At 41.3% G+C, this 144,179-nt stretch overlaps 2 protein-coding genes and 1 long non-coding RNA gene across 5 annotated transcripts; 1 reads left to right on the forward strand and 2 right to left on the reverse strand.

The window, feature by feature from the left end:
• Positions 1-11,612: 11,612 nt before the first annotated feature.
• On the reverse strand, positions 11,613-18,230 carry LOC133089614 (uncharacterized). 2 transcript variants are annotated; one of them, XR_009700725.1, is made up of 4 exons: positions 18,176-18,230; positions 14,025-14,143; positions 13,318-13,411; positions 11,613-11,905 (listed from the first exon to the last, which is right to left on the reverse strand). It is a non-coding gene; the product is annotated as an uncharacterized LOC133089614 (long non-coding RNA). The 2 variants fall into 2 exon arrangements; XR_009700724.1 differs by lacking the exon at positions 18,176-18,230 and adding an exon at positions 14,358-14,535.
• A 20,718-nt stretch (positions 18,231-38,948) lies between these two features.
• On the forward strand, positions 38,949-106,735 carry NPR3 (natriuretic peptide receptor 3). Of its 2 annotated transcripts, none has more exons than XM_061189162.1 (9): positions 38,949-40,276; positions 49,633-49,755; positions 63,128-63,294; positions 91,069-91,204; positions 96,599-96,693; positions 98,530-98,665; positions 100,202-100,286; positions 101,295-103,449; positions 105,242-106,735. In XM_061189162.1, exons 1-8 carry the CDS (start codon positions 39,520-39,522, stop codon positions 101,404-101,406), a joined length of 1,611 nt encoding a protein of 536 aa, XP_061045145.1. In that variant the 5' UTR covers positions 38,949-39,519; the 3' UTR covers positions 101,407-103,449; positions 105,242-106,735. The 2 variants fall into 2 exon arrangements, with proteins under 2 accessions (XP_061045145.1, XP_061045144.1); XM_061189161.1 differs by having other exon boundaries at positions 38,950-40,276; positions 100,199-100,286.
• LOC133089615 (coiled-coil domain-containing protein 167-like) lies at positions 68,991-69,284 on the reverse strand. Its single transcript, XM_061187690.1, has one exon. The coding sequence runs from the start codon at positions 69,282-69,284 to the stop codon at positions 68,991-68,993; it is 294 nt and encodes a 97-aa protein (XP_061043673.1).
• Positions 106,736-144,179: the final 37,444 nt, after the last annotated feature.

Below are 144,179 nucleotides of genomic sequence, written 5' to 3' on the forward strand. Positions count from 1 at the left end.
CTTTCAGTATGACCAACTTCATCACGGGAGTTTTCATACAGAGATATAAAATGTCAGTGGAACATTTTACCCTAAATGTATTATTAATAAAGGCCAATTCTTTGAATATCTGACTCTGGAAGTTAAAGATAATTGTATTTCGTAAAATGAAACTAAATATTAAGAAGAGATTTCTGTATAGCCTCTCTTCACAAACCTAGCACTTTAACTATTGATAGCTCTGTTAATATGTCATCAGAATCATTCTGTCATTTATAATAAAATCAGCGCACACAAGATTGCCTTTTCTTATATGGATGATATGAGAGCTATTCTTCACCGAAATATTCTTAGTGCTATCTGTTCATGTTTCCAATATACTTGTAAACAAGGCATAATTATAAATTAAAGAGAGTGATTTCACCAGTGAAAATAAAAAGATTTCTCATTGTTATAACACAGGTGATCAACCAAATAAACCATAACATACTAATATATAGTTTTTTGAGATTATTTTAGAAATATAAATGCAAAATTTAAACATTCTTGGGACACTCTTATCTCACATATGAAAACATTTCTTCACAGCTATCAGTGCTCTGTCCTTTTTTTTAAAAAGATGCTGTAATTCATAGTGTAACTCAGCCATGTAATTTAGAATAATTGTTAGAATTTATTTAGAAAGACAATGCATGTAAAATTTGGTTATGTTGAGGACCCTCAAGATGGTGGAGGAGTAAGATGTGGTGATCAACTTCCTCCCCACAAATACATCAAAAATACATCTACATGTGGAACAACTCCTATAGAACACTTACTGAACGCTGGCAGAAGACCTCAGAATTCCCAAAAGGCAAGAAACTCCCCATGTACCTCGCTGTATGGCTGACAGGGTCTTGGTGCTCCAGCCGGCTGTCAGGCCTGAGCCTCTGAGGTGGGAGAGCCGAGTTCAGGATATTGGACCACCAGAGACCTCCTGGCCCCAAGTAATATCAATTGGCAACAGCTCTCCCAGAGATCTCCATCTCAACGCTAAGACTCAGCTCCACTCAACGACCAGCAAGCTCCAGTGCTGGACACCCCATGCCAAATAACTAGGAAGACAGGAGCACAGCCCCACCCATTAGCAGAGGGTCTGCCTAAAATCATAATAAGTTCACAGACACCCAAAAACACACCACCAGAACACAGGCACCAGTCCCCTCCACCAGGAAGCCTACACAACCCACTGAACCAACCTTACTCACTGGGGGCAGACACCAAAAACAACAGGAACTACAAATCTGCAGGCTGTGAAAAGGAGGCCCCAAACACAGTAAGTTAAGCAAAATGAGAAGACAGAGATATATGCAGCAGATGAAGGACCAAGGTAAAAACCCTCCAGACCAAACAAATGAAGAGGAAATAGGCAGTCTACCTGAAAAAGAATTCGGAGTAATGATAGTAAAGATGATCAAAAATCTTGGAAATAAAATGGAGAAAATACAAGAAACGTTTAACAAGGACCTAGAAGAACTAAAGAGCAAACAAGCAATGATGAACAACACAATAAATGAAATTTAAAATTCTCTAGAAGGAGTCAATAGCATAAAAACTGAGGCAGAAGAACAGATAAGTGACCTGGAAGATAAAATACTGGAAATAACTACCACAGGACAGAATAAAGAAAAAAGAATGAAAGGAATTGAGGACAGTCTCAGAGACCTCTGGGACAACATTAAATGCACCAACATTTGAATTATTAGGGTTCCAGAAGAAGATGAGAAAAAGAAAGGGACTGAGAAAATATTTGAAGAGATTATAACTGAAAACTTCCCTAATATGGGAAAGGAAATAGTCAATCAAGTCCAGGAAGCACAGAGAGTCCCATACAGGATAAATCCAAGGAGAAACATGCCAAGACACATATTAATCAAACTATCAAAAATTAAATACAAAGAAAAAATATTGAAAGCAGCAAGGGAAAAGCACCAAATAACATACAAGGGAATCCCCATAAGGTTAACAGCTGATCTTTCAGCAGAAACTCTGCAAGCCAGAAGGGAGTGGTAGGACATATTTAAAGTGATGAAACAGAAAAACCTACAACCAAGATTACTCTACCCAGCAAGGATCTCATTCAGATGACAGAGAAATTAAAACCTTTGCAGACAAGCAGAAGTTAAGAGAATTCAGCACCACCAAACCAGCTTTGCAACAAATGCTAAAGGAACTTCTCTAGGCAGGAAACACAAGAGAAGGAAAAGATGTACAATAACAAACCCCCCAAAGTTAAGAAAATGGTAATAGGAACATACATATCGTTAATTACCTTAAATGTAAATGGATTAAATGCTCCAACCAAAAGACATAGACTGGCTGAATGGATACAAAAACAAGACCTGTATATATGCTGTCTACAAGAGACCCACTTCAGACCTAGGGACACATACAGACTGAAAGTGAGGGGATGGAAAAGATATTCCATGCAAATGGAAATCAAAAGAAAGCTGGAGTAGCAATTCTCATGTCAGAAAAAATAGACTTTAAAATAAAGACTATTACAAGAGACAAAGAAGGACACTACATAATGATCAAGGGATCAATCCAAGAAGAAGATATAACAATTGTAAATATTTATGCGTCCAACACAGGAGCACCTCAACACAAAAGGCAAATGCTAACAGCCATAAAAGGGGAAATCGACAGTAACACAGTCATAGTAGGGGACTTTAACACCCCACTTTCACCAATGGACAGATCATCCAAAATGAAAATAAATAAGGAAACACAGGCTTTAAATGACACATTAAACAAGATGAACTTAATTGATATCTACAGGACATTCCATCCGAAACAACAGAATACACTTTCTTCTCAAGTGCTTATGGAACATTCTCCAAGATAGACCATATCTTGGGTCACAAATCAAGCCTTGGTAAATTTAAGAAGATTGAAATCATATCAGGTATCTTTTCTGAACACAATGCTATGAGACTAGATATCAATTACAGGAAGAAAACTGTAAAAAGTACAAATACATGGAAGCTAAACAATATGCTACTAAATAACCAAGAGATCACTGAAGAAATCAAAGAGGAAATCAAAAAATACCTAGAAACAAATGACAATGAAAACACGACAACCCAAAACCATGGGCTGCAGCAAAAGCAGTTCTAAGAAGGAAGTTAATAACAATACAATCCTACCTCAAGAAAAAAGAAAAATCTCAAATAAACAACCTAAACTTACAGCTAAAGCAGTTAGTGAAAGGAGAAAAAAAAAACCCCAGTTAGCAGAAGGAAAGAAATCATAAAGATCAGATCAGAAATGAATGAAAAAGAAATGAAGGAAACAACAGCAAAGATTAATAAAACTAAAAGCTGGTTCTTTGAGAAGATAAACAAAACTGATAAACCATTAGCCAGACTCATCAAGAAAAAAAGGAAGAAGACTGAAATCAACAGAATGAGAAATGAAAAAGGAGAAGTAACAACTGACACTTCAGAAATACAAAGGATCATGAGAGATTACCACAAACAACAATATGCCAATTAAATGGACGACCTGGAAGAAATGGACAAATTCTTAGAAAAGCACAACTTTCCAAGCCAGAACCAGGAAGAAATAGAAAATATAAACAGAGCAATCACAAGCACTGAGATTGAAACTGTGATTAAAACCTTCCAACAAACAAAAGCCCAGGACCAGATGGCTTCACAGGCGAATTCTATCAAACATTTAGAGAAAAGCTAACACCTATCCTTCTCAAACTCTTTCAAAATATAGCAGAGGGAGGAACACTCCCAAACTCATTGTACGAGGCCACTATCACCCTGATACCAAAACCAGACAAAGATGTCACAAAAAAAGAAAACTACAGGCCAATATCACTGATGAACATAGATGCAAAAATCCTCAACAAAATACTAGCAAGCAGAATCCAGCAGCACATTAAAAGGATCATACACCATGATCAAGTGGGGTTTATCCCAGGAATGCAAGGATTCTTCAATATAAGCAAATCAATCAATGTGATACACCATATTAAGAAATTGAAGGATAAAAACCATATGATCATCTCAATAGATGCAGAAAAAGCTTTTGACACAATTCAACACTGATTTCTGATAAAAACTCTCCAGAAAGTAGGCATAGAGGGCACTTACCTCAACATAATAAAGGTCATATATGACAAACCCACAGCCAACATGGTTCTCAATGGTGAAAAACTGAAACCATTTCCACTAAAATCAGGAACAAGACAAGGTTGCCCACTCTCACCACTATTATTCAACATAGTTTTGGAAGTCTTAGCCACAGCAATCACAGAAGAAAAGAAATAAAAGGAATCCAAATTGGAAAAGAAGAAGTAAAACTATCACTGTTTGCAGATGACATAATAGTATACATAGAGAATCCTAAAGATGCTACCAGAAAACTACTAAAGCTAATCAATGAATTTGGTAAAGTAGCAGGATAAAAAATTAATGCACAGAAATCTCTTGCATTCCCATACACTAATGATGAAAAGTCTGAAAGAGAAATTAAGGAAACACTCCCATTTACCACTGCAACAAAAAGAATAAAATACCTAGGAATAAACCTACCTAAGGAGACAAAAGACCTGTATGCAGAAAACTATATGACACTGATGAAAGCAATTAAAGATGATACAAACAGATGGAGAGATATACCATGTTCTTGGATTGGAAAAATCAACATTGTGAAAATGACTATACTACCCAAAGCAATCTACAGATTCAGTGCAATTCCCATCAAACTACCAATGGCATTTTGCACAGAACTAGAACAAAAAATTTCACAATTTGTATGGAAACACAAAAGACCCCAAATAGCCAAAGCAATCTTGAGAAAAAAAAATGGAGCTGGAAGAATCAGGCTCCCTGACTTCAGACTATACTACAAAGCTACATTAATCAAGACAATATGGTACTGGCACAAAAACAGAAATACAGATCAATGGAACAGGACAGAAAGCCCAGAGATAAATCCGTGCACATATGGTCACCTTATCTTTGATAAAGGAGGAAAAACTATACAATGGAGAAAAGACAGCCTCTTCAATAAGTGGTGCTGGGTAAACTGAAGAGCTACATGTAAAAGGATGAAATTAGAACACTCCTTAACACCATACACAAAAATAAACTCAAAATGGATTAAAGACCTAAATGTAAGGCCAGACACTATAAAACTCTTAGAGGAAAATATAGGCAGAACACTCTATGACATAAGTCACAGCAAGATCCTTTTTGTCCCACCTCCTAGAGAAATGGAAATAAGAACAAAAATAAACAAATAGGACCTAATGAAACTTAAAAGCTTTTGCACAACAAAGGAAACCATAAACAAGATGAAAAGAAGAATATTATGAAAAAATATTTGGTTATTTGAGTTGATCTTTTTAAATAGAGCAGAATATTATTTAATCTTACTGGATGAGAAGTATTTCAAAATCAAGTACTGTGTTTCACAATCACTAGTCAGTGAAATTCTCCACATGTGCATTTACTTAGGAGAATAGCTAATTATTAGCAATTTCATAACTAGAAGAATGGTCTGAATCTTAAACTACTCATGAACTCAATTTACATGCTTTTTTATACAATTTGACAAATATATATTAATATATTCATGGAAATTAGAGCTTTCACCTACTTAATAGAGATTATCAGAAGGCTGTAAGGTATTTTTCTTTTTAAAATATATTTGCAGAATATCAAGGGCCTAAGAACTATCAGAATGCATGTGGAAATTTTACACCAAATACCTATCTAGGAATTCATAGCAGCAAATCATTGTCATACCCTTCAAAGGGTTTATCTTAGGAGGGTACACATTTATACGAAGGGTGATGCCATTGCTCTAAACCACTTTTTCTCAAACTGGGGGGTCATGATTCCTGGGGTTCCAAGGACGTAGTCTCAGATCCTCCATTAGATAGTTTAAAAGTTGCATTTATATTTCTAAGGTATCTCAAAAATTTCATATCAGCACTCAGATATGATCATCTGAGTGACCAGCTCATAACTGAGAAGTGCCAAGAATTCTTACGCCTCTATTTGCATTTGGGTTTTCAATTCATTAACAGCAAGTAACACCACTCTAATTATCATGGGCTAATAGGAAGAGAGCACAGATATTTTCACACCAAGCGAAGGCAAAGTAATGAACTGGCCCAGCTGTCGCAAGGTTTCCCAGTGGATTGAAGGGATAAATATTGGGGGAATTGAGTCATCATAAGGCACGCAGTGGCATAGCAATGCTGAGCTCCAGGATGCCCGCAGTATAGCCATCAGTACTACGTTCACGTCGGGAGTCGCAGCTCAGTTTCAGAAAAATATCACCTGTCAAGTTAAACTTAGGTAAGTAATTTGAATTATATTGGTTTTGCCATTTTGTTTGAATTGAGTGGCTTGTTGTGTTAAACCTTGTTGTGGCTTTATAATTTTATAAGTGCTATAAATCCAAAGATTTTACCCCTAGTTTTATGTTGGTACACATCTAAGTAACATTGCAGTAAAAAGGTAATTGAAGACAACACTAGATGATCCATGAGGGTGTTTGTTTTATAATCTTTTATGTATTTTTTAAAAAGTGGTCCTTTTGAGAAACAGTGCTCTAAATGTTTTGGACTCTTTCTTTAGCAATTGCCTCTTTGTGCATTTCTTTGAATATTTTCAAGAGTATAAATCTTTCTCTCTGATCATGGATGTGTTAAAGTCATTGCAGCAGACCTTTTGCATTTGCTTGCCTAGCACCCGCGAAGCCTCCTTTTGGTTACTTCCCCTCTGTTTTCCTGTCTGGAATGCAGTCTTGGTGGAGCTGCCAGTCACGGTGCCCCATCCTTCCTCCACCCCCATCCCCTGGCGTAGGGCTGGACAGAGGATCCAGATGATGTCAGTCATACTCTCCCTGGAATCTGAGGCTTGAAGCAGAGTGACACAAGGACTGAAAATAGTTGAAGCTGATTCATCCCAATGGTTGAGTCCCCAAGAGTCTGTCTACTACTTCCTGTTACCTTATTCCTTGGCTTTGCCTGGATTCTGTCCTTTCCAAGATTTGCTGGTCAGCTGCTGCTTAAATTCTGTGGACTAACCTGACCTTTCAACAAATCCCTTTATTTTTGGTAAACTTAGCCAGAGTTGGTTTCTGTTTAACAAGCAACCATTGATGGGGATGTAAGAGTGAAGTCTGATATAAAGGGTTAGTGATAATTCCAGGAAATTTTGTTCGGGGTCAGTAAAATAATGTGGAAATGCTATGGATAGCATTTACTGGGGCTCCTCATCTGGCTATTCATTCTATAAACACTACTGAAAGAAGCCATGGAGGCTTGTGGCTTTAGCGTCAAAGAGCTGGTTCTTTCACTTACCAGCTGTGTGACCTTGAGCATGTTACTTATGTTAAACTCTCTAAGCCTCAGTCTCCTCATGGATAAATGGGGGATTAAAATGGTGTATACCACATGGAATTGATGTGATGATTACATGAGACAAGGTATATAAACCATATAGTAAACATTCAAAATATAAAGATTATTGCTACGATAATTTTGATATCATAAGAGGTCATTTTATGAGGCCACCATTGAGCTACATGCTGGGGCTGCAAAAATAATAAAAGAAATTAAATCCACTCATATTCTTCTTGGAAGAAGCATTGACTTTGTTTGAAGCAGCACACTGATATTCTATTTCAGGTAGAAAGCAAGGAATTAAGTACCCCCAAGGAAATGCTTAATTAATAGTCAAGTGAGCATGGAGAGAGAAGAGACATTAGCCAGGGAATGACAGATTAGAGATTTTAGACTGAAAAGTGATGTAATATGATCCAGCCCATGTAAAATGAGGGGACAGTTGCCATCTGTGTTTAATTCTGGCGTTCTATGTGGGATTATTGAACTAAGGGACAAACCCAGTTATAATTTATATTTTTTCACTTTATACATAGAAAACAGATCCTTGAAACAGATTTTGGGATTGGGTTGTGTGTATGTTCAAGAAGCACAGAGATTACTTCCTTGACAGGGGCCAGGGGAGTATGGGTCGTGGGTAGTTCGTGGCCTGGAGTGGCAACATGACTATTCCAGTCATCACTGCGTGGTATCCAGGAGTGAAGTGCAGGTGGCAGGAAAGGCGTGGGGAGATCAAGTGGCAGTGGGACTTAGTTGCTATAGTGACAGTAGTGTTTGTAAAGACTGTGGAGTCACTTGGCTTCTGAGAACCCTAGACAGTACGAGAGAAATGAAAAGCTATGATCATAGACTTAAGAATACTCATAGGGAACCAGAAGGCCTCCACACAGCTTTGAAGGAATTCTCCATCCCTTCTAACTTCAGGGTTGATACAGCTGAGGGGTAAAGGATGAAGAGTTGTAAGTCAATTAAATGCTTAAATTGCTAGGCTTCTTAGCCTAGGGTAAGGGCACTGGTGGGGCTCGAGTGGGACAGGAGCCATGGCTTGAAGACATTAGGGCAAGGCTGAGAACTTGGAACCTGTAAATTCCCCTCGACTCCCTTGCCAGCAGAGAAAACCTCACCCCTCTCCGAGGGAACAAGCCTTCCTCTGCTAAAAGCCTTTAAAATGGAAACATCTGGTGATTGCCTCCTAAGCTAATGTCACCACTTATTGCCTTGAGACCTGTAACAAGAGTTAAAATCCAACAGAGCCCTGATGGAGAGGCACAAAGGCCAGTCTTGGAAGAGAGAGTTTATACAGAGTTACAAGATGTCACTGATCAGGCTTGGCAAGAGTCTGAGGAGCATACATGAGAGTGGATTCTAAAGGTGTTAGACCAAATACGACAACATTTAAGGCTCTTTTGGCCTGAATTTATGAACATTGGAGCATTCTTACAGGATTCCAGATTTCACGTGCTGGCTAGACTCAGCCATGGTACGGCAGCATGGTGTATTGTCCAAGGTGTTTGGAATATATATCCCATCCTGTATATGTCAGTTCTCTTGCTATCACAGTATAGTTTGGAGAAATAGTGGTCATTTTGATATTCCCATAGTAGTTGGAATTATGCTAATGGGACTTGGTGATCAGGAAGTAGAAAATTCTTTTGATGCCTTTGCATGCCCCAGCATGAAAAATAAACCCTGAGAAAGATTAGGGCTTTGCCATCTTGGTGAATTTCTAGAGTCCAGTGATCTGGGTATCTGGGGATATTCTTTCTACAGTGGGAGATGTGTTGTTGCACCATGCCTTGCTCACCAATAAGAACTGGTGAGCTTCTGTGGATTTTGGAGGCATATCCCATAGGGCAACAGTTTTGAATGGGGCCTGGAACAAGAAATGGCTCTGCAGAAGGTCTAGGCTCTGACCCCAGCTGACCCTGGCTGCCCTGCCACTGGAGCCTTGTGACCCAGCAGAACCAGCACTAGGAGAAAATTTCTTTGGGAAAAGAAACTCCAGTATAATAAAATAAAAATAAATACTTTTATCGTCTCATCTTTTCTCATTATTTTCTCATTTTTATAAAATAATACATACCTATTACAGAAATTTTAAGAATATAAATATGGAGAAAGAAGAAAATAAATTAACTATAATCTCACAGCCCATATCTATGGTGGATCCCATCTTGGTGCATATTCTCTGTATCCTCCCAGCCTTTTTTTTTTTTAATGCATGTAAATACATTTGTTTTTTCAGAAAAGCAGATCACATAGAACACAGAATTTTGTAACTTACATTTTTCATTAAGTATATTGAAAATATTCATTGTTCTTCAGCAACATTATTTTAAATACCTGTTTCATGTTTCATTGTATGGATATCTCATGATTTACTTAATCTCTTAGCTTTGGGTATTTAGATTGTTTTCAATTTCTAGCTACTCTGATAGGTTTTGCTGATAAACACATTTTAATTTTTATTTATTCAACTAAACCACAGCTTAGAAAAGAAGGAAAACTGCTATTGGAAAAGTAATATACCTTTAAATAAAAAATATTAATGTGGAAAGAAATATGTACATATGTACAGTTTTTTTTTTTTTTTTTTTTGGCTTAAGACAACAGAAATTTATTCTCTCACAGTTCAGGAGGCTAGAAGTCCAAAATCAAGGTGTGAACAGGGCCATGCTCCCTCTGAAGGCTGTAGGGAGAGGATCCTTCCTTGCCTTTTATAGCCCTGGTGGTTCCAGTCATTCCTTGGTTGGTGGCAGCCTCATTCCAATGTCTGCCTCTCTATCCATATATACATTCTAAATTGGGGAGGAGGAGGGTAAAGCATCCATCTATCCTTACAATAATGTAAAACTTCCTGAACTTAATTATACTTCTGTGATTTAGGTGATTAGTTCAGTAATATATTCTACCAGCATTGATCAATGTTTGGGACAGAACCACATATAAAATCCAGAGATTGTATAGATTTCCTCTTTTTTTTTCCATAAGACTTAATGAATATCAAAGAGCAGTTCTACCATGCTATTTTGTTTTTGGTTAACTCCACCAAAGAACAACTTGCCTAATAGTTGCCTTTTGTATTAATCATGATCTTTATTTGCTTTGACATCTCTGGCAGCCCTTGCTGGCTTGGGAGAGACTGCCCCTCCAGGATGAGTTGCTTCCTAGAGATAGCAAACAACTTTTCCATGAGCTTAACTTTCGTATGCACACTAACCTATCCGAAGATCCTGTCCCTGGCCACCTCCTTTGTTTAACTCACACACCAAACCAATTTCCTTGCCCTCAAAATCAGATACTGGACAACTGGAGACCACTCCAACAGCCCATAGCCCTACAAATTATTCAAATGATTCAATTCTACGCTTGTTCAAACTTGCCAACCCTGCCTCGCCCATTCCTTCCCTCAGAAACCACAATAAAGTCTCTGGCCATACTTTTTCCTTCTCTCCTTCTGCCTCCTGACAGACCGACTTCGGTGCTTCCCCACGTGGCCCTGCGTGGTGTGTCAAGCCCCCTTCTCTTGGGAAATGTAAGCAATAAACTCTTCTTTCAAAGGCAGTTGTCACTTCAGCATACCTGATTAAAACAAATCCCGGGTACATTTTAGAACACCTTCTTTCTCTTCTTAACCATAAACATTCTAAAGCTGCCTGGAGTCCCAATTCTATGCCGATCCTCAGCGCGCTTTCCCAGGTTATAGCAACATCCCGGCAGGGTCAGTGTGCATCTGAGGTTTAAGGATTGCCCAAGCCCTGAGGCTCTGCACACTGTGTGGGCAAAGTTTTTTCCATAATACAGAATGCCTTTTGGATATTGCAATTTGTTTTTTATTTTTCTTGTTTTTTAACTGGGTCTTCATGGTTCTTCCTTGTTCAAAAGAAGAAGAAAACAATCTATTATTTTGCTTCATCATCTTTGAATAGCTGAATGAAACAAGAGGCCCCCTGGATTTTCTATGACGAAAATATGTCTACGGCTACCCACATGCAAATTTTACACAATGTGAATCTTTCCCCAAAGTCCAGTAACTAGTCATGTAAAAGATGTGTCAGCCAAAGCCTCCGTTTGATCTTTGTGGCTCTGGCAGCTTAAAAATAACTCCCGTTGAGAAATAGAAGAGTGTCTACTCATGATGACACTAGGAAACACAGGAACTTTTAAGAATGAGTGATTCATTAGGAGGATAAACCAAATAGAAATATAACCCAATTAAAACCATTGTTCCTGAAAAATAAGATGTGTAGATTTAAAAAAATGACTTACTTGATAAAAGGCTGAATATAGAAAATTTAGAAAATTAGGTCAAATACTAAACAATCACTGACTAACACCTCCACACACTTCAGGCTCAGAACAAAAATCTCCAAAGTTCTTAATAACAATGTATGATAACACAATAAGACATATGCTACTGAGGGATGATAGAGTCGTGATGCCTTGCTCCTTGGCTTGGCTTCATTTGGTGGCACTGGCCATTCACCGAACTTCTAGGCTCTCCTTCGTCTGTGAAATGAAAAGATGGGACTGGCTGAATTCTTCTAAAAATCTGACATGTTAATAATTTAGTTGGGATTCGTTCTATGACTGTTCCAAGCCCATCTTTAGGTCTTAAAATAGAAACCCCCAGTAGTAGAGACCTTTCCTCTTAATTTATTAGCGGTACCTAACACTTTTGATATATGCTGAAAAATAGATGCATGAACTTACATTTTGTAATAAATGAAAAATGACCTGATTTTCACAGCAGGAGGCAGAGCGCTGAACCCCACCCATATCACCCTAAAATCGGGAGGGGTGAAGGTTGGGGAGGTTAAGGGAAGAAAAGCCTGACAAATATTCATTGCAGCCATCACTTTGGCCTCTCGATTTTCACCCTCAAGAGTATCCCCATACCTCACAGCCAAACAAGAAAATCACCTAACACGATGTTATTCCTCACGTGCCTAAAAAAGGCACTCACTCTTTCTCCTGAGGAAGAACAACTCAAATCACATTGGTGATAGTGACCAGATTCTGGGTCAGGATTTCTCGATAGGGTCCATTATTTCTCTAATTCTGTGGTGATCCTGTCTCAATATTCCACAGCTGATGGACCACATTGTAAAGTTATCAATGTGACAGTGGAGCAAACAGAGAGAGAAAGAGAAAGTAGGTAAAATATACAAACATACACGGGATAGAATGAGGATGGAAACATGAGTAGAGATTAGAACCCTCAAATCTGTACCAAATCAGGAGGCTATAGTTGGGTTTAGGGACTTCGCCATGCCGTGGATCCTTTGACTTCAGCCGGTATCTCAGCTTGTTAGTGCTCTTCACCTGATGAATTGACCCCAAAACCTTTAATCCACTGGAGTCTGATTCCTTGGCTCAGATATGCTGCCTGTGTTCTGGGGGTTCTGGTAGTCAGCCCTGTCGGCTTATCACTGGTATTCTCATGCGAGGAGGACCTCATGGGAGCCCTTTAATTCCATTCATATTTCTCCTGCTCCTGCTGTTTTTCAGCACACCTAGTTCCCCTTAATAGTTAGGATTAACCCTTCTAGACAATATAGGACCAACTTAGGACTCATCCTATTTTTTGCTTATTTACTCATTGGTACACAGATCCCAAGTAGCCATTGTCAATTGTGAAATCATTCCTTCCTGGGTTCAAAACCAGCAGAACCCAGAGTCACAGAGATGGCAGCATAAAATTTGAAACTGGGTCGTTAGGAGTAATAATGAAATGTGACAATCCCATTTCTGTCCCTTCATTCCTAGAGCCATGTATTCTGGCTGTGGAAGCAACAGAGACGTATACTGATTGAACCTTAAATAGGTTGTTCCTACGTTCTTTAAAACTAGCTGCTTCTGACAGATAGTGAGTATGTGATAAAACCTGCAGATCTCATGGGAATGAGATTATTACCTACCTTTTTTCATTGTGAAGTTAATTCCTTGGTCATCAGTAATGGTGTGTGGGATACCATGACAGTAACTCCATAGATGATGGAGCTGGCAGAAGCACTGTGATAAGGAAATCAATCCAAATACAGAATAAGTATACATTTCAGTGAAAATATTACATTGCTACCCAGAGGAAGGGATTCAGTGTAGTTTGCTTCCCTTCAGAGAGGTGGATGTTTCACCCAGAGAATGGTTATCTCAGGGCTGGTCCCTGCTGTTGTCAAACTGGCTACTCACAGTAGCAGTAGCTAAGCCAGTTTTGCCAAGGCAAAGTCTATTTTGTGGAGGTGATGCATAGCCTCTGCTCCTGACAGCATGGACAGTTTGTTTATGAGTCCTTTGAACAGCAATGGAGTGGCTGGGGAAGGAAGTTGCTAGACGAGGTCATCTTTCCCACCTGAATAACTAAGACCCTCCTCCAGGGTAGGAAATTTCTGCTGAGCATTGACATGGAACACAAATATTCTCACACTCTAGGCCTATTCAAAATGTCTATCAACATACCTTATCCCTATATCTCTTTGTCTGCAATCTTCAAATCTTCTTCCGACCAGAGCTCTGATCATGGAGTCATTCCATTAATCTTTTTCCATCATGTGAATTTAGATTAAGTTCATCTGCATATCACAGAGAAACTCAATGTAGTGGCTTAAGCAAGAAAGAAGTTTATTACCTAGAGAAGTCTTCAGCTGTACCATTCAGGGCTATCACTGCCTCTTCTTCTTTAGGTGTGATCCTCATCCCTTGATCCAAGATAGCTTCTTGAGCTCTAGACATCATGTTTCCTTCTAACTGGAGAAAGGAGAAAGGGGGCGGATAGCAAACTCTGATTTCTTTCATAAACCTCTCTGGAAATGACACATGACATTGCAGCTTACATCTCATCATTAATCACATTTCTACATCAAGCAATGTGCCTAGCTAAAACCACTAAGACTGAAGGGGACAGTGGATCTTGAAAGGCAATTAACAGTCTCTCCCATATACATAAATCAAATATTCTTACTCAGGTCATATCTCCTTCAAGGTAAAGTAGACAGGTAAAATCTTTTCCACTGTCTCTTTGAGGCCACTTGCAGGTGGGTGAGATGGGGGCTGTAACTTCAGAGTCTGCTTCTAGCTGATGTTAATATACTTTGCAGCATTATCCTTAAACCAGGCTTGTTTTTTCTCCCCTTCACCAGTGAGCTGGCTGGAATACATTTCCTATGAGGCCAAAGGTGTAAATTAAGGAAGGAGTATCAGTATGGAGTGAGTAGTATTTATTCAGAGAGAGTAAAAATCTTCCCCATGACCCTCCAGTATCTGGTGGGCCTGAACTTATACATACTTCTTCCATTTGATGTGGGGAACTGCTGGGCATGTTTGGCTTTATGTGAAGGGGTTAGATAAAACTCAGTTCAGGATGGACAGCTCAGGTCACATGGTCACTTGGTGGTCCATGGTCAGACATTCTGTCTTCATCAGGGTCCAGCAGCAAGCCAAGGGATGCTCCTCACAAGGAGAGTATTTACTTGTTCCAACTCCAAGGCCAGCTACTGTGATGCTTCTAATGAAGCTTGTATCTAGACAGTATATCCATCTTCCACAGACACTTCAAGGATCTCCTACATCATAATGACAAGTAGCAGACTTCTTATACTTCAGCCTAGACTTGTTGGAGAGTTTGCTTTTACTTTGGTCCCCACTTAAAGCTAGCAGTCTTTCAGTTTAGCTGGGTCACTGTAGCAAACCCAAACACAGTATAGAGTGCCTCCAAAATTCAAAGAGGCCCAGCAAGTGAAATGTATCTTTCTTTCTTAAGGGTATGGAGTATAAGATGCATAAATTTGTCCTTTATTTTACAGTGCAAATACATGTATTTTCATGGGCTCTATCTTCTGTCTTCACCTAAGCATATATTTTAAATGGTCTGAATAGTATTTGTCATTTTATGTTTCCAGGTACACTTAATATGTTACAAAAGTACTTGATCAGTGTGATGACCTATGAGATATTAAGACAGTCAAGGTCCCTGCAAAATTAATTATGTTTCAAGCTAGTGAGTTGAAATACACCTGAGGTGCTGTCATAAAAGTATACTGCTTTCCCTGCCAGGTCAAAGAAACTTGATCTGGAGTTTTTAATTTATTAGGCTAGAGCTGGTGTCAGCAAATTATAGCTTTCTGTTCTTGTAAATCAAGTTTTATTGGAACACAGTGATATGCATTCATTTATGGATTGTCTATGGCTGCTTTCATGCTACAAGGACAGAGTGGAGTAGTTGAGACATACTATATGGCCAGCAAAGTCTGAAATATTTACCATCTTTATCGGAAAATTTTCTAAATCCTGGGTTGGAGAAATAACTTGTTAAGTCAGTAGTTGCATAACAGTTTCAATGGGGCTGTTTGGTTTGCCCACATCTGTTTAGATGACTACAAATGCTGTCTCTACCAGATTGAACATCAAATAATTCACTGTCATTTTCCCAAGATTATACTCTTTTCATTCCAGCCAAATTGGACATATAAATGGACATGAGATAGGAATCATCCTCTTCCCTCACATATAAAAAATATTTCATGATGCCCCCAATCTTGGTAATTTCTCAGAAATGCAGAATTGCTTTTGGTTTTCAATTTTGGAAAGGAGGGGAAATCCTTGAGTTTCCACTTGGTCTTGTCTACTAAAATAGTCCTTACTCTATGGGTTAGAAGGCAATGAAAGTATTCTTGAGTTGCTGAGGATATCTATATTTTTGGTAATCATGGATAGTATGGCAGTCCCATTGGACCTCTGGTGAGGTGGATAAAGTTAAAGAAAAAGTCAGCATATCATGTGTCCTTTATTATCTCTACTGTGATTCGTAGACTGTAGTGATATCTGGGAGCTCTGGGAGTTAGAATTACCCTTGATTCAGTGTAAAAATTGTTTTCCAAAATTTTGGGTATTTCCCTTTTTTCCTAGTGCATGGTTATACTGATGAATAGCTAAAGGTCCCTTTGGAGAAGAGTCAGAAGAAGAGTCACAGTACCCACTTGTGGTGTTACTTCAGGTTCCTTCTTTCCTCAATGGAACCCAGACTTTTCTTCACCAACTCTGTGAATGGATTCAGGACTGAAAATAGGGCAAAGCGTTGTCACTCTTAGGACTTCGTGTTTTTTTATTCAAGTCAAGTAGGACCTTAGCAGTTTAACTTTATATTTTTATTTTAGGGACCAAATAATAAATTAGAAGTCACCAAAGTTTCACATGGATCAGAACATTTTAATTACAATGATGACTTTACTGTCTATAATAGCAGGAAGGGGAGGAAGGTAAGGCAAGCAAGGTGCCTAAGATACAAAATTTAAGGAGGCACTCACTCTCGGGGGTAACATGAGTGCTAAGCCCTTCACTGGCACAACCCTAAGAGTTAATGTCTCCTTAAATTTTGTGTCCGGTGTGTCTTGATTGCCTTGCCCTAGTCCCAGTCCTGTAGAATAGTAATCATGTGTTTCTACTTTACTTTGGATTGCTAAGTACTGCTTCTGGGTCTCCAACATCTCTAACACATTGGATTCATTCATTCCTGTTGATATTGAAGAGACCATTTCACTTGCGGTGTCTCCCCGGCTATGGTGAATGTGTGCTGTGCTTTCCAGATCCCCGTTTTAGGGCAGAGACACACTCATTCCATCAGCTGCTGGAAATGTTGGTAGCTGAGGACTGTCAGCTGAGTTGCTCTCCAGGAATTGCCTTTATGAGCTGAAGAAAGCCACTTCATCCAAGGTCATGCATCTCATAGGGGTCAGACTTCAAGGTGAAGCTGGATACCTTGCTTCAAACTTGGGCATCCTAGCTCCAGAACTCTTGGTGGGATTGTATTGCAACTGAATCCCTCTCTCTGCCTAATTCTCCTGCTTCACTCTCCCACAGATGTTCTCATCATGAAAACATTTACCAGTAAACTTCCTGCATACAAATCTTCTCTTAGAGTGTGTTTCCCAGAGAACCACATCTATGAGAGTTGATGCCAGGTGTGATATGAGGAAGCCAACCCTACAATGAGATTTTGGAGCAGGATCATCTGCCAGCTGACTGGCACTGAGGACAGCATCACTGGTGGCAAGTGGAACACGGATCACCCCAGGCTTGTAGCAATGCATTCATTAAAACTGTCACGGCTGGTGTACTGGGATGGGTTACCAATGGAAAGGAATTTATGGGTGGATTGTGGAAAGGAATGCAGAGGTAGGGGCAATACCACAGGTGTCTGAGAAGTTTGGTGGAAGTAGTAATTATAAGAACTGTGGAATTGGATGGCTATTCCTGGGGAAAATTAATCAACTAGAGTAAGACAATGAAAACTGAGGGATATTAATTATTAATTAAAGGTTAAGTATGAAAGACAGAAGGTCTTTTGGGGAGCATATAAGCAGACGCCTCCTGCAGCTGGAGGGCAGAAAAATCAAAGGGATCAGGCACAGTGCATATAAGAATACTAGTGCTCCAGAGGTGGTTGCATTTTTAACATTAGAAAGTCTGTGACACCAAGGCCATGGCCCTGACTGGGAAAGAGTAGTAGCCTATGACATGAAATGGGGAAATCGGAACCTCCTAGGGCTGCAGAAAGGGCACACTACTCCCTGTTAAAGGACCTTCCCTCCCACCCTCTTGCTTGAAAACAACTTGGAAGCCTCTGTCACGCAAGACAATAAGAAGTCCCCTCGGGATCCACACTCACCTCATATCCTGGCTACCAGGTCAATAATTAGGGTAAAATCACAATAAAACTCATCTGTGGAAGTGCTGGCCTGCTAAGGAAGGATAGCAACTCTACCTGGAAGTACAAGAACTTACCAACATGGTAGCTGCTGCTGGGAGGATGTGTATGGAACTGGGTCCTGAGGGTGCTGCATGAAGGGAAGTTAGAACATAATAAAGGCGTTTATCACAGGAGCACGCTTCCATGATACGTGATTTAACAATATTGGCAATGACCCTGAAAAGAAAGGGAAGGCTCACACCAAGCGAAATAGAAATTCCAGAGCTGCTGTGGTAGACAGTGAAAAACATCAGAAGTTTCAGAGAAGAGGGCATGCTAGAATAGACATACAATCTAAGATCAGTGAGCCCATTAGCTGATTATGTTCTGGGAAAGGGCCCAGAGAACAGTCTATTTATCAATGTATTAAAAAAATGCTCTGGTGAGAGGGCACCAGATTCACTGAAATGCTCACTGGTATTTGTCCTTGATGATAGGAGATGCTGATATAGAACTGAGCTTCCTGGTAACAAGGGGATAATAGGATTCTAAAATAATAAAGACCTGTTGGTCTTTAATCATCAGAAGCAATGAGGCTACAAAATCAGAGGGGCATGGGGTGAGTGGATTTGACCTCCACGTTCATGTGTATTGACCAAAAACTCAAAGAATGGCATAAAAATATGAATTCATTCACTCTTGTAAAAGAAGCCTGCAGGTCTATCATAGGGGACTCAGACACTGATTTTTCTATTGCACCATCCTTAACATGAGGGCTCTATTTTCAAGGTCATTTTATAGTCTGATATGATTGCTGGAGCTCCAGCCATCATGTACATATACCAGGAAGGAAGAATAGAAAGGACCAAGGGCCTTAGTGTATGCCTTCCCTTTAAAAAGAGCCTTCCTGAAATTTTTACCCAACTTCTAATGTAACTTGTAGTTACATTTGATTAGCCAAACTTCGTTTCACATGGCCATGCTAAGTGTCAAGGGAGGATGATCAATAATAGTTCATCAGCAGAGAAGATTGTTTCCTTGAATAAAGTGGCGTTCTAAGGACAAAGGGGAGAATGGACATTGGATGGACAATAGCCCTGTCTGCCATTGCCATAGATGGCATCCATGGCTCAGAAGCTGTATTCAGCAGATGTCCTTCAGCTTTAAAGAGCTGGGAAAAATCCAAAGCCACATTGCCTGTATTTTGTCTGTACCTTGAGCTCCTCTCCAGAATCCATGGGGAGTTTTCATCTTAGAACCCATCACCTCAGTGCTCCCTCAGTCTCCCAGGCTGGCTCAAGCCAGAAGAGACAAATTTTTCTCTGGGCTTGTCCTACTTGGTTTCAGTTTTTGGCCAGGGAGTCATACCTCTTCCCTAGGTGAATCTCAGTAAAACTCACCATTTTAGGGTAGTATGTTGTGGAATTTTCTGTCCTCTAGCATGGTAGATTCTTATTTTAATGGCTGCCAATGAATCATGCATCTGGTACTCACTCCCTTATGTATCGCCTTCCCACACTGACTCTGGCCTTGGCCATGTGACATGCTCTGGCCAATGAGACATCAGCAAATGTCAAGCCAGAGACTTGATATATGCTTTTGTACTGGGGCTTGTATTCTTGGATGACCTGTAAGAAAGTGTAAGAAAGCTAGGCCATCTTGTTGGAGAGGTTGCATGGATGAGAACTGAGACTTAACAGCCAGCAGCCCCAGCTAATCTCCAGGCATGTGAGTGAGGCCCTCTTGGATCTTCCAGCCCTAGATAAACTACCAGATGATTGTAGCCACGTGAGAAATCATAAATGAGAAAAACCCCAGAACCACCCGGCTGAGCTCATTTGCAGAATCATGAGTAAATAAATGGTTGCTGTTTTAAGCCATTATATTTTGAGGTGACCCTTTACGTAGAAACAGAAAACTGAGACATATTGGAAATTGCTCAGAGAAGTTATGGCTAGGGTTAGGGTTATGGATTGGTCATATCCCCTAACCACAAAGCTATGGTTTTAAGAATGTGCTCTTCAGTAAGCACGTGTTATTTTTGGCCACCCAGCATCCGTTCCTCCCTTGTTTGTTAAGAACACTAGGATTTTACTCAGGGCAATCAATTATTCAATTCTCACATGTGATTCCTTTGGCCACAGTGTTTAGACAGGAAGAAGTAGGTGACTTAATTCAGACAATTAAAGGTCTCGTCCAGGACCTTTGTTCAAACTCTCTTTTCATTTAGAAAGCAGACTCTGAAGTTATGAAAGACCTGAGGAAACTGGTTTGGCCCTCCTCTTTGGTAATGGAGACATACCAAATAGCCACTAGAAACATACTGAATTTTTACTGTAAAGAAGTTCCTAAAGGAAACCCTCATGTAGAGCTGGAGGGAGTATAAATTGATGCTGCCATTCTGCTGTAATCTGGCCATAATAAGTAAAGTAAAATCACATATACATGTTGATGCAGCAAAATATACCCCAGGGAAACATTAATATAAGTCCAAAAGGGGACACAGATGAAGATCTTCATCAGAGCAGTTTCTGGTAGCAGAGAATGGACACAGGTATCAAAAACTAGGAGAATGGGAGTTCCCTGGTGGCCTAGTGACTGGGATTTGGCACTGTCACTGCAGTGGCCAGGGTTCGATCCCTGTTCGGGTAACTGAGATCCTGTTAGCTGCACAGGGAGGCCAAAAAAAAAAAAAAAAAGAAACTGGAGGAGTGAACAAGTAAAATATGGTAGAATACTATGCGGTATTCAAAAGTAATGATGTAGGCCAGCAACATGGCAGGCTAGGAGGTCTCAAGCTTTTGATGAGCTTGCCTGCTCAACAAAAACAACAAAACAATAAATAAACAACTACAAACTGATGAAAATAGCTCTGAGAAAGCTCTGGACTGTAATGAAGAAGCAGTAGAAACTCTACAGGGCTCAAAAATGGAGGATGGCCACATGGAAAAGAGTAGGAAGCATTTTACCTGTGTCACCCATCCCCCAGTCCAAAGCAGCTTGGCACTGAGCGGGATCCCCTTGGAGGGATTTTACCCCAAGGGGCAAGGGAAAGCAGTAGAAACCCAGCAAGCCTCACTGCTGTGGACGTTTGCTACTGAGGACCCCACAGTCTTCACCAGCACCAAACCCAGCTAATGGAGCTGCCCAGAGTCCCCACTGCTGTGTCTTCCCCAGGGTTGAAACTGTCACTGTGGTGACATAATAAAGGCTATATATGACAAGTCCACAGCTAGCATCATACTCAACATTGTAAAGTTAAAAAGACTTCCCCCCTAAGATCAGGAACAGCAGATGGCCACTCTCACAAGGAAAAGAAATAAAAGGCATCCTTAATAGGAAAGGAAGAAGTAAAATTATCTCTGTTTGCAGATGACATGATCTTATATATAGCAAACCCTAAAGGCTCACTAAAAAACTGTTAGAACTGTACATGAATTCGGTAAAGTTGCAGGACATAAAATCGACAAACAAAAATCAGTTATGTTTCTTTACACTAACAATGAACTATCTGAAGAGAAATTAAGAAAGCAATCCCGTTTACAATGGCATCAAAAACAATAAAATACTTAGGAATAAATACAGCCAAGGAGGTGAAAGTCCAGTACACTAAAAACTATGACATTGATGAAAGAAGTGGAAGAAGACACAAATAAATGGAAAAGATATCTCATGTTCTTGGATTAGAAGAATTAATGTTGTTAAGATGTCCATACTACCCAAAGCAATCTATAGATATAATGCACTGCCTATCAAAATTCCAATGACATTTTTCACAGAAATAGAAAAAACTGTCCTAAAATTGTATGAAACCACAAAAGACCCCCAATAGCCAAAACAATCCTGAGAAAGAAGAACAAAGCTGGAGGCATTATACTTCCTGATTTCAAACTATATTAAAAAGCGATAGTAATTAAAATAGTATGGTTCTGGCATAAAAACAAGCATATAGATCAGTGGATCAGATTTAAGAACCTAGAAATAAACCCATGCATATGTGGTCAACTAATTTTTGACAAGGTCACCAAGAATGGAGAGTCTCTTCAATATATGGTGTTGGGAAAACTGGATATCCACATGCAAAAGAATGAAATTGGAACTCTATCTTACACCACTCACAAATAGTGACTTGAAATGGATTAAAGACTTAAATGTAAGACCTGAAACCATAAAACTCCTAGAAGAAAACAGGGAAAATCTCCTTGACATTGGTCTTGGCAATGATTCTTGGATAAGACACCAAAGCACAAGCAACAAAAGCTAAAATAAACAAGTGGAACTACATCAAATTAAAGAGCTTCTACACAGCAAAGGAAACAATCAATAAATTGAAAAGGCAACCTGTGGAATGGGAGAAAATACCTGTAAACCATATATCTGATGAGGGGTTAATATTTAAGATATATAAGAACTCATACAACTTAACAGGAAAAAGCAAATAATCCAATTAAAAACCGGACAAAGGACCTGAATAGACATTTTTTTTTCCAAAGAAGACATACAACTGGCCAATAGGTATATGAAAAGATGCTCAACATCACTAATCATCAGGAAATGCAAATCAAAACCACAATAAGATTATCACCTCATACCTATTAGGATGACTCTTACCAAAAAGGTAAGAGATAACAAATGGTGAGGATGTGGAGAAAAGGGAACGCATACACTTTTTGGTGGAAATGTAAATTGGTACAGTCATTATGGAAAACAGTGTGGTGATTCCTTAAAAAATTAAAAATAGAGCTGCCATATGATCCAGCAATGCCACTTCTGGGTATATATCCAAAGGAAATAAAATCAGTATCTCAAAGAGATATCTGCATTACCATGTTCATCACAGCATTACTCACAATAGCAAAGATATGGAAGCAACCTAAATATCCTTCGATGGATGAATGAATAAGAAAAATGTGATATATATGTATATGTATATGTATGTATGTATTACAATGAATATACAATGGAATATCATTCAGCCATAAAAAAAGGAAATCCTGCCATTTGTGACAACATGGATGAAAATTCAGGGCATTATGTTAAGTGAAATAAGCCAGAGAAAGAAAAATACTATACACTGTATGGTATCACTTATACGTGGTTGATTCCATAGAGAAACAGCGAATAGAATAGTGATTGCCAGGCGCTAGGAGGAGGGGGCTTGAGGAGATGCCAGTCAAAGTGTGTAAACTTTCAGTTATAAGAAGAATAAGTTCTGAGGATCAAATGTACAGTCTGGTATTGTACACTTGGAAGTTGCTGAGAGTAGATTTTAAGCATTCTCACCACACACACACACACACACACATATACACACACACACACACACACACAAATGAGTTACCTCTATTAGGTGATATATGTGCTAATCATCTTGATCTTGGTAACTACTCCACAATGTATATCACACCATCACGTTGTACATTAAATATGTATAATTATATTTAACAATTATTTGTCGATAAAGAGATGACCAGTTCTAAAAACTAAACAAAATGAAACTAATGATGTAGATTTTCCCCCTAATAGTTTTGTTAAGATCAATCCTTGACACTCTCTGTGAAAATAAGAAGTAACATAATACAGTTTCTGTATTAGAATAACACATGTATGCACAAGACACACTCTTTTTTAAGAATATAGACTTATCCACAGCATGTATTAAACACTTAAAGAGAATCTTATAGAGTGAAAGGTATATGAAGGGAGCAATGAAGAGGAGAACTTGAACCGTACAGATTGATCATGAATGTGCCAAGAATTGAGGATATAGTTAATTAAAACAGTTGTACCTGAGGTTAAACAAAAACCCCAAAATGATTCACTAGAACATGAATGACTTGCAATTTGAGACAATTTGTACACTTATATACACTTGAATATGACAATTTGCTCAAGTGGAAAGTCATTTCCATATCTCACCTCCAGACTTCCAAAAGTCTGCAAAGCAACAGGGTTTATGTTAAAATAATTCTTACTATTTTCCCCAGGCAGTTAGTAAAGGGAAAAAGAACATAAAGGCTGAAAAGGGAATATTTTTTTGGGAAGAATGAAGAGAAAAGAAGAGCATTTAATGTAGAGGAATTACCAACAATTGAAAAGTAACAATGTTAGCTTGATGAAACAGTTTTCTCCACTAATGTCAGGGCGAAATTTGATGTCACAACATGATCACCAAAAATACGAGAGGGCAAATGTCAAGAATTTTCCTGATGTTTTCCTCATGGCATTCTATTCTATTTTAGTCTCATGCATCAGCTTTCCAAGATTTAATACCTCTTGGAATGTACTTGCTGGAAAGAAATAAAAAACTATATCTCACAACATTGTACATGGTGGTAACACAGATTTTCCTCATAATCTTTAATTCCTGTTCACAGGGTTACAAAAGATAGTGTACTGATTTTTTTTTTTTTTTTTTTAGAATACTGCATTTTTCTCTTAGCGAGGAAATAATCAAGAATTAGGTATGAGTGATGAGGTGCTGGTATGTCAATGTGTTAAGCTCTCTTGAAGTTAGTATTTAGGATCTTTGGCTTCTGATATTGTTTGCATAATCATAACTCCAACATGATATCTGAATATTTAAAAGTTATTTTAGAAGTTATGTATATGAATATATATGAGCTAATTTCTCTTTGAATTATCTTTTTTCCTTTCACTGCTTTATTATTTCTCTTCTAAATTCTGTTTTATAGGAAACTTGCATTTTTTGGATTTATCATTGGTGAAATGAAATTTCAAGTGCCTACTACATCATTCTTTTTAAAAAAAATTTATTTATTTATTTATTTTTAAATTTTATTGCATTATTTATTTATTTATTTATTTAATTTATTTATTTTTATATTTATTTTTGGCTGTGTTGGGTCTTCGTTTCTGTGTGAGGGCTTTCTCTAGCTGCGGCAAGTGGGGGCCACTCTTCATCGCGGTGCGCGGACCTCTATTGTCGTGGAGCAACAAGACTATCGCGGCCTCTCTTGTTGCGGAGCACGGGCTCCAGACGCGCAGGCTCAGTAGTTGTGGCTCACGGGCCCAGTTGCTCCGCGGCATGTGGGATCTTCCCAGACCAGGGCTCGAACCCGTGTCCCCTGCATTGGCAGGCAGATTCTCAACCACTGTGCCACCAGGGAAGCCCTACATCATTCTTGAAGGAGAGAATGCAGGATTAAAGAAAAAAAAATATCCCAGCCCTCATGGAGTTTACATTATAGTGGATTAATGCTGATTAACTTGGAGTATAAACTGCTCAATACTGTGATGTAATAACATCAGGAAAATGAGTTTTATAAGATTTTTACAAAATGTTATGTTTATAAGATGAAATTTGATATATTTTTGTCCTGACAATGTTTCTCTTAAACTTTGCACATTTGACTATTATAACATGATTGACTATCACATAGATTCAAATATAACTTGGGTCAAATCATATCCCCAAATAAAACAAGTGAATGTCTGATGCAATAGGTTTAAGCTATAGAACACCATTGTCCTTGACACACTGTAGATGTTTAAAAAGGTTTTTTGAATTGGACAAGAGCATTAAGCCCTGGGTCTGACCTTTTTACAGCCTGGGTTTTAATACATTAGGACATTCTACTCTTTTCTCATTACTTATGATAATATCCATGATCTAGAAATTAAATACATTCCTTCCAGTACAATCCTCTTTGTGCTTCCATACAGTTTGCATTTGCTCCCCTTTATCTTGAAGGTCTGGCCCCTTGCAGGCATCAGCCACTTCTATTTCTTCCATTTTTAAAACTGCTCTCTGATTTACCCCGTCTCCCCTTGCTCCCTTTAGCCTGAGTTTCTGGAGGAGCCTTAAAGCTGTGAAGGGCAGCTGTGGGCATGAGCTCTTGCTCTCTTTGCCCCACTATGCAGAGGAAAGAACACTGAACAAGCTCCTGCCTCAAGCTTATCAGGAAATATCTGAGTCTGGGAATCCAGGGCCGATATCAAAGTGATTGACAAAACGTTTCCTCCAAAAAAGCCACTGTTAAAGTTAAAAAAGAAGGCTTATTAAATAAAGTCTGTTGTGATCAGGCAATAGATAATTCCAAACAAGGTACGCATAAACCATCTTGGTTTTGGGTTTTAAATTCATTCATTCACTCATTCCATAATGAATTTATGGAACATTGATCGAACACTTACTTGGTATAGTACTCTTCACCAGGCATTGAAGGGAATGTAATAGCAAGAGCTGCCATTTGTTAATTTCCTACTGTATACGAAGCACTGTGAGTCTATCAATATTTTTTTCTCTTACTTCTACAGCACCAGGGTTAAGACCATTATCTCCATGTTAGAAGGAGAAAACTGAGGGAAACGAGGAAACTGAAGGGCAAATAGGTGAGGAGATAATCTCGGGACATGTTGTGAGGCTTCCAAATGCGTGCTGTTCCCGCAGGACACCGCTCTGAGGACTTGATCCCTATCCAGGCTGCTTCCTCGTAAATGGAAATAAAATTGAGTGTGATCACGACCCCGAGGGATGCTGTGGGAACTCAGATGGGAGAGGTGACTGTTGTTGAGGCTTGCAACTGTTAGTAAAACCTTAAGAAAAAAAGTAGGAGAGAGGGAGGGGCAAGATGGCGGAAGAGTAAGACGCGGAGATCACCTTCCTCCCCACAGATACATGAGAAATACATCTACACGTGGAACTGCTCCTACAGAACACCCACTGAACGCTGGCAGAAGACGTCAGACCTCCCAAAAGGCAAGAAAATCCCCACGTACTTGGGTAGGGCAAAAGAAAAAAGAAATAACAGAGACAAAAGAATAGGGACGGGACCTGCACCAGTGGGAGGGAGCTGTGAAGGAGGAAAGCTTTCCACACACTAGGAAGCCCCTTCGTGGGCAGAGACTGCGGGTAGCAGAGGGGGGAAGCTTCGGAGCCACGGAGGAGAGCGCAGCCACATTGGTGCGGAGGGCAAAGCGGAGATTCCCGCACAGAGGAGCGGTGCCGACCAGCACTCACCAGCCCGAGAGGCTTGTCTGCTCAGCCGCCGGGGCGGGCGGGGCCTGGGAGCTGGGGCTCGGGCTTCGGTGCTAGCCGGGAGGGAGTCCGGGAAAAAGACTGCAGCTGCCAAAGAGGCAAGAGAATTTTTCTTGCCTCTTTGTTTCGCGGCGCGCAAGGAGAGGGGATTCAGAGCGCCGCCTAAACGAGCTCCAGAGACGGGCGCGAGCCGCGGCTATCAGCGCGGATCCCACAGCAACAGGGACGCAGAGGGAAAAACGGAGAGATTCCTGCACAGAGGCTCGGCGCCGAGCAGCACTCACCAGCCCGAGAGGCTTGTCTGCTCACCCGCCGGGGCGGGCGGGGGCTGGGAGCTGAGGCGCGGGCTTCGGTCGGATCCCAGGGAGAGGACTGGGGTTGGCTGCGTGAACACAGCCCGAAGGGTCTAGCGCACCACAACTAGCCGGGAGGGTGCACGAGAAAAGGTCTGCAGCTGCCGAAGAGGCAGGAGACTTTTTCTTGCCTCTTTGTTTCGCGGCGTGCAAGGAGAGGGGATTCAGAGCGCCACTTAAACGAACTCCAGAGACGGGCGCGAGCCGCGGCTATCAGCGCGGACCCCAGAGACGGGCATGAGACGCTAAGGCTGCTGCTGCCGCCACCAAACAGCCTGTGGGCGAGCACAGGTCATTCTCCACACCGCCCCTCCCGGGAGCCTGTGCAGCCCGCCACGGCCAGGCTCCCGTAATCCGGGGACAACTTCCCCGGGAGAGCGCACGGCGCGCCTCAGGCTGCTGCAACGTCACGCCGGCTTCTGCCGCCGCAGGCTCGCCCCGCCTCCTCCGTACCGCTCCCTCCCCCCGGCCTGACTGAGCCAGAGCCCCCGAATCAGCTGCTCCTTTAACCCCGTTCTGTCTGGGCGGGGAACAGACGCCCTCAGGGGACCTACATGCAGAGGTGGGTCCAAATCCAAAGCTGAACCCCGGGAGCTGTACGAACAAAGAAGAGAAAGGGCAATCTCTCCCAGCAGCCTCAGAAGCAGCGGATTAAAGCTCCACAAACAACTTGATGTGCCTGCATCTGTTGAATACCTGAATAGACAACGAATCATCCCAAATTTAGGAGATGGACTTTGGGAGCAGGATATATTAACTTTTCCCCTTTTCCTTTTTTTTGTGAGTGTAGATGTGTATGCTTCTGGGTGAGATTTTGTCTGTATAGCTTTGCTCTCACCGTTAGTCCTAGGGTTAGGTCCGTCCGTTTTGTTTTTTTTTTTTTTTTGGCTTAAAAATTTTTTTTTCCCTAATAAATGTTTTCTTAATAATTTTTTCCTTATTTTTTATTTTTAAAAAATTTTTTAATAAGTTTTTTCATATTTTTTATTTTAAAAAATTAAAAAATTTTTTTTCTTAATAAATTTTTTCTAAATAATTTTTTTCTTATTTTTAGTATAAAAAATTAATAAATCTATTTTTAAAAATTAAAAAAAAATTTTTTTTTCTTAATAAATTTACTCTTAATAATTTTTTTTTCTTATTTTTTATTATAATTGCTTTATTTTATTTTATTTTATCCTCTTTTTTTCTTTCTTTCCATTTTTTCTCCCTTTTATTCTGAGCCGTGTGGATGAAAGGCTCTTGGTGCTCCAGCCAGGCATCAGGGCTGTGCCTCTGAGGTGGGAGAGCCAACTTCAGGACACTGGTCCACAAGAGACCTCCCAGCTCCACGTAATACCAAACGGCGAAAATCTCTCACAGATCTCCATCTCAACATCAAGACCCAGCTTCACTCAACGACCAGCAAGCTACAGTGCTGGACACCCTATGCCAAACAACTAGCAAGAGAGGAACACAGCCCCATCCATTAACAGAGAGGCTGCCTAAAATCATAATAAGGCCACAGACACCCCAAAACACACCACCAGACGTGGACGAACCCACCAGAAAGACAACATCCAGCCTCATCCACCAGAACACAGGCACTAGTTCCCTCCACCAGGAAACCTACACAACCCACTGAACCAACCTTAGCCACTGGGGACAGATACCAAAAACAACGGGAACTACGAACCTGCAGCCTGTGAAAAGGAGACCCCAAACACAGTAAGATAAGCAAAATGAGAAGACAGAAAAACACACAGCAGATGAAGGAGGAGAGTCAAAACACACCAGACCTAACAAATGAAGAGGAAATAGGTAGTCTACTTGAAAAATAATTCAGAATAATGATAGTAAGGATGATCCAAAGTCTTGGAAATAGAATAGACAAAATGCAAGAAACATTTAACAAGGACGTAGAAGAACTAAAGAGGAACCAAGAAACGATGACAAGCACAATAAATGAAATTAAAAATACTCTAGATGGGATCAATAGCAGAATAACTGAGGCAGAAGAACGGATAAGTGACCTGGAAGATAAAATGGTGGAAATAACTACTGCAGAGCAGAATAAAGAAAAAAGAATGAAAAGAACTGAGGACAGTCTCAGAGACCTCTGGGACAACATTAAACGCACCAACATTCGAATTATAGGGGTCCCAGAAGAAGAAGAGAAAAAGAAAGGGACTGAGAAAATATTTGAAGAGATTATAGTTGAAAACTTCCCTAATATGGGAAAGGAAATAGTTAATCAAGTCCTGGAAGCACAGAGAGTCCCATACAGGATAAATCCAAGGAGAAACACACCAAGACACATATTAATCAAACTATCAAAAATTAAATATAAAGAAAACATATTAAAAGCAGCAAGGGAAAAACAACAGATAACACACAAGGGCATCCCCATAAGGTTAACAGCTGATCTTTCAGCAGAAACGCTGCAAGCCAGAAGGGAGTGGCAGGATATACTTAAAGTGATGAAGGAGAAAAACCTACAACCAAGATTACTCTACCCAGCAAGGATCTCATTCAGATTTGATGGAGAAATTAAAACCTTTACAGACAAGCAAAAGCTGAGAGAGTTCAGCACCACCAAACCAGCTTTACAACAAATGCTAAAGGAACTTCTCTAGGCAAGAAACACAAGAGAAGGAAAACACCTACAATAACAAACCCAAAACATTTAAGAAAATGGGAATAGGAACATACATATCGATAATTACCTTAAATGTAAATGGATTAAATGCTCCCACCAAAAGACACAGACTGGCTGAATGGATACAAAAACAAGACCCATATATATGCTGTCTACAAGAGACCCACTTCAGACCTAGAGACACATACAGACTGAAAGTGAGGGGATGGAAAAAGATATTCCATGCAAATGGAAATCAAAAGAAAGCTGGAGTAGCAATTCTCATATCAGACAAAATAGACTTTAAAATAAAGACAATTACAAGAGACAAAGACGGACACTATATAATGATCAAGGGATCGATCCAAGAGGAAGGTATAACAATTGTAAATATTTATGCACCCAACATAGGAGCACCTCAATACATAAGGCAAATACTAACAGCCATAAAAGGGGAAATCGACAGTAACACAATCATAGTAGGGGACTTTAACACCCCACTTTCACCAATGGACAGATCATCCAAAATGAAAATAAATAAGGAAACACAAGCTTTAAATGATACATTAAACAAGATGGACTTAATTGATATTTATAGGACATTCCACCCCAAAACAACAGAATACACATTTTTCTCAAGTGCTCATGGAACATTCTCCAGGATAGATCATATCTTGGGTCACAAATCAAGCCTTGGTAAATTTAAAAAAATTGAAATCGTATCAAGTATCTTTTCCGACCACAACGCTATGAGACTAGATATCAATTACAGGAAAAGATCTGTAAAAAATACAAACACATGGAGGCTACACAATACACTACTTAATAACGAAGTGATCACTGAAGAAATCAAAGGGGAAATCAAAAAATACCTAGAAACAAATGACAATGGAGACACGACGATCCAAAACCTATGGGATGCAGCAAAAGCAGTTCTAAGAGGGAAGTTTATAGCAATACAAGCCTACATCAAGAAACAGGAAACATCTCGAATAAACAACCTAACCTTGCACCTAAAGCAATTAGAGAAAGAAGAACAAAAAAACCCCAAAGCTAGCAGAAGGAAAGAAATCATAAAGATCAGATCAGAAATAAATGAAAAAGAAATGAAGGAAACAATAGCAAAAATCAATGAAACTAAAAGCTGGTTCTTTGAGAAGATAAACAAAATTGATAAACCATTAGCCAGACTCATCAAGAGAAAAAAGGAGAAGACTCAAATTAATAGAATTAGAAATGAAAAAGGAGAAGTAACCACTGACACTGCAGAAATACAAACGATCATAAGAGATTACTACAAGCAACTCTATGCTAATAAAATGGACAACCTGGAAGAAATGGACAGATTCTTAGAAATGCACAACCTGCCGAGACTGAACCAGGAAGAAATAGAAAATATGAACAGACCAATCACAAGCACTGAAATTGAAACTGTGATTAAAAATCTTCCAACACACAAAAGCCCAGGACCAGATGGCTTCACAGGCGAATTCTATCAAACATTTAGAGAAGAGCTAACACCTATCCTTCTCAAACTCTTCCAAAATATTGCAGAGGGAGGAACACTCCCCAACTCATTCTACGAGGCCACCATCACCCTGATACCAAAACCAGGCAAAGATGTCACAAAGAAAGAAAACTACAGGCCAATATCACTGATGAACATAGATGCAAAAATCCTCAACAAAATACTAGCAAACAGAATCCAACAGCACATTAAAAGGATCATACACCATGATCAAGTGGGGTTTATTCCAGGAATGCAAGGATTCTTCAATATACGCAAATCAATCAACGTGATACATCATATTAACAAATTGAAGGAGAAAAACCATATGATCATCTCAATAGATGCAGAGAAAGCTTTCGACAAAATTCAACACCCATTTATGATAAAAGTCCTGCAGAAAGTAGGCATAGAGGGAACTTTCCTCAACATAATAAAGGCCATATATGACAAACCCACAGCCAACATTGTCCTCAATGGTGAAAAACTGAAACCATTTCCACTAAGATCAGGAACAAGACAAGGTTGCCCACTCTCACCACTATTATTCAACATAGTTTTGGAAGTGTTAGCCACAGCAATCAGAGACGAAAAAGAAATAAAAGGAATCCAAATCGGAAAAGAAGAAGTAAAGCTGTCACTGTTTGCAGATGACATGATACTATACATAGAGAATCCAAAAGATGCTACCAGAAAACTACTAGAGCTAATCAATGAATTTGGTAAAGTAGCAGGATACAAAATTAATGCACAGAAATCTCTTGCATTCCTGTATACTAATGATGAAAAATCTGAAAGTGAAATTAAGAAAACACTCCCGTTTACCATTGCAACAAAAAGAATAAAATACCTAGGAATAAACCTACCTAAGGAGACAAAAGACCTGTATGCAGAAAATTATAGGACACTGATGAAAGAAATTAAAGATGATACAAATAGATGGAGAGATATACCATGTTCTTGGATTGGAAGAATAAACATTGTGAAAATGACTCTGCTACCCAAAGCAATCTACAGATTCAATGCAATCCCTATTAAACTACCACTGGCATTTTTCACAGAACTAGAACAAAAAATTTCACAATTTGTATGGAAACACAAAAGACCCCGAATAGCCAAAGCAATCTTGAGAACGAAAAATGGAGCTGGAGGAATCAGGCTCCCTGACTTCAGACTATATTACAAAGCTACAGTAATCAAGACAGTTTGGTACTGGCACAAAAACAGAAATATAGATCAATGGAACAGGATAGAAAGCCCAGAGATAAGCCCACGCACATATGGTCACCTTATCTTTGATAAAGGAGGCAAGCATATACAGTGGAGAAAAGACAGCCTCTTCAATAAGTGGTGCTGGGAAAATTGGACAGGTACATGTAAAAGTATGAAATTAGAACACTCCCTAACACCATACACAAAAATAAGCTCAAAATGGATTAAAGACCTAAGTGTAAGGCCAGACACTATCAAACTCTTAGAGGAAAACATAGGCAGAACACTGTATGACATAAGTCACAGCAAGATCCTTTTTGACCCAGGTCCTAGAGAAATGGAAATAAAAACACAAATAAACAAATGGGACCTAATGAAACTTAAAAGCTTTTGCACAGCAAAGGAAACCATAAACAAGACCAAAAGACAACCCTCAGAATGGGAGAAAATATTTGCAAATGAAGCAACGGACAAAGGATTAATCTCCAAGATTTACAAGCAGCTCATGCAGCTCAATAACAAAAAAACAAACAACCCAATCCAAAAATGGGCAGAAGACCTAAATAGACATTTCTCCAAAGAAGAGATACAGATTGCCAACAGACACATGAAAGAATGCTCAACATCATTAATCATTAGAGAAATGCAAATCAAAACTACAATGAGGTATCATCTCACACCGGTCAGAATGGCCATCATCAAAAAATCTAGAAACAATAAATGCTGGAGAGGGTGTGGAGAAAAGGGAACACTCTTGCACTGTTGGTGGGAATGTAAATTGATACAGCCACTATGGAGAACAGTATGGAGGTTCCTTAAAAAACTAAAAATAGAACTACCATATGACCCAGCAATCCCACTACTGGGCATATACCCTGAGAAAACCATAATTCAGAAAGAGTCATGTACCAAAATATTCATTGCAGCTCTGTTTACAATAGCCAGGACATGGAAGCAACCTAGGTGTCCATCATCGGATGAATGGATAAAGAAGATGTGGCACATATATACAATGGAATATTACTCAGCCATAAAAAGAAATGAAATGGAGGTGTTTGTAATGAGGTGGATGGAGTTAGAGTCTGTCATACAGAGTGAAGTAAGTCAGAAAGAGAAAAACAAATACAGTATGCTAACACATATATATGGAATCTAAGGGAAAAAAAAAAAAAAAAAAAAGAGGTCATGAAGAACCTAGTGGCAAGATGGGAATAAAGACACAGACCTACTAGAGAATGGACTTGAGGATATGGGGAGGGGGAGGGGTGAGATGTGACAGGGTGAGAGAGTGTCATGGACATATATACACTACCAAATGTAAAATAGATAACTAGTGGGAAGCAGCCGCATAGCACAGGGAGATCAGGTCGGTGCTTTGTGACCACCTAGAGGGGTGGGATAGGGAGGGTGGGAGGGAGGGAGATGCAAGAGGGAAGAGATATGGCAACATATGTATATGTGTAACTGATTCACTTTGTTGTAAAGCAGAGGCTAGCACACCGTTGTAAAGCAATTATACTTCAATAAAGATGTTTAAAAAAAAAAAAAAAAAAAAAGTAGGAGAGTAGGATGCAATGGCTGTGCATTTTGCCCTGAGAAAAATTCTCTAAAATTCCATTTTATATTTTTACATACCTTCTTAAGTCCTTTTTAGAATAATGCCATGTACAACTAAATAAACCAATTAAATGGAGTCAGAATTGTTATGGATAGAGTTGAGGCACATACACTTGTTTTTGTGAATCTAATGATTTATATTAAATGACTTGTCTATAAATCAACGGTGAGAATACTTGATGTAGCTTGCAAATCCTAGAAAACCTCATGCCAGCAACTCAGGTTAAATCACAGATGAGTTCTACATTTCTCGGAAGTGTTTCTAATGTCATTTTATCTCAGAACATCTCCAAAGAAATGAAGAGAGATTGCGGTTGATGGAAACCTAGGAGGACAGTAATACAGAAACAAATCTGATCATAAGGAGATAAGTCTGCTGGAGCTGCATTTTCAAAAGAATCCCTCGAGGCCACATTTAACTGCATTTTCTGATGAAATTAAATCATAAGTTTAAATAGAAAAAATATGTAATTTCTTTTACTTACAGTGCTGGCAAAAGTTGTAGATTTGTATAAAAGAAGAAAAGAGATCAATTAACAGAGTCCCTGCTAAGGAAAGCTAAAACCTAGAGGCAAGGTTTCGATTTAATTTTTTGCCCTTTATTGATTTTCCTCCCATGTCTTGAATGGATGGTTCCCTCTAAAAGATCAACTATATGTTAAAAACAAAATCTCATCACTTATTGAATTACAGAAATGTTCTTGAATTATGTGTAATATTCTTTCATCTTTTCTGCCTCTAGGGGGAAGTGTGTTTTCAACAATTCTGTCCCCAGAGGACACTTTCTTTGTGGGCTACAGGCTTCATAGGGTTATTCTTCAATATGACTTCAGGGCTGGCTTAACAAGGGAGAGGAGATACTCTTTGAAAGGCACTTTAGAGATTGCTGCCTGGATTCTGAGGGAGATCACACAGACTGTGACAGTTGGTGGAGAAAACTTCCTTCTGATAGCATTTCTAACAGATTTCAAAGAATCACCGGTTGAGGTTCCCTATAGAATGTTGTCTTCCCTGGTGGCAAAGGAATGCCATAGAGACATGATTTCATTTCACAGATGGAAAGCATTTTAGTAACAAAGTTAAAAAATATGATTTGTGGATATTGATGAGAGTTCTAAATCCTATAAAAAGTCCGTTATTGATATTTTCTGTAATATCACATTTAGGGCTAACATTGCTTTTTATTTGGCTAATTTTATTTTATTTTGCAGCATTTCCCTGTAACTGTTTCTTTTGTTTTCATTCAGTAATTGTAGTCAGAAAGAATGCACTCGGTGAAAAGGTTAGCAATCTTTTGAATGTTAAAAAAAGTGCTTCTTTTTTCCCCCATTTCAAGTTTTACAGAATTGAAGGGAACAATATTGAAAAGTTGAGTCCAAGGGATGAGTTATTTCTATTTTTTCTTTTTTCCTACCTTCCTGATTTGATTCATCTTTGTGATTACGATGCTGCAAAAGTTATACTATAATCTATTAGTAATTGTGTTACTATGCTGCATATTTTCAAAACAGCTTCATATAAAATCAAAGTTTGATATAAAGCATGTTACTCCTTAATGAAATTTAACATTGTTCCCAACACTCTTTTACATGGTATAATAAATATTTCTAATCCAATCCCATTTAAAAATATTCTCTGGGGATGAAGAGGTATTTAAGTATGCCATTTATATTATTTGGCCTAGATTCTTCACGTAGAGAGTGAAGGGTCTCAGGCTAGGTGACTTCTAAAATTTTTCCAGCCCTAAGATTGGAGAACTTCATGATATTCATGATACGCACACTTTCAGCTGCCTGGGAAAATCTAATTTGATGGAAAGTGAATAAACTGGTAATGTTAAATCCATATACATATATTACTTGGCAGGTCTTCCTATAATCCTGTGGCTATTTTCATTTGAAAAACTTTCTTCAAAAATCCTAATTTCTATAAAATGATGTCATGGGGATGTAATGTACAGCATGGTGACTATAGCTAATAATACAGTATTGCATATCTGAAAGTGGCTAAGAGCAGATCTTAAAGTTCTCATCACAAGAAAAAAAGTTTTTGTAATTCTATGGTGACAAATGTCAACTAGACTTGCGGTGGTGATCATTTCACAATATATACAAATATCAAATCAATGTGTTATATCCCTGAGACTAACATAATGTCATATGTCAACTATACCTCCATAAAAAAATCCTGCTCAATGGAACAATGTAAGGGGTGCTTTGAGCATCAGCAAGAGAGGTAACACTGGCTTTTCTGGTTCTGCTGCTTAGTTTGGGGGCTCTCCCTTACACGGTTTGTCAGTGCTCTTGAATGACAAACTGGAAGTTGAGAGCTCTGATCCTAAGGCCACTGAGAGGCTGCGATACTCGCCCTAACATAAATGCACTGACTACCCTGCCCGTGACCCTTGGCGCGAACGGGCAGCGCCTGTTAGGGGAGAGGCGTTCACACCCGGTGCCACTGAAACCCCAGCCTTTCCGACTAAGCCCACGTTACACAGTGTGCGGAATCATATCGCCGTTGGCCAGTGTTCCCCAGACACGGGGCATAGCGAGCAGTAATAGTAAACCTTGGTTCCTTCACATCTCCTGGCAACCAGTTTCGAAATCCATTAAGACCCTTGGAATTCGGGATTTAGCTTGTTTCTCTCTCTCTCTCTCTTTTTCCTCCCTCCCTCCCTCCTTCCCTCCCTCCCTCCCCCTTCCCTCCCTCCCTCCCCCCTTCCCTCCCTCCCTCCCCCCTTCCCTCCCTCCCTCCTTCCTAGGAGTTAAGGGGGGGTTTTATCGCTGTGAAGCTCTGAATCTCAATTTCCAGTATGTGAGGACTACCCTTTGTGTGGAATTAAATTGTATACAGATGCCTCGTTTGCTACTGGTTAGCAGCTGTAATAAAATAAATGAAAGTTTTCGCAGGAGTAAGAAGGTCCTACTTGAAGATTCAGGGATCACAGTGCATAATCTGAACTCTAAATGCCCCGGAGGATGAGACGTTACTCATAATTACATTTACGGTGCCAGAAAGAGCGATAAGGAGGGTGCTGTTAAAGGTGACGAGCGCTGATGCCTGAAATTACCACATCTCCGGAAACCCCAATTTGCCTTTTTATCGTCACAAACGAGAGCCTCTGCTCTTTGAGGCCTCGGCGTTAAACAAAGAAAAATAAAACAAAGACCAAAAAGCAAACTCAGCGCCTGGGGTGGTGGCATCGGGGTTACAAGTCGGTTACAAGTTTCTGCCGAAAGAGGGCGTTGGTCTAAGACTAATAGAAATTTGTGGACACGGACGCCCAAATGAAAGACCATTTTAAAACATTCTCAATTTATTTTAATTTGTGGGACTTCAGTGTCAGAATTCACCCGTCCAATGTAGTACGTTCCCACTGCAAATGACCTCGGTATGTTACCACGTTCAGAGGGTCAAGCTCCATTCGGACCTGCCCTGCAGCGCTGCGGACTCCGGCGAGGCTCCTCTGGCCACGGACTTCTCCACGGCCGTTTCCACTCTCGTCTCCACCGCTGCTGTGCCTGTGACAAGTGGCAAGACTGGGTCTTGGACGCAGGACCTTCCTCGGCATTACCGAAGCCGCAGCACAGGGTCTCGCGCTGCCCCTAGGAGAAGCGGTGGGATTTCCGAGCGCACGAATTGGAGCGGAGGACGCGCCTCCACCCGGGGGACCCTCGGGGTAAAGCTTTAGGGAGACGGTCTCTTTATTTAATTACCTGGCTTAGCAAGTAAAGCCCAGAGGACGCCTTGGAGATGCTTTTCAAGCTTTCTGCCACCTTCAGAAGAACTGTTCTCTCGCCTTTGGAAGCAACAAGTTTAGCTTTTCTGCTCGCAGCGCGCCGGCGGAGGTGTCCGTGCGCGGGGACACTGGATGCCCGGCAGCACTGCGACTCTGGCGCGAACTCGCGCGGCTCAGGGGGAGGAGGCCGGCGGGGGTGGGGAGCGCGGGAAGGAGGGATAGCGAGGACGTCCGGGCTAGCTGGGCGTTCCAGGTCCGCGACCGACCCGTCTGCCCCGGGACCTTGGTCCCTGTTCCCTGACCTTGCGCCAGGGGACCGGGAAGGTCGAGTGCACGCCCCGAGTGGGCGCGTCAGGAGGGAATGTGGCTGGAGTGAGAAAGAGGTGAGAGTCAGCGGGACCTAGGGTGGTGTTTTTTTTTTTTTTTGCAACGAAACCACCAATTTCCAGGGCCACCCCCTTCCTTTAATTCTATTGTTTTTTGCACGGCGTGGTGTGTGTCTGTGTGTGTGTGTGTGTGTGTGTGCCTGCGCGCGTTTCTTTACTTTCAAACATATTTCCATTTTTAAAGCCCGGAACTGGAAAGAGAGCTGCCGCTTGCTGGGCCAGGGAGAGGCGGGGACCCCGCTACACCCAGGAGGCGGTGTAGCGCGTTGGGGGCTCCCGCCGGTACAGAAGTGAGCGACTGTGGCTTTAAGGAAAAAGCCCAGGTCTGGCGGGGAGCGGGAGTTAGGGACAGGGGAGGGGTGGGAAGAGTAGGGGTGCGGGGAGGAGTCCTGATGTAAGAATGTTAATGAGAGGCTCCCCTAGCCCAGCCGCCACCCCACCCCCCCCCACCCTCCCCACCCGCTGGAAATACAAGCCGGGCCTCGGCGCGCCTTGTGTGGTAACACGCTCCGCCGCTGCCACGCTATTTAAACGCGGGTTATGGATCCAGGAACCGGCGCGAATCAATGAGATCAAACGCGAGGGAGATGCACCGTCAATTACAAGCACTTGGACAAGTCTAACTTTTTCTTCTTTTACAAATACGCTTTCAAAAGCAACCTTAGCAATGCCCAAATAAGAAGCCACCTCTAAGCAAAATAGTATATATAAAGGGAGGGCGAATATATATATTTATAAAAAGTATATATATAAATCTATTACAGGCGTACAGGTTTACACCCGGTGAACTTTTTCTTTTTCTTTTTCTTTTTTTTAAACGAGTGGCATTGCAAAGGAGGACTCTTCCTCTCTATCTTTTGGCGAGTTAGTGAAGGGGGTATTCTGTTTTCTTAGAGCGCCCAAGGGGGCGCAGGGACCTCGGAGAGAAGAGTGGGGAGGAAAGAGGAAGGGTCGGTGGGGGGCAGAGGGCGAGTCCGCAGCGAGGGCAGGCGCTTTCCTGCGGCACGATGCCGTCCCTGCTGGTGCTCACTTTCTCCGCGTGCGTCCTGCTCGGTTGGGCGTTGCTGGCCGGCTGCACGGGTGGCGGTGTCGGCGGGGGCGCGGGCCCGGGCGGCGGGCGCCGGGAGAGAGAGGCGCTGCCGCCGCAGAAGATCGAGGTGCTGGTGCTGTTGCCCCAGGACGACTCGTACCTGTTCTCCCTGGCTCGGGTGCGGCCGGCCATCGAATACGCGCTGCGCAGCGTGGAGGGCAACGGGACCGGGCGGCGGCTTCTGCCACCCGGCACTCGCTTCCAGGTGGCCTACGAAGACTCGGACTGCGGCAACCGCGCACTCTTCAGTCTGGTGGACCGCGTGGCGGCGGCGCGGGGCGCCAAGCCCGATCTCATCCTGGGGCCTGTGTGCGAGTACGCGGCGGCGCCGGTGGCCCGGCTAGCGTCGCACTGGGACCTACCCATGCTGTCGGCCGGGGCACTGGCAGCCGGCTTCCGGCATAAGGACACGGAGTACTCGCACCTCACGCGCGTGGCGCCCGCGTACGCCAAGATGGGCGAGATGATGCTCGCCCTGTTCCGCCACCACCAGTGGAGCCGCGCCGTGCTGGTCTACAGCGACGACAAGCTGGAGCGGAACTGCTACTTCACCCTCGAGGGGGTCCATGAGGTCTTCCAGGAGGAAGGCTTGCACACGTCCGCCTACAATTTTGATGAGACCAAAGACTTGGATGTGGACGACATCGTGCGCTACATCCAGGCCAGTGAGCGAGGTGAGCGGGAGTGCGCCTCGGGCCCCAGGCCCTAACCCAACCGCTCTCCGCGGCTCTCCCTACACGCCCGTCCGCTCCTCTGGGGACCCCACTACCCGCTGCGGCACTGAGGACCCGGGGAGGGCGCGTGCGCTTGGACTCGCCGGGCTGTGCGCTGGCTGGCTGCGACGACCTTTGACCATCACCCACGGCTGTGGTGGGGTGTACGTAGAGCGTCCCGGGGAGGTGGTGGAGCCTGGGGGAGGGGCATGTGAGCCCGCAACTCGCTAGTGCTCTGGTCCAACAGGTGCTGTCAAACCTCCTGGGGTCTTTCTTTCTCGCTTCCCTGGCTCCGGCGCCGGGCTTGTGGTTAGGGGCTCACTACGGGTGCCCTTCTCCAACCAGGGTCTGAAGGCGCGACGAGGCCGAAAGAACTTGTTACCCGGTCTTTGCCGACGTGCGCCCCCTCCGAGTGCGGAAGCGTACGCTCTACAGCCGACGCTCCGCCTCACGGTCCGCTCTGGTCTCCGGGTTTCCCGGCTGCTCCTTGCACACATCCCAGCTTTCTTTTAAAGGCTCATTGTATCGCCCTTCTCATTCCTTCCATGGCCCCTCCAGCCCCTTATGAACGGGCTTCTGTGGTTTCCATCAAAAATGCCTCGCAGTGTCTGGACTCTGGCGACACTCACTGCCCCCGGCGCGTTCGGCATCGCGGTCTAAAGCACCGGCAGCTAGGCTTTGCTAGAGCGCGCGCGCTGGAGAAGCGGGCGCTGAACCTCCTTTCCACGTCCCCCCCGCCCCCGCCCCCTTGTAGTTTTCTCCGCGGGTCTTTGGGGGTTTGAATAACCACCCAACTGGCCAAAGAGCTCAAGGTTGAGGGTAGTGTCTATGGCTAGAGGGAATGGGAGGAGAAGCGGCTGGTCACGGATACATAATCGCGGACCCCCCCAGTGCGGCTGGCTCATTGTACTGCAGAGTAGACCTGCGGGATGGCGGGCGGAGATCCCAGCATAGCGCAGCTCCCTCCTTACCGATGCCAGGTTTGGGGTGCATAACGCTCAGGGAATCCTGCCTGCTCCCGCTCGGCGCGCACGCGCCTCGATTGTCAGTGGGGTGCAACCCCAGCAAAGCTCCCCACTACCCCACGCGGGGAGACGGAAGGGGAGAGGGGCCGAGCCGGGCGCGGGGCTAGCCCGCGACTTGGCAGGGCTGGGCACCTGGGCGCTGGCCGTGGGAGACAGCGCAAGCGGAGGCAGGGGCCTCAGGAACAGGTGAGAGTGGGTAAAGGTTCCAAAGAGGATGGCGCTGCGGTCATCCCCCTTCCCAATTTGACTACTTCGGACTCGGCGTGAACGCACTCTTTAGAGCGAGGAGGCGGGAAGTGTTGAGAGTGGGGATGCACGGCCAAGTTTTGAGCGTTCGAACTCCAGGCTGTCTGCGCCGAATTCCTGCCAGCCAAGCAGGCAGGGCGCCGGCTTTGCTGATTATGAAAAAGGGCACTTGTATACAATGGCTGCGGATTCGCCACGCCAGGCTGAGAAAGCCACATCTACTCTCCCACATCCAGTCCCCAGGTTATTGCAGACCCCTGCAGACCTCGGGCTGCTCTAGCCCCCGAACCTGATTATTCAGCTCTCACTCTCGAGGGCCTGGAGCTAGGAGTTGGAGACTTCCCAGCATGGGCTGGGGATGGGGGTGTGTCCCCGGGACGCTGGGCTGGTCCTTGCTATTTAACTGAGCACGTTATTCACTCAGTCAGTCTCTTCCCCCTACGGGCGAGATCCGCGGTCTCCCAATGCGTCCGTGATGCTACTGCCCTGAAGGTCTTAATGCCGGCGGTGACCTCCTCGCACGTGGCCTGGGATTCGTGGCCGAGGTCAGCCCAGAGGAGGGCAGATCGAGGCCACCGGGGGCCCCTCAGCCTCGCAAGGGTGTGGCTGAGCCAGAGGGTAGGGAGGGCGTCAGGGCCCTAGGGGGCTTCAAAGAGCTTGGGCTACAGTCTTGCTGCTGATTAGTTTTTAATTCCGAAAGCCTCGTAGATGTTCCCAAGCCTCTTTACTTTTTTTTTTTTTTTTTTTTTTCCAAGTTTGAATCTAGTGGTGAAAGTTTGCTTGACTGACTGGTATGTTTTACAGGTGATAAGGTTACCATTCTTACTCTAAAATACATTTCCAACAGTGACTTGGCAGTTGTTCAGAAATGTAAAACAAAATAATTTCTCCCCTAAGCCCTCCTCCCTCCCCTGAAATTCCCTACTCTCAGGAGAGAAAGCTGCTTGATAACAAAGCTCTCTCTGGGGGTCTTTTAGTTTTACTAATCACCTTTACTTCACCATAAGTGGTTAATGGGTTAACTAGGGGTCCAGTACAAGGATTTAGTGGAGTTTGAATTTTCAGAGCTCTTGGCCTGGCTGAGGCATTCACTGGGCAGGGAGTTTGGGCTGCTATAAACCTCTGTACCTCAGGCTTCTCAGGTAAAGTGGGGGGATGCTGGGAGGAGTAAATGAGCTATCTTACAGGAATGCCCTGAAGCAGTGCAGACGCCTACTGAGTGCTCAATAAAACTAGGTTTATTATAGTTGTTATAATTATTTTATATGTATGGTGATAATCTCCTTTACCAGAAGGCGAGACCATGTCAAGCGTGAGAAGCAGACCCTCTGGATCTGGCGGCTGCACTCAGCTGCTGCAGGGCCTGCCCAAGTCACTTACTTTCTCAGAGGCTGAATTTCCTCCTCTGTGAAACTGAGGTGGGATGAGAATCAGGCCTCTTCAGACTGGTATTTGGTGGTTCTGATTTCTGCTCACTCAAGTGTAAAATGGAACTGACTCTATTTTTGTCTTTGAAAATTCCATATTAAATATCATAGAACTAGAGAGTCCCCCCCCCCCTTTTGAAGATAATGCTTTTAGCACCTTTTCGGACTTAAGTTCATCTTTAAAATCAGATCACAAAAGTTTTAAACTCTCTTTTTTTAAAAAATTAATTAATTAATTAATTTTTTGGCTGCGTTGGGTCTTCGTTGCTGTGTGCAGGCTTTCTCTAGTTGCGGGAGCAGGGGCTACTCTTTGTTGTGGTGCACGGGCTTCTCATTGCGGTGGCTTCTCTTGTTGCGGAGCACAGGCTCTAGGCACACAGGCTTCAGTAGTTGTGGCACACAGGCTCTAGAGCGCAGGCTCAGTAGTTGTGGCGCACAGGCTCTAGAGCGCAGGCTCAGTAGTTGTGGCGCACGGGCTTAGTTGCTCCACGGCATGTGGGATCTTCCCGGACCATGGCTTGGCTTGAACCCATGTCCCCTGCATTGGCAGGCGGATTCTTAACCACTGTGCTACCAGGGAAGTCCCGAAAGTTTTAATCTCTTAAAGGGTAAAACTGATAATGCCACCATCTCTAATAATAATATGACTAAAATTTCATTTGGCTATTTGTGTGCTATAGAATGAAAAACTGAGGGGTATTATTTATTCTTCTTAGGGATTTACTATCAAAATCAATAATTAACATTTTTTCTCTCATGTTTTTAGCTAACATATATCACTAAAATACACACACCTGAGCATATATTATTTTTAAAAAGTCAACTACTACCCTCAATATTCTATACTCAACGATAAATTTATTTTTAAAAAGGGAAGTTTAAAAATAAATAATTTTTTAAGCAATAAAAGCCAGCAGTTGTTTTGTTGATACATCTCATAAGATGCAGAGCTAGAAGTGTGTGCACACAACATGTTTGTATGAAGAACTGTAGTTTTATCTTTTTAGTTATTAATATGTCATTATTCTTGGCCTGCATAACAACTGTAGTGATAACAGTATTTAATCAGTAGAAGAGTCATTTATTTTTTAGAATTAGGCTGGGGTAAATGACAGAGAGGTTGATCAGAGTTTTTAAGCAAAGAACCCGTGATAAATGTAAAATAACTAATTCACAGCAGGGCGTAAAAGAAGCATTGTAGGCTGCAGTGTAGAAATTCTGAAAGTCTTTGGAGTAGATGGAACTTTGTGAACAAAAAAAATAAAGGTGCCGTCTCTATTTTGCAAATGAAACCTATTGCTTATGTAAAGTAAAAACAGCCAGAGAGAAATATATTTTTTTAAATAATAGATTTTATTTTTATGGAAGTTATACAGCTATGTAGTTTAAAAAGTCAGAAAACTACACAAGTCTTACTAGGAACAAGAGTTTCCTATTCCCTGCTCCCCATATCTCACCTCCCAGAGGCAACTATTTTCAACTCCTGTAGCTATGTCTGTAGGTATTTGACTTCATACCTCTAAATAACATTATTTTCTATTTTTTTCAGGTTTAGGTCTTATTTCTTGCCATCCCAGGGGAAGGTAGTGATTTAGTTTTCTTCTACTGCCTGTTAACCACACACTCAAGCTTTCCTTCCAGTCATCCTTTCAATATGATTGTGTCAGGTTTTTTTTTTTTGGTTAGCTCAGTATTCAGTGTCTGTATTATTATTACCTTCTAAATGCTATATGTAGTTGAGCCATATAAGCTACTACAATGGTATTTCTTTATTGCCCTACTTGTTTTCCTTGGGGTTAAAAAAATAGTCTATTTTTGCTTAGTTTCCTATGAACTTATAACTAAATCATCTACCAATTCTCTATTTTAAGCCTCCTGAGTTGCTCCAGTTTGGTTATTTTCTAAGCATACCACATGGTTGCCACTCTGGATTCTTTCTTCAACATCCTCTGCAACTCTATCACCTCTCCCTTTTGAGCTAGATCCCTATGTGTTCCTCTTTCTTGGTTTATGCCCTTCTTTTGGTGGAGCACATCCTCCAGGAGCTTTCTGAGAAAGGATGGATGAGAGCTAAAGTTTGAGACCTTTCATGACTGAAATTTCTTCTTCCTACCCTTATACATAATTATAGAATTCTAGGTTGGAAGTAATTTTTCCTCAAAATTTGAAGAATTGTCATTTACATTCCAGTGGTGCTATTGGAAAGCTTGATTTGATTAGGATTCTTGACCTATTGTTTGCTATTTGCTTTTTTTTCTGTAAATTTTTAGAATCCCCTTTTCCTCCCAGTGTTTTAACATTTCATTCTGATTGTACTTCTGTGCCCGTATTTTGCCGTATGCCCTTTAGGGTATTGAAGGGTAAGTCTCTTCTGTTCACAAACTCATGTCTTTTAGTTCTGGGAAAATTTCTTAAATTATTTCTTATATCCCCTCATTTTCTCTGTTCTCTCTTTCTACAATTTGTTTTATTTGGATGTTAGGCTTTCTGATTTGGGACTCTGTTTTTCTTATCCCTTTTCTCCTATTTACCACCTGTCTTTTAAAAAAACGTTCCTCTTACTTAGATGTTTCTTTGGCTACTCCCACAGTTACTATTGAGTTTTAGTTTTAAATTTCTGCTGTCATATTTTCAATTTGCAGCACATGGCATATCTTGTTTTGCTTCCATGGAATAACCTCTCTTTTCCCTTGTAAGTTTAGAATTAAATAGAAGATGGATGCAAGAGTCAGATGGAGAATATGAAAATGTCATTTTTATTATTGATAAAAACCTATTGGAGAACATGGGTTTAGATCTGTTGCCACAAGGGCCTGCCTGCTATTACTTCCCATCATAATTAGGCAGAGTCATCCACTAAATCACAGGTAGTGCTGCAGGCCCCCCTCCAGGACAGGCCCCTTACTACAGGGTGAAAGTTGCCCGTAATGTGTACTCTCTGCAAGCAGACACACCCCAAAGAGGAAGGAAGAAAAGGCTGAGTCCAGGATGCCCAGTTGTCTTTTCCAGACTCAGCAATCAGACAATTCCCTCCTTCTCCTCCCCCACGGGAATGGGGGAGAGGGACAAATGAAGGCACATGGGGAGATGAAGATTGTCCTTCTGTCAGAGGTTGCTCCAAGTGTAAGCCTGAAAGGGGGAAAAGGTATCACCCTAACTCAGGTATGCTTCCTGGATTGTTTTGGGGTCTCTGAATTGACTTCTCTAGCCACCCCTTTGTACTTCTCTCTGCTATTCTTAGAGTGATTGCAAGAACGTTGCAGTAGGGAGAAGCCACTTAACAGAAGACATTGTGGGAATCAGATAGTGGAGGGTAACATGGAACATCACAAGTTCTTTGGCAAGGAGGAAAAAATAGAGCAGAATGATGAAGAGTCTATCCAGAAACTTGGAATCGCATCATCATTTCCTCTTCTAGAATTTTAACAATTTGACCAAAAAAGTTAGTACTTATATATTTAAATATATATTTAATATACTCAAATATACTTAATATATATTTAAATATTTATATATTTAAATATACTTAAGTGTAGCAGAAATTATTTTAATTGACCTCCACTTAAGCAGCTTGCAGGATTAGCTGATGCTCTCCTTTTCTCTATAAACTTCATTGGTTGTTGGTGAACGCTGGTAGCTGGTATACTTCTCCCATGTTTGCCAGCACATTTCTCATAAATCTGTTTATACCAGTTGTACTTATTATTATAAGTATGCAATTTAATTAGTTATTATGTAAACTGATGAAACATGAGTAAGAAGAGAAAGCTGTTTCAGTGAAAACTATTTTAAACCTTCCAAAAGATTGTATAGAGGCATGTTGCTAAAAATACTTGCTGTTGAATTAGGCATGAATGAAAAAGCCATAAGAGATTAGGGAACATTCTAGAAGGACTCTGCATTCTGACTGCTCGGCCAGTGTCTTTAAGTGCTTGCTCCAACTTAAGCTGGGTGATAATGTGCACTATGGGTTTGTTTTGTGGAAGAAAAACAATACCTGGCCCATGAAGATGGGAGTTAGGATTTCCTTTTGAGAGTTGGACCACATTGTCCACACAAAACAGATGAGATCTACAATAATTCCAGTCTGCTCAGATAGGCCCAGTGCTGCGCCGGGTCACTCTTGCTCGGTCCAAGCAGGTACTGACATTTAAAGAAAGAATGTGTCTATCACAAGGGGTTGGTCTTAGTGGTGATGGGAAGAGAGAGAAGGAGAAGGGCCAGGGCTGTAAAAATAGAAAAGAAGTGACAGAGAGGCCAGTGTTGGGCACAGCCCACCCAGGACTTGGGGAAGCCTGTGCTCCAGCCTGAGGACACAGCCTGTTCAGGCCTGGGCCAGGTGTAGCTCTTAGACGGATGCTTTGGGTTATTAAGACCTGATGCCTTTGGATGCTTGAACCCTGCAGCTGATCTCCCTGATTCTGACTTCATCCTCACTAACATCCTTCTGCTTATAATTTGGCTCCTCAATTAGCACTCCCAGGTCTGTGTCGGCACAAACATGTTTGTGACCATTTTGGTCCTCATTGAAATTAATCTTCACTTCAGATTATCTAAAAATATCTGAGTTAGGGTGTCGGGACTCTGCGCCCCCAAGCAATGACTCTACTCTTTATGTGCTGACAGAGTCAGCTTCTGTGTCTTAAGGTTTAGAGCCAGACTCTGGACTATGGTCAAGTGATCAAAAAGTGACGAGTTCTGCCAGCGGAGAGTCAGCCGGAGCCTCCTGGCCCCTCCTGGCGACGCCCACCCTGGGAATCCACACTCTTCAAACTTGTCCAGCCTTAGCCCAGGCTGTTTCGTGAGACACCTTGGCTCTTTCGTCATTTAAAGGACTAGAATCAAATCGGAGCTAAAACAAGTGTCTAGGTCATAGTGAGTAATGAGGAGTTTCTTCAAAAGCTTCCTTACTGAGACATCTTGAAATTTGACTATGTATCCCAAATATATAACTATATTTCCAGGCACAGACAACACCTACTCCCACAGTTATAAATCTTTCGGAGTTTTGTATTGTTTTAAAAACTTGTTCTGCAGACTTTCAGCCTGTCCCCTGAGCCCTTTTGTCGTAAGAAATGTCAGAGTCATGATCTAACACTCTGAATTAACCTGTGCAGTAAACGAAATGTCAGCAAGCGCCTGGCCCTTCCTGCAGGCTGCCAAGGAGGCTTTGGCACAGCCCGAAGTTTGTTCTGCATCTTTCAGCACCCATGCTTTTACAAAGAACATACACAACCTGCAGGGCTGGCACGCATGGCGATAATGTGGTCATGGCACCCAGGCTTCTCCTCTCCTCCATGTGTGCAGAAAAGCACAGCGGGCACTGTCTCGGGGGCCAGGGGCCATCAACAATGATCAAAATAACTGGATGAAGGCCAGGTCCCCACTTCCCTCTAGTCCGTTGCAGCTCTTACGTGGCAGGCAACGATATTCTGCAGCCGCTTAAAGCCTCTCAGCTCTGACAGCGTGGTTGTGAATTGAGAGCACATGGGGAGGGACCTGGAATCTTGGTAACTATTTCCTATATATGTTGAGACAGCTTGAGAAAAAGGGTTCTACATTCAGACTGCAGAAAGCCTGTAGCACTCGCTGCATCCTCTGATTTGCCAAATGAAAGCTTTCTCAGGAAAATGTGTTTACTATGCTAGTAAAAGTATAAAAAGCAGTTGACAAGCCTCACTATCTTATATTGGGCAAATCTGGGAATTTATTTGAAGTATTTTTTTTTAAAAATTCATTTTGAAACGACTGTGTATGTTTGGAAAAGATGTAAGAACATATAAAGCACCTCCGTATAGACGTCACCCTGATTTTCACCAATGGTTAGCATTCTGCTGCTATGCTTTGTCATTCTAATCTCTCCCTTCCCTCCCTTGCCCCTCCACATATATATACACACGTACATGTACATGCACAAATATTACTATCTTTTTATGAACCATTTGAGAGTAAATAGAGCTATCATGCTCTTTTACCCCTGAAAACTGAAGTGTGTGTTTCCTAAGAACAAGGACATTCACTCATATAACCACAGTAGAATTATGAAAAGCAAGAACTTTAACACAAACACAATACTATTATCCAATTTACAGACCTTATTCAAATTTCTCCAGTTGTCTCAATAATGCCCTTTATAGAAAAACTTTTATTATTATTTTTCTAAGGTCCAGGATCCAATCCAGGACCACACACTGCAGTCAGCTTTCTGTTTCTCTAAGTCTCTTTTAGTCTAGAACATTTCCTCAGGCCATCTTTGTTTTTCATGAAAGTGACCCTTTTGAAGGGCGCAGGTCCACTATTCTATACACTGTCCCCCAAGCTGGGTTTGCAGCGGCTTCCTTCTGATTAGATTCAGGTCGCCCACTGTGAGGTTTGGGGCCCGGGGTGTGTTACAGCAGGGGACTCCTGAGGCTGCTCCCATGGTGGGTGATGTTGACGTCCATCACTTGGTGATGGTGGCGATTGATAGCTTTCTCCACTGTCAAGCTGTTATTCTGCCCTTTGTAATTCATGAATAATTTGTGAGGATTCTTTAGGACTTTAGCCGTGCCCTGTTCCTCGTCAGATGCTGTCCTCTGTGCAGGGGCGTTTCACACGTCTGTTTGTTCCTCCCCCGCAGTGGTGATCATGTGTGCAAGCAGCGACACCATCCGCGGCATCATGCTGGCGGCGCACAGGCACGGGATGACCAGTGGAGACTACGCCTTCTTCAACATCGAGCTCTTCAACAGTTCTTCCTACGGTAACTCTGCCTCCGCTTTCCCCTCCCGCTGCCAGGGTGTCCAAAAGGGATTGTGAGACAGGGCCAATAACTTGAGTCATCTCAGTGGATTTGATTTCCATAGATAGGGTTTTAGAAATTTGTGATTCTGAACACTCCTACTTCTCATAAGTTCTCAAGCTTTTCTTCTCTGAGAACTTAGAGAAAAAAGTTACCACCGCCTGTGATGCCAAGGGACTTGGGGAGAACATAGCTCACTCCAGCACTCCAAAGGATCATAAATCCAGGCCCTGAGGACCCCTCCCCAGTGCATTTCCAACTTTGGGTTGCCACCATGATGGACTGCTGGAATAATTTTAGAGAGATTTGGGCAGAATTTTTAGTAGCATGGAATAGACTCGAACACATCAACGTAATAGAATAGAACATGTCAAAGTGTGTCACACATAGCATATGTATGGTTTCATACAACTTTTAGTTTAGTAATATGATTACATGTTTGTGTGTATATATTTATGCATGTTACACATGTATTTGTAATGGGCCACAATGTGGAATAAATAAAATAACCATTACTGTAAATTGAGGTAAAAAATTTTGTAAGGTTGCTGCTCCCAGCCCCTCCTCCTTCCAGATTACTGTCTCTTAGCTTCTCTTACAAAAAGTTGGGAAGCCACTAACAGTTACAATCGAAAGCATTTAACTCCTTAAAATGGATCTGGGGAAGTTCCCAGGGTTCCTGTGATGGTGGGTGTTCAAGGAAGTCATCAAGATCGCAGGTATAAAACATTTTCCCCAAATGTGGTTAGGGCTCTCTCTGAAGTAAACAGTGTAGGGCTATGGAACATTTTCTCAAGTACTGCACATTGGCAGTAACAGGGGAACTGTAAGTGTGTGTATCACGAACATCATGTTCATGCTGAGCTCCACTTCTCAGTTATTGTGGTCGAGATATAGTTAGATGGGATCTAAACCTTAAAGCATATGCCTCAGTTTCCTGCCCTGATAAGCTCCTGGCTTACTTAAGCAGTAGATCATTGTGCATAAACGTAATGAATCACACTTCTCACGGGAATAAAGCAAAGTTGTTGAAGCAAAAGTAACCTCTGCTTCCTGTAGAGAATAAAATTGAAGATTTGAGGCTTGCAGGATAAACACCCAGTTTTCCCCTGCTTCCTCCCATCACTGTCTTTCCCCCTATCTTTACACAAGCAGAGTGGCAGTTTTGCTTCTTGACCCAAGATCAGAATGTAATTACATCATTGGTTACGGTATTGAATTCATTGAGATAGTGGTGGAGACTGGTGAAAAATGAAAAAAATTTATTCTGAGTTTTGCAAGTTGGCTACTGCAAGCATAGCATTTTGAGGCAATGCATGTGAATGCATATTATAAGTGAGCAAGTACAAATTAGGTACTGGAATTCCTTTCACCCATGGATAAAGCTTGCATTACTTTTCCCTGCTCATTACAATACACAAGTACTATAGAAAATTTGAGAAACATAGAAAAGCATAGGGAAGAAAATAAGTTACTGAAACTCTGCCATGCAGATAAAGGTACACTGATAATATTTAGATGTCCGTCTTGTCTATTTTATTACAAATTATATATTTATGAAAAATTTTTCAATAAAATGATCATACTATCTATAGTATGGATACATAGTATTTTATAATGCTGATATGCCACCTTTCTTAATCAGTCTTTTGTTTTTTAATATTTATGTTGTTTCCAGCTTTTTGCTATAAGAGCAATGCTATATTGAGTTGCCTTGCCATGTGCATTCATGTGTGCACATACATACACACGTATGTATGTGTGTGTAATCTGTAAGACAAGCTTCTAGAAGTAGAATTTCTGGGTCAAATGTTATATGCATTTAAATTTTGATAGATATTGCCAAAGTTGTCCTCTAAAGAGGTTTGGCAATTTACATTTTTGCAACAGTGTATGAGATATTTTGTTTTCCTGCATCTCTGTCAACCCTGTATCATCTAACTTTTAAATTATTTTATTTATTTGAATTTCTTTTTACGTCCATAAGCAAAGTTTTGCAGTTTTCTTTATTTGAATTCTGCACCATTCTTGCTGAGTTCATTCTTAGACATGTTATGTTTTTTGGTTGTTATTATGTTCATGATCTTTTCCTATTACATTTTGTAACTGTAGTTGTTATATAGAAAACAAGAATTCCACATATTAAATCCTCTGTTCTAATAGATTTTTTAAAATCACTTTCAAATAATAACAATAGTTATTCCTCCATTTTGATAGTTGAATGTTATATTTATCTTTCTTTTCTTACTGCATTGGCAGTAGCCTCTAGAATAATATTATATAACAATGGTGATACTTAATTTCTAATATCTTGTCAGAAGTAGATGTTAAAATATTCTTTAGTTTATTAAGTGTGGTTTTAAAAATCGGAAGTGAGTGATGAGTGTTGTCAAATACATTTTATCTGTACTTTTAATAAATTTCCTAATATTGAGCCATTATAGTATTCTTGGAATTAAGCATAGTTTGTCATGATTTTTTTAGATGTATTGCTGATTTTAAGTTTTCAGTGTTTTATTTACGATTTTTGAATCTATACTCATGAGATTGGACAGTTTTCTTGCCTTTAGGTGGTATTGTCAGATTTTAATATCAGGTTAATAGTAGCTTTATAAAATTAATTGGGACACTTTCCATTGTTTTTATGCTCTAGAGCAGTTTATATACCATAAGAATATTCCTTGAACTATGGAAACAATTCAACTCTCTATCTGGACCTAACTTCTTTTCAGAGGTAATTTTTGGAAAATTAGAAAACAAATCTATTTTGAAATAATTTTAGATGTACAGAGAACTTTAAAAAAAAATAGAGTTCGTGTATACCTTTTACCCAGATTCCTCTAATGTTAACAATTTAAATGGGCATAGTACAATTATCAAAATAAGAAAATTAACATTGGTACAATACTACTAACTAAACTACAGGCTTTATTTGAAATTTACCACCTTTCCTCCTAATGCTCTTTTTCTGTTCCAGGATCCAATCCATTTAGTTGTGTGTCTTCTTAATCTTCTCCAGTCTGTGATAGTTCTTCAACCTTTCCTTGTTATTTATGACCTGACACTTTGGATAAGTCTGTTATTTTGTAGAATGTCTCTCAATTTGGATTTATCTGGTGTTTTCAAATGATAAGTTGAGTTTCCACATTTTTGGCAAGAATACTACAAAAGTGGTGCTGTGCCCTTCTCAATGCAAAATATGAGTGCATAAGAAGTCATGTATATGTATATGTATACGTATATACATATGTATATGACTTATTATTGGCTTTATGTATATATGACTTATTGTTGGTGATTTTTGGGACAACTTTTTAAAACTTATTTTTCCATTAGTTCAGTTTTTCTGCTCCTTGAAAACTGAATTGCATGGAGTTATACAATGTGCTCTGATACAATCTACCAAGTATCCTTGGTTTTTCTTTTTTTTAATTTTTAAAAATTTATTTATTTTATTTTTTAAAACTTTTTACTTTATATTGGAGTATAGTTGATTAACAATGTTGTGATAATTTCAGGTATACAGCAAAGTGATTCAGTTATACATATACATGTGCCTATTCTTTTTCAAATTCTTTTCCCATTTAGGTTGTTACATAGTATTGAGCAGAGTTCCCTGTGCTATACAGTAGGTCTTTGTTGGTTATACATTTTAAATATAGCGGTGTGTGCATGTCAATCCCAAACTCGCTAACTATCCCTTCCCCCCACCCTTTCTTTCTGGTAACCATAAGTTCGTTCTCTAAGTCTGTGAGTCTGTTTCTGTTTTGTAAATAAGTTCATTTGTATCATTTCTTTTTAGATTCTGCATTTAAGCGATATCATATTTTATTTCTCTTTCTCTGTCTGACTTACTTCACTCAGTTTGACAATCTCTAGGTCCATCCATGTTGCCGCAAATGGTATTATTTCATCCTTTTTAATGAATGAGTAATATGCCATTGTATATATGTGCCATATCTTCTTTATCCATTCCTCTGTCGATGGACATTTAGGTTGCTTCCATCTCTTGGCTATTGTAAACAGTGCTGCAATGAACATTGGGGTGCATGTATCCTTTCAGACCATGTTTTTCTCTGTATATATGCCCAGGAGTGGGATAGAGGGATCATATGGTAGTCCTATTTTTAGTTTTTTAAGGAACCTCCATACTGTTCTCCACAGTGGCTGTACCAATTTACATTCCCACCAACGGTGTGGGAGGGTTCCCTTCTCTTCACACCCTCTCCAGCATTTATTGTTTGTAGATTTTTTGATGATAGCTGTTTTGACTGGTGTGAGGTGATATCTCACTGTAGTTTTGATTTGCATTTCTCTAATAATTAGTGATGTTGAACGTCTTTTCATGTGCCTCTTGGCCATCTGTATGTCTTCTTTGGAGAAATGTCTATTTAGGTCTTCTGCCCATGTTTTGATTGGGTTGTTTGTTTTGATGATATTAAGCTGCTTGAGCTGTTTGTAAATTTTGGAGACTAATCCGTTGTTGGTCACATCATTTGCAAATACTTTCTCCCAATCTGTGGGTCGTCTTTTTGTTTTATTTATGGTTTCCTTTGCTGTGCAAAAGCTTTTGAGTTAAATTAGGTCCCATTTGTTTATTTTTGTTTTTATTTCCATGACTCTGGGAGACAGATCAAAAAAGATCTTGCTGAAGTTTATGTCAGAGAGTGTTCTGCCTATGTTTTCTCTAAGAGTTTTATAGTGTTCAGTCTTACATTTAGGTCTTTAATCCATTTTGAGCTTATTTTTGTGTATGGTGTTAAAGAGTGTTCTAATTTCATTTTTTTTACATGTAGCTGTCCAGTTTTCCCAGCACCATTTATTAAAGAGACTGTCTTTCCCCCGTTGTATAGTCTTGACTCCTTTGTTGTAGGTTAATTGACCATAGGAGTATGGGTTTATTTCTGGGCTTTCTATCCTATGCCATTGATATATATTTCTATTTTTGTGCCAGTACCATACTGTTTTTTAAAAAAAATTATTTATTTTTGGCTGCATTGGGTCTTCGTTGCTGTGCATGGGCTTTCTCTAGTTGCGGTGGGTGGGGGCTACTCTTCGTTGCAGTGTGCAGGTTTCTGATCGCGGTGGCTTCTTTTGTTGTGGAGCACGGGCTCTAGGCTCATGGGCTCAGTAGTTGTGACTTGCAGGCTGTAGAGCACAGGCTCAGTAGTTGTGGCACACGGGCTTAGTTGCTCCACGGTATGTGGGATCTTCCTGGACCAGGGCTCGAACCTGTGTCCCCTGTATTGGCAGGCAGATTCTTAACCACTGTGCCACCAGGGAAGCCCAGTACCATACTGTTTTGATGACTATAGCTTTGTAATATAGTCTGAAGTCAGGAAGCCTGATTCCTCCAGCTCCGTTTTCTTTCTCAAGATTGCTTTAGCTATTCAGGGTCTTTTGTGTCTCCATAAACATTTTAAGATTTTTTTGTTCTAGTTCTGTGAAAAATGCCATTGGTAATTTGATAGGGATTGCATTGAATCTGCAGATTCCCTTGGGTAGTATCGTCATTTTGACAGTATGAATTCTTCCAATCCAAGAACATGGTATATCTTTCCATCTGTGTCTTCTTCGATTTCTTTCATCAGCATCTTATAGTTTTCAGAGTACAGGTCTTTTGTCTCCTTAGGTAGGTTTATTCCTAAGTATTTTATTCTTTTTGATGTGATGGTAAGTGGGATTGTTTCTTCAATTTCTCTTCTGATCTTTTGTTGTTAGTGTATAGGAATGCAACAGATTTCTGTGTATTAATTAACTTTGTAACCTGCAACTTTACCAAATTCATTGATGAGCTCTAGTAGTTTTCTGGTACCATCTTTGGGATTTTCTATGTATAGTATCATGTCATCTGCAAACAGTGACAGTTTAACTTTTCTTTTCCAATTTGGATTCCTTTTATTTCTTTTTCATCTCTGATTGCCATAGCTAGGACTTCCAAAATTATGTTGAATAAAAGTGGTGAGAGTGGACATCCTTGTCTTGTTCCTGATCTTAGAGGAAATGCTTTCAGCTTTTCTCCATTGAGTATGATATTAGCTGTAGGTTTGTCATATATGGCCTTTATTATGTTGAGGTATATTCCCTCTGTGCCTGCTTTCTATAGAGTTTTTATCATAAATGGGTGTTAAATTTTGTCAAAAGCTTTTTCTGCACCTATTGAGATGATCATATGGTTTTTATTCTTCAATTTGTTGATGTGGTGTATCACAATGATTCATTTGTGGATTTTGAAAAATCCTTGCATCCCTGGGATAAATGTCACTTGATCATGGTATATGATCCTTTTAATGTATTGTTGGATTCAGATTGCTAGTATTTTGTTGAGGATTTTTGCATCTATGTTCGTCAGTGATATTGGCCTGTAATTTTCTTTTTTTTGTGACATCTTTGTCTGGTTTTGGTATCAGGGTGATGGTGGCCGGCCTCATAGAATGAGTTTGGGAGTGCTCCTCCCTCTGCTGTATTTTGGAAGAGTTTGAGAAGGATAGGTGTTAGCTCTTCTCTAAATGTTTGATAGAATTCGCCTGTGAAGCCATCAGGTCCTGGGCTTTTGTTTGTTGGGAGTTTTTAAATAACAGTTTCAATTTCAGTGCTTGTGACTGGTCTGGTCATATTTCTGTTCTTCCGGGTTCAGTCTTGGGAGATTGTTCCTTTCTTAGAATTTGTCCATTTCTTCCATGTTGTCCATTTTATTGGCATACAGTTGCTTATAGTAGTGTCTCATGATCCTTTGTATTTCTGTGGTGTCAGGGTTTTTCTGATTATATCCCCTTTCTTTTCCCTTTTACAGCCTGGTTGCTTAGGCTTTGCGCTCGGCTGTCAGCCTGCCTGAGAGTCTGTGCCGTGTACTAGCTCTTGGCAAATTGACATAACCCTGCCCTTCCCCTGCAAGTCTTAGTTTCTTCTAATGATAATAATAGTACTTATCTCATCGCATCAGGCTGAGTAATAAATGAGGTGGTGTATATGAGAGACACAGAAAGCTTCTTGGAACATGATGAGTGTTTAGTAAACGTTCACTATATTTACTATTAATTTTAGTTTACTTTGACCATTACATATAGTACTTTAAAAATGATAAGTTAAGTTTGTACATTTTCTTGTGGTGCAGTTTTATAGCTTGATTTAGGCCATACATTTTTTTGTTACCAAATTAGTCAACTTTTATCTAGTACATCCTAAGGACCTGGGTGCATTAGGAATTATATCTGCCTGCAAATAACCAAAACTTCCAGCTATAGTAATTTAAACAAATGTAGAGGTTTATTCTTTCATCTGTAAGAAGTGCAGAGGTGGGCAGTCTGGGGCAGAATGATGGTTCCATAATGTCATCAGGGATCCAAGCATCTTCTTGTTTTCTGCTCCCTCAATCCTAGTGAATGGCATCCATCCTCAAGATCATAAGATAGTGGCTAGGATTCCAGGGATTGTGTCTTAATTCTAGGCAAGACAGAAGGGGAAAGATGAGAGGCAAAAAGAGATCCTTTTCAGTTGATTCAGTTCTGTTTGAAGGGCTCTCTGGAAGCCCCACTCATTAACTTTCGCTTACGTATCATTTGCTACCCGTGGTTGGGAGGGGGGCCAGGAAATGTGTGCTTTTAGCTGGGCTCACTGCTACCTCACATCAATTCAGGAATCTGTTACTAAGGGAGTAACAGAGAGAATGGATGGGAGAATGGATGTAGGGAGGTTTGCCGCAGACCCTGAAGCACTTTTCCTCTTCAGAGTAGAAGCAGTAAATAGAATCTTATGGCAGGCACAGTGACCTAGACCAAGGTTCTGATGTCTGTCTCTCATAAAGGGCTTCCTCTGAGATTTTTATACTCTAAGAATCAGATATATGTTCATGAAAAGTTCTCCAACATCCTCCTCTCCCTGTGCTTCCTCACATCAAAGTCTACACCAGTTCCAGAAAAAGGCTCTGTTTTAAATAATACTTGAGATTGGTTTTTTAAGAAAACATATTGATAGCGTGTCCATATTTACTGATTATTAGATTGTCTTGGTGAGCACTCAAAAAAACTCTCAGATCTGCCCCAATTATATTGTTACAGGAGTTCTGAATATATTATGAGGGAATTCAAGTGATGGAAAATAAGATTGAAGGGATAGATTTTAAAAAAATCCAGAGTGAAGATGATATATATTGCGCTGCAGAGTTTTGAATAGCACCTGTTGGCATTTTCATTCACTGGCATTATGTTCTTTGGATGTAAGTTAGGTGGAAAGTCATTTGCGCAATCTTGTCTGGGACTGTAAGGTTATTGTAGAGCTTTCCTGACTTCCTGAGAACACAGAGGCACTCATTAAGGTGAGGGTGGGAGTATTCCAGGGCTGGTAATGCACATAAATTACTTGACTTGCTAAAAGTAAAAAAATGGCAGAAAAACTGGGGAAGGATTGGATTTATATTTTGTTATTAAAGTGATATATTCATGTTATAGTCAGTTTAGGGTAATGAGAAAGGAGAAGGAATTCTCACACAATCTTTCAACTGTAACAGTTGTTAAACCACGTTTAGACACTTCTTCTTCTGATCTTTCTTCCTCTGTTACTTTTATTTTTAACATTTTTGTCCTCCACTGAATTTGAAGTCTTAAATCTTAGAACACACCAAACTTTGATGAGATGAATGGGCAGCAGGCACAGCACTGGAGTTTGGAGGCTGGCTTGTGTTTGAATCCTGCTTCTATTTATTAACCAAGTGACTTCGGGCATGTTAATCTCCTTGAGCCTCAGTTTCCTTACCTGTCAGATGGGTATCATACTTAAATATTCCTCATAGAGCTTTCATTAGGATTAAAGAATGAAATGCTCCAGGCAAAGCCATTCACAATGGCATCGCTCAGTAAGTGGTGCTGTTATCACTGATGGGAGAATCTGGACCAGCCTAGCTCAAGGCAAGCATGTAACTCCTGGGTATTTGGAGAGGTTGGGGTGAGGCAGGGTGGCCAATGCTTTTGTCTCACTTAATTGGCTTCCAGAGGTCAAGAGCCACATACTCTGCAGCCAGCCCAGGTGTACTCCAGGCATCATTTCTTGGATGTAGTCTGTGATGTCTCAGCTCGTCATTCAGCGCACATTTACTGAAGGCTTTTTTATGTGCTGGGTCCTTGGTAAGTACTGAGAGCTACAGGATGACACAGTTATCCCAGTACCGCCGGCTCTCACCAGCTCCCTGGCCGCGGGATTGCCAAGCACAGGGCTTGGTGCTGAGCAGGTTATTTCCTCTTTCACAAATATTCTGTACCCTTCTCACTCTAAATGCAAGCTTGGGGCTCCATGATGTTTAGAATCAAACAAAACAAAGAAAGCAAATTCACTTTCCCTTATTCCTGAAACAACTGCAAGAATCACCTTCTCTGCCCTACTTCTCATTAGCTGACTTCTTTCTCCTCTTCTTAATCCCTTGTTCAGGACCATTGTAAGAGTATGACAACAAGACCCACCACTCCTCTGAGAGTGTTAGGTCACCACTGACCTTCCCATCACCAAAGCCATCAGCCTTAGTGCAGACCGAGCCTACATGCCTCTAAAGCAGTGCTGTCCAGGGGAACTTTCTATGATGCTGGCTGTGTTCTACTCTGTGTTGCCCAGTACAGGAGCCACTGGCCACATGTGACTATTGCACATTTAAAATGTGGCCAGTGCGAGTGAGAAACTGAAATTTTAATTTTATTTAATCTTGAGTAATTGAAATGTAAGTAGTCACACATGGCGCTAGTGGCTGCTATAGTAGAGCTATATACAGCTCTAATCCTTGCCAAAATTGTTTCTGTCCATTTCTTTCTGGAAACCCTGTTTTTCTTAGCTGTGGTGGCACAGCATTCTTCGGGCTTTCTCTTAGCTCTTCTGTCTCCTCTTAGTCCTTTGCCCACTAAAAACAGCGTCCCCAAAGTGTGTGTGCTCACCCTCTGCCCTCTCCTTCTGGGTACTAAGTATAAGACATATGGACGTGACATCCAGCACTCTCTCTAGCCCTCCCTCCTCTTGCTGGCTTCAGACCCCTCTTTCCAACCCCAGCCTGGTGCTGCCACTTGGGTGTTCTGTAGTCAGTCACCTTGGATTGACCATGACCCTAACTGAAATCACTGTCATTTCCGTGTCCACCTAACCCCTCCTCCTCCCTCTGGCTCTGCTATTTCTTCTGACAACCATTTGCTTTTCCTCTCTGGCATCACTGGTGACGCGCGTCCCTCTCGGCTGTCGTTCACTCCCTCACTCTTGTAGAGTCTTCAGATTCCTCTCACACAGCCCTCTGCATTCATTCTCAAGGGCCCTCCCTCTTTTTATGATTATAAAAGCAGTAAATATACTGCTGAAAATTTGCTAAAGTCAGAAAAACACATAAAAAAAGAAAAGAAATGAAAAGAAAAGATGCCTGTAATTCCCGGAGAACCATGTTCAATTTTTTTGGGGGTGTGACTTCCCACATATAACCTCTGGTAACCCCTTGCCTGGATTACTGTGGCTGTGAACCCTCAGTGTCTCCCCAGTCTAATCCATTGCTATTTCCCAAGGCATGAGTCTGATCATGTCATTCTTCTGTTCCGCTCGTAAATCTCCAGAGGCACCCAGTGTCTGCTGAATTAAACTTGTCCCCACTGATGGGGCATCATGCCAAGCCGACCTCTGCTTTTCCTAGGGTTCAGTGGCCCCGAGAGGTTACTGACACAGTACAATAAGAAACACACACAAAGCAGGAAGTCATAGTATTGGTTATGGTTGTGACTAGATACCTATTTAGTTTGGCTTACATTTACTAAGCACTTTTGTTTCCATTCTTCTTTCTCTCTTTTTTAAAAAATTTTTGTTGTTTTTTATTTTCTCGCCATGCCATGTGGCAGTGTGGGATCTTAGTTCCCCGACCAGGGATCAAACCCATGCCCCCTGACCACTGGACTGCCAGGGAAGTCCCTTCATTCTTTTTTCTAGAAAACGAAACTCCAAGATCATTACCTTTTAGATTGTGGTAGACAGATTTATCGTACTGTATTTCACTTCTTTCAAAATTAAAAAAAAAAGTTTTTTCCATATTAGTAACTAAGATAGTTGCTGTTTCCAGTTCTATGTGTACTTTCTAATTACACAGCATAATACCCTATAGGGTTATTTCCTTTCTTGTGCCCGGAGGGGACTCTTACCCAAAGCCGAGAAACTCTGACCCTCTTTGCCTAAGAAACACCATTCCTGCTGATTCTTGATACCTCGAGTCAGTTAAAAAAGAATCAATACATATGGATTGCACACCTAGAAGAAATGGGTTCCTTCATGGGTTGAAGATGGACATTCTTAGAATTTGGGGTCTTGCTGGCAAATGGATTTGGCCCCTTGACAAAAGGCCACGTTGTCCATGACTTGAGCACCCAGAGGGGTTGGCCCTGGCCGATGACAGTGCCACACAGCTAGCTCACTTGCCCTCTGAGCAAGCACCGGCATAGCTGTGGCCTCACTGGTGTTTGGGAGGTTTCATAGTGGAGGAGGAGGAGGAGGACTTCATCAAGTTTTGTTCAGTGGCTTGAAATTTAATCTTGTGCTCATTGCGAATGGATCTAGCCCTTAATGAATTCTGTCCTTGGCTCTGTCTTATTTATCTTTTAACAGCTCCCTGACACATACTAAGCAATTAATAAATGGCTGCTATTATTAGGATTATGATTAAACAGATGCCTCCACAAGCAAATTCTTTGTCTCTGCCTTTTCTCATGCTCCAGACAGAGGTTCCCAGCTGCCCACTGGATGTCATACACATTTGCACCTCTGCCCGTGCCGCAGATTCTGCCAAGCATGCTTTTCCATCCTCTTCTCCTCTTACGAAAATCCTATTCACACATTTAGGGCCAGGCTGATGCCTCTTCCTGGCATGAAACTTCCCTCTTTGGAGCTGGTTACCTCTTCCTCTCTACTCTGCGTGGTTTCCATGTACCACCCCCTGCCCCGTGTAGTAAGCTAACTGTTACCCTGTAATGACTTCAGGTGTTTACATGCCCATCTCTAAATCCCTCTCTTGAAGGTGGTGGAGACTGTTCAAAACATTTATGATGCCCACTGTTCCGGCTGTCACAGAAACTTGCACGTAGTTCAGTTAATCCATGTTTGTCTGATTTAAGCTATGATAGAAATTCCAAAACCACCAGCTCTTAACTGAACTTTTTCTGTAAGAGTAGAGCAAGGGCCACGGAGCCCTGGCTGCACATTCCAGAAGCATCCTCTCTGTTTAGCTGCTGGGCTCTGGGCATCTGCTATGGACTCTGGGCTCAGGGCAAACAAATGACTGTGATGTTGGACTCTGGCTGGTTGAATTTCTTGTGGTATTTTCAGAGATCTCAATGAATCATAATGATAATTCACAGAATTATTATTATTATGGTCAAAAGTTAGAGGTCCATATTTCCTTTTGGGGTCCTGCAAGCCACATGTTTTCTCAAAAATGAAATAATAAAGAGAAGAGGAATGATTCTTATCCATGTAATTTGCCTTTGCTTTTGTGAAAGGGAGAGCCGTGAAGCAGCGAGGTACCCAGCTTCTGAGTGCCTCAGTTTCCTCATCTGTAAAATAGGATAATTGTACCCACAGTCACGGGATCTTGTGAGGATTAAATGAGTTTATAAATATAAAGTGTTCAATAACTAGGCTTTTATTATTACTATAATATATATATATACTCAATAAATGTTAGCAATTTTTATTTTATTACTATTGATGCACAGATCGACTTGTCCAATAAATAAACTTTTTGATGTTGCCAGCACTAGAGAGATAGAAATCCTCAAGTTCACCTAAGCTACTTTTCAGTCTGAAGAGATTCGAGAAACATTTCAAGAAATATCAGTAATCTCAAACCTTTTTCTTTTAGCACCAACTTTATAATACTTGTGTAAATCTGTTGTCGTATGTAGCCATCCCTGCCTTCCACATCTACGTAGCGTCGGGTTTACTGTAGCGCAGTAACATCTTGGTTGACTTCCACAGTTGATTAAAAAATATTAAAAACTAAGTGTGAATGGAAAGGAATAGACCTACTGCTTAGTCCTGCAGTGCTGCAATTCTTGGCGGCTGAAAATTACAGTTACAGGGTTACTATAAGGCAATTAACCCAACAGTGCTTTTCTTTCTGCCTCACATTTCAAAGTAACACGTGTCCAAAGGGCCTTCTTCTCCTTTGAGGATCTTGACATTGTCACTTTCTATCCAAGTGCAAAACTGTGACAATACTTCCTGCCCCAGCCACCAAAAAGAAACATGTAGAGACACATCGCAGTTGAAAAGGGAGAATGGCCCCTTTATGGTGACTGGCTTGGAATTATAAATATTTTTACTTCTCCCGTAGGAGATGGCTCGTGGAAGAGGGGAGACAAACACGACTTTGAAGCTAAGCAAGCGTACTCATCCCTCCAAACAATCACTCTACTGAGGACAGTGAAACCTGAGTTTGAGAAGTTTTCCATGGAGGTGAAAAGTTCTGTTGAGAAGCAAGGGCTCAGTGAGGAGGATTATGTAAGTAATTGATTATGAGCCTAGACCTTCAGCATCCTGAAAACAGTCTTCGAATTAAATCAGGTGTGATGAAGCGTCCTGTTCTGAACCATTCCTAGGTTCACGTCTGAATGTCACTGTTGCTTCCTGTGTGTGTGTGTTTTTTTTTCTGGCCAGCTCTCCTCCCTCCTCCCCACCAGGCGCCCATCACCCCACGCTTCACTTACACTTTGCCAGCTGCTGAAGGAAGGGAAATTGCTTTCTGTGGGTACTTGTGGTCATGCTGAGCAGAGATCTGGAGACTTCCATCACCTGTTCTGCTAGGAGCGTGTTGGGGGAGAAGACGGATGAAGGATTGCCAAAGTTTTGCATGCCTGATTTTTCCCGAGCTTGGTGGAGGAAGGTATTTTGGATTCTAGAAGGCTCCTTCTTTTGGCAATCTGTCTTAGCTTCGTGGCCAGTCTGCTTCTCTCTTTTGTGGCCGTGTTGTCGCCTCCTTCTGCTGCAGGCTGTTCCCTGCTGAAGGATTCCAGAGCGTCGCACACCATTAGTGCGGTTGTTACTCATGCATCTTCCAAGAGTGAACTGGAGTCAGGAGCTCAGGCCAGGCTTAGGATTCAGTAGAGGGACATCTAACTGTGTGATCTGGGGCAGATTCCTCAGTCTCCCTCATTCAGATGAGGATGGGAGGATTACAGATAATCTAGCTGAAGTCCTTGGCACTGTCTGGTCAAAAAGTTGGAACTCAATGAATGGTGCCTCTTTGGTACTATTGTTATAAGATCATACCTGTCTTTATAGGAATTTGCTACTAAACGACATACAGAGGGTCTTATAAACATGTATTAATGTCTAAAATGTGATTTATATATTACACACATATTTAAAATACCTTTTGACTTTCTAAATTAACACTGTCTTCTAGATATGTAATGTGAGCCACAAATGTAATTAAAAAGTTTTTAGTAGCCACATTAGAAAAAGTTAAAAAAAAACAGGTGAAATTAATTTTAATAATACATTTTATTTCACTTAAATAGAAAAAAATCATTTCAACATTTAATCAATGTAAAATTATGACTGAGATTGTATATTTTTTTTCTTGTATGAAGTCTTTGAAATCTAGTGTGTATTTTACCCTTACAGAGTATCTTAATTTACTTCAAGTGCTCAGTAGCGATACGTGACCAGTGGCTGCCATGTTGGACAGGGTGTTCTTAATTATGAAAGAAGTAGAGCCCAAGTTTACAGAAACCTGTGATAGTATTGTCATCTTCCGAATCTTTTGCCTCAGGAATGTGAAAGGACACAAAGGACACTGTAGTTCTCTTCAGTAGTTCTGCCAGAGGTGGCCTGTGTCAATATTGAAAACATACAAGTCTTTTACCTATGCCACTGTATGTTATTTTACTTTACTAGGTTCACATTAATTTTCTGGTTTAAAAACTCAAAAATGGTGTCATTTTGTCTAACCTCTTTCCTAAGGTTGTTGAAGTTCAAGTATTCCAGTATAGGTTGTCCAACATGATGATACTTAGTGGGCAAAAGTTGGCATTCCATTGCACTATCAGGTACATCTTCTTGGTCATTAGTTACCCTGTGTTCAGAATATTAAATCTTATTTTAATGGTAGTCTAGGCAAAATCTCCCTGGAAGGGGTACCTACTACAAAGATCCATAATACATTCCAAACCAAAGACTGCTGCTTTAGAGATTATTTGTAGTTGTAGATTACAATATCGCTTCCCTCTGATGGTGGGATCATTAAAACGGATTTTATAAATAAATAAAAATGATAATGTAAAGTAGAAATTGGAGCTCCTCATAATGACTTATTCTGTCTTTCATAGTTATGTGTGTTTTAGCTGTGCTCTTTTGAGTGCCACTGCAGCTGTTTATCAGGTTAGTTTAGACAGGTGGTTGTGGTGAGTATCGTGGAAGAGGGAGATACAGGGCCTCGCAGAGGCTAGAGCTTGATCTCCTGCAGCGGGAGATGCTGGAGCAGAGTAACAAGACTTGGTGGTCTTCATCCTAAGCCTCAGTTCTTTGCTCGTTCTTGCTGCTTCTCTTGTTTGTACTAATAGGTTGTCTCATCTACTTAGAATTTCCGTTAGTGACACCCATCGTGAGCTCTTCAGTCCTTGTTACTGGATCTCAAATCCAGCAACTTTGGTGGACTCTATTCTAAATTTTTACCATGCATTTTCTAAACAACCACAAGACCTGTGAATAGTAACAATTTTGTTTCTTTTCAGTTCTTCTTTTAAGTATGCTTAATTAAGAGATATTTAATTACATTGTCGATTAAATTAAGTATAATTAATTAAATTAAAACTTTTAATGCTACTGGCTAGGATCCCAATACAGTATTGAATATAAGTAGTGGTAGTGGGCGTCCTTGCCTTGTTCTGAACTTTAAAGTGAAGAGCATATAAAAGATTTCATATCTGTTCATATCACCATTTAAGTGTGATGTTTACTGTGGGGTTTTGGGGAAAGAGTCTTTATTAGATTGTGGAAGTTCTCTTTTATTTGTTTTTATTTGTTGGTGAAGTTCTGTTCTGGCAAAATGATACCCTTTATTAGGATAACTGAAACAAAAATAGCACAGAAAACATAAAGATTCACATAATGTAGATTAGGAAAGGATCTGGACACAGGTTTTTTTTTAATTGAAGTATAGTTGATTTACAATGTTGTGTTAATTTCTGCTGTACAGCAAAGTGAATCAGTTATACATATATATATATTCTTTTTCATGTTCTTTTCCATTATGGTTTATCACAGGACATTGAATATAGTTCCCTGTGCTATATAGTAGGACCTTGTTTATCCATCCCATATATACTAGTTTGCATCTGCTAACCCCAAACTCCCACTCCATTCCTCCCCCACCCACATCCCCCTTGGCAACCACATTTCTGTTCTCTATGTCAGGACACAGCTTTTGATTGTAGGCATTGTAAACTATATGATATCCTTGACCCCATGTCGTGTATGCTAGTATCACAGTTATCAGATTAGCATGTGGTTGGCGTCTTTGGAAAGCTTGGGATCTTCTCAAGATGCAAAAATTTGGAGCTTAAAAATTTTTATAAGGCTATACTGAAACATTAGAAGGATGGAATGGCAATGGTGTTTTTTAATAAAATTATTATTATATATTTTAAACTTACCAAATTTTGTTATTAATGTTACTTTGTTTCTCCCTCCTCTCTTCTTCTCTCTCTCCTTCTCTCTTTCTCCCTACCTTCATCTCCAACTCTTGCCTTCTTTTTTTTTTAAGTGACTTTTTAACTGGGATGAGTGCAAATTTACATGCAGTTTTAAGATGCAGTATGGAGACATTCCTCATATATAGTGCCTAGTTTTCCCCAGTGGTAACATTTTGGAAAACTATATGTAAGATCACAACCAGGATATTGACACTGATACAATGCACTAATTTTACTCACATTTCCTCAATTTGGTTTGTACTTACGTGTGTATGTGCATGTGTGTGGGTATTCAGTTCTGTGGAATTTTATCACCTGTGTAGGTTGGGGTGTTTGAATATTATCAAATGCGTTTTCTACATCTATTGAAATAATAAGATATTTTTCTTTATTCTGTTATAATGTGGTGAGTTGCATTACCAGGGTTTTCCCCCTGAACCCCAGTTTTATTGAGATATAACTGACATATAACATTGTATAAGTGTAAGTACAACATAAAGATTTGATATTTGTATATATTGAGAAATGATCACCACAATAAGTTTGGTTAACATTGATCATCTCACATAGTTACAAACAAATTTTTTTTCTGGCTCTGAGAACTATAAAAATCTACTATCTGAGTAACTTTCAAATATACAATACAGTATTGTTGACTGTGGTCATCTTGCTGTACATCTCATCCCTGGAATGTATTGATATTTATCTTATAATTGGACATTTGTATCTTTGAACCACCTTCATTACTAGAGTTTTCTAACTTTAATAATCTCTGCACTCCTGGAATAACTCTGCTCTCTCTATATACCAAGTCTTGAACTCCTCGATTTCCCAGTTCATATCTTGGAGAATATAATTGTGGTTGAACCTGTACAAGTTTGCCTTGGTGGAGCTTTCCATGCTGGGTTGTCTCAAAGGCTATTGGCAGCCTGTAGATTAGGCTCTTTGGGTTGGAAGTCCACTCCTGTTTCACTCATCTCTGGTGGGTAGTTGGGTGGGTACACGTGTGCAATGCGATGGAAAATAGGATTGCTTAGGTCTGGGCTATCACTGGGGCTCTGGGTGTTGCATGTACTGTAATTGTCTCGTTATTACCACATGTATCTATGACAGTGTCTCCGCCATTCCTATGGGTACTATAATAGTATTTTTAAAAGTATATTTGTCCTTTTACTAGTGAACCTGGTGGAAACCTAATCTATTCTGATGCATCATCTTTTAATAGGGCCCATTATATTGGGAGATGGTATAGCCTCATGGTTAAGTGTGCAGGCTTGGGGTTTCACAGACCTAGCTCTGCGTCTTTACTGTTTTGGTCTTGAGCATGTTTCTGAAACTGTGCCTTAGTTTACTGACTCTAAAATGGGGATAAATAATTTTTAACTGACAAGGTCACTGAAAGAACTCAAGCACTGTATATAAATAATATTGAACACAATGCCAGGCACTAAGTAAATATTCAATACATGGTAGCCATTATTTCTCTTACTTTTGTTTCTCATATTCCAGACCCATGTAACCAATGTATATGAGGCTCCTGCATGTCAATGTCCTCCCCAGCACCCCTGCTCATCCTTCAGATGTTAACTCAAATACCACTCTCTCAGGATGTTTTTTTCCTGACACTCCAGACGAGTCTCACACACTCTGCTCCTTTCTATCATAGCACGCCTCTCTGGTTGTAACCACAGGTCTATGTGTGGGATTTTTTAGGTTAACCTTGGCCTCCTTTGCCAGACAGTAAGTTCCATGACAGCAGCAACCGTGTCTGTTTCTGTTCACTCTTGCATCCCCCTTACTGTATGCTTGGCATAGAGGACGCAGCCAGTAAATGTAAACTATTATTATTATGCTTATTATTTGGGGTTATTATTGGACCAGAAGACATCAAATCTAACCCCTTTCCGGTACAGTGGTGAAAACTGAGGCCCAGGGAGGTGAGGTGGCTTTTCCAAATGTAACCACTATATTGCAGTCAGTACAACAATGTTGGGTGGTGACAGAGTCCTGTGCTTAGACCTTATCAGGTACACAAAGCCAGGAGTTCAAATCCACTTATACTGTGGGAGATGGTACTGGGAGGTAGTAATGGGTGTTTACGGTGGGGATTCTGAAGACCATCTAGCGGGGGTCATCAGAAATCTAAAGTTAGAAGTAAAGCCCCACTGGAGAGGCCCTCAAATATCAGTGGGACTCCCAGCGTGGCTCAGACAAGTGCTTGCCAAGTGTCTGTCTAGCCTCCTCTGGTGGGGTTTTTTTTGCAGCCAGGGTGGTCTTTATTGCCTTTCCCTTGGGCTAAGCCAGCACAAAGTCATTCTGGAGACTCAAGCCCCACAGCAGGAATGGGAGGCGAGAGGGGCTGGGCCGACAGGAAGCCCTCTCTGATGTCTGGGTCAGGCAGAAATGGCCCTTGTACCTTGGTTCTCTTGAGGCTTGACGGGCCTGCTTGGCCGTGACCACGGAGCTGAGGGGAAGCCTGTGCTGACTGGAGAAATCTCAGGCTCACAGGGTCCAGTAGGTGTAGATGAGGGTCCGAAGGAGGAAGATGGCCACAGACAGCAGCATGTTCTTCCGGTTCTCCTGCCGAAGCAACTGCAGCTCCTTCTCATAGTTGGAGGCTTTGTTCATCAGGCTGCTTTTCTCCTTCTCCAGAGACCTCCTGGCCTCTGAGCTCAGCTCCGCCCCATAGAGCCTGGAGTTCACAGCCTCCAGGTCTCTCCGACGTTGTGACAGCTTCTTCTCCAGCCCATCGATCTCTAGAGTGATGCCCAGATTCTCCAGCTTCTTTTTAGTCATGTTACTTGCCGGGTTCCCGGAGTCATTATTGGACGCTCTCTGGTGGTTTATATTGGGTCGCCCACATGTGCAGTGGCTCTCACTCCAGGGTGTCTGGATGGAGCTGTTTGGCCTCTGCCACCGAATGGTTACAATTCTAGAGCACTGGTATTTGGTTTTAGAATGCGCTGTGTGGTGGCCAAGCCAAGATTAGTTGCATCCCCTGACTCCTGGTCAGTGGCTTTCTTTATCCACTACATCAGTCTGACCTTTTTAACAACAATGTGCCCAAGATGGGGGCAAACCCATGACCCGAAGATTAAGTGTCTCAGGCCCTACAAGTGAGCCTGGCAGGCAGCACAGGCAGGAGAACATCCTTCCTTTTCCTGCCCCCTGCCTGCCCAAATACACACTTTTAAGATATCAGTTTCTCTTTACTCTTTCACATACTTGACAAAGTCCGGCTAGGACTCTGTCTCCTCTCCATCTGCAGTGATCTATTTTGCCTGTTTTCTTCTGAAGTGTAAACCACCATTTCCTAAATCAGCAGATGCTGTTTACTGAACACCCCAGGGACCATGGCTGTGAACTTGATCCTGGACCATGTAATGGTCCCATCTTGGGTGGGATCTTCATCACCTAAAAATACTTGAGCAAGTATATAAATATCCATGGCCATGGAGCTCTGGGAGGCTACAAGAGCTGCATTCCTGTGCCAGCACGGATGTGAAACATCATTCACTTCAGTGTCAGCACTCTGACACACTGATGGCATTCACACAAGTCTGGACAGTTTATCTTGCAGTAGACCAAATGTGGCACATGTGTGAAAATATCCACGTTTCTAGAGAAATGAAATCAAATACGGTGGAGTGGGTTCACTTAGTTCTTTAGTAGGAGGCTCCCTCCAAATTCATCCAACTTTCCATGACCTCTTTAAGTGGATGAGGGTTTCTTGAGTTAGAGTGCACTAACTCTTTACAATTCTGTGCAAAATTTTGTATGTAAGTGCACATGTGTATATTTCTGGAGAGAGGGGCCAGCACCCTTCATCTGATTTTTAATGGGATCAGTGTCACAAAAAGGTAAGAATCATTGAACTAGACCAGGGTTGGTCAGCATGCCATTTGAGCAGTTACTGTCCCAAGCCCTATCTACTCATCTGGATAGGGTACAACATTGTGCAAGCAAGGCTGCATTGAAAAATCACTCCCCTGGAAGAAAAGGAAGAGACACCTGAATGCTCTAATATTTTTTAATCTTATATTCTAAAACCATTAGTTTTATTTCTGAGATAAAAGAGATACTAATTCATTTATTTATTCCTTCATTCTGAACTAGGGAGTCAGTCCAGTCTTTACAACTACCAGTGTTTTCACATGATGTCTTTAAGAGGTAGACTTAAATTTGTCCCAGCTACTATTTCTCAGTTTAGACTGAGCCAATGTTGGAGACATCTTTTCCCCTCTGGCAGCTGCTCTGACTTCTCGGTCCTGTAAATCCCACTCTTGGCTTTGCCCATTCTCCTATTGTGTTTGGCACTTCTGAGACCCATTCACTGGCTGGCCCTTTAACAGTTGGCTCTGCCCTTGGGTGAAGCTCACCCTCTTTCCTTGATGTTGTAGTTGTTTAAATCAAAACAATACATGATTTTCCAAATTGAATACAGTGAAAGAAGACCCACACTGAATTAAAAATAAATTCATAATACTCTGAGAGTTAAGACAAACACAAGTCTCCCGTTCTGCTCTTCTCCACTCCTGACTCCCATTCTTTGGAGGCCATAATCCTTAACGTTTTTATTGGCCTCTGCTGTTTCCTTTTATATTTCTAAAATAGCTTATTTATATTGATGTTTTGAATATTAAAAATTTTGATATTATTTTGTGATTTTGTAAAATGGAAAAAGATTTAGCTCCTTTATACACTCTTCCTCTACCAATACTTCTTTTTCCTCCCATCCTCCCAATATTTTATGACATAATTTTTAGTTAAAGGTATAGTCACAAAATAAAATTTGAAGCTAAAAAAATAGAGCTTTTATAATTATGACATGCATATATATGTATAAGTATATGTATTTACAACTGAATCATGTAGTGTTCTATGATTATATTTCCTTTCCTGCCTAGCTTTTCGTTTTTTCTGCAGTTAGTAATTTCCTTGGTTTTTTATTTGCTTCCATGTAATTCTCACTATTTCATTCTTATTCCCTCAGCCAAAAATTTTGGATAATGATGTTTCTTTTTTCCCCCTTTGTCTTCCTGCTCCAGTTTAGAGTAATTGCTTTCTTCAATATCAACCTTTAGCTCTCTCCTGTACCGGATCCTCTTTTTCTTGGATATCAAATCTCCTTCTTTGTTGAATTTCACCTTAGTTTTGAAGGACAGGGATGCAAGGATTCTTTAGTATATGCAAATTGATCAATGTGATACACCATATTAACAAATTGAAGAATAAAAAGAACCAGCTTTTAGTTTCATTGATTTTTCCTCTTGTTTTCTTTGTTTCTATTTCATTAATTTCTGCTCTGATTTTTATGATTTGTTTCCTTCTACTAACTTTGGGTTTTGTTTGTTCTTTTTCTCTAATTTTTTTAGGTGTAAGGTTAGGTTGTTAATTTGCGGTTTTTCTTGTTTCTTGAGGTAGTATTGAATTGCTCTAATCTTCCCTCTTAGGACTGCTTTTGCTGCACCCCATAGGTTTTGGGTCATCGTGTTTTCATTGTCATTTGTTTGTATATATTTTTTGATTTTGTCTTTGATTTCTTCAGTGATCTCTTGGCTATTTAGTAGCATATTGTTTAGCCTCTATGTGTTTGTGTTTTTTTACAGTTTTTTTTTTTTTCCTGTAATTGATTTCTAATCTCACAGTGTTGTGGTCAGAAAAGATGCTTGATATGATTTCAATTTTCTTAAATTTACTGAAGCTTCATTTGTGACCCAAGATATGATCTATCTTGGAGAATGTTCCATGAGCACTTGAGAAGAAAGTGTATTCTGTTGTTTTTGGATGGAAGGTCCTCTAAATATCAATTAAGTCCATTTTGTTTAATGTATCATTTAAAGCTTGTGTTTCCTTATTTATTTTCATTTTGGATGATCTGTCCATTGGTGAAAGTGGGGTGTTAAAGTCCCCTACTATGATTGTGTTACTGTCGATTTCCCCTTTTATGGCTGTTAGCATTTGTGTTATGTATTGAGGTGCTCCAATGTTGGGTGCGTAAATATTTATAATTGTTATGTCTTCTTGGATGGATCCCTTGATCATTATGTAGTGTCCTTTCTTGTCTCTGTGACAGTCTTTATTTTAAAGTCTAGTTTATCTGATATGAGTATTGCTACTCCAGCTTTCTTTTGATTTCCATTCACATGGAATATCTTTTTCCATCCCCTCACTTTGTCTGTATGTGTCCCTAGGTCTGAAGTGGGTCTCTTGCAGGCAGCATATATATAGGTCTTGTTTTTGTATCCGTTTGGCCAGTCTGTGTCTTTTGGTTGGAGCATTTAATCTGTTTACATTTAAGGTAATTATTGATATGTATATTCCTATTACCATTTTCTTAATTGTTTTGGGTTTGTTTTTGTAGGTCTTTTTCTTCTCTTGTGTTTCCCGCCTAGAGAATTTCCTTTAGCATTTGTTGTAAAGCTGATTTGGTGGTGCTGAATTCTCTTAGCTTTTGCTTGTCTGTAAAGCTTTTGATTTCTCCATTGAATCTGAATGAGATCCTTGCTGGGTAGAGTAATCTTGGTTGTAGGTTTTCCCCTTTCATTACTTTAAATATAGCCTGCCACTCCCTTCTGGCCTGCAGAGTTTCTGCTGAAAAATCAGCTGAAAACCTTATGGGGATTCCCTTGTATGTTACTTTTTCCTTTGCTGCTTTTAATATTTTTTCTTTGAATTTAATTTTTGTTAGTTTGATTAATAGGTGTCTCGGAGTTTTTCTCCTTGGGTTCCCCCATTTTTTTCAACTCTTCCAATTTCTTTTATTTTCTGTGATTGCCACAACTTTATCTTCCAACCTGTCTATTGAATTTTTAATTTTTGATATCATATTTTTAATTTACAAGACCTCTTTTTTGTTCTCTGAGTGCCTCTCTTTTTCAAAAATAAAACACTGACCTTGTTTCCTGGATGCAATATCTTCTTTTCCTGAGTATACTCTTTCATCAGTTCTAGAATATACTTCTTTCACATTTTAACTTATCTAAAGTTGAGATTCATTTTATAATTGGTGGGCTGTCATAATTTTTTCTTTCTAAGGGCACATATAACAAAGGTGCTTCATATAATTGCAGGTATTTCATATTTGTTGAGATTGTTTTAAAGTTTTCTTTTACTTCCTGCTTGCCTATTTCTTTCAAATTCTTTTCTAAAAATATTCATTTTGAATTCTTTCTCTTTCATATTATAAGCTTTTCTTAAACTGTTGGTAATCCTTATCTAAGTTCTGTGTGCATGGGAACTTGTCTAGTGGTGGACTTTATTGTAGGGTAATAAGGTGTCAAGTTGGCTTTTTCAAAGGGTTATCCCAGATATGATTATGTGAGGGTTGTTTCTCTTAGGCTGGTCAGTTTCAATAAATAATTCTCCTGCAGATAACTTCTTGAGAGTCATAAGCCTGCCCTACATTCTGGGAGCCTAGAAAGGGGGGACTCTCACCTTTAGGATTGAGGACTTTTCACTTACACCTCAATTTTCAGTATTATGCTTCACCCAATCTCCAGCTGTGACTTGTACCCTCCCAGTCGGATCTTTGTGTCAACATATTCAGACAATAAATCTCCTGTCTTCTGCCTGGATAGGAAGGGACAGTTTCTTCTCTGTGTAAGGCTTGGGGGTGGGGGATCTGACATTTAAGTGCTCCTTGTACAAATTTTCAACTAATCCCAGTATTTCCAACCCCACTGCATCCCTACCTCCAGAGGTAACTAGTGTCTCCAATTCTAGAGCCTCTGGACTGGAGTTCTTTGCTTCTTGTTGGAGTTCCCTGTCATGCTCCCATGCACACTTGGATTTAGGTTTCTCAGGTCTATTGAGTCACTTACCCCTTTCCAACTTCCAAAATTTTGTTGACTTTCCTCATCTACTATTTCCTTCCTGTACTCTTTCAACTTGTAAATTTACATCTTAAAAATTTCATTGTCATTTTAGTGGGGATTTTGCAGGGAATGTATGTTTCAATGGTTGTGACTTACTGGAAGTCTCTCAGTACCATGCAAGTATGCAGAGATGGTGGTGCCATCTTTATTTTTTGGGGGTGGTGGTGGTTGTGGTAATCTAGTTATATTCAAAGCAAAGAAGGAAGAGGAAAAGAGAGAGAGTGTGTGTTTGAGAGAGGGAGTCAGTGTATTTCTTTTAGTCCAGAATGCTCTTGCTCCTTTAGAATTTCCCATTTGGTTACAGTTTCTCTTCTAGTGGCTACTTAATCTTGATTTATTAGCTCAGTGCTTTCTTTCTTACTCTCACAGATATGCCTGCCCTCTGTGATTCTTCAAAAGCAGTTGTACAGAAGCAACATACATTAACAATAATATATACTCACTAAGAAAAGGCTTGTTCTTTTACAGGTTTGTCATACTAGTGTATGAAGACTTTATTTTACTTTATGTCCAGGGCTGAACTGTTTCCTCTAATATAGCTCTTATGCCAGTGTCATTTGAAAAAGGAACACATATAGGAATATCATCTAGGAATCCTGTTGCCAGTGTAGGTAGAAGTTTAGGTTTTAAAGTGGATTTTTTAAAAAGCTAAGTTTTAAGGTTAAAAAATGGAATATTTACATAAAAATAATTGGACCTGTTTGTGTCCTGGTGGGTTATTTGTAATTTATCACAATGCAGTGGTAGCAATTTTGCACCCTTTCTAGAATCTCTTAGGACTCTCTTATTGTACAACAAAATACTTCAGAAAAAAGTGAAAACATTGGAAGACATAAACTTGTATAGAGGGTTCCAGCATGGGACTCAGTCACCTTCCAGTGCAACCTTGGGTAGTAGAGACCATCTCCTCTGAATAGGATCTGTTCCCTAGTAATCTCCAATGTTGCAGACAGCATTATTCTAGAACCAAAGGCAATCCAGCTGGGAAAGGAGCTGTAGGAGAGAAGGCAGAGCTCCTGACCCTGGACTTGGGCTGAGAAGGCCCTTGCCTGGGTCCCTTTACTTCTTAGGGCTTCCTCTGTTGTAAAACCAGAGATTGGGGTCACCACCTCAAGGGGTTTTCCCATTCCCAGGTTTCTGTTACCATATGTTGAAAGTGTTTTTCTAACTTTAGTCTTAATTTAGATGTTGTATTTCATTGTCAATATCTGGATATGGAATTTACTTACCCTTTATTGAAAACTCATAGTGTAACAATCATCACAACCCACCTACCCCCATTTTAGGAGGATTTTATTCCAATAAAGTATTCTGCTGCTTATAACATTACATCATAAAAGTCTCTTGGAAATTTTCATTACTCCAGCTTTAAAATACAAAGGACCAACTTTTCTTCAGCTCCAGACTGGTCACCATTCTGCAGCCTGAAACCCTTTGTATATGCAAAACTCATCTTTGTGTACACAAACTAAGTAATTGCAATGTTCTGCATCCAATTTGCATTTGCAGGGATCCAGCTGCAAGTGTCGTTTTGCAAACACAAAATTAGAGCCTGGTTTTTAAGAGTGGTTTAGATGCATTTTTTAAAAAAGTATTTCTCCAGTTAATCTCAGAGATGGCTTTTTGATGTTGTTGTTAAAGAAAGGTGTTTTAGTTATAGAGAATGTGCAGAGTCCATTTTTTTAATGAAATAATGCTGCATCCTTGGTACTCTGGCTTTCAAATTCAGTTTCATACTTCTTAATGCGACCTCTGTTCTTGACTTGGGGTAGAATTTGGTAAATGCTGTTTTTATTTCTAACCAGGTATTCTGAGCAGGGGGTGATTTTATAACCTTGGATATTTGCTCATTTGAGGTTAGCAGGCCACCCATAGCTTGTTTTTTCTCCTTATTTAAAAGTTGAAAATTTAACTAATTAAACAAATATTCCGGCAGTGTCTGATGCACAGCAGAATTGTTAGGGAGGTGGGATGTGTATTGGGCCATCCCTCCCTCCCAGATTTCCCTCTGACACTCAAAAACGAAATAGGAGCCTGGAGCCTGCAGCTTATCTAGCCACGGTATTTGAACAGAGACAAGGTTTAATAAATCATTGTTTAGATAGACCAGGCATTACATTTTGGAAAGTCCAAAATGTTGAAAAACAACACTCTCATTTCCTTCAATGAGGGGAAGGCCCAGCAGTAAAGCTGTCTAATCCAGCTTGTGTTTTGACACTGGTTTTGCACAGATGCAGTGTGGGAGGTGATATCAGTTGAGAAGTTATCAGCTCGTCAGTGAAATCCTGGCCGGGCACTTCCCCCCTTATTGTCTTATATAATATCATTTAATTGGAACTGGATACTCTTACTGAAAATTTTCAGTTAGCTCTTCAGTAAAACCAATGAAAGAGAAAAAAAAAAATGCAGCCGACCAAGCAGTATTTGCCCCACTTCTGGTGAGGGTGTGCACAGGCAGCCTTTTGTGTCTGCCAGAGCTGCATCAGAATAGGAGAATCACCCCAACACCACCCTGCCCTGTGCCCTCACCCCCTTTCTTTAAAGTCAGCCAGGGAATAATTTGTCCAAATGAAAAGGCCCTTTCAGGCACTGGAGGGCTTTGCTAATTGTATTTGAAAGAATCAAAGCAAACCACAAGTTGGCTTTTAACAACAGAAAAGTAATGCGTTCACATACCAACATATTAATAAGATTAGTTTTATTAGGAAAATGTAATCAGGCAGAATAAGGACTGCAAGAGGAATGGCTTTTTAAAAGCCATTCTTTTATTTTCTAGCTAAAGAAATATCAGTCGGCTTTCAAAACGCATTTAAATAAAGATGTACTGAAATCTAAAAAAATACATCAATTTCACTTTCTTGACATAAAAGGGAAAAATGCTTTAAAATTGTTTATTTCTGTAACTTTTAAATAGCTTTAGTTGTGCTAAGTTAGAATAGTAAAAAAACTTGGGAATCTCCTGGCTAAAGTATTTTTGTTTGATTGTAAATAGGTATCCATTTGCTTGTGATTTCTACATATTGGCAGGTGTGGATTTATTAATTGCAAAAATGCTGTTGAACTGGTGCAATTGGAAAATGTTCAAGGAGGATCCACAGCACCTATGAGAAATGATTTTTCCAAGCAGTAGACTTCATTTTGACCTTTCAAAAGACAATCACTGCATTTTTTTTCCATTATGTGCGGTGATGTAGTTTCAGTTAGAAAGATATTTTGCAATAATGGTGACAATATACTCAAATGCGCATGACTAAAATAGCAATGCAGTGTGGAAATAAGTTTCACAATCCAAAGGCCAAGCTATTTTCCTTTGTTTTTCTTCCTGTATCGTCACTGAATGGAGTAGAAGGGCATTTCACGCATTTGGCCAAACTCTTTACAGCGGAAGCACATTCTTTCTAGAAGAGTCAGGTCACTTAAAATATGGACTAGAGATGCATTACCAGTTCAGCTTGCAGAAAGAACATACATCAGCTTGAACAATTATACCCATTAGCATAAGTGAAGAAGCATGGGGCAGAACTGTAGAGGATGAAAGCTCAGAGTTCTTTTTTCTGCCTTTCTCCTCCCTTCCAACATCTCTGTGCTCTGGGGGCCTCAGCATCCTTCTTTCTCCACTTGGTGAGGAACTCATTTCCACAAAGATATTGGGGGTTCAGTAGATTAGCTTTACCAGGATATTTCATTTAAAAGAGGAACCTGGAAAAGGAAGACAACATAAGTAAACTTAAAGGTGATACTTTTCTGTTCCGTGGAGGAGATGAGTGAGTCTTTCAAGTGCCAGGCTTTAGTCTTTCTACCAGAGAGCTCTGCTCAGGAAACATTTATTGAGTCAGGCCACCCTGTGGCTAGAGCAGCGTGGTACTTTCTAAACTTACATGAAGCTTTGCATTTTACTAATAGAGCAGCAGCAAAATGGCTGCATTTCACATAATTTGACAGGAACCAGAAAGGAGTGCCCATGTGTTCAGCCTTCCAGATTGGAAGACGGGAGGGAGGCCGATGGGCCCCGTCGGTTTCGTTGGCTGCTGCGCTAACAGAGGACTCTGGTGTTTGATGCTGACTGCAGCCACAGTTATGAAAGTCCGTGGGCAGAGTCGGGTTCGTAAGGCCTGGCCATTGATGCTTCTGTCCGTGTGAGTGGATATGGCGGAGGAGCCCAAGGTAGTGGTTCAGTAAATGTTAATTGATAGGCATTAAAACAATCGATGACCCCGGGGCATGCCACCTTGTGTGCCGAAGACGTTAATCTGTGAAATGGAGAAAACCACACCAGGTTGCTCTTGGAAGTTATGAAGAATGATTGTAAAGGGGTTTTCGAAGCTTAAGCGCTTTGACTGATAGTGTCCGAAGAAAACAGCCCCAGCTGCAGAGAGCAGAGCATCTCCGTGGCCCTGTGAGCAGTGTGCAGTAGCAGTGTCAAATGGCATCCTTTCTGGGGTCCAGCCAATTGTTAAAAGGGAGGAACTAGAATAATATATTGCTGGGGGCTCAACCCCTTCCTGGTTATGAAATTCGAAAGTGGCTTAAGCTGTAGGAAATTATTTTGGATTAGTCTTTATCATCTGATTTCCCCCCTGGAGAGAACTTGCTTCATTTTATAATAAGGTATAATAAGGTTTTATATAAGGTTCTAAAAATCTTTTTTTTTTTTTTAAAACAAGAGGCATCAGCCACCATGTCCCTCTCTCTTCTTTTTAAAAAAATTTCCCCCCTGGAGAGAACTTGCTTCATTTTATAATAAGGTATAATAAGGTTTTATATAAGGTTCTAAAAAATCTTTTTTTTTTTTTAAAAACAAGAGGCATCAGCCACCATGTCCCTCTCTCTTCTTTTCAAAAAAAATTTTATTTATTTATTTTTGGCTGCATTGGGTCTTCATTGCTGTGTGCAGGCTTTCTCTAGTTGCGGCAAGCGGGCAAGCGGGGGCTACTCTTCGTTGCGCGGGCTTCTCATCGCGGTGGCTTCTCTTGTTGCGGAGCATGGGCTCTAGGCGCACAGGCTTCAGTAGTTGCGGCATACGGGCTCAGTAGTTGTGGCTCGCGGGCTCTAGAGCACAGGCTCAGTAGTTGTGGCGCACGGGCTTAGTTGCTCCGCGGCATGTGGGATCTTCCCGGACCAGGGATCGAACCCGTGTCCCCTGCATTGGCAGGCAGATTCTTAACCACTGCGCCACCAGGGAAGTCCTGGTTCTAAAAATCTTGCTCCCACAGACTGTGGTTTACAGATAGGGAGGAGGTGAGCAGAGAATTTGTGTGTGTATAATGAACAATTTAACAATTGGCCTAAATTTGGGGGCCTGTGTAATTTCCTTTACCGTTATCTCTATGTGGGATAATTACTAAATCACTGAAGTCAGCCAGCTCTGTTTTTACCCTATCCTAAAGATCTTAAAGAGATTTCATTTATTGGTAAATAGTCCTGCATCAGATTGGCACTCTAACTTGCCCATTGTTGCTCTACAAACTACATTCGTTTCAATTTGGGGCCATTTTCTCTTTTCGTAACTCAGCAGTGGCTGAAATATACTCAGCAGTATATTTATGGCAACCCTATGTCTAAGAATTTCTTGGGTAGAACAGATTTCAGATACAGCACATATGCCCTCTAGATGCACATGCGTTTTTGTTGATCATTTGACCCTATGTATCACCAGGCATACAGTTAAGCCTGCAGACAGTTGTTCATTGAAGCTGTATGCCCGCCATTGCACACTTACTGAGCGCCTCCTTCAGGCAAGGCACTGTGTCCTGTGAGGACAATTCATCACTTGTGTGGGTGGCTCTTGAAGGATGGGTAAGAAGAGATGGGTACAGAAGAGCCTCCTCAGAGAGGCCAATATAGGGAATGCCAGCTTAGAAGAAGGAGGCAGTAGACACATTTAGGGAATAGTGAGCAAAATCACCTGGCTTGAATGAGGGGATTTTGTAGAGGAGGAGTTTGGAAAGGTCTCTCTTTTTTGAAATTTGCTCCTCCCTTGGCTGCCAAGACACCACCGTGTCTAAGTTCTCTGCCTACATTGTGGACTTTCCTGGTCTCCTTTCATGACTCCCCTTTTCCACTTGCTCCACAAATATTAGTGTTTCCCAGATTCTTTCCTTGGCCCTTTTTCTTCTCTAAACACTTTCTGGGCAGCACATCCACTCGCCTGGGTGGGATGTTCATCTTGATGTGGATAACACCTAAATTTCTATCTATCTCCAACTCCAGCCTGTTTCTGAGTGGCAGGCCCCAAGTTCCAATTGCCCATTGGCACCTCTGCCTGAATAACACTGTGTCTCCCTGCCTCATCCTTTCATTCAGAACTGCTCCATTCTGAGCTCTGCTGGACCAAGCCTAGAGGGGGAGTCAAGGAGGATGGAACTCCGAGTTCAAAGAACTTATTCTGCACGCAGAAGAAAGTAGAAAGTAGGAGACTGTAGTCAAAAAGAGATTTTCAAGGATTTTGAAAGTAGAGCAGTTCTGGGTGATGATAAGATCTTTGCTACTCAAAGGGTGGTCTATGGACCAGTGGCTTTAGCGTCACCTGGGAGACTGTAGAAATGAGGAGGTGTAGTGCTCTATCCCTCAGACCTGCTGAATCAGAATCTGCATTTGAACAAGATTTGCAGGTGAACCGTGTGCACAGTTCTGAGAAGCTTTGGCCTAGGGTATGTGCATGAGCGTGAGAAATTCATCAAATAATGGCAGTCAGCGAACCAAGAGGCTACAATGTTCAATGAATGGATAATGCACAGGGAGATTGAAATGGTTCAGTACGAATGCAATAATGTGGGTGGAGAGGAAGAATGTGAGCTGACTGCCAACCTCCTTAATGCATTCATTATGCCCTGGGAGTGAGGGAGGGTCCTTGCGTCAGATGACAGTGATATTTGACATAGGATTGTTGACGTCTTAGTTCTTTGAGAACAGAGCCTCTGATTAGGATTCTTCCCCTTTAAGTTCTGTGCCTCAGCTCTTAAAAAAGACATAGCAGATCCTTAAATAATGATGAATTGACTTTACAAGCAGTGGGCTTAAACAGATTAAGCCTTTTGGTCAATTTACATCTTTTTAAAGGGAACCTGGAGCTAACTTAAACAATCTGGTATCCAATATCACCTTTTCTCCCCCCTCCTTTGATTATACTTTCCTGACAGTTAATTAAAAATGTGTTTGCTAGGGCAAACTTCTTTGTTCTTTTTTTCTCTCTCTTGATGTGCATGTAACATCTTGGAAATCCTATACATGTTAGAGAACTCATATTGATGCTCTATCCTTGGGTGTGAGTTTGGTCTTTAAGGAGGTGCCTTGCTTGATAGACAAGTCAACACTGATGATGCAGGTACTGATCTGGAGCCAGGAGACTTGAGTTCCAGTCGCAGCTCTGTTCTTACTATCTGTGCAACGTTGAGTGAATCAGGCAACTATTACAGGCTTCAGCTTCTCATTTACACAATATGCTGGTTGGACTATATGAGCTCTAAATTCCCTTCGAGTTGTAAACTTGTGATTCTGTAATTCTTTTAGGCTGTTAAGAATGCCTGTGAGGTTAAAATGATGCATCTCCCTAAGATGTGTACCCAAGGGTCTCTCTTGTATTGTGGCCAATATATTTATGAAGCTCAGTGTCATTCTATCCATGATTCAAAATCATGATACATCTGCATCTAGAGTACTCTGCATAGTTCTGGTAACTTTCTTAAGAGAAACAAGTCTCCTCACATTAGTAGAATATGTTAGCCCTAAATGTTTTTAAAAAGAAATAGAGTATCTTTTAATTGCCCAAGGGAGTGAAACAATTTTCTTACGAAATAGACTTAAAAAGATCAATCTCTTTGAAATGTTGCACCATCCAACCTTGTGAAGACCATGGGGCATTTCTTGAAATCTGAAGACTTAACTGAATTCTCAATCTGTAGACCTGAAGGGATACTTTCAGGATAATGACAAGGAATGACTATTTTTCCTGGTAGTTAGTAAGCATATGAAACTCATTACTTGCATAGTTTCCAAAGGCTGTCTTAACATGGGTTCCAGAATGATTTAGATCAGTTCATTATGCTGGATCCCAAATGGGATTCAGAGCGTGTTGATCTTTTGGTGTGAGGCCCTATTCTTTAAAGTTGATATTTGAGATATACAAATACCTTTAAAGAATTATTCATTTAAAAATTAAAAATGAATTTAGTTCAGTGATAGAAAACAGAACTGGACTGGACAAAACATGAATGTTGACCTTATGATTATGTATTTTCATATGTTCTCATAGAAGCTACTGTGGAAAGTTTTCCACAATTTTCCAGACTTGGGATATTCATTTAGGGAATTAGTAAAGAAAATTTTTATTATGGGAAATTTTAAGTACATACAAAAATGGAGAGCACAGTATGTGAAACTCCGTGTCCTCATCACTCAGCTTCAATAATTAACCAAGTCAGTCTAATTTCATCTCTAACTTTTTTCCCACCCTTACCCCTAGGCCCTGGTAATTCTGAAGCAAATCTAAGGCATCCTCGTTTCATCTTAAGCATTTTAATATGTATCTCAAAGATAAGTTTATTATTTTATTTAAATAAAATTTATACACAATGAAATCCATAGTTCTTGATTGTGCTATTTGATCACCTTTGATAAATGTGTATGTCCATGCAACTACTACTCCTGTTAAGATATAGGAGATTGCATGACCACATGCAGTTTCCTCATGTCCCTTTCCAATCAGTTTCTACCCCCATAAGCAACCACTCTCCTCCCCCCACATCTTTAATGAGCTATAATTGACAAATGAAGTCACATAAATTTAAGGTGTACAACATAGTGATTTGCTATATGTATACATTGTGAAGTGATTACCACAATACGGTTAGTTAACACAATCACCTCATATAGTTACCTTTTCTATTTTTATTTTCTGGTGGTGAGAACATTTTAAGATTTACTCTCTTAGTAAATTACATGTATACAATACAGTATTGTTAACAATAGTCACCATGCTGTACATCAGAGCCCCAGAACTTATTCATCTTATAACTGAAAGTTTTTACCCTTTTACCAGCATCTCCCCATTTCTCCCACTCTCCAGCCTCTGGCAACCACCATTCAACTCTCTTTTTCTATGAATCTGACTTTTTTAGATTCCACACAGGTGAGATCATATAGTATTGTCTTTCTCTGTATGGCTTATTTTACTTAGCATAACGCCCTCCAGATTCATCCATGTTGTCACAAATGGCAGGATTTCCATATTTTTTTATGACTAAATTCTATCTGTCTCTCTCTCTCACACATTTTCTTTAATCATTCATCTGCCAGTGGACACAGTTGTTTCCATAGCTTGGCTATTGTGAATAATGATGCCATGAACACAGAGTGCAGTTATGTCTTCCAGACACTGACTTCAGTTCCTTCAGATATATATCCAGAAGTGGGATTAATAGGTTTAATAGGCCTTTTTATTCACAGATGGGGCAAGGGCCACTTTAGCTGAGTCAGAAATCCTGATTCCCTTGATCTGAGCTGCTGGTTTAAATATCTGCTTAACAGTTAGCGTGTTGCCTCACGTCCCCTCTCCTCTTTTCTTCTTCCATCTTCTGCCCTCTCATTCCATCTCTAGGTGCGGGTTCTGTCCCTCCCTCATCTTCAAGTACATTGTTAGTCTTCTCTTTTATAGACCCTCGCTGGTCTTTCCAGCCTACGTGCTCAACTTGTAGAACTCCTCAACTATTAGCCAGTTAGAAGCAGAAACCAGAGCACAAAGCTGTTTTACAACCTTAGCTGGCTGAACATATGTGCCAGTTGGATAGATGTCATAACTAGGCAAGCCTGGTTTGGACCCCTACTTAAGAACTTGCCCACCCAACTTTTTCTGCAGTTTTGACCCCATCCACCGACAAAGATCTCTCGTTTCTGTTTAGGATGTTAGTCAGAGTGTCTCTTACAGGATAATAACAGTGTCCATCTATGAAGGTTTTGTAAGGACTAAACACAGTAGAACTTAAATTCTATTAAGTTCAGCTCCTAGAATATAGGAGATGTTCAATATCATAGTTAATACCTGGAAGTAAAGAGAACTGCTTGACTTTGTTCGATCTAGCATTTCGTAAACCTGTTTAACCATGATAGTGCTATTTCTAGAGCTATCTGTTAACATTTTAAGGAATGCTGCTGCTGTATGGAATCCAGCTTCGGAAACTCTGAATTAAGAATTGAACAAAATTAAGCTGCTGACTGTTCACAGTGAGTGAATAAACCAGTGCTGCTTGAACTGGGAGTTGGGCTTCTGGATCTTAACGCAGTCCTCACCACACCTTGAAACTGCTTCAATAAGAAGGAGAGGTTTCATTTTAAGACACAAGACAGAAATGAAAAAAAAAAAAGTCATCCTTATACAAAGCCTAGGTTTTTGTTTATCTCTTCCTTGTAATCACATCTCCAGGTGACTCAAGAAATTTAAGGAAAGCTATCTGAAGTTCTCAGGATCAGCTTTCAAGGATGTCGTCGAGGTGGATAAAGTAGAGTCTACATGCTTCTTCTGATTTTGGCCTTTCAGAAGGAGTGAGGCCAGAAATTGTCCCCCTGTGTCCCCCGGTCTCCATCTCACTCTGGCTTGGTCACCCCACTTGCAGTCTTGGGGCTGCCTCACCTTCCAGCAGAGAGAGCAGGGCACTTGCTGCCTGCCTCGGCCCTTCCCCCTTGGGTTTGGTGTGTGTGTTTACCCACCTCGACATTGTGCCCGACAGGAACATAGACCCCTGGAAAGAAGGCCAGCAAGTGTCCAGAGCAGTCTGTGGGGGTCGGGTCCCCAGGTTTTCCGGAGGCACATCTGGTCGGGCACTGGTGGGACATCAAGGCCAAGGACAGACATTGCTCACCTGATCATCTGAAAGCCAGAGACGATTATGTCATTAGGTATGTGCATTTCTCAACTAAGCCTTCAAGAGTGATAGGTGATGAGAAGCATCCTTATGTGACGTGTGTGTGGGACACATGCAAAGGGCACGTGTATCAGATGACCGAGTTCCCTGTATGAGCGCTGGGAGAATTTTAAAAAGTCATTCTCGTGCTTGTGCTCCACACCCACTAATTCCAGGAGTCCAGTTCCACGGAGTTCTCCTCCACCTCGTTTCTCGGGGCGGCTCTCCTGGCTGAGGTTGCCTCATGTAAGTGGATGCCGTCCACCAGCACCGCGGCACCTGCGCGCAGCCTGAACTGCCGTCCCCATCATTAGAAGGGCAGCCGATTGCGGTAGCGTGGGAGACACCTGAGGGGTCAGAACTTGACAATGATCTTCCCAGGACTGCTTTTGTTTAATGATCCATTTTGTTTTAGGTGATGAGAGAGAGAGATAAAAAATCTGCTTCTATTTGCAGGCAGCCACACTTTAGACTAGGAGACCCAAGTTAGTTTCCCAGTCTAGGGCATTACTATAGGGGCAGAGCTGAGCCTGGGATGGAGACAGTCATTTGGGCAACTTAGGGCCCATCCCCACCCCAAAGAAGTCTGCCAGACGATATGGCAATTCTTCGGCCAAGCACAGGGCCGGACCCTGGCTCTCTCCCAGGTCTGCTGCCTGACTGTCGGTAAGCCACTTGCCCTTTGCATTTCCTCGGAGTTACTAGGATAAGGGTAAAAATTTTCAACTTCACTTTCCTCAAGGCTCAAATAAGTCAGCAAGTGACCAAGTGTGAATTCCATGAAGGTAGGCCCCGTATAGAAGAGCAGACATTGGGGTGTATGCCAGTAAGAGTGAGAACCCCTCTTTTGATGCTGAAGAATTGGTGATATCACTTGATTTATGGAAGTTCCTGCTGTTACTCTATATTGTAGATTTTTAATTTTATGATGCAAAAGAAAATGGAATGAAAACACATAGGATCTATATTTTCATTGTATGGAGGTCATGTGTGCAGTGTTCATCAAATGCATAATGTCCTTTAACCTTCTGCCTCCCCATGCAGCATGGCCAGGCCACTTTCTTCTGCGTCTACCATCTCCAGTGGCCTAGAAGGGCAGGACAAGGTTCATTTTCAGGGTCTTATTACTAATCATTCAAGATGAAGCTGCCATTGTTTCTGCTGTGATAGGGAGAGGCAGGTCCTGGACCATCTCTCCTCTTATCTGCCTGCCATCAAAATGTCCTTGTCCCTGATCTCCCCTTTAACTGATGGGGACATTAAGGGTCATGTCTTTTCAAAAGACTCTTGAGAAACACTGCCCCAAACCCTCTGCTTTCCTCATTTGCATTTGGAACTGTTGGTTTGTGGTGAGAAAGACAGAACCACCTTACGATATGCTTGAGTACATGTGAATACCACAGTGAGGCCCTGGGATAGCCTAGCCTTGTGCTTAACTTTGGTAGCTTTCTCCCACTAGTCTCCATCTGAGAGCTTTACAGGCTTTCTCAGATATCCAGACAACCCTGGGGGTGAGATTACTGCTGGGTTGTCCACTCTTACTTTACAAGAACAGCTGAGGCATGTATCATTCTCTGCTGTCTTGTCTGGAGCACAAGCATTGAGGAATTCACCTATGAATTTGTCTCCCCAAAGAGAAATGAGAAATTTGTCTCCCCAAAGAGAAATGAGAAAGACTCTGCTCACCGTCACAGATAGGAGCCATGTCAGGAATGGCAACTCTTTACGCTCAGTTAAAAAAGAACTAGATTTCTTTTTTTTTTTTAATTGAAGTGTAGCTGATGTACAATATTATATAAGTTACTGGTGTACAATATAGTGGTTCATGATTTTTAAAGGTTATATGCCATTAATAGTTATTATAAAATACTGGCTATATTCCCCACATTGTACAATGTATCTTTGTAGCTTATTTTATATCTAATTGTTTGTACCTCTTAATCCCCTATTCCTATATTGCTCCTCCCTCCTTCCCTCTCCCCACTGGTAGCCACTGGTTTGTTCTCTATATCTGTGAGTCAGCTTTGGAAAAGAACTAGATTTGTATTCAGCTTTTCCCATGATAGAGAATTAAAAAGAAACCACACTAACAAATAGACATGGCTGACAGGTGCTATCAGGGAGAAAGGCCAAAGGCAAAAATGGCTTTCTTTTACGTGGAATAGCTGCCACTGGCCAGCACCAGAGGACAAAATCAAGGGAACTGAGATGAAATGACGGGAGAGCATGCTTCCTTGTTCTGGGCAAACTCCCCAGAATGAGCGGAAGATGGTGAACGATTTCCATCTTGTTTGAACAATAGACACTTTGATGCACAGCACAAATCATTATCATCCTGGAGCTGGTCCCTCATGGGGGTCAGCTTAACCAGCTGCCTTGTGTGGAGTCCATCTATGCGCCAGTGGGGGGCGGCGGTGCTGTTTGGTGGAGACAAAACTCCTAGGGCTCATGAACTGTATTTGTTCTCTTAACTCTGGCATCGAGCAGGGGAATGGCTGCATTTAGGAATTTAAGGAAGACTCATGACTAGTGACAGTAAGGAAGGGCTTTCCGGCTAGAAATGAGGCTTACTACTAGAACAGGTGGGTCAGAAGAGGGAACCCTGCTTTCTTCCTTTAGTGACCACCGCCTTATCTGTCAGGCAGGATTTTGAGGTCCCAGTGTTGTTCTGGCCAGAGGCGGGGGGACGGACCAGATGACCGCGTTCCTTTCAGCCTGGGGGTCAGCGGAAAATGTTCCAAAGGCAACTTAATACTCTGGATTTATTTTTCTCCCTCGTTTTTCTTTAATTGGCACTTCCAATTTTCAGTGTCTATAATGTGCTAATGGGCTTTCCTTCCATTAAAAAACACGTGTGGATGTGAGAATGTTCTCCTAGAGAAAAGACGGTCTCTGGGGTTTTGCTTCTGGCTTGAGGTCCTATGAGGTAGGTGTTATGAAACGTCCCCCGCAGCGGGCTGGGGTGTGAGTGAACCTCAGTGGGGGCCAGCAGCTCTCCTGCTAATTTGGCAGGAGAGGGAGACACTCAGGCACTTTGAGAGGAAAGAAGGTAAATTTTGTGATTCATTTGCAAACCCAGATAAAATGAGTTTTCAGACACGGGCATGTATTGAGAGCCTATCTATTCTCTTCTACCATTAAGCCTGTTAGGACAGAAGTAATCCAAGTTCATGTTTTTCAGCCAGATAATTATTCTTCCCATCCTGATTGTAGAGGGGCAGCTCAGAGGGCATATCAAGAAGGAAGGAAGCTCAAGAGCCAGACAGGGGGTGGTGCTGGGACACGTGTCCAGTGCTTTGGATGGCCAATGGCAGCGTGGCGGCCCGGGGTTAGGATTTTGAGAAGGAGGATGGAAAGAGGTGGACAGGTGATGTCCAGCAGCTGGTACTTCACAGTCTAAGTAGGGGCCGTCTTAGGCTCCCTCAGAACAAGGAATATAGATGGAACAACTCTCACTTACAGAATGCAGGGAGATGGCACGTGAGCGATGTCTTTAGGTTCTCAAAGTAAGGAGTGGATCGGACCAGGGCTTTTCAAAGGCATCGTATGTTTCCCATATTCCACGATTCTATGATGCTTCCCTCTGTAGCAGGGTGGTTTTTATACAATTATCAAAGGGAAGATTGATCTTTTGAAAAAATAGTTTTTATTGTGGCCTGAGGATTAAGTTACACAGCTGAAGTCCACTCATTAAAACTCATTAACTCATCAGCATGCTACTTTCTCAAGCCATGATGACTTCATGTCCTAAGTGAAAATTTCATATTCCTCTGGAAAATTGAATTAGCATAGCACAATCAGCAGAAAATTATCTTTGACTAGTAGATTTTATTTCTACACCATTCTGCTTTGCCTAAAAAAATAATGACTCTGAGACTTAAGCTTGATGGCTAACAGTAAGAGCTAATGTCTACCATTTGCTTTCACAGTCCCAAGAACTGTTTTAGATGTTTTACATGCACTCGTTCACTTAATCCCCAGAAGAGCTCTATGAGATGAGTAGATACTAAACTCCCATTTAGTCGATAAGGAAATTGAAGACTAAAGAGATCAACTAACATGTCAGGGCCAGGATTAGACTTTGGGTCTAGCAGCTAACTGAGGGGTCTCCTGTAAACCATACTCTTCTGTCCTCTGCCTCTCCCAGAGGGTCAGTGGAATTGACTAGCTTGGGCTGCACCCATCGCAGTTGGGTGGAATTAAGGACGTGACTTTGTGGAAGAGAACTGTTTGGAATATGAAAGCATGAACAAGGAGGCTTAGTTTCCATTAAGTGTAAAGTGGGTCAGTAAGATATGTTGTAATAGTAAGTAGATCCCTTATTTTTTTGAACACTGCTATTAGGAATTAGAAGCTAAGCAGGTTTCCTAGGTTTATAATTCTCTGTCTCTAGACAATAACAACAAAAGCTAACAGCGAGTGCTGACTTTTACATATTTTACGTCTATTAGTTCACTTAAACATGACAGCAACCCCTTGAGATAGGCACGAATATTTTCCTCACTTTCCAGATGGGGAAAACTGAGACCCAGAGTGGTGCAAAAACACAGCCAGGAAGTGGCAGAGCTGGGTAGCGAGCCCAGGCTCTTTAACCATTATTCTAGCCTGCCTCTCAGCACTAGGCTTTGGCAATTCTGAAATATTTGCTCCTCTGATGCACACAGGAATTACTGTCCTTCAGGGTGGGATGAGGCCAAGAAGAACTGAACGTAGAGCCATGTCTTCTGTGAATGTTTGTGTATTTGAACCAGGTGGCTCTCTTCCTCCGGGGTCTCTTTCTAGGACTGGGGCAGGAATGCCTCTCTCAATGCCTCACCGTGGTTGTCTGTGGGATGCCCATTTCACTCTGCTGCATGGAATTCCATTCTTGATGCTTTCTACTGAAATAAGAAGGCTGGAATTTGGGGGTACTCTTATACCTAATCTGTAAGCTACTAAGTGTTTCAAGATTGTATTTGCTCAGTTCATGTTCAATGAACGTTACAGTGGGTTTAAATGTGGTATCAGAACTTGCCAAATGGTGGTTATAGAAGGACACAAGGCTCAGAAGGATTAAGTGACTTCTCCAATTTCACATGAAGTTGTATGTTTCTGAGCGCAAGGGCTATCTTACTTGAGCCAGGACTCAACTGAGATAAACCAAGGGCCTGTTTCCATTCTTGTCCTTGGAGCTTGGCAGGGACTGGAGGTAGGGAGTGGTCAGATGCCCTGGAACTACTCAGAACACAAATTGGAAAGAGAAACTTAGATGTTGATGCTGGTAGAGGAGAGGACAGAAATGCTGGGCAGGCAGGGATGGCAGCGTCCATTCCTCTTTGCCCCCTTTGCACTCTACTAGGTGTTCAGTAGTATTTGAATATGAATGAATGGATCCCTACTGTTTTTTTAGCCATGCTCCACATTCAGAGCATGGAGATCATAGGGGCTGGTGAAGATGGAGAAGACCTCAGGGGGAAGGTTGGACTCTAGTTGGCTTGAGGTAGAGAGCAGATGTGGGAAGAAGGAGGGCATGTGTGCAGAGGCATCTATGGGCAAAGGCTGATGCACCTGGAATACTTAACCTGGCCCACAGGTACAATGTTCTTGACTTCTGTAATATCTTGTCTGCTCTCCAAACTCCCAAACGGGGGAAGGGTTTTCCTGACTAAGCCAGTGCCAGGAAAATTGTGGCATGAGTCTTGTTAGCTACTCTTTTGCACACCTCTGCCATCGCTTACGGGCCTCGAGTCTAACTTGGATTTGCCCACATTATTCCCGAATGTGAGTCATTTGTTGTCTGGGCTCACCCAGCTGGGCTTTCCTTTCCAGGTTAACATGTTTGTTGAAGGATTCCACGATGCCATTCTCCTCTACGTCCTGGCTTTACATGAAGTACTCAGAGCTGGTTACAGTAAGAAGGATGGAGGGAAAATTATCCAGCAGACTTGGAACAGAACATTTGAAGGTGAGGTTTCAGTCTACAAGGCAACAACACTCTGCAGCTGATCAAGCTGCTTCTTTCCTGGTTCTGTTTTTCTCTCTTACAACTTTGGGACCTTGCCAGTGTCTTACTTTTCTCAGCTGTAGAAGAAGGATAGTAAGTCAAGGTCAACCCACTTCACAGGCTTGTTGTGAAAATTAAATGAGATAAAGCTTGTGAAAGTGCTTTGAAAGAGTCCAACTGAAATAGGAAGTGCCTTGTCTCCTGATTACTAGATGACAACTCTAGGCTTCTTAAAATTAATCACAAGCCTCATTCACAACAAATAATCAGTTTGTGAAGAGTTCTGTGATCAATTTTAAAAGGAATAATCCCAGATATACATTTCTCTGTTCGAAACTGGGAGGTTTGAGGTGATAAGCAGGTCCATTTGAGCTCTCTGCTTATATTTTATTCCTTAAAATGGTGAATACTAGCTATTGCTTAAGAACAGAGAAGTATAAGAACAACAACAACAAAAAAAATGGCTCGTCATCTCATCACTCAAGCAATCTCCGTTGACATTTAAACATTGTACAAGAATGAGACCATTCTTGGCTGGAAAATTTGAATGCTACAAAAATGTACAAAATGAAAAGTGAAAGTTTTCCCTTCACACCCTAGTCCCCTGTCCCCAGTGTAATCACTATTAACAATTTCCTATGATTCAGCCTAAAACTATTTTATGCCTTCTGCCAGCACATATGCATTTGTATATCTTATCTAAAAAATTTACACAAAAGGGTCATACTATGAATGCCATTCCTCATCTTAGCTTTTTCACTTGTATGTCAAGTAGAAGAATTTTCCATATGAGCACTCATAGATTCAGCACATTTTTAAATGATGGTTCCATAGTTTTCCACTGTTTGGCTGTACAAGTATTTCTTTAGCCAGTCTCCTATTGATGGACACTTCAGTTGTTTACAGTTTTTGCTATTATGCAAAATGCTATTATGATCTTACACATCTTGATGAATTTTTGTGAGTACATCCAATAGGGAACATGCTTAGTCATGGCCTATCTGGGTCCAAAAGTATGTTGGTACCTTTTAAAGTGCATTAGGTATTGCCAAATATCTTCCAGAAAGGTCTACCAGTCCATATTCTTGCTAACAGCATGTGGAGTGCTAGTCTCCTCTCACCTCCCCATCAGTCAAAAAAAAAAAAATGAACATGAGACTCAATATGAGAATGATCCAGCTGCTGGAGCCCTGCGGATATCAACTTCATATTCACTCATTCATTCATTCATCAGATATTCTTGAGCACTTACTATGTGCCAGGCACCGGTCAAGGTGCTGAAGATTCAGTAGTGAACTAAAGAAATTCCCTGCAATCAACTGAGCTTCCATGGTAGTAGGGGGAACTGGCGATAAACGAATAAATACACCACTTCAGGGGCTATAAAGTAAAGCAGGTTAGGGAGCTGGAAAGTGATGGGAGGGATGTGGTAGGACTGCTAATTTAAATAGAGTTGTCCGGGAAGGTCTTTCTAATAAGCGGTGGTTGAGTATAGACCTCAGAGTAGTGAAAGAAATTATGTAGATGTTTAGGAGAGAATATTCCAGAGGCAGCAGCAAACGCAGAGACCCTGAGTGTATCTGGCAAGAGAGTGCTGAGGGCCCCCGTAAGAGCAAGGAGGCCGGTGTGGCTGAAGCAGTATGTGAGCCGCAGTGTGATGGTAGCCAGAGTCAGAGAGGTAGAGGGGCCAGATCCTGTGGGCCTGGAAGCTGCACTGAGGACCTTGGGTTTCCACCTGAGTGAGATGGAAAGCCACCAGAGGGTGTCGAGGGACAGGATCTGTCTTGAGTCTTTTTTAGACGGGGGCTTTCTGGGGGCTGAGGAAAATAAACTGTAGTATGCTGGTGGGTATCATCTGAGGACCACTGCCATACAGGTCACTGACGAGAGGTCAGGAAACCCACAACCTAGCCACTGGCTGTGACCTCAGTCCTTTGGGCTTCTTCTTTGTCACCAGTACTAAGGGGGTTGGACTAGCTGATGACTGACAAAGACCCTTTCAGTTCTGCATCATGCCAACTCGTCCTTTGAGCCCTTTAATGCACTGGGGCTATGCCTATATGTATTTATCAAGGCTAGATTTGGGGCACATATTTTTTTTTTCCCCTTGGGACTCCCATCCACTCCACTGCCTCGTCTTGCCCTTGGTTATTAGAAAGGGTAGGATGGTACAGAGAGGTCAAGTTCCAGCGAGAATTGTCTGGGCAGCAGCTATGGTGACATTTGGTGGATTTCATTTCTCCTTGGTGGTTTCAGTGGATGCCACATCTTACTCAAAACTACAGTGACATCTGCTTTAACTTTGGACAGATTGTAGGACATGAACGAATAAAATAAGCCTCCAGGATTATCTTGCTCAACCTCTGACTGCTTCAGCTGAGGAGTTGGAATCAAATAGGATAAGTCGGGGGGCATATTAGGACTGAGTCAAATTTCCCAGAAGTTGTGTCCTGTGCACTGAGAAACCAGCATGTGTGGACACGACCTTGGTAGGCCACATCCTGTTCCTAGTTACTCCTCACTACATGATGTGGTCATTTGCTCTTGGTCATCTGGGGGATATTGTTAAGGGAAGGGCAGGTGCCCACAATGGCTGGAACTCAGTTTTGTTTAGAGGGCATGGACTAAATTTTCCCATAGGCCAACCTGATGCTTCCATTCTAGGGCTGGGTCTACACAGGCAATACGAAATGAGTCCCAAAACAATCAACTGTATAGTTCAGTCTAAACTTAGAATCTCATTTGTCCAAATGTAAAGATAATTGAAGCCAAGGTAAGTTTTGACCTTGAATTGTTTGAAGAGCCCATTTTATTTGCTAAACAATGATCAATCTGAGGGTAGTCCCCAAAAGAACTATAAAAAAATCCCCAACTGTTCTAAAATTAAAAACAATTTAAATTTTAATGGTCACTGTAAGTGACCATAAAGTTGTCAAGGGAAAAATACTCTGGATGTTATTTGACAGATTTGGATTTTATTACCGTGAAACCTATGACCAAATCTCAAGGCTTTCAATAAATGGCCTGGGAGGAAGCTGAATTTCCTCTCTGTGTGAGAGGTCAGAGTGACAAGGTAAATAGGACTGTGGCTCAAACCTTGAGCTCTGCTACAGGCCAATAGAAATGAGGGTGGAAAGTCTTATTACTTATGTACAGGAAAATTCTGCCGTCAGCCTGACGATCTCACCTTATGTACAATACACTCAGGTGAAGTTTCACTTGCTAATTGGCCACCCTGAGGGTTCCCACCCCATTTCTTGGTAGAATTGTAATAGCGTAAAGTGTAATGAGGTCTTGGATTACTAGGGCCACCTTGCCTTATAAAATACTCTGCAAAACACGTAGCAGAACACACCATCCTAAACACCTCTGAACAGAACGGCATATGGTTTTGGACAGCCAATATGTTTGGAGATAAATGTATATATATTTAAATGAAATTAATTACTTAAAAGTTGTATAGACTGTCAAGGATAAGCCAGCTTGAGATAGGTGTATCCTTTGTAATCAGTCTATGTTAAGAAGACAAAGAAATCAAGATGAATAGTAGCTCCATTCTGTTTCTGGCAAAGTAGACCAAAGTCTGGAAAAATCAGTGGGCCTTCAAACAGCAACCCAGAGGACAGTAAACCCAAATACTTGCCCTCTCCAGACCACACTAGAGGATGGAGCTTTCCCTTGGGATCCCTTTTCCCAGACATTCATTTTACTTCCGGAGAGAACCACATCAGTAGAGGTGCCAATTAAGAATTACACTGAACTTTGCCACAGTTTAAATTGAAAGAAAACAAATACTTAGAATGTGGCTGACATATAAATTCTCTTAGTTAATGAAAATTGCAATATAGACATATTTAATATCAACTAATAGTATATACGTATTTGCTTTTATTGATTAGCTGCTGTAAGCCACCATTGCTAACCAAAGTAAATCCAAATCCTTTGTGTGGCACTCAAGGCCCTCCATGCTCTGGCCACCCTGTTCCAGCTGTTCCAGCTTTACATCTCACCGTTCCCTTCCATACACATGGGCCACCTCCCCCAAAACCTCACCATCCCTTGGGTTCCTTTCAGCTTTGTGTCTTTGTAAATACTAACAGGGCTGCCTTTCTGCCTAGAACACTCCCACACTCTGCTGGCTGCTTGTCCGAATCAGAGGCTTCACCAACATTCCTATAAAAGACCTGCTCTTTTACTGAGTCGTCCAGGAGTCTCCAACTAGATGTGCCAGCTCCTTCTCTGAGTGCTGTGGGCATTGTCAGATGTCCTCTCCCAGATTCCAGGCATAGCGATAGAAGTAATAACAAAATAAGAAGACGACCAACTTCTCTTAAACCCATGTTGAAAGTACTTTACCTATTTTAGCTCACTTAATCTTTTCAGCAGCCTCTTGGCAGGGAGGTACTATTATGCCTCCTTTACAGTCCTGGAGACTGAGGCTCAGTGGGCTAAATCCTTGCCCAAGGTCATAGGCTAGGAAATGTGAAAGCTGGGACTCAGATGCAGGCAGTTGGATTCCAGCGCCACCAAAATAAACCCCTTGTCCAGGCTGCCTCTCTCTTGAGCAGACACTGTGTCCAGATCATCTTTGCCTTAGCATTAAATTCAGCCCCTAGTTATCACTGGATAAACAATGAATGCTTTATTGTATCTATATGAGGTGATGAATGTTAAACTCATTTCACAGTATCTGTAAGTCAAACCTTTATGCTGTACACTTGAAACTCACACAGTGAGATATGTCAGTTACATCTCCATTAAACTGGAAGACAAAAACAAAACCCCCCGAACAATGAATGAATGAACACAAGTGCGGTAAAACTCGCTCGTCTTTGCTCTTGGCTCCCATGACCTGCGAAGCAGGCCCTTTGCTCTCCTGGGCGTCCAAGGACCCCATAGGCAAGCACATTCACTGAGTCCTGGGCCTGGAATGGGTCTTCTTTTATAATGTTTGCCCAGTGATAACGTGAACCCATGACAAGTCTAGGAACTGTACTACAACTCCACTTCTTGCTCTGCATTTTTCAAAAAAATGAATACAAAACTCTGGGATAAGCATACTGCTTTCAGGATTAGCCTTAATCTTTTTTCTTTCTTTAACATATTCCCCGAAGAAGGTCATTTGTTTCTTTTTCTTTTCATTTTTAAATGGAGAAATGTTAAGAATTTAGGAATGCAGACACAGATGAAATTACAATGTCTTTTCAAATGCCAACAAAAATGCTCCGAGTTTGATGAGATTCCCTGTGGCATGAGTTTGTTTAAAAAAGTCCCGTCAATTCATTTTCTTGTTTTTGTTGGCGGACAGAGGCATTTTAAGTAACCAACTGGAGTTCTTTACATCTCATCCTCTAGGTATTGCCGGGCAGGTGTCCATAGATGCCAACGGAGACCGGTACGGGGATTTCTCCGTGATTGCCATGACCGACACGGAAGCGGGCACGCAGGAGGTAAGCAAACAGGACTTCTGCCACAGCCGCTCCTCTGCTTGTTGAGATTCCAAGGAATGTATTTGTCCTGGTGTCCAAATAGCTGTCCCCAAAGCAGCCTCCAAATAAAAATGAGCTGAACACAGGGCGTTTCCAAGAGAGGGCTTCCTTCTGGTTGAGGGTATCAGGGAAGACTTCAGGAAATGGTTCCATGTTTATCCTAAGTGGGGAAATCCTACCTTTCAAAAGTGGCCAAGAATCACACCTCAGTCCTAAGATGCAGGACAGCATCATCAGCTGAGAGACATAAAGTGAAATTGTGTATTTACTTCTTCCCTAAAAATTTGAAAAAAAAATTGTTTTTGGCGGGGGGTGTGTACAAACTGGACATGCACTAGTATTTCAAAAGATGATGGAGTTTCAGGATAGCATCACGAAGAGAAAAGGGGGCCCTGGACACAAAGAGGAGTTTCTGACACTTCCTGGGGTGCAAGCTCTTTGCCTCAGCTTCCTCGGCTGTAATGAGGAAATCATAATCTCTCCCTTGCTGATCTCACATGGCGATCATGAGCACCAGATAAAATGGAACCTAGAAAAGTACTATATAAACTTTACATGATAAATCTATAAATAAAGATGATAGGAACATGTAGTGTTTCAGGTCACATAAGCTGCTCCCTCTCTGCTTCTCTGAAGGGTCTCACCCAGAGTTGACGCTCCTGTCACACTTCATGCGACCCTGCATAAAGGACTGGCTCTTTTTCTCTTAGTCCACACATACTTGGCCTTTGTGGGAGGGGCTGAGCCGGCAGGACCCTCACTTGCTGCATTTACTGCACGGTTTTTTACTTTTCGATGGTCTGGGTCTCGTGTATATTCGAGTCTCCCCCTCTATAAAAGGTGGATAGTAGCAGTCTATTATAGATAGGGCTGTGGTGAGGATTCAGGAGTGCATGTGTGTAAAGTACTTGGTATGTGCTCAGGACATGCCAGTGATTGTTAGTTTGGCGATTATCTAGAATTCTTTTCATTCTGACATGAAATGGGCTATGAGAGCTTGCTGGGCCTCCTTCAGGAGAGAGAGGGGGAGGGAGTGTCACAGGCCACTCAGGAGCAGGGAGCCGGTGCCCAGACAAAAGGGAAACGGATCCCGAGAAGCTGGGTGCGAGGGGACTTCTAGGTCAGGGCTCAGGGAGCTGATGAAAGGGCTGTTGAACCAGAAACTGAGCGTGAACCTTGAACTGACCCATAAAAGAATACTGATTTTTTTCAGGGGCCACAGGAACTAATTGAAAAGGAGTTCAGCTTGGAAGTGGGGTGTAAATAGGGTAAATTCATCAGAGAGGAGAATGTAACCCCCGAAGTCAGGATGCGGAATAGTTTTGCAACCAGAGGAGGGTGAAGTGGGCAGTTCCTAAAGACGCTCTTTAATGCTTGAATTAGATGCCAAGCTCATTGAGTGGTGTGAGGCCCACTTAGCCTGGGACCCTTAAGATGGGTCCTGACCTCACTCATCCCTGAAAGGAACTGGGGCCTGACAGATGGCTGACCATGTGGGCTGCTCCGTGGCAGGTGGGAGGAGCAGCCCCCTCTCCCGTGAGCAAGGGAAAAGCCGTGCCTTCCCTGCTTATTGCTTTCTGTATAACCACCTTCCCTGCCATGCGGAGCCCGCTCTCCATAAATTACGCTCACCTTAGGAGCACTGTTGGCGCCTGCAAATCTTGACTTACAAAGTCCTCAGAAACACACCATTGTAGTCAGTGTGAAGGACAGGGGAGCCCACTCTGTGCCTCCTTTGGAACCAGATAACTTTGACCTTTCAGTGCGCATATGTATATATTTTTTGCCTTTATATAGGTTATTGGTGATTACTTTGGAAAAGAAGGTCGTTTTGAGATGCGGCCGAACGTCAAATACCCTTGGGGACCTTTAAAGCTGAGAATAGATGAAACCAGGATGGTGGAGCACTCAAACAGCTCTCCTTGCAAAGCATGTAAGTGTAGAGACTTAATTCGCTCTGTGTTTCATCATCTATGGTATCAGTATAATGCAGGGGTCATGCCCTGAAAGTGCAGATTCCTGTTTCTGATGTGGTAAAACCCATGGGAACAATTCACAAACTGGCATCCGCCTAAAGCAGAGGCTTCAGCAGAGCCTTCTTCCCTTCCATCCTTTTCCAAAATGGTAGAAGGCATCTCCCTATTTTTACATCTCTTACTATAATTTCTTAGTATTTGAGGTTTACACTTTTAGGGAAGATTAATATATCAAATACTAAATGTCACTCACTTATTCATCTTTTGTTTCAAAGTTTGTATTTATCCTCTTACCCCTCAGAACCAGTGTTCCCTTAGGCACCTGAAAATTGACAAATTGGCAAATAAGTGTGAAATCTGTTATTTATGAGCAGCCTTGTCATAAATATAGAAGCAAGTGGAGGGTCTCATAAGGAGCTTAAAAGTAGGAAAATGGTTGGAAATCATTGCTTTAGCGAGACCCTTTGATAAGCTATTGAGGGAGGGCAAAGTGAGTATCGACCTTTCAGGTAACTTGTTCACTTTAGGCTAATGTATGTGTGCTCCTTATGTTTTGGGAACAGTCTTTAAACTGGGAGGTATTTGTGTATACGCAATAATTATGGGAAGGCATAAGGCAGAAATATGTTAAGAACACAGTCTCTGGAGTTACTGGGCCTGGATTTGGAATCCCACCGTTGTCACTTACTGGTTTTGTGAACCCAGGAGCGTTCCTTCCATTTCTTTAAGCCTCAGTTTTTTCATATGTAAAATGAAGGAAATGTACCCCACTCTTGGGACTGCTTTGAGGATTAAATACGAATGCATATAAGACTGTGTCCTAAACTCTTTCGACACAAGCTAGCTATTTATCATTTTTATATAATAACTGGGACACTACTGAACTTGATTGTTTCAAACTGTTACATTTTCACAAAGCTATATAAGACATTTTGACATGAAACTCTGGCTTTGGTGACAGAACATCTAAAAACAGAACATTAACCCAATGAATTTTTTCACCAAATCTTGCAGCACTTGGAAGTGTCACCATCCAAGTGACACTGAAAATGAGAAGAGCCCGCTCAGTCCCATGGTCCACATGGTTGTCTTCTCTGACTGTAAACTCAAAAGAGTGTGGCTAGATCTGAAAACTTCAGTTTCCAGTTTTCTTCAAATCCTCCTTGAACCTGCTTTATTCCCACTGTGCTCACTTTTTTTTTTTGTAACAGTCATTCATCTAGTATTTTCTTAAGTGCTTTTTAAGCTTTGCACTTGGTAAAAAACCCCAAAACCCAAAACCAAACCACAACCACCACTGCCACAACAACGAACAGGATCCCCTAGAAAATAGTTCTCAAAAAGAAAGGAAAATTGGAAAATTTGCCCCAAGTGGGAAATTGAGAAACACCTTCCAATGAATGAAAGTTTTCAATGAATGAAACGTCAGAATGAGGGATTTCTAGCTATTTCTCAAAATGAACTCAGATTATCTCTGTTTCTTTTTCAAGCAGGTGGCCTAGAAGAGTCAGCGGTGACAGGAATTGTTGTGGGAGCCTTACTAGGAGCTGGTTTGCTAATGGCCTTCTACTTTTTCAGGTTAGGACCACTTTATAAAGTTTTAACATTCACTCCCCTTAATTGCCTTTGCCACTTGCCTTTGAACGATCCTCCTTGTAACCTGTGCCTATCTTGCTCTTACCCAAAAAGCATGTGGTGAGAAGAACTGAGCCATTCCTTTGGTGTGACGCTGGTTTGGTGGTCAGTGGGTTAGCATACCAGGCAGTGGGTCAGGGTTTCTATTGCCTCCCCCTATGGGCCACAGAGCCACTGTTGTCCTTGGCTCACAAATATTCTGACCCGATTCCTACCACCCGCCACATGCATAAGTGGAGAGGGAATCTGGACAAAGGGAGAATCAACTTCCCCAGTCTCAGGCTTCCTCCAGTTTAGAAACAGGTGCTTGGCTCACCTACTGTAGAGGACGTAGTGGCTCCAAGCAGTCTATGCTCTCAGGACGTCTGTGCTCAGTATTTGAGAAGCCACATGCTTAGTGACCACTGTGGTTAAGCACCGAGTCTTGTAAAGTTGTAATATTTATGTGTGTTCAAGATACCGATAGTTTCGCATCTTGAGACCTGTTCATTCCTTTGCAATCTTTGGTGGTTGAGTTTGTGGCTTATTCTTAAGTCAGTGGACCATGATTTTTTTCATTTCTGCCTGGAACTGTAACTCCGGGTGTATGTGACTCTTTGTGGGGACAATTGTATTCCTGTACGCTTCATCTGATCTTTATCTAGCATATCGTGGGAGCTGGGGAGAGCTTCTGTGGCAGAATAGACAAGACTTAACCCACGAGGCACCCAGGGAAGAAGGGGAAGGCTTGTTCTATGGCATCTGGGAAAGCAGGCCAATTTTCCTCCTTGAATAAGGGCACAATGCCTTAGGGCACACTACTTTAATCTTTGACCAGGGTTTCATATTGTGTCACTTCTCATTTATTAACCCAAACCCAGATGTCCCTTGAGGGCATTCTTTGTAAGAGAAACCATAGTATTTTGTAGCCAAGCGAGGTTTTATTACTACATTCACTTTCCCTTTACCCAGGAAGAAATACAGAATAACCATTGAGAGGCGAAACCAGCAAGAAGAAAGCAACGTTGGAAAACATCGGGAGTTACGGGAAGATTCCATCAGATCCCATTTTTCGGTGGCTTAAAAGGAAGCCTATTCTTTTGGCTTGAGATTCTTTAAGGAGATAAATGGGATGAAAAACATCAATGGAACAGAAGGGGCGCTCTTGAAAAACTCATTCTTTTAAGCAGTTAGTCATTTTGTTGTAAAATTTCTTTAGAAGCTCAGGAACTGTTATTAATCACCCTATGCCTCCCGGCCTTTCATCTCATGACAAACAAATATAAGAATATAACGTCACTTTGTTAAATGTTCATACTGTTTCAAGGGCACATGATCAGATTTATGTTTTGAAGGTCTGATGTCTCTATATCTTGATGGCTTTTGGGGGGATTTTATGCAAGGCTATAAAATGTGTTTTTCTTAAATGAAATGTTTTATAGCTAGAATAAAATAATTTTTACAAGTAGAATATTCTTGAAAAGAATTTAACCCCAAGAAGAAGAAAACGTAATGAAAAATCTCAAGGTAGGAAGTACATCATTCCTTTCTCTAGTGCTGGTGGACAGATCTGAGGTTGAAAACTGCTCTGTCCGATGTATACATTCAGGTCCTGACTTCATATCTTGAAAAAGAATCCCCCCCTGCCCCCCGTCTCCTTCAGCGTCTCATAAAAGCTACTCTGAAAAGTTGTAACTATTAATAAGTTAAGAAGATTTATACAAGAAAAGCAAATCTGTTTCATTTTTTAATATAAAAAAGCCCTATTTCACACTAACACTTTATTTTTAAGTATTTTAATCTTATATTTTACTATTAGAAAATGTGTCTATTTTTTCATTTTGAAGATTAAATTTCACTTATATTTTAAAAGCATGGGTAAAGTGTACAACAAACCAATAATGATGAAAGATGCCTCTCTTTTTCTCCCTGTTTTCCTCTTCCCCGCGGCTGTAGCCCAATACGAATTGCTGCTTTAATTACAGAGATCTGGAAATGTATTCAGATTATAGACTCTACAGGAATACATCAATTTACCTGTTTTAAATGCAACTTGTTTTAGGGATAGACTCCTTCCAGTTCTGGCCAGTGATGAGTATCAAGACCAAGGATGAAATTTAATAGAATTAAGTCAGGTTTTATAAAAGGGAGGCGGTCCTTTTTTCTCAAGAAGAACTTTATAGCGTTAGAACTTGACAGTAAGCACAGAAACGACACACTTAATAAATGACATTTTACCAAAATTCACAATGATGATTTTGGTTAAAAGAGGGAATCTAAATAGCTACTATATTCCCTTTTAGTAAACTCCAGAGAGCCTTGCAGTCATCCACTAATAACCCATGTAACAGGGGTAGGGATATGAGGAATTTGGACAGGGTTGAATAAGTATATACCAAATCTCTACTTTGTTCCTAGTACTCTGCTCATAGGTTTAAACTCAGGTTGCCGCTTTCTTGTATAATTTGTGGAGAAAATAGACAGTGAGGGAAGAATAGGAAGTTGCCAGATCAGTGTACCACCTTATCATGACGTCGTGAGGGTCTTTCCTCAATAATGTTTGGAGCAGCTGGAAAATAGTTTTAAAAATTATCTTAATGTCTGGAAAAGACCATCTATAGGAGGAAAATAGGGCAGTTTAAGAAAATAGGGGAATCCCGGAATTGGAGCAATTCCTAGGTAGTGATGGAGGCTGTGGCTCACACTGGTAATGGTGGAGGTGAGGCAGGGCGAGTGAGAGCCGCGTGTCCTGGAAGTTGGCCTGAGCTTGCTTCCCTGGAGGCATCCACCACTCTTACTTCAGCCAGTCAAAGTGAATGGATTATTTCTGCGTGAGGCACATTTCCCCTCTATTGTTTAAGAGTGGAACGCAGGTAGTTGGAGAACATGATAAAAGAATGAACTCTGATCAACTCAAAGAACTATGTTGTAGTTCTCCATGCTGGGTGCGAATGCAAAAGTGCTGAATTCAAAACAGGATGGAAAAAGAAGGCAAGAGAGGCCAGCTCCAGAAATTCTGACACAGGAAGACAGTTTGGGAAGTAAAATCCAGGAAAGCGACGCGTGTAACATCTCAGGACTCCTCAACGTGAAAACAGCATGGAAGAGTTGCATCCTTCTTATTTTTGTGAGTTGAGAGATTATTTCTCTCTCATTTATGTTTTTCAGTGATGTTTTCCATGTATTTTAGAGATACTCATTCTCTATTATCTTGTGTTTGTAAAAAACATTAAAATTTTGAGCCTATGTGCTTATTACAGGGAAAAAACACTCTTACCTGGCTGCAGTCTTTGGGTAGAAACATTTCTAACCTTTCTAGAATTTATATAAGGGCTGTTAACTCTAACTTTTTTAAAGCAAATACCTTTTATTTCTACTTCAGGTAGAGGAATAGTTCTAAACTTAATATTATAGTCCCAGGTAAAATCTTAAAAATTTTAAGTGAGAATTTAGTCTTTTAAAAATGGTAGAGCAAATCATGAGGTTTCTGATATGTGGACGCCATTCTCTTCCAATCTTAAAGTGATCCTAGGGTTCTTAAGATTGTTTATTTACACGTCTGTTTTCTATCCTTTCTTCCTTGAAATTGTCACATGAGTTACAAAACTCTATTAAGTTTTGAAAGCTCCCTTAAGTTGGGAAACCTTTGCTAAAAGTGTAGGTGTTTGGCCCAAGGTTACCCTGGGTTAAGACTTCTGGAGATTATAACTCGGGATTGAAATTCCTAACTGCTAACATGTTTGACAACTAGTTATTCATGTGGCAACTTCGCCAGTAGCCACATATCATATGGTAAAATAAATAGGACTTTAGTTCTTAAATCGTTCTATAAATTATTATCCTGAAATCCAGGGCGTTCAGATTTCAAAAGGGATACTTTATCAGTATTTTCTTATCTGGCCAAACATAAGCAGACATTGATACAGGTCAGAATGAGTATATACTTTTTGTGTGTATACTCTTGGTGTTGGAAATACGTATAGGTTTTTATGGTCATCATCATCATCTTAGATTTTTTCTTTTCTGGACTCAGAAATAAAAGCTTTCTCTAGATGATCACTTCTATCCAGGAAGAACTTTCTGTGTAGAGTGTGGAGCTTCTCCCAGAATGACCACAGGTTCCACAAGGAAGTCCCTGTGAACACTACATTTCTTGGAAGAACCATCAGCTTGTCCTTTCCTGAACCACAGACATGGTTCCATGGGCTTTAAAATGGTTCTTTACACTTCAGAAGCTATATTTAACGGAGGAAGGGGAGAAAGGTAGGGAAAGTTAATGCCTCCTTTTCTCTTCTTCCTTAAATTCAAAGTCTTTTGCTTTGGAATGTCAGGCGCTTCTCCCTATTCACATGCTCCTGGTATCATTCACTTATTCAAGGCACCTGTGCCCTTTGCTCCCCTAATTGACCACTTTCCTTCTGGTTGCCGCTGATTTTGGGAGTGTGAGATTTGTTGTTGACCGTGAAAGTAAGGCCATTGTATAGACCTTATACAGACAGAGACAGGAATTCAGAGTAGGTCCAGTGGGCTTACCACCTTCTTGTGAGCGAGCATAAAGTAGCTATTTGTGGAAGTCTCTTAGGAGACCAAATAGAATATTATGTCACTGGTATTAAGGGAGTGTTTATAAACTGAAAGGAATGCATACCTATGTTTCTTGGAACACAGAGCATTCAGATCCTGAGTGGATGCAGTCATAAAGCCAAACACCAACCAAAATCAGGTCCCTCAGTCTACATTTCATGGGTTTTGTTTAGTTATGCCGTGTGGTTCAGTGCTTCATAAGGAAGCTGAAGATGAGCTGAGTTTCTTCTTCAGTAGAAAAAATGGAAACTAATAACATGGCTTATGTTTTGGGGGCAGTGCGGAAGCACAGAGAATGAGATGGTGCTGATCAGAGGAATCTGTTTCTTTTTCAGTGATCTTTAGAACTATAGAATGACCTATAATTTAGTTCCTCTTCAGTGAGAAGCTTGGGACACACCCAGCAAGAAGAATCAGGATCAAGCTCTTCCGAAATAAACAGAAGAGGGTAGTGTTGCCAGCTGCCAGCATCTTTACCACCCTTCCCCCCACCCCCCTATCCACTGTCCACCATGGCTCCAAAGATGCATCAGCATCATGCCCATGCAGGTAGCAGCTTGCGAATAGAACCTCCATGCTTCCTCAGGGGGAAAGAAGCCAACGTGCTGGCTGTAAGAATGTAGCTGGCTTTTGATCAGAACCCTTACCTAACTTGACCACGTGCTCCCAGGGCAGTTCAAGCCTCTGATGTGCATATACTCCAACAAACCTGGCTTCAGTTTGCAGCATGTAGAGCTTGCAAGTGTGCCCCCATAGCTAGACTCCAGGATTAAATCGACTTTCAAAAGGTGCTGGATTGGAGTTTGTTCAAATTTCTCATTAACCACTAATGTTAATTCATACCAAAGGCAAAGCAATTCTAAACCAGCTGATGCTGTTAATGTTCATATTCTAAGCCACTTCAAGCACAGTGAAAGGGTTTCAGTGGGAGCTGAGTCTCAGAAGTAAAAATCCATATGGTACAATAGCTCTTTGATGTATCAGGTGTGGGATGATTCCTAGGGTACATATTTGAACAAGCAGAATTAAGAGTTAGCAAAAGTGCTGCATTGCTTTGATTCACATGTTTAAAGACCTAAATTTCTACGTGCAAGGAATAAAGGGCCCATTCACCAGGGTAAGTCACAACATAGGCTACCAAAGTGTTTTCTATTTGCTAGGAGAACAAAGCTGTCATAGCACATAATAATTGTGCAGAGAAGGTTGAGAAAGAGGAAAATTTGGATTTTGAGACAGGATGTCCTATTTATTATTCAATGCCAAGATCTTAAAATGTTCAGTGTGGTGTGTCTTACAAGACAGCAATGAGGTGCCCGTAACAGCCTGGAGATGCTGTGAGTTTGCACATCTTTCTGCTGGGTCCTGGGAATCTGAGCTTTGTTCCCTGTGCATGGTGCATAATTGAATCCAAGAGGACACAGAACAGACACGTGGGGGATTACTTCTGCAGCCCTTGTCTTCTGGGCCATATTATTCACTGATAATTTACATATAGGACTACCGAATAATACACACCTACCATGAGTCTGGTAGAAAAGTAAAAGTAAAAGCTGACAACTACATACAGTTTATTATTCTAATGTAAGTAGAACTATCTGCATATAATGTGATTTAATTTATTGTTGTTTTGTGTAGAAAATGAGAATTAATGACTGTGGATATAACCCCTGTTTTGTATAATATATTTTATTTCTGGTGCAAATTGGTCATTTAAGATATCTTCATTTGGTGTTTGGATATAAATGTGTATGTGTTCTTGTAAATGTTTCTGTTAAGCAAGAATGCCACATGCTCACAGTATAACAATGTGTTCTCATTAAAAAAATACATCCCACAGAAACCTTTTCCTGTTTTTAATTCAACCAACATACACTGCACATATCCATAATCTCCGACGACTTTCTGTTCTCCTAGGACCAGTTTAAGTAAAAGATTAATTAGCAGATGTGATGAATTGTGCTGTCTGAATGGTACCCATGAAAGAACTCAGGAATTTCTTCCCAGGAAAGGGAAATTTGCAGAAATAAGAAAATAATATATTATTAAAATGAGGAGTAAACCTTGAATTGGCAGGTAAGGGGAGAAATCTTTGTGAATGATATCTTGAGTCTCTACAGCTTGAGGACACCACGTAGCTACACGTTGGCCTCATATTATTATGTCCCTTGCCCACTCTGAAGAGGTCCTAAGTCAGTTTTGTCATTCTAAAGAGCTCCTCAGTTTCTAGGGTACTAAACATGTCAATAGCCTGGAGCATCTACAGGTGCCTCTGGCTTGTAAAAGCTGCTTCACTCTCTGGGAAGTTAGTCATGATTTACTTTAAGCCCAAGAAATACATAGCAATCCTCAGGGTTGGATCAATGTGCCCCGGGCCCTGCTGCTGCTGCTGCTGCTGCTGCTGCCACCGCCAGTGAGGTGCCCTGGCAATACCACCAACGACACATTGGGTACTGGAGTTTGAGAAGATTCTGCATCAGGATGCTGACTCTAGGGTTGGAGGTTGGAGTGGGGGGGGGGGCACAATGTGGGTGGTCCTGGCAGGAATGAAGGGCGGGGCCAGGAAACCTCCAGGAAACACAGGTGTCTCAGTCTACTTGGGCTGCTGTAACAAAATACCACAGGCTCGGGCTTATACAACAGAAATTTATTTCTCACAGTTCTGGAAAGTTTGGTTCCTGGTGAGGGCTTTCCTCCTGGCTTGTAAATGGCTGCCTTCTTCCTGCATCCTCACATGGCCTGTCCTATGTGTGTGTGTGTGTGTGTGTGTGTGTGTGTGTGTGTGTGTGTGGAGAGAGAGGGAGGGAGAGAGAGAGAAGGAGGAGGGAGGCTCTTTGGTGTCTCTTCTTATAAGGACACTAATCCTATGATGGGGCCCCATCTTTTTGACCTCATTTAACCTTAATTGCTTCCTTGGAGGCAAATACAGCCACACTGGGGTTTGGACTTCAACATATGAATTTTAAGGGGGACACAAATATTCAGTCCATAGCACAGAGTATTATCACTACTTTCGTACATCACTTTGGGGACCATGGCCTCCCTGAATCTTTCCATTCCACATCCTACCCATTTTGAATTTCTTCATGAACACCCAACACCCCACAATAGGCCAAAGATGCCTCATGACTGCGACTAGCGGGGAGTATGTCCCTGGAAGAACCCTTGGGAGCTCCAAATACCATTGATTTAGGGCCTCACCCTAACCCTAAATCATGGGCTTCTGAGGTTGACTTAAATAGCATCTACTATTGTGAGAGGTACCAATGGTTGCGGGTCTTTAAAAAAATAACAATTTAATAAACCATCTATTATCACCGAACTAGAACCAAGAAAAATAATTCCTTTTGCAGGCTTTGTGCATCCCTGACTGTCATAGCTGCCAAAGCCCTATCATTCCCATTTCATACACGATGACACGGTGGAGCCAGACTCCTGGGGTTTATATCCTGGCTCTGATCCTTGCGGCTGTGCAACCTGTGTGACAATGGGGATAATCATAGTGCCGAGTTCATCAGGCTGCTGGGAGGACTTCAAACTTGCCACACAGTGAAGCATTCAATAGAACGATTACCACAGTCTCCTGTTTCCTTGGATAAGGAGACAAAACTCTCAGTTGGCCATTTTTGAGCCTTTTCAAGACAATTTGGCTTGATGACACCTAGTCCTGCCTTCTTAGAGGATGAAATGAGAGACTATGAAGAGAAAGAGGTCTCTTTTCTGTACACTGTCTCCCTCACCCGCCAAAAGGTCCAGACAAGGGGCAGGAGGGGACAGTGATGGCCACATTGCCTCCGAAGCTCTCAGAGGGCGTGAGCAGTTTCATTCAAATCTGTTTTCTCCTCAGCTGGACCAGTGTGTCACACCTGCCACACACATCCTGATTTCCGCCGCTGGCTGAGAGGACCTTAAGGACCGCTCCCTGGACTTCATCCCCCCCCTGGCAACGACGCTAGCAGCTGTGATCAGTCAGAGCAGTACGCTCTCCCCTGCAACATGAGGGACTCTCGTGTGCCCTAAAGAGCATCTTTCCCACCCGGGGCTGCCCTCACCCCAGGCCTCCCCTGAGAATGCTGGGATTTTGTCCCAAATGCAACAACAGCACCTCATAAGTGTGTTAGTGGATGTGGGGGATTTTCCAGTGTAGACAGAAGGGGGTTCTTTTTCCACGGCCACTCCAGTGGGCCAAGAGAGACCAGGCATCATGCAGCCTGCTGGAAAGTGACCTCATCAAAGCCATGAAATCCCTGGTGCTTGTGGGGCTTCTCCCCACGGGACCTAGCGGCCCCAGAGACCAGATGAAGACAGAGCGCTCTTCTGGAAAGCCTGCCACAGTGCAGAGGGTCGGGTGAGGCAGGTCTGGGAGGCTGCATTCCAGCCTGTGGCCCCTCCTCCACATCCCTTCTCGCAGGGGCCAGTGCTGGGCACCCTCTGGCGGGGGTGGACCAGCTCCATAAAATGCTTGAGAAGCACCAGCTGTGCTTGAGGGCTGTGATCCCCCAGCAGTGGCTGTCTTGGGTGCCGTCAAAGGTATTTTATGCTTTCAGGCAAAAATCCAGCAAGAGGCCCTATCTAAATAGAACTTGCCACCTGGTATCTTAGTCGTATACCCTTGAGGACTATTCTCAGCATTTTATTCGGAAAGAAAATGAAGAATGAGAAGGAGCGTGTGCCCATCTCAATCCAATCCCAGTGGCTATTTATGGAGAGCTCCCTACATGCCAAGACTGCGCCAGCACCTAAACTGTGCTCGTTTATTTCACCAGACATGGTTATCCACATGTCACCCCTACGAAGCAGGACTATGGTCATCCTCCTCACTTTAGAGGTGTGTCAACTGAGGCACAGAGAGGCTAAGTAACTTGCCCAAGGCCTCCCAGCTACTAGGCAGCAGGGCTGGGGTTTGAAGGCAGACTGGTGGCTCTAGCAACGGCCACGCCAAACTGCTGAATCCCGTGGCTCGTGGTCAGTTCAGTCTCTGTCAGTAGACCTCGCGCCCTTTTCACTTTCCACATCCAATCAGATTCTCATCCATCTCTCCCTCTCCATTTTTACTGCCACTAAACAAGGCCTTTATCACCTCACCCCAAATTAGCAGGGAGCAGCCTCCTAACTCTTATTTCTAAGCTCTCCTCTTTTAACTCATTTGTCTCAGCACTGCCATGTCAGTCTCCCTAAAATACCACTGTGATAATGCTTCTCTCTTGTTCAGTAACCTATAATGACTCCCAATCCTCAGAGGTCAGCTTCCATATTCGGTTCCTGGTGTCACAGCCCTACCCCCTCAGTCTTCCTTTATTGCCTTATTATTCACTATTCCTTGTTCGGTCAAATTATGCTGAAATTGACTTACTCAAATTGATTTACTTGTCATCCACTAAACATTCCCTGCACTTTCCTGCCAGCAACGTTTTATTCCCACTGTTCCTCCCACCTGGAAAACCCTTTGCTTTCTAATCAGGTCCATCCATCTTTTATCTGCAGTTCACATCCCAACTCCTCTGTAAGCTTCCTCATCCAACCTCGCCTCGGATAAGCGCTGCTCTATTTTGTGGCATTTATTGTCGCAGGGGTTATGAATGGGTGGTCTGCAGATGCGTTTTGTTTGGCCAGCCAGTGTTTAGAAAGGAAAAAAAAACAAAAGGAATTTGAATGTTTTTGGATGGGGCAAATGCTCTCCAGTTTGCCAGATCCCTACACTCTTGATGTTCTTACACCCAGTTTTCTGATTTACATCAGGGCTGATTTACATGAGGGCTTTGGGGCTTGCAAACTCTGCATGTACAGCTAACTGGACGATCACGTGGGGCTTTGCCCCATTTCTTCTACTGCCACCTTACTTATCCTTTCAACATCATAACCTCCAAGCTGCTGGTCTTCAAAGATTTCTCTGACACTTTAGATTTGTTTTTCTTCCTTTATCATCTTTGTCAAGTGCTAAGTGATTCCAAAATAAAATATTTCCTGCCCCAGGGGAATTATTACCCAAAGAGACTCCATGTAGTTTTGTAATGTTAATACTCAATCCATAATCTTTCTGCTTTGTGAAATTTTCTTAAAACTGGGATATTCTTAAATGTCTTCCCACAAGGAGGACTCTAGAGCTTAAATCCCTGCTTTTCTGTTTACTAGCTCTGGGGCCCAGCAAACCACAGGTCTCTCCCAGCCTCAGTTTCATCCTTTGTACAATCAGGAGAATATTAACTACTTTGTAGGGTTCAAGCGATGTCTGATATGCAGCAGCAGCTCAGTAAGTTGGAGCTGTTACTATTTTCATGAGGCAGCTTTACTTATTGCCTCAAGTTCTTGGGTTCCTGGTGTCAAGCCTGGTCCCAAACAGAGGACGTGGGGTCTTTTTGCCATGAACCTTGTGGTAGACAAGCATCCTTCTAACCTTATCCTCATTTCATAGATGAGGATGCGGGGGGGGGTGGGTACCAAGATTGTGGCTGTGAGGCTCCTGGCACAGAGCAGCTGCAATAGCTCGCGTCTGTTGCACAGACCCTCTGCCAGAGGCTGTTCTAAGTCCTGTATCTTACGCAGTCCTGTATCCCACCACAGCCCTACGAGGCTGGCACTGTGGTCACCTCTGAGACACAGAGTGCTTCAACACCTTGCCCTGATCCCCAGTCACGAAATGACAGCACCAAGGCGTGAAAGTAGCAAATCTGGTTCTGGAACCCGAGCTCTCCTCCCTCTGAAATACACCAGAGGCACACTTGGTGTCCTCATGTCCTCAGTATGACTACAAGACCCCCAAAGACCCTCACCTTTAATCCTCTGTCACCTCCTGTCCTACCACACATCAATCACTATGATAAGAAAAGGATAGTATGTTTATAGCAGAATTTAGGACTGTAGCTCAGAGGTTCCCAAGTATCAATACCATCTGCAGACTGGTATTGAAAGAAAAATTAGGACAATAATAGGGAAATGTTCATAAACACAAGTTGATTCAGTATTTAAAGCACTGGCTCTTTTTCTGAGATTATAACTTAGTGATTTTGTGTCTGAGTTGTGAAAAAAATACCTTTTCTATTATAAAATGGTAGTGACACTAGTAGTGGGTTTTTTTCTTTTTTGGCTGTGTTGGGTCTTCATTGCTGCGCGTGGGCTTTCTTTAGTTGCGGCGAGCGGGGGCTACTCTGCGTTGCGGTGCGTGGGCTTCTCATTGTGGTGGCTTCTCTTGTTGCAGAGCACAGGCTCTAGGCGCGCGGGCTTCAGTAGTTGCAGCATGCGGGCTCAGTAGTAGTGGCGCAAGGGCTTAGTTGCTCCGCAGCATGTGAGATCTTCCCGGACCAGGGATCGAACCCGTGTCCCCTGCATTGGCAGGCAGATTCTTAACCACTGCACCACCAGGGAAGCCCCGGTTTTGTTTTTTTTTTTTAATGTCTTTATTAGACAAAATAAAAAGTTGGCAAATAATGGTTGAAATTCCTGAAATCCACCAGTCTAGAAACATAGTCTGTTGTCTGATGGAATTACAAAATGTCCGCTTGTTTATTCATTGTTAACACGAGACTGTATCTTGTCTTCTGGGCCAGCCTTCCCCCCTTTGTGTATCCCACGAGCTTAGAGATATTTTCTGAGTAAATCCCTGCTGGCTGATTCTTTTAAGGGCCACACAAAACCTGTGTCCCAGCCCAGATTCTTAATAGTTTATCTTTGCCCTTCTTTGAGCGATCCCTCACATTCTGACTAGTCATGATTAAGTCATCTTCAAACCAAAACTGTTGGCAGAACAAACATCTCAGACTGAAGCTCTTTCCTTCAAAGGTTTCATAGCTGTTTCTCAAAACCAGTCCCCAATGTTGAACTTTTAGCTACCTTACAAGCAGCTTCTATAGTGAGACAGATCACTACTTATCAGCGTATTATAATAACAACAATAAGGATAGTGACAATACTGTGACAACACATTAGAGACCTCCACTTAGTGTGTCCTTCCAAACCATCACACTGAAACTGTTTTTTCTTACTTCAAGCCCTTGTAAACTTAGCTGCTCTGACTTAAGAGAAAAAAGAATAGCCCCTGATGCCCAAGTCCTGCATATCACTGTGGATGCTTTTTTGCATTTTATTCTCATTTCTACCCATCCAAGATCCTATATCTTCTCATTCAAGTAAGCCTTGGCTGAAAGCCTTTCTTAGATTTTATTTAAGAATTAATTGCCATTCTCTGGTTCATCTCTGTCATATAAAGAAACCAAACCCACTGGTGGTGTGTTGGAGCTGGCTCCTACTGGCTTGTAAGAACAATTTATTACATTTTCAGGAACTCTGTGAGCTGGTTGGTCAACAAAGCCATTCTTAAAAACTAGATCACAATTAAATCAATCTTATTAAAAGCAAAGGAAATAAAGACTCAAACCATCACTTTCTAATTACTACATTTTCCCATTACCTATGCATTTGAGGTTATTTACATTACTCTATCTGTAAGGTATCTGTACGGAAATACAGAATAATGGTGTGCTTGCTACAGTACATCTCTTCCCAGCTCCACCTTCAGCGACGTCACACAGGCAGCTAGAAATGGGCCATGGTACGAGTATTTACACCACGGAAATCAACAAACACTACAAACCATGGCACGTTCCCTTCAGAGACACGGTTGTTAAATGCTCACCAGCACACCACTGGCTGCCATTCTTGTCTTCCTAGTAGGTGAACCCAGAACTCAACCCAACAATGACACTTCTCTTTCACAGATAAAGAAATTGATGTTCTGAGAAGTTAAATGATCTGTTCAAAATCTCACAGCTGACAAACAATAATCTCAGGTCTAGAACCCAGGGCTTCAAAAGTCTAGTGCTTTTTTTATACTAGTGGATGAAAGACACCTCAGACCCTAAAAAGAATCTTGAGTGTTAGGATGAACTTCCCAGCTTAACAAGAGCCCTGGAGAGAGTTCTGCCCTAAGGGTCTGCTGAGAAAGCAAAGATTTCGATTCTTATAACAGAAATCCTTAAGATATGAAAATGTTTTTGCGGCCTCAGCTAATATTCCCAAATTGTTGTCTCACAAGAAACCCTTAGTATTTTAGTGAGGTTTGTGTATGGATTGCAAGTTGCGGGATGGCAAAGGGAGAATGGCACAAAAGGATGAGAATCCCTGGGGATCTGATAATTGGAAGCTTTGTTGTTGAACTTTTTAGACTCTCCCACCTCCTTAAATGTACACCCACCCCCACTCACCACATGGCACACATGGTAAAGTTGGCAACATGATAAAAAATATAGAAAATAAAAATCCAATTCAAGGGACTTCCCCGGTGGTGCAGTGGTTAAGAATCCTCCTGGCAATGCAGGGGACACGGGTTCAACCCCCGGTCCAGGAAGATCCCACATGCCGCGGAGCAACTAAGCCCATGTGCCACAACTGAGCCTGCGCTCTAGAGCCCGCGAGCCACAACTACTGAGCCCCCTTGTGCCACAACTACTGAAGTCCGCATGCCTAGAGCCTGTGCTCCACAACAAAGACAAGCCATCGCTATGAGATGCCTGTGCACCGCAACTAGAGAAAGCCTGTGTGCAGCAACAAAGACCCAACACAGCCAAAAATAAATAAATAAATAAATAAATAAATAATAAATAAATAAATAACTCAATTCAAAACAATTGAAATATAGTAGGCCTTCCAAGTAAGATTTCAGTCCATACCATTTGCATAACACTATCTTGTGACATTTTAAATATTGTATTCTAATGTAGAAACCATCTAAGCACACTCATAGTAGAGCAGAGAAATTTTTACAGGCTTCCCCAAGAGAAAGGAATATAATTTCCTAAATAGAATGAGAAATCCATCATCAGCCTCCATCTTGGAAACCATTTGTGTGAACTATATAAACTCTCAGAGACCGGCTACCATCTTTTTTTAATCTCTTTGAGAGCAAATAGTGTTTTTAATACACTTAATTTTACTCCTATAAAATCAATAAAATGACTGTAATAGCTGATAATAAGTTAATTTTCAGGGTATTTATCTGCATGGCCCAGCTACTGCCTCAAAGGACCGGCATTTTCCTCTCTCTGCCCTCACTGCTAAGCATGCTCAGTCCTCCTCAGGCATCATATCTATGCTTCCGTGATGGAATTTCTGACTCAATATTTGACTCTCAATTTCATACCTAACCTCCAACAACCCAAACTTTATCTTCTTTTCTATCTTAGGAACTCAGGTACATTGTAAATGTTTCTGTTGGTGAACCCAATATACAGTGTTAATACAGTGTTTACATAGATGCAATGTTATGCTAAATAAAAAAGAGCAGGGAATGTTCTTCACACCAAGTCATAGACTCAGGTATTCAAATTGCAATGATTACCTGAATTTTTAAAGTATGAATGACTCTTTCTGCTATATAAATCAAGGACTATGAATAGGCAAGAAAGAGTGAGTGCATCCAGTGGCCCTCTGGAGGGCTGGGGGCCAGTTAGATGTTCACATGATTCTCCTCTTTACAATTATTACATCCAAACAGGATATGGAGAAGCGTAGGAAGCATAGTACACTGTTAGTTTAACACAGAACTCGAAGAGAGAAGATCTATCTGGGTAACCTCAATAGATTTTATATTGCTGTTCTCATATATCATGTAGAAGATACAGAGTTCAGGCATGCCTTATCTCAATGAAAATCGCTAATTCTTTCACTCCACTTGGTGAGCAGGATTCCTGTTGTGATCTGGCCTTCTCACCCCTTGCTTGAGAAGCCCATGGTAACTCAGTTGAACTGGTCAGTCCCCAAGGGCTTCATTCTTTAAATCCCATTTGAACATGTACAGGAGACATTCCTGCAGCTTTCTTAGGAAACTATTTCTTGAGGAACAGTCATCACATTTCTGAAAAATTATGGAGGCAGCTGATCCAAAATCTTGGCCTTGAACTCCAGCCAATGTTTTCTTGACTCCAAAGTGTCCTGCCAAAACAAAGTAATCGCACAGCTGACAGAACCTCTCTTGTTACCTCTTAGGAATGACCATAATTTATAGCTTGCAATGCCAGTGGGGGTCTCCCAGTGAACATACAGCTACTCCGGGTGCGTTTCAGTGAGTCATCTCAGGGCTAATAAACTTCTCATGTTTACCTTCTCAGGAAAACACGGAATTCCTTGTTTAAGAACGAACATCACCGATAAGGAGTTCTGTTTTTACTGTAACTGTGCGCTCCTTTTTTCCTTCCAAGGTGCCTACTGGTCTCCTGACCTGACAGTTTGGTGCCATGTCCTGAGACCTCCAAATTTTCTCCCAGATGCTGGTTCCAGACTTGAGGTGGCCATGACCAAAGTTGTCACTATGGAGACTTGTTAAAGTAAACGCATCATATTTGGCTTTAAAAAGACAGGCTCCCGCCTTCTAAAAGGAATAATTGTTTAATTTTTCAGAAAGAACATTCTAGGCTTGACTGCTCATTTTAAGGCAAAGTAGGCTCTGAACTCAGGATCCTCTGGGCTAGAGATTCTAGACTCTAGGTGCCTGGGAGTGGGGCAGGCAGGAAGAGTGGAAGATGTAGCCCTAAACTTTGTGAACCTGGGTGAGAAAATGAGGAGCTAAAGGCTCTCAGGTGACTAAATGCCCAGAGCTGGAGGACTCTGAGGGTCTCCAGAGTTTTAAAATTGTACTTAAGTAGCTTCAATGTCCTCTGCTTTCTGATAGAGATAAACATATCCAGAAGAACCACCAAAGAAAGTTCACCAGGTTCTTTCTCAGGACCAGTCAATGGGAAGAAAGATCTGGGCACTGGTTCTAACTAGAAGGCTAGAAGTCACCCAGGGTCACCTAAGAGAGACACCTAGTCATGGCACATTTTCTCGGAAACATTCATTCTCTGTTCCTGTCTGGCTAAAACCCAAGTCCTGGTTTCTATAAACTGACAAATCCCCACCTGCTTTGAACCAGGGCTCATGCTTTTACTGCTCCAGTGTTCATTCCGTTCCTTATGCATTTTGGGTTCCTGAGCTTTCCATTGATTTTTTGGTGAGCTCAGGTATGCATTTAAAGGAATGTTTGTTAGAGTTATCCAGCATTTTTAGCTGTTCTGCAGTGGGCAGTTTCTAGGTAATTCCATCCTCCATACTGCCAGAAGTGAAGTCTTTGAAATCTGATGTAAAGAGAATGGAAACAGATCAACAACAGATGCACCTTCTTACCCTTAGTAGAAAGTGTCAGGCATTGGTGAAGTCCTGAATCAGGGTCTTCGAGGTGAGGTGAATTTCTGTACTGGGTGGTCTGTATTACTCCTGGGAAGATCTTTCTGACAGGGGTATAGGTGAGTTTCTGTGCTGGGTGATTTGTATTACTCCTGGGAAGAGCTCTTTGACAGGGGCATCAGTTACATTTTGCTGCAGGGCTTCTGCATCTGCTGCCTGGACCACCTGACTGAGTCCCTAAACCTCTGTTGGTCATACTTCCCACGTGGGGAAGGGAGGCTCCTAGTCATGTCTATGGTCCAGACTACTGGTCTCTGTTTCTTAGGCTCTGACCCACTGGCTGGCTTTCTTTTCATTTCTTTGTAATCCTGTGGTTTATTGTGTTAGCCTGTGCCTGAAGGTTTTGAACTATTGCCTTGATCCAACCTAAAGAACCATGTGTTTCCACCCTTAGATGGCTCACCTGCCTCTTGTGCTGTAGCTCTCAGGATGCAGTACTTTCTCTGAGTCTTCTCCCCAGCACGATAGAGGCAAATCATATGAAGACTCTGCTTTGAATTTCAGGTAGTACAGATTCTAAGGAGCACAGAGTGAGTGGGTGTGTGGTATCAAAATATGCAGATCTATCAAGAGATTCAGAATTGAGGAGACCTGAAGTTAGCAGGAAGGAGGTCTTGCATAAGCCTCTTCAATCCCTTTTGTATCCCAAGGTTATTATCTCAGCTCTCTCTTCATTTACGCTCTGCAGCCTCAATAGTTCCCAAGTTACTGGGAAGGACAGACAAATCCAGACCCCTTAAACTCTCCGTATTCTTTCCCCCATCCATCTTCCCACCTGTGAGGAAGTCTCTCACCCAGTCTCTCCTGAAGTTAATTGCCAGTGAAGGAATTGGCAATGTCTTTTTTTGTTATGGTGGTGGTAAAAAACACGTAACATAAAATTTACCTTCTTAGCCATTTTTAAGTATACAGTTCAGTAGTGTTAAGCATATTCACGTTGTTGTGAAACATATCTCCAGAACGTTTTTTATCTTGCCAATCTGAAACTCTTTACCCATTAAACAACTCCCCCTTTTGCCCTACCCCTAGCTCCTGGTAACCACCATTCTCCTTTCTATTTCTATGAATTTGACTACTAGATGCCTCATATAAGTGGAATCATACAGTATTTTTGCCTTTTTGGGACTGACTTATTTCACTTAGCATAATGTCCTCAAGGTTCATCCATGTTTTAGTATGTGTCAGAATTTCTGTCTTTTTTAAGGCTGAATAATATTCCACTGTATGAATACATCACATTTTGTTTTTAGTTTCATCTGTCAATGAACATCTGGGTTGTTTCCGTCTCTTGGCTATTGTCAATAGTGCTGATATAAATGTGGGTGTGCAAATATCTCTTTGAGATCCTGCTTTCAATTCTTTTGGATATATACACAGAAGTGGGATTGCTGGATCATATGGTAGTTGTATTTTTAATTTTTTGATGAAGCTCTGTACTATTTTCTGTGGCAGCTGCCCATTTTACATTCCTACCAATAGGGCACAAGGGTTCCAAATTCTCCACTTCCTTGCCAACACTTGTTATTTTCTGTTTTTTTGACAGTAGCCATCCTAATGGATGTTAGATGGCAATATCTTTCTTATATTTCTTCATAAGATTCCTGGAATTATGGATGTTTTGAAAATATCCCATCAGTAAATCTCTAGTTGCTTAGTTCAGTTTTCAATGGCGATGGGTATTCAAATGATCTTCAAAATTAAAAGAAGTTGTTACAAATTAAGAGTTTTCTGATCAAGAGTAGAAAACATCCAGAAAGTTCATGTTTGCTTTCCATCCAAAATTATCACTCAATTAATGTTCACTACCAAATTCCACCTGGGTTCATTACATAAGCTTTATAGAGCTCTCCTTATAAGCCTTCTGTGTGTTTTCCTAATGATGGAAAGACCACTTCATCTTGGCTTCTGCTTTTCTTCTGTGAGCTCATGCTAGGGTCATTGTGCCATGTCTTTTATATGCTTGGAACAGTCGAGACTAGAACTATAGGAGTCCATTCCCTTCTGATTTTCAGTCTCGGTCTCTCCTCAAGCTAGGGTGGTTGGCTTTTTTTTGGAGGTCGCAAAGGTTGCCTTGGCTACCTTTAAGTAATGACTACAAGCAACATAGAACTATTACTGCAAATGACTTTCTGTTCATCAGATTTTATTTGAAGTTAATATTGGATTAGAACCTGGTGTATTTAGCTTTGCAAGCTGTATTCCTGTCAGCATTATGCCATTCCCAAAGAGGGTATCTCATGGTGCATTTCTGCCTGGTGTGCCTCTCCCCAGAGCATGGCTCTAAAATAAGAAATTGTACTTCTTACATTCCCTTTTATTTCCTTATTATCTCTTGAGTTACAGCCCTGTACCCATTTAACACAACAAAGTACATGGCAAGGGGAGAATTTATGACTCACAATCAATGAATATTTTATCTTATTGGGAGGTAGCCTGAAGGAAACACAGTGTGCCAACCTATGCATGACTGAACACTATTAAACATTTCAGTCCAATACAACTGAATGCTTCTGACCTTGAAACTCATTGGCTGCTGCTGCTTTACAGATAAGTTAGTATGGGACCATGACCCTTTTTGGTCATGTGACCAGGGTGGTTGTTCTCAAAAATGTGCCCCTTGGTGAAGCAACGTATCCCATGGACCCTACCTAATCACACTTGAAAGTGCCTTGCAAAATGCCCTCACCATAATTAAAAGACAAAATGAAGACACTTTAAATCACAGTTCAATGAAGGATTCATATGGGAAGAAAATTTTTCCTTCATGACCAAACTACGGTGAACATAAACCAGAAATCTTAAAAAAATTCAATGGCAGAGAAAAAGGATGGAAGAAAATTGGGTCCTTGAAGATGCTGATGATCCATCTGGAGCCACCATTTTAAGGACTTCTTGTTAAGTGACATCATTATTAGTTAAGCTAGTTGAGTGAGGGTTCTCTGTTATTTGCATCCAAAAGCATCCAAAATCATGAAGCCTTGTGTAGGGTTTGGTCTTTTTTTTTTTTTTTTTTTTTAAACATCTTTATTGAAGTATAATTGCTTTACAATGGTGTGCTAGCTTCTGCTTTACAACAAAGTGAATCAGTTACACATATACATATGTTGCCATATCTCTTCCCTCTTGCATCTCCCTCCCTCCCACCCTCCCTATCCCACCCCTCTAGGTGGTCACAAAGCACCGAGCTGATCTCCCTGTGCTATGCGGCTGCTTCCCACTAGTTATCTATTTTACATTTGGTAGTGTATATATGTCCATGACACTCTCTCACCCTGTCACATCTCACCCCTCCCCCTCCCCATATCCTCAAGTCCATTCTCTAGTAGGTCTGTGTCTTTATTCCCATCTTGCCACTAGGTTCTTCATGACCTCTTTTTTTTTTTTTTTCCCTTAGATTCCATATATATGTGTTAGCATACTGTATTTGTTTTTCTCTTTCTGACTTACTTCACTCTGTATGACAGACTCTAACTCCATCCACCTCATTACAAACACCTCCATTTCATTTCTTTTTATGGCTGAGTAATATTCCATTGTATATATGTGCCACATCTTCTTTATCCATTCATCCGATGATGGACACCTAGGTTGCTTCCATGTCCTGGCTATTGTAAACAGAGCTGCAATGAATATTTTGGTACATGACTCTTTCTGAATTATGGTTTTCTCAGGGTATATGCCCAGTAGTGGGATTGCTGGGTCATATGGTAGTTCTATTTTTAGTTTTTTAAGGAACCTCCATACTGTTCTCCATAGTGGCTGTATCAATTTACATTCCCACCAACAGTGCAAGAGTGTTCCCTTTTCTCCACACCCTCTCCAGCATTTATTGTTTCTAGATTTTTTGATGATGGCCATTCTGACCGGTGTGAGATGATACCTCATTGTAGTTTTGATTTGCATTTCTCTAATGATTAATGATGTTGAGCATTCTTTCATGTGTCTGTTGGCAATCTGTATCTCTTCTTTGGAGAAATGTCTATTTAGGTCTTCTGCCCATTTTTGGATTGGGTTGTTTGTTTTTTTGTTATTGAGCTGCATGAGCTGCTTGTAAATCTTGGAGATTAATCCTTTGTCCGTTGCTTCATTTGCAAATATTTTCTCCCATTCTGAGGGTTGTCTTTTGGTCTTGTTTATGGTTTCCTTTGCTGTGCAAAAGCTTTTAAGTTTCATTAGGTCCCATTTGTTTATTTCTGTTTTTATTTCCATTTCTCTAGGACCTGGGTCAAAAAGGATCTTGCTGTGACTTATGTCATACAGTGTTCTGCCTATGTTTTCCTCTAAGAGTTTGATAGTGTCTGGCCTTACACTTAGGTCTTTAATCCATTTTGAGTTTATTTTTGTGTATGGTGTTAGGGAGTGTTCTAATTTCATACTTTTACATGTACCTGTCCAATTTTCCCAGCACCACTTATTGAAGAGGCTGTCTTTTCTCCACTGTATATGCTTGCCTCCTTTATCAAAGATAAGGTGACCATATGTGCGTGGGTTTATCTCTGGGCTTTCTATCCTGTTCCATTGATCTATATTTCTGTTTTTGTGCCAGTACCAAACTGTCTTGATTACTGTAGCTTTGTAATATAGTCTGAAGTCAGGGAGCCTGATTCCTCCAGCTCCATTTTTCTTTCTCAAGATTGCTTTGGCTATTCGGGGTCTTTTGTGTTTCCATACAAATTGTGAAATTTTTTGTTCTAGTTCTGTGAAAAATGCCAGTGGTAGTTTGATAGGGATTGCATTGAATCTGTAGATTGCTTTGGGTAGCAGAGTCATTTTCACAATGTTTATTCTTCCAATCCAAGAACATGGTATATCTCTCCATCTATTTGTATCATCTTTAATTTCTTTCATCAGTGTCCTATAATTTTCTGCATACAGGTCTTTTGTCTCCTTAGGTAGGTTTATTCCTAGGTATTTTATTCTTTTTGTTGCAATGGTAAACGGGAGTGTTTTCTTAATTTCACTTTCAGATTTTTCATCATTAGTATACAGGAATGCAAGAGATTTCTGTGCATTAATTTTGTATCCTGCTACTTTACCAAATTCATTGATTAGCTCTAGTAGTTTTCTGGTAGCATCTTTTGGATTCTCTATGTATAGTATCATGTCATCTGCAAACAGTGACAGCTTTACTTCTTCTTTTCCGATTTGGATTCCTTTTATTTCTTTTTCGTCTCTGATTGCTGTGGCTAACACTTCCAAAACTATGTTGAATAATAGTGGTGAGAGTGGGCAACCTTGTCTTGTTCCTGATCTTAGTGGAAATGGTTTCAGTTTTTCACCATTGAGGACAATGTTGGCTGTGGGTTTGTCATATACGGCCTTTATTATGTTGAGGAAAGTTCCCTCTATGCCTACTTTCTGCAGGACTTTTATCATAAATGGGTGTTGAATTTTGTCGAAAGCTTTCTCTGCATCTATTGAGATGATCATATGGTTTTTCTCCTTCAATTTGTTAATATGATGTATCACGTTGATTGATTTGCGTATATTGAAGAATCCTTGCATTCCTGGAATAAACCCCACTTGATCATGGTGTATGATCCTTTTAATGTGCTGTTGGATTCTGTTTGCTAGTATTTTGTTGAGGATTTTTGCATCTATGTTCATCAGTGATATTGGCCTGTAGTTTTCTTTCTTTGTGACATCTTTGCCTGGTTTTGGTATCAGGGTGATGGTGGCCTCGTAGAATGAGTTGGGGAGTGTTCCTCCCTCTGCAATATTTTGGAAGAGTTTGAGAAGGATAGGTGTTAGCTCTTCTCTAAATGTTTGATAGAATTCGCCTGTGAAGCCATCTGGTCCTGGGCTTTTGTGTGTTGGAAGATTTTTAATCACAGTTTCAATTTCAGTGCTTGTGATTGGTCTGTTCATATTTTCTATTTCTTCCTGGTTCAGTCTCGGCAGGTTGTGCATTTCTAAGAATCTGTCCATTTCTTCCAGGTTGTCCATTTTATTAGCATAGAGTTGCTTGTAGTAATCTCTTATGATCGTTTGTATTTCTGCAGTGTCAGTGGTTACTTCTCCTTTTTCATTTCTAATTCTATTAATTTGAGTCTTCTCCTTTTTTCTCTTGATGAGTCTGGCTAATGGTTTATCAATTTTGTTTATCTTCTCAAAGAACCAGCTTTTAGTTTCATTGATTTTTGCTATTGTTTCCTTCATTTCTTTTTCATTTATTTCTGATCTGATCTTTATGATTTCTTTCCTTCTGCTAGCTTTGGGGTTTTTTTGTTCTTCTTTCTCTAATTGCTTTAGGTGCAAGGTTAGGTTGTTTATTCGAGATGTTTCCTGTTTCTTGATGTAGGCTTGTATTGCTATAAACTTCCCTCTTAGAACTGCTTTTGCTGCATCCCATAGGTTTTGGATCGTCGTGTCTCCATTGTCATTTGTTTCTAGGTATTTTTTGATTTCCCCTTTGATTTCTTCAGTGATCACTTCGTTATTAAGTAGTGTATTGTGTAGCCTCCATGTGTTTGTATTTTTTACAGATCTTTTCCTGTAATTGATATCTAGTCTCATAGCGTTGTGGTCGGAAAAGATACTTGATACGATTTCAATTTTTTTAAATTTACCAAGGCTTGATTTGTGACCCAAGATATGATCTATCCTGGAGAATGTTCCATGAGCACTTGAGAAAAATGTGTATTCTGTTGTTTTTGGGTGGAATGTCCTATAAATATCAATTAAGTCCATCTTGTTTAATGTATCACTTAAAGCTTGTGTTTCCTTATTTATTTTCATTTTGGATGATCTGTCCATTGGTGAAAGTGGGGTGTTAAAGTCCCCTACTATGATTGTGTTACTGTCGATTTCCCCTTTTATGGCTGTTAGTATTTGCCTTATGTATTGAGGTGCTCCTATGTTGGGTGCATAAATATTTACAATTGTTATACCTTCCTCTTGGATCGATCCCTTGATCATTATATAGTGTCCGTCTTTGTCTCTTGTAATTGTCTTTATTTTAAAGTCTATTTTGTCTGATATGAGAATTGCTACTCCAGCTTTCTTTTGATTTCCATTTGCATGGAATATCTTTTTCCATCCCCTCACTTTCAGTCTGTATGTGTCTCTAGGTCTGAAGTGGGTCTCTTGTAGACAGCATATATATGGGTCTTGTTTTTGTATCCATTCAGCCAGTCTGTGTCTTTTGGTGGGAGCATTTAATCCATTTACATTTAAGGTAATTATCGATATGTATGTTCCTATTCCCATTTTCTTAAATGTTTTGGGTTTGTTATTGTAGGTGTTTTCCTTCTCTTGTGTTTCTTGCCTAGAGAAGTTCCTTTAGCATTTGTTGTAAAGCTGGTTTGGTGGTGCTGAACTCTCTCAGCTTTTGCTTGTCTGTAAAGGTTTTAATTTCTCCATCAAATCTGAATGAGATCCTTGCTGGGTAGAGTTATCTTGGTTGTAGGTTTTTCTCCTTCATCACTTTAAGTATATCCTGCCACTCCCTTCTGGCTTGCAGCGTTTCTGCTGAAAGATCAGCTGTTAACCTTATGGGGATGCCCTTGTGTGTTATCTGTTGTTTTTCCCTTGCTGCTTTTAATATGTTTTCTTTATATTTAATTTTTGATAGTTTGATTAATATGTGTCTTGGTGTGTTTCTCCTTGGATTTATCCTGTATGGGACTCTCTGTGCTTCCAGGACTTGATTAACTATTTCCTTTCCCATATTAGGGAAGTTTTCAACTATAATCTCTTCAAATATTTTCTCAGTCCCTTTCTTTTTCTCTTCTTCTTCTGGGACCCCTATAATTCGAATGTTGGTGCGTTTAATGTTGTCCCAGAGGTCTCTGAGACTGTCCTCAGTTCTTTTCATTCTTTTTTCTTTATTCTGGTCTGCAGTAGTTATTTCCACCATTTTGTCTTCCAGGTCACTTATCCGTTCTTCTGCCTCAGTTATTCTGCTATTGATCCCATCTAGAGTATTTTTAATTTCATTTATTGTGCTTGTCATCGTTTCTTGGTTCCTCTTTAGTTCTTCTACGTCCTTGTTAAATGTTTCTTGCATTTTGTCTATTCTATTTCCAAGACTTTGGATCATCCTTACTATCATTATTCTGAATTCTTTTTCAGGTAGACTACCTATTTCCTCTTCATTTGTTAGGTCTGGTGTGTTTTGACCCTGCTCCTTCATCTGCTGTGTGTTTTTCTGTCTTCTCATTTTGCTTATCTTACTGTGTTTGGGGTCTCCTTTTCACAGGCTGCAGGTTCGTAGTTCCCGTTGTTTTTGGTATCTGTCCCCAGTGGCTAAGGTTGGTTCAGTGGGTTGTGTAGGTTTCCTGGTGGAGGGAACTAGTGCCTGTGTTCTGGTGGATGAGGCTGGATGTTGTCTTTCTGGTGGGTTCGTCCACGTCTGGTGGTGTGTTTTGGGGTGTCTGTGGCCTTATTATGATTTTAGGCAGCCTCTCTGTTAATGGATGGGGCTGTGTTCCTCTCTTGCTAGTTGTTTGGCATAGGGTGTCCAGCACTGTAGCTTGCTGGTCGTTGAGTGAAGCTGGGTCTTGATGTTGAGATGGAGATCTGTGAGAGATTTTCGCCGTTTGGTATTACATGGAGCTGGGAGGTCTCTTGTGGACCAGTGTCCTGAAGTTGGCTCTCCCACCTCAGAGGCACAGCCCTGATGCCTGGCTGGAGCACCAAGAGCCTTTCATCCACACGGCTCAGAATAAAAGGGAGAAAAAATGGAAAGAAAGAAAAAAAGAGGATAAAGTAAAATAAAATAAAGCAATTATAATAAAAAATAAGAAAAAAAATTATTAAGAGTAAATTTATTAAGAAAAAAAATTTTTTTTTAATTTTTAAAAATAGATTTATTAATTTTTTATACTAAAAATAAGAAAAAAATTATTTAGAAAAAATTTATTAAGAAAAAAAATTTTTTAATTTTTTAAAATAAAAAATATGAAAAAACTTATTAAAAATTTTTTTAAAAATAGAAAATAAGGAAAAAATTATTAAGAAAACATTTATTAGGGAAAAAAAAATTTTTAAGCCAAAAAAAAAAAAAACAAAAAAAAAAAAAAAACAAAAAAACAAAAAACGGACGGACCTAACCCTAGGACTAACGGTGAGAGCAAAGCTATATAGACAAAATCTCACCCAGAAGCATACACATCTACACTCACAAAAAAAAGGAAAAGGGGAAAAGTTAATATATCCTGCTCCCAAAGTCCATCTCCTAAATTTGGGGTGATTCGTTGTCTATTCAGGTATTCAACAGATGCAGGCACATCAAGTTGTTTGTGGAGCTTTAATCCGCTGCTTCTGAGGCTGCTGGGAGAGATTGCCCTTTCTCTTCTTTGTTCCTACAGCTCCCGGGGTTCAGCTTTGGATTTGGACCCGCCTCTGCATGTAGGTCCCCTGAGGGCGTCTGTTCCCCGCCCAGACAGAACGGGGTTAAAGGAGCAGCTGATTCGGGGGCTCTGGCTCAGTCAGGCCGGGGGGAGGGAGTGGTACGGAGGAGGCGGGGCGAGCCTGCGGCGGCAGAAGCCGGCGTGACGTTGCAGCAGCCTGAGGCGCGCCGTGCGCTCTCCCGGGGAAGTTGTCCCCGGATTACGGGAGCCTGGCTGTGGCGGGCTGCACAGGCTCCCGGGAGGGGCGGTGTGGAGAATGACCTGTGCTCGCCCACAGGCTGTTTGGTGGCGGCAGCAGCAGCCTTAGCGTCTCATGCCCGTCTCTGGGGTCCGCGCTGATAGCCGCGGCTCGCGCCCGTCTCTGGAGTTCGTTTAAGTGGCGCTCTGAATCCCCTCTCCTTGCACGCCGCGAAACAAAGAGGCAAGAAAAAGTCTCCTGCCTCCTCGGCAGCTGCAGACTTTTTCTCGTGCACCCTCCCGGCTAGTTGTGGTGCGCTAGACCCTTCAGGCTGTGTTCACGCAGCCAACCCCAGTCCTCTCCCTGGGATCCGACCGAAGCCCGCGCCTCAGCTCCCAGCCCCCGCCCGCCCCGGCGGGTGAGCAGACAAGCCTCTCGGGCTGGTGAGTGCTGCTCGGCGCCGAGCCTCTGTGCGGGAATCTCTCCGTTTTTCCCTCTGCGTCCCTGTTGCTGTGGGATCCACGCTGATAGCCGCGGCTCGCGCCCGTCTCTGGAGCTCGTTTAGGCGGCGCTCTGAATCCCCTCTCCTTGCGCGCCGCGAAACAAAGAGGCAAGAAAAATTCTCTTGCCTCTTTGGCAGCTGCAGTCTTTTTCCCGGACTCCCTCCCGGCTAGCACCGAAGCCCGAGCCCCAGCTCCCAGGCCCCGCCCGCCCCGGCGGCTGAGCAGACAAGCCTCTCGGGCTGGTGAGTGCTGGTCGGCACCGCTCCTCTGTGCGGGAATCTCCGCTTTGCCCTCCGCACCAATGTGTCTGCGCTCTCCTCCGTGGCTCCGAAGCTTCCCCCCTCTGCTACCCGCAGTCTCTGCCCACGAAGGGGCTTCCTAGTGTGTGGAAACCTTTCCTCCTTCACAGCTCCCTCCCACTGGTGCAGGTCCCGTCCCTATTCTTTTGTCTCTGTTATTTCTTTTTTCTTTTGCCCTACCCAAGTACGTGGGGATTTTCTTGCCTTTTGGGAGGTCTGACGTCTTCTGCCAGCGTTCAGTGGGTGTTCTGTAGGAGCAGTTCCACGTGTAGATGTATTTCTCATGTATCTGTGGGGAGGAAGGTGATCTCCGCGTCTTACTCTTCCGCCATCTTGCCCCTCCCCCAGGTTTGGTCTTTAACTAATGAACAATGAGAAGCTGTTAAAAGATCTTAACGAAAGTGTGACATGGTCAGCTATGAGTTGGAAAAAAGATGATCTAATTTCAGTGTGTGGAGATAGGGTTGTAGGGGTTTAAGGATGGATGCAGGGAGTAACTATAAAGGAGGACCAGGTTTAAGGGGGAAGATTATGAGGTACATCTTGGAAGTGTTACGTTTTCCTAGTGGAGATGCCTAGTAGGCAGTGAAATATATGGAACTTAGAGATGAGATCTTGACTAGAGAGATAAATTTAGGAATCATTGATATTTATAGCTATTGAAGTCATGGGTATGGATGAATGGGCCTGAGATGAATATTTGAGGAACTTCAATATTTAATGACAGGGTAGAAGAGGGTGAGTCTCCAAAGGAGACAGAGAATGAGAAGCAATGTAGAAGGTCTAAATACCCTAAAGTCAGTCCATGGATTTCTACTTAAGAACCCATGGGATAAAGGATTGGACTTGAAGATTTCTCAGAGATCCTTGATTCTAAGATAAATCTGATTGCTCCTTATTGTGAAGTCAATGGCAAATACTATTGAATATTTTTTTGACTCCTGCCAATCCCAAATAATCCTTCTGCCTTCAAACTCACATTTTATATTACATGTATTCCTCTTATGGCATATCTTACCTTGTATTGTGGTTGTACGTGACAATGTCTCATTTCTCCCACCAGGACTAGGTATTCTTAGAGGCCAGGAATTATTTATTTCCTATGTTTCTCTCCAAACTGCTCTCTCTAATTGGCAAGACATTTTGAATGTAGTTGGACACCAATACATTTTTTGGTGAATGAGTATTTGATATGTAATTAAAAACACTGAGTGAAATTACTAAAAATTTTCTTTTATTGAATTCTTGAATGTGAACTAGAAAGTCTGAATGAACTCCAAGGTAAGTAAAAAGCCCATCCTGAAGAGATCTAAGGGTCACGAAACATTTCCCTGAAGTCCTCCATCTGATGAGCATCTAGCTATCTGTTTAAGGTGGTAAGATCACTACCAATCATTGACTTCCAGATTTTTGATTCAGTCTAATTAGCAAAATATACAGAAGATAAAATAATCCTTACTCTGACTAGGCATTCTTATGTCCCCAAAGTTACTCATTTTCCTATCTCCCATAGTTCTTCCAAATTAGATCCTTCCTCAGTTGAGGAAGAAAGGAATGCTGCATTTGACCAAAGCAAGCTTCACAAATGGATGTAGCATCAGAGATTGGATAGTCAATATTCTCAGCTTAGTCTTACTGTAGTCCAGTTTTGTGACTGTGTTTTTAACTGATGTTCATCCAAAACAACACATTTAACATTCAGCTTAGTTCATTACAAAATCTAAGAGTTGGCAAAGAATTCATCCATTATCATGGGACATTTGAATGAAGCACAGAATGGAAGATGAAATGAAACCTATATTTATTTTTACTTTTTAATTTTAAATTAAAAAACTTTTAACCTTTTTAATTGAAGTGTAGTTAATTTAAAATGTTGTGTTAGTTTCAGGTGTCCAGCAAAGGTACATATATATTTATTCAAGAATATATATAAGAATATATAAGATATATATAAGTATATATATTCTTTTTCAAATTCTTTTCCATTATAGGTTATTACAAGATATTGAATATAGCTCCCTGTGCTATACAGTAGATCCTTGTTGGAAACCTACATTTATTGATACCTTCTATTTGCTGGGCTCTTTAATATTGTTATTTCATTTGACAAGAGGAATAAAGGTATATATACATTTGTTTTCTAGTTTTACCTATATGTTTCTAAGTAGTTAAGAATTCTGAATATTATTAGACCAATTATATGATAAATTTAAGATAAAAATTAAATTAAATGATTTAAAATCCTAGATTTTTAAGAAATCTAGTTTGGCTCTTCTGCTTTCATACATCCAACAATCCCTCAAAATTCCCTCTTTCTTAAGATAACAACCATTAAGTTACTCTTAAACCCACACTAAGTGCTATGTAACACAGGGGACAAAAAGCCAGACAGGTCTGGTTTTTGGTATCAGTAGTGTCTTTGTTGTGGACAGATGTCAGTTTCCAAATTCTCACTACACTGTACAGACTTGTGTACCTCAGGCAACTTTATAGCTCAAACCCTACTCCTTGCGGACTTATAGCAACATGTAAATCCATGAGGAATTTTTCAGCAAAGTTCTATTTCTTAGTTTATTCATGGATTAGACTTGTAAGAGTAGATTCATGCTAAGGCCTTAATGAGCAGGGCTTTTTTTTTTTTTCACACTGAAAAGAACACTTGCTTCTCTTTTTCCAACATTCAGCTTATGATGGTTTTAGAATTTATGTTCTCAGTTTTACCCCCATTGACTTTGAAATCTTAGAGAATACTCACTATGGTTCTTCCCAGAATCCAGCACTATTCAAAGCCTTTCTTTATGTAGCATTAGAAAATGGAGACCCACAAAACTATTTCACATGAGTTTGTTGCTCTGGTTTACTTCTAGGAACATTGGCTCTGCTCTTCCGACTAACAAGAAGTCATGACAGTGGTCTAATAACTGAGCAATGCCTGTTATTAGGGGTGGAGAACATGAAGAGGATTTCCACAGAGTTTCTCAGAGTTGGGTTAAAGGTAAATTTTTTTTTCTTTCACTGGAAAAGATTTGAGCTAGATTAAAAAAACACCCAAACAATGGATGTCTTCAGAATGAAGTCCATAAAACCAAAGGTGGGAAGTACTAATGGTTCCATTGCCCACTTGGCGGGATGTGCCAGCATCATGTCTGTAATTGGTCTGGGTCGTTTCCCTGACTTCTATGGAGCCATCAGTATATGGGCTTTTTAAACTTTCTATTCTGAGCTGAATTTCCTTTTAGTCTTCAATACTTGCTCATTTCTGTTCCATTATGTCCAAACTTCATTCTTTTCTGCTTCACCTCAGCTCAAATGCATTTCAAGGGTATCTTCCTCTTTTTGGGCCATAGGGCAAAAAATACTTGAGCTGTAATGTTCCTTAGAGTTCAACCACTATGATATCCTAATTTTACAGGTGAGAAAAATGAGGCATAGAGAAGGGAAGGAAATTGCTGGTCACAATTTAATGGAAATTGTCTAATGGGATCCTAGCTCTTCTGAGTTCTGATTCAGCCACCTGACTAAAGGGGCAATATAATCTGAAGCAGTACAAAGGCACATGTCTGAACAGTTTGTTCCCTCACTGTATGACCCTGTATTAGATTTCTGTGCCATGTCACAAATTGCTACAATCATAGTATCTTAAAACAGTATACATTTACTATGTCACTATTTTATATATATATTTACATACTATATATATTCTATACAATATGTATCTTACTATTTCTGTGGGTCAAGAATATGATCAAGGCTTAGCTGGATTCTCTGGATTCAGGCTGCAACAATCAAAGTATCAGCCAGGCTGTGTTCTCATTTGGAGGCCTGACTGGAAAAGTATCCTCTTTCAAGCTCTCTCAGGTTGTTGGCAGAATTTATTCCTTGTGGCTGTGAGACTAAGGGCCCTAGCTTCCTTCTGGCTGCTGGATAGAGGCTATCCTCAGCTCCTAGAGGCCATCCACACCTTTAGTAAATAAGGTTACAGATTATACTACAATACGGCAAATATATTGAAGACAGCTCACAAAACACTGTGTACAATTCAATGGCTTTTAGTATATTCACAGAGTTGTGCAACCATCACAATAATCTAATTTTAGAATATTTTCATTATCCCAGAAAGAAACCCTGTACTTATTTGCAGGCAACCCCCCTTCCTCCCTCCCCTAGCTCTTGGCAACCACTACCGTTGTCTCTATAAATTTGCCTATCATGGCCATTACATACAAAAGGAATCATACAACATGTGGTCTTTTGTTACTGGATTCTTTCACTTAGCATAGCATTTTCAAGGTTCATCCATGTTGTAGCATGGGTCAGTATTTCATTCATTTTTATTGCCAAATAATATTCCTTTGTAAGACAGGCCACATTTGATTTATCCATTCATCAATCGATGGACATTCCGGTTGTTTCCACTTTTGGCTATTATGGATAATGCTGCTTGAATGTTCCTGAACAGGTTTTTGTGTGGACATCGGTTTTATTTCTCCTGGATATATAACTAGGAGTACACTGCTCCTCTTTGGTCTCAGACCATTGAGGTTTATTGTAAGTAACAGAGCAGAGGGAACTTAGGTGTGATGTCTCAGAAGCCTCTGCCATTAAAGAAGGAAGGAAAGCTCATCCCTTGCAATCTCAGAGGGCTGTGGGAAGGAGGAAGGAGCTAGAGTAAGATATGCAAGTCAGACGTAAGGGCTTTGGGGACTTTATTCAAGACCAAAAATGCAAGGGCTGAAGAAATATCCAGATAGGTTTCCGTAAACCCAGTCATATTGGGATGATTGGTCAGTTTCCTTAGATGCAGACTGAGATAACTTGCAAAATTCTGGAACTGGCCTCTCAATGGGTTGGGCAGCCACAGTTTCCAATGTGGTGTATCCCTGACAGAGAGACAGGTTGATGGAAGGATCAGACACACCACTTCCGGCCTCCTATGATCTGTTTGTTTCATTTTTTAGAGCCCAGACATTCTCCCGTGCCCCAAGGAAGGCACATGGAGAAGCTGAGAGGACTTAGAGTGAAAACAAAAGTTCACACTTATAGTGTTAGACCTTACCCGAACCCTGTGATCCTGGAAAACAAGTGAAGGATAAGAAATCCCCCATCCTTTTGTGTTCCAGGAAAGGGATCACCACAAAGAACCACCCTCCCTCATAGGACCTAGAAAAGACTTTCTGATGCCACCTCGTTTACCTATGATAAGACCAGACACACAGTCTCCAAATTTCCATTTTTGCCTCATAAATGATTACCTAAACTGCTTGTGTATACTGATCAATTGGAACAAAATAACTTGTTAAGCAAACTGGTTTAGTTAGAGTTAGGATTCTCTCCTTCTCCCAGGTCTCTGAACTTTGGCCTACCCTCAGTCTGAGCCAGCATACAACCCCTCCTAAGAATAGGCTGGTCTCAGAGTACAATATAATCTCTGCTCTACTATTCCATCACACCATCCTTTCATCCTACTTCCCCACACCCAGTTCTTTTTAGCCCTGTTTACTCCTCTCTATAAAAGAAAAATTATTTTTTGCTGAATTCTTGAGAGGCTTGCAGACCTATGGTCACAAAGTCTTCCTATTACAATAGCCCCTCCTCCTTCTGCAATAGCCTTTCCCCCTTTTGCAACAGTCCTTTGAATAAAGTCTCATCTTATTAAGTCTGGATTTGTTTTTATTTGACAACAGCATACGGTGAGTTTGTGACCAGAGGCAAATGGCCAGGGCTACTGATCCAGCCGTGGGTGCCAGTATGATAACCCAAGGCTCAGTTGGGGCCATTGATCTCTCAGGGATGAGACTGGACAAGCTGCTCCATGGTTAGATGAGTGAGAATCAGAGGATGCCACTTGGATTTGGGCACCCTTTTCCATCGTCATTAGGTCTCATGATTCCCTCCTTCAGCTAGTTGACATCTTGGAGAAGAAGGGCTGGAGTGCCCCAACGGACTGAAAATTTACTCAAAAGAACTGAGTCAGTTTCTTCTGGCTTAAAAGTCTTCTTTAATGAGACATCATTACTGGAAAATTTATTTTTTTTCCTGCCACCCAGCGGGGTCTTATGAGGGTGACTAGCTCTGTTACCAAAAGTTTACAAAAGCCACATTTTCTTAGCACAACTGAAGGTAGTGTGTGCAAATTTGTGACCAGCTACACTAGAATTATGAATCAAATAAAACCAGATGATGTTCCATAGCAGTGAATGTAAGATCCTGCTTTTGAGTTCAAAAATCCGTAAGTACAGGTTGTGAATATTTGGTTTAGGAACAGCACAGCAGCACTCAGGAAGAAAAAATTAGGGGTTGTTTTAGTCAGGAATTTTTTGGTTGCAAACTTACAGAAACCCAAATGGAACTAGGCAAAAGGGCAGAAAGGGAATTGATTGGCTCTCGGAATCCAAGAACAACCAGACCGAGGGAAGGAAAGGAGGCTGCTGGGTTTCAGGGGTAAATGGGGCAAGGGACACAAGAGCCCTGGGGCTCTCTCCATTCTAGTCTCAGCTTCCCTTTGGGTGGCATTCTCTCCTTTGGGTTTTCTTCTCTCTCACTACAGACCATCCTTTTGCACTAGGCAGGGTCATGGCCCTTAAATGCTTATGAGTCTCACGTCTTCTGACTTTTGCTATCGGACTTGAGAGAGGCTCAGATAAATTCTGTGGAAGATTTCTGATAGGAAACCTGGTAAGATGTCTCCTGTAACCAGGGAAACAGAACCATATAAAAAAGGGCAGTTCTCAAAAGAGCCATTTAAATGTCCTTGAAATTCCAAAATTTCAAGAAGTAAAGGGAGTTTCTGGATAAACAGCCCCCTATAGTCTAAGCATAAGCGTGTGGTCAACACTTTTAATATTAAGTCAGCAAGAGAATGTGTTTTTCAGAGAAGCTGATGTGGCTGGAGACTGGGTCTGTGAATGTGGAGTTGCAGGTGCAGCTGTCAGCACACCTGGAGGCGGGGGTTCTGTTATGGGGATCATGCTCAGAGGAGCTTGTAGACCAAGTAGAGAGAATTTTGAGGGAAGCAAGGAGACTAGTGGGGCAACTCAATCCATTCCATGCTATTCCTGATGTAGCTATCTCAAGGAGCCCCTGAAAACACTGAGGATGTGTAGACTGGAGAGGAGAAGGCCCAGGGACATAGCAGCTGTCGTCAGCTGCTCCTATTCTTTATGGACTAATACATAGAAGCTTCAGGGCAACAAACTTTGATTCAACATCAGGACTTCCTCACAGTTAAAGCTGTCCCGGATGACTGGGGGTATATGATGAAGCAGTGAGACAACAACATAAGGCAGTATGGGGTTCATTTATTTTCTCCTTCGACCCTTCATTTATTCTGCAAATATTTATTCATTAACAAACAGACAACATTAACAAATAGACAACAGGTTCTACAAGGCAGCTCATCACTGTACTACCTATACCTGGCCCAGAGTGCTAGCACTATATTAATATCTGTTAAATGAATGAAAGAATACATGAATGAGCGAATAGGTGTGGTCACTGGGCCAGGTACTAGAGATGGCCATAGGACCCTCACCGAGCTGACAATCTCACAACCAAGGCAACTGATCAAACAGTGGTGACGCCCTGCACACAGTGCTCTGGTGGAGGTATGCACGTGCTGCTTTGAAAGGGCAGAGGACTGGTACTGGCAGAAAGTGCTCCTGGCGCCCAGAGAAGGGCTGGCAGAGCTGGAAACTTCTTATTGGAAAAGGTAAGCAAGGTGGAGAGGAATGGGAAGGACATTCCCAGAGGGAGAAAGAGTGGAGCAAAGGGAAGGAGGTGGGGCCATGGGTGGGGTGGGTGGCGCCTGCTCCTGGGCTGCTCCACAGCCTAATGGAAGCCTCACTGCAGGCCCCACGGCGCGCTGGCTCTGCTCTTTCCACTTCTGCCCTGCACTTCCCGTTCCTGCCTCATGATGCATGCTGGAGAGGAGCGGGGCAGCCAGGGAACTCCGGATGTGCTGAGGAGGCCTTCAGCCTGGTTTCTCCTCACCTTCATACGGGGAGAGTGCAAAGGTCTGGGATCACCAAGGTGCCCTCAGAAGAAGCCCTTTACCCACTCCTTCCCTGGAGCATTCGTGTCCTCACTCCCACCTCCTCCCTTCTCCAACCTGACCTCCTTTATCTGCTGTGGGGTGTGATGTGATGGCCGTGAGACGATGTGATGTAATAGACTCAGAATTATAAAGATGTACATGATGGACCAGATTTAATCTCTTAGCCATACAGTGTTCATTTACATTTTAATTAGAGAGAATAGTTTTAGCCAAACCAGTGACATCCTCAATGGGAAATTTTGAACATCTCTAACAGAAGTGAGAGGATTAAGAGGATTTGTGATAGGGATTAACTTCTTTATCCCCCACCCTGAGAGTGTTTTTTCACACTGTGGGTAGTGGATTGGGAAATCAATTTTGTGGGTCACAGCTAGCATTTTTTAAAAGAATGAAATAGAATTGAATAGAATGGAATAAAAGAGATGAATATCAGAGTTCACAGCATGTAATAAGGGTAAGTTATGTTTAACAAAATATATTTCAGGCAAATATATACGTGTGTATAAGTGATGTAAAAAAAAAATATATTTTTGCTGTGGGTTATAGTAAAAACAAAAGTTTGAAAAATGCTGTCTTAGATTTACTCTCTAGAAACTACAATTTGATTTTGTCTGAATGAGTTGTTGGCTTTTTCTTAGAATTGGGACAGTCTTGGCTAGTGCAGCTTGCCTTGTTGTGGATTCTAAGCAGAATATTTTGATTTTTTTCTATGTCCTATATCAGAGGAGCGGAAGTCTCTCAGTTTTTCCAAGTCCTCTCAGGAAATGAATCAAAATGAAATACTAACAATTGTTTCCTGCCTACCTAAGCAAATGATTTTTGCCTGAGATTTCCCCAGGGACCATCATAAGAAATGAAAATTTGACTCAGTGTTTCTAAGAGCCTTTGAGGATTAGAGTCAATAATGCATATCTGCCATCCGCAAGAGTAAACATGGATTTCCTACTGGACTTTTCCATTTGTCGAAGGCAAAAGAACCAATGGGGCTTGTTTAAATCAAACAAGGTCACTGAATAACTAATCTCGAGGAAGAAAAGCTAGACCCACTACGAGTATCACAAAGCATTCCCCTGTCCCCAAAGGCAAAGGCAAGCTGAGCCCTTGAGTCTACAGCACCAGGTGATGGGAGCAGAAGAATGCACAGAAGTGTTTTTATTCATTCTTCCATTTTAAGGTAAATGCACCTGGAAATGATAGTCTGTAGAAACTTTTTTTTTTCCAGAGAAGCCTCCTGAGCTCTGAAGAGGTACATGGAGAATTCCATTTCACCAGGTCAAGAGGATGACTGAAAATGCCAACTCTATTAGGTTTAAGGTGATATAGATCCCACTGGAAATTTAGAAGGACACGTTTGAGAGTTTCTGCCTCAGGGAAACCACCCAGAATTGTAAACTGGTTGTTTACGTGAAGTAATTTGCCCAGATTCTGTGCCACCCAGATGCAACACCCCCCCCCAAAAAAACCAACCAAACAAAAAAACCAAAACTGAAAATCAAACAACCCCCTCCCCCCAAATAAAAACCCCTGAAACTCACTCCAAAACAAAAAACCACAACTCCCTCCAACCCCCAATTCTTTGGCCAAACTGATGATGAGTAATGATTGACAAAGTGCTCTTTTCTTTGGTTAGACTCCCAGGAGAGCGACTTTGTTCTTCCAGGGGACTTATAGAGGAGCTTGCCTTTGTGTGTTCTCTGTGTTCCAGGAGGGGTGAAGGCAGAGCGAATGCCTCTCCTACGGTGGAGTTCCCTGTCGTAGGTGGTCTTTACGGATCAGGCTGCTTCCTAACTACACTCTGATCATTTAAAAAGTGAAACTCCATTTTGTTTATGGTTTCCTTCGCTGTGCAAAAGCTTTTAAGTTTAACTAGGTCCCATTTGTTTATTTTTGTTTTTATTTTCATTACTCTAGGAGGTGGATCAAAAAAGATATTGCTGCAATTTATGTCAGAGAGTCTTCTGCCTCTCTTTTCCTCTAAGAGTTTTACAGTATCCGTCCTTACATTTAGGTCTTTAATCCATTTTGAGTTTATTTTGTGTATGGTGTTAGGGAGTGTTCTAATTTCATTCTTTTACATGTAGCTGTCCAGTTTTCCCAGCATCACTTATTGAAGAGGCTGTCTTTTCTGCATTGTATATTCTTGCCTCCTTTGTCATAGATTAGGTGACCACAGGTGCATGGGTTTAACTCTGGACTTTCTATCCTGTTCCATTGATCTATATTTCTGTTTTTGTGCCAGTACCATACTGTTTTGACTACTGTAGCTTTGTAGTATGGTCTGAAGTCAGGGAGCCTGATTCCTCCAGCTCCATTTTTCTTTCTCAAGATTGCTTTGGCTATTCAGCATCTTTTGTGTTTCCATACAAATTGTGAAATTTTTTGTTCTAGTTTTGTGAAAAATGCCATTGGTAATTTGATAGGAATTGCATTGAATCTGTAGATTGCTTTGGGTAGTATAGTCATTTTGACAATATTGATTCTTCTAATCCAAGAACATGGTATATCTCTCCATCTGTTTGTGTCATCTTTGATTTTTTTCTTATCAGCATCTTATAGTTTTCTGAGTACAGGTCTTTTACCTCCTTAGGTAGGTTTATTCCTAGGTATTTTATTCTTTTTGTTGCAGTGGTAAATGGGATTTTTTCCTTAACTTCTCTTTCTAATCTTTCCTCTTTAGTGTATAGAAATGCAACAGATTTCTGTGTATTAATTTTGTATCCTGCAACTTTACCAGATTCATTGATGAGCTCTAATAGTTTTCTGGTAGCATCTTTAGGATTTTCTATGTATAGTACCATGTCATCTGCAAACAGTGACAATTTTACTTCTTTTCCAACTTGGTTTCCTTTTATTTCTTTTTCTTTTTTGATTGCCATGGCTAGGACTTCCAAAACTATGTTGAATAAAAGTGGTGAGAGTGGACATCCTTGTCTTGTTCCTGATCTTAGAGGAAATGCTTTCAGTTTTTCACCATTGAGAATGATGTTAGTAGTAGGTTTGTCATATATGGCCTTTATTATGTTGATTTAGGTTCCCTCTATGTCCACTTTCTGGAGAGTTTTTTTTTTTTTTTTTTAAAGAGATATGCTCCCTGTACCTTCACAGTAATTATTTTGGAATCTAGTCTTTGTTTTTTTTCAGATTCCTGGGGGATATTTTTCTTTTTAAATTTTATTTATTTATTTATTTATTTATTTATTTATGGCTGTGTTGGGTCTTCGTTTCTGTGCGAGGGCCTTCTCTTGTTGCGGCAAGTGGGGGCCACTCTTCATCGCGGTGTGCGGGCCTCTCACTATCGCGGTCTCTCTTGTTGCGGAGCACAGGCTCCAGACACGCAGGCTCAGTAATTGTGGCTCATTGGCCCAGTTGCTCCGTGGCATGTGGGATCCTCCCAGACCAGGGCTCGAACCTGTGTCCCCTGCATTGGCAGGCAGATTCTCAACCACTGCGCCACCAGGGAAGCCCTGGGGAGTTTTTTTAAAATCATAAATGGGTGTTGAATTTTGTCAAAAGCTTTTCCTGCATCTATTGAGATGATCATATGGTTTTTACTCTTCAGTTTGCTAATGTGGTGTATCACATTGATTGATTTGCGTATGTTGAAGAATCCTTGCATCTCTGAGATAAATCCCACTTGATCACGGTGTATGATCCTGTTAATGTATTGTTGGATTCGGTTTGCTAATATTTTGTTGAGGATTCTTGCATCTATGTTCATCAGTGATATTGGCCTCAGAATGGGAGAAAATATTTGCAAACGATGCGACTGGCAAGGGATTAATCTGCAAAATATACAAACAGCTCATGCAGCTCAATATCAAAAAACCAAACAACCCAATCAAAAAATGGCTGGGAGATCTGAATACACATTTCTCCAGAGAAGACATACAGATGACCAAAAAGCACATGAAAAGATGCTCAACATCACTAATTATTAGAGAAATGCAAATCAAAATTACTATGAGGTATCAACTCACACTGGTGAGAATGGCCATCATCAAAAAATCGACAAACAATAAATGCTGGAGAGGGTGTGGAGAAAAGGGAACCCTCCTACACTGTTGGTGGGAATGTAAATTGGTACAACCATATGGAGAACAGTATGGAGGTTCCTTAAAAATTAAATATAGAAGTACCATATGATCCAGCAATCCCACTCCTGGGCATATATCTGGAGAAAACCATAATTTAAAAAGATACATTCACCCCAATGTTCATTGTAACACTATTTACAATAGCCAAGACATGGAAGTAACCTAAATGTCCATTGACAGAGGAATGGCTAAAGAAGATGTGGTACCTATATACAGTGGAATATTACTCAGCCATAAAAAGGATGAAATAATGCCACTTGCAGCAACATTGATGGGCCTAGAGATTATCATACTAAGTGAAGTAAGTCAGCCAGAGAAAGACAAATATCATATGATATCACTTATATGTAGACTCTAATAAAAATGATACAAATGAACTTATTTACAAAACAGAAGCAGACTCACAGATTGCAAAATCAAACTTATGGTTACCAAAGGGGAAACGTTGTGGGAAGTGATAAATTAGAAGATTGGGATTAACACATACACACTACTATATGTAAAATAGATAGCTAATAAGGACGTACTGTATAGCACAGGGAACTCTACTGAATATTCTGTAATAACCTACATGGGAAAAGAATCTGAAAAAGAATGGAGATATATATATATATATAACTGTTTCACTTTGCTATACACCTGAAACTAACACAACATTTTAAGTCAACTATACTCCAATAAAAATTTTTTTAAAAAAGTGAAACTCCAGGTAGCAGTGGCACAGTAAGCAATTCCTCTGACTTCTCAGAGCCCTCAGACCCAGGGGAGTAAGTGGTTACCTTAATGTTATAATATCAATATTTCAAGAGCTTCAGAACATAGCCTGGATGCTCCCTCCCTGAAGTTTCACCTTACATTAGCCCCAATGACAATTTCATATACTGGAAGAAGTCACCTCTGAGCCTTACCTGTTATCTAAATTTTAGTATAAAAGGTTTTTTACTTAAAAGGACAAGGTTGGGGAAGGCTGGGAATATCAAATGTTACAGCATTTCTCTCACATTTTGCCCCATGCAATTTGAACAGACTTGTTTCATAGTTTAATAAATAAATGTTTATAAAGAAGCAATGAAATTAAAAGTGGCAACAAGGGTCGCAGTAACCACTATTTTAGGGAGATACAGACCATCATGATTATCAGGAGGGAGGATGGAGCTACTGACAATGCTGACTGAGGAATGGCAAAGGTAATCTTTTAAGTAGAGGTTTGCTTAGAAATGAATGGTCTGTCTCCGGTTCTAGCAAAGTTACAGGAATTACATCAACTATGATCCAAGTTTCACTGGAAATGATTTATGGACCAGAGAAGCGTGTTCGGAGAGACAGTTGAAGAAAATTCAGTAAAAGCTATGAAATGTAAATGAAGTCTAAGAGGCTGGAGACTTCCATGAATGCCTGTGAGGAGTCTTTCAGGTAGGATTATTTTGGGAATGTAATCCTGCATTCTTGTTTTCTTCACTGGGAGCCTAACCTGTCCATCTCTCCTCTCTGTGAGTTGGATACGTGTATATGTAACATTTCTCCCACTTCCCCACACTGCTTAGCAGGACGCAGGGGTTCTATGGATAAAGGCTGAAAGGAAGGAAGGAAGAATGAAAGGGAAGGGAAAGGGAATACAAGGCAAGGGATACAAGGAAAAAAATGGCAGGAAGGAAAAGAAAGAAAGTAAAAGAAGCAAGTCCTATTAGAGCCTAGAAAAGAGAATGCAGACAGAAATAGAGGCAGGCTTTGTTTATCCTGTTTGACCCTCAGGCTGCAGCCAGGACTGATGCCTGCTTCCTTGTCCGGGGAGCAGCAGGGATCTTGTCCATCTGGGATATGACCAGGAGTGGGATTCATAGAATGAGCAGTACCCACAAGTCCCCGTAGGAGGGCTGGTCAGATTGAATGAATTTAAAGAGGTAAGAAGAAGAAGCAAAGGAGAGAAAAAGGCCCAGAGGTGTTAGGCGGGAAAAAAAAGAGGCAAGTGAGTTTACTTCCGATGCACAGCAAATGTTTTGCAGGTTGTGCAAACTAATAGTAGATACATGAGGTTGGCCTTGGCACAGAGTAGGTAGTCTGTAAATGTCGCTGGGTGAGGTCTGATAATGGAAACTGGGGGTAGGCAGAGAAGTAGGTGCTAAAAGACTTAAGAGATAAATTACTTTTAAGCATATTGGAAGCATTTATGTTTTGAATTGATGTGCCAGTTATAAATCATTTTTTTTCTTTTTTTTTTTTTATGTGAAACAGGATCTTGTTGGCAACATGTTCTTTTGTTCTGCTGTGGTCATCATATGGACCACTTCCTAATTCAAGACTCTAAAGTATTTACTTCTTGTTTTGGAGGCCAAGCCAGAGGCTCATCTCCCTATGGGCATCACTGCTTCTGTGAGGGGCCACCTTTTCCTCCTCCTGTTTCCTGACTCCCCATTTCCTCCACTGTTGTCATTCAGCAAGGATGGGGACCACCATGTGAAATGTGGACAGCTGCTACTGCTTGCTGATGTTCAGTGAAGACCTCAGCTTCTGTTGCTGCCATCACCCCAAGTCTCCCCCTGGAACCCCCTTTCTGCTTTCTGGGATCCCCATCTCACTGTTGGGAATCCTGCAGACTACTGTGGCTGGAACAGGACAGTCCCAGCAACCACTTCCTGATGTCCTGAGTAGGAACTTGGAATGTTTTAATTTCAAAAGCAGAGTTGAAAGTGGTGATGAGATTTCATGGTACTCTTAGTGGACTGCTACACTCCAGGCACAAAATGAGTTAAGGAAGCATTCTGGGGGTTGGCTCAGAATCTAACCACAATGTTTCTATGGCAAATTGACTACTAATTTGCCAATAATCAACTTAGAAATGACTTTTAGAATCAAGACATATTCACTGAGAGCTAACCTAACTATTTCAGATTTTGCACACAACTCAGATGGCTCTAACTTGTCTGAATTAGGGCCTTCAAATAACGTAGATTGAATACATCCTCTTCCAACATTCTTGCCCTCATTACAGGCTGGTTTGCTCATAGGGAAAGAGGCAATAAAGTCTGATATTCTGGTGGTACTAACACCTTCTGGATGTTTGTAGAAGGAGCAACCTTGGACCAAGTGAACAAGAAAAGAGGAAGTTCCTGAACCACTTGCAAAGGGTTGAGGCTGAGGAACAGATGTCTCTGGGCTGCCCAGACGTCTGCCACATGGCCTAGCAGTGCTACCGCTGCCGAAACCCCAAGCCTACAACTCAGGGTGGTCTGGAAGTGAAGGATTGTTTTCCCGAGCGTGGTTTCAAGAATGTAGCTCCTCACCTAATAAAAGGAATGTGCAACGATTAACCGAGTCTAATATTAGCATCTGCAAAATAAAGAGCAATTGGGCCTGGCATAAAAGAGAGCAAACCTCGCATGCACCCACTGCCAGGTAAAATCTGTTCTTTTTCAGTCATAAGTCTTTCTTGGAAGCCAGAGAAGCATTTCACTTCTGTCAGAAACAGTGGGTGAACCAAAGAGAAAGAACATGCTGTTTTGGAGATGAAAGCACCTTGAGTTTAAAGCATCTTGTCATTTCTGCCTGTTTTGCTGGTTTCTTTCTGATGGTGTCCTTGACTTGGCCATGACTTGCACTGTTTTTCATAGGATGGAGCAGCAACAGGGAAAGGTCAGGGGGGGCCATTTGCTTCCGGATTTAGCTTCAGTCAGAGAAGTAGCATCTGACATGGAATCTCACTGTTATCCAAGGTGTGCCCTTGGTTAAACTTCTTTGAACACCAAACCTTTGATAATTGTGAAGAATATACTAATAGAATTTATGGTTTTTCTATCTCATGAACACCACTAGTTGAGATGCAGAAGTTGAATTGACTTGTTCTTCACACAAGGTTACCACTCTTGCTGAACCAGAGATTCAAATCAGTGGTAGCCGCTTTACTTACATTATCTAATTTGTCTTCATGAAACCCTTTCATGTAGGGCAGTGGTTCTCAAAGTATGGTCTTCACAATATCAGCATCACCTGAGAACTTGCTAGAAATGTGCATCCTTGGGTCCCACCCCAGACTTACTGGGCCAGCCACCTGTATTTTAGCAAGTCCTCCAAGTGCTTCTGATGCATACTAAAGTTTCGGAACCACTGATGTAGGACACATTATGACTATAGAATTTATTATATGCTATCATATATTGGATCTCTGAAGTCCCTTATAGCTAAAACTTTCAAAGTTAAATGCTAGATTTCCAAGGATCTTCAGTACTATGCATGCAGTAGGCAGTCAATAAATGTTCCCTATAGATGCTGCATCTCTGAGGTAGTAGTCATCTTTTACTTTCCTCCCTCCTCTCTCCCCTCCTTCCTGCCTTCTTTCCTTCTCCTTCCTTTCTTTTTTTCTTCTGCCCTACGTCACTTTAGAGGACATGCTCTTCCCCTTTATGTATATTTTATTTATTTATTTTTGTTTGTTTGTTTTTCAGTATCTCTCTTAGTAACTCTTGTTCATTCCACAATCCAGAAATTCTTGCATCTGACTTGATTTCTTTCCACATCAGTTTTTTTTTTTTTTTTTTTAACATATATTACAGATGGGGCCAATAATCAAGTGGATCTTATCTCACCTG

The sequence above is a fragment of the Eubalaena glacialis genome, chromosome 4 (assembly GCF_028564815.1).
Source record: "Eubalaena glacialis isolate mEubGla1 chromosome 4, mEubGla1.1.hap2.+ XY, whole genome shotgun sequence".
In the NCBI taxonomy this organism is placed as follows: Eukaryota; Metazoa; Chordata; class Mammalia; order Artiodactyla; family Balaenidae; genus Eubalaena; species Eubalaena glacialis.

Bases quoted from the DNA above. Each gene is read 5' to 3' on its own strand.
- NPR3 (XM_061189161.1), top strand. From the start codon at position 39,520: ATGCCGTCCCTGCTGGTGCTCACTTTCTCCGCGTGCGTCCTGCTCGGT. The intron at 63,295-91,068 runs GTAAGTAATTGA...TTTCCTTTCCAG, and splicing joins GGCTCAGTGAGGAGGATTAT to GTTAACATGTTTGTTGAAGG. The intron at 91,205-96,598 runs GTGAGGTTTCAG...CTCATCCTCTAG, and splicing joins TTGGAACAGAACATTTGAAG to GTATTGCCGGGCAGGTGTCC.
- LOC133089615 (XM_061187690.1), bottom strand. From the start codon at position 69,284: ATGACTAAAAAGAAGCTGGAGAATCTGGGCATCACTCTAGAGATCGAT.